The sequence below is a fragment of the Rosa chinensis genome, chromosome 4 (genome assembly GCF_002994745.2).
Source record: "Rosa chinensis cultivar Old Blush chromosome 4, RchiOBHm-V2, whole genome shotgun sequence".
Lineage (NCBI taxonomy): Eukaryota > Viridiplantae > Streptophyta > Magnoliopsida > Rosales > Rosaceae > Rosa > Rosa chinensis.
Genome location: NC_037091.1, coordinates 44986006 through 45129586, shown reverse-complemented (window position 1 = coordinate 45129586; position 143581 = coordinate 44986006). Strand labels below are relative to the sequence as shown.

General features: G+C 42.1%; 8 protein-coding genes, 4 long non-coding RNA genes and 1 pseudogene across 23 annotated transcripts; 8 read left to right on the top strand and 5 right to left on the bottom strand.

Moving 5' to 3' along the window:
- Positions 1 to 669: 669 nt before the first annotated feature.
- On the top strand, positions 670 to 2226 carry LOC112197903 (probable galacturonosyltransferase-like 4). Its single transcript, XM_024338861.2, has one exon. It carries the CDS (start codon positions 806 to 808, stop codon positions 1847 to 1849), a length of 1044 nt encoding a protein of 347 aa, XP_024194629.1. The 5' UTR covers positions 670 to 805; the 3' UTR covers positions 1850 to 2226.
- A 323-nt stretch (positions 2227 to 2549) lies between these two features.
- Positions 2550 to 8390, bottom strand: LOC112197902 (AP-5 complex subunit mu). Its single transcript, XM_024338860.2, has 8 exons — positions 8228 to 8390; positions 7868 to 8005; positions 6916 to 7242; positions 6170 to 6462; positions 5138 to 6036; positions 4919 to 4975; positions 3427 to 3474; positions 2550 to 3087 (listed from the first exon to the last, which is right to left on the bottom strand). The coding sequence occupies exons 1-8, from the start codon at positions 8293 to 8295 to the stop codon at positions 3013 to 3015; spliced, it is 1905 nt and encodes a 634-aa protein (XP_024194628.1). The 5' UTR covers positions 8296 to 8390; the 3' UTR covers positions 2550 to 3012.
- Positions 8391 to 19595: 11205 nt separating this feature from the next.
- LOC112199994 lies at positions 19596 to 22431 on the top strand. 3 transcript variants are annotated; one of them, XR_002936121.2, is made up of 4 exons: positions 19596 to 19736; positions 20204 to 21137; positions 21735 to 21892; positions 22025 to 22431. It is a non-coding gene; the product is annotated as an uncharacterized LOC112199994 (long non-coding RNA). The 3 variants fall into 3 exon arrangements; XR_002936120.2 differs by having other exon boundaries at positions 19881 to 21137; XR_002936119.2 differs by having other exon boundaries at positions 19854 to 21137.
- A 5204-nt stretch (positions 22432 to 27635) lies between these two features.
- On the bottom strand, positions 27636 to 31333 carry LOC112199392 (squalene monooxygenase SE1). Its single transcript, XM_040518764.1, has 7 exons — positions 30978 to 31333; positions 30680 to 30848; positions 30355 to 30573; positions 28887 to 29162; positions 28514 to 28767; positions 28030 to 28054; positions 27636 to 27916 (listed from the first exon to the last, which is right to left on the bottom strand). Exons 1-7 carry the CDS (start codon positions 31331 to 31333, stop codon positions 27812 to 27814), a joined length of 1404 nt encoding a protein of 467 aa, XP_040374698.1. The 3' UTR covers positions 27636 to 27811.
- Positions 31334 to 44671: 13338 nt separating this feature from the next.
- LOC121052463 lies at positions 44672 to 47352 on the top strand. Of its 2 annotated transcripts, XR_005809146.1 has the most exons (5): positions 44672 to 45488; positions 45620 to 45740; positions 46567 to 46673; positions 46988 to 47080; positions 47293 to 47352. It is a non-coding gene; the product is annotated as an uncharacterized LOC121052463 (long non-coding RNA). The 2 variants fall into 2 exon arrangements; XR_005809147.1 differs by lacking the exons at positions 46567 to 46673; positions 46988 to 47080; positions 47293 to 47352 and adding exons at positions 45961 to 46051; positions 46185 to 46240.
- Positions 47353 to 47354: 2 nt separating this feature from the next.
- Positions 47355 to 49772, top strand: LOC112200383 (NADPH--cytochrome P450 reductase 2-like). 4 transcript variants are annotated; one of them, XR_005809144.1, is made up of 7 exons: positions 47355 to 47383; positions 47544 to 47640; positions 47938 to 48059; positions 48443 to 48514; positions 48690 to 48786; positions 49264 to 49342; positions 49607 to 49772. XR_005809144.1 is itself a non-coding variant. In XM_040517570.1 (6 exons), exons 3-6 carry the CDS (start codon positions 48054 to 48056, stop codon positions 49733 to 49735), a joined length of 294 nt encoding a protein of 97 aa, XP_040373504.1. In that variant the 5' UTR covers positions 47355 to 47383; positions 47544 to 47640; positions 47938 to 48053; the 3' UTR covers positions 49736 to 49772. The 4 variants fall into 4 exon arrangements, 2 of the variants coding, with proteins under 2 accessions (XP_040373504.1, XP_040373505.1); XR_002936296.2 differs by having other exon boundaries at positions 49216 to 49342; XM_040517570.1 differs by lacking the exon at positions 49264 to 49342 and having other exon boundaries at positions 48453 to 48514.
- Positions 49773 to 81622: 31850 nt separating this feature from the next.
- On the bottom strand, positions 81623 to 82354 carry LOC112199391. Its single transcript, XM_024340418.1, has one exon. The coding sequence runs from the start codon at positions 82352 to 82354 to the stop codon at positions 81623 to 81625; it is 732 nt and encodes a 243-aa protein (XP_024196186.1).
- Positions 82355 to 82860: 506 nt separating this feature from the next.
- LOC112200267 lies at positions 82861 to 85372 on the top strand (annotated as a pseudogene).
- A 19691-nt stretch (positions 85373 to 105063) lies between these two features.
- On the top strand, positions 105064 to 106062 carry LOC121052854. The gene has a single exon (XM_040518763.1). It carries the CDS (start codon positions 105064 to 105066, stop codon positions 106060 to 106062), a length of 999 nt encoding a protein of 332 aa, XP_040374697.1.
- A 267-nt stretch (positions 106063 to 106329) lies between these two features.
- On the top strand, positions 106330 to 111389 carry LOC121052853. Its single transcript, XM_040518762.1, has 4 exons — positions 106330 to 107397; positions 107488 to 107679; positions 107821 to 109035; positions 110859 to 111389. The coding sequence occupies exons 1-4, from the start codon at positions 106330 to 106332 to the stop codon at positions 111387 to 111389; spliced, it is 3006 nt and encodes a 1001-aa protein (XP_040374696.1).
- A 10318-nt stretch (positions 111390 to 121707) lies between these two features.
- Positions 121708 to 123045, bottom strand: LOC121052985 (hydroxyproline O-galactosyltransferase HPGT1-like). Of its 5 annotated transcripts, none has more exons than XR_005810460.1 (4): positions 123012 to 123045; positions 122364 to 122435; positions 122141 to 122253; positions 121708 to 122035 (listed from the first exon to the last, which is right to left on the bottom strand). XR_005810460.1 is itself a non-coding variant. In XM_040519242.1 (4 exons), the coding sequence occupies exons 1-4, from the start codon at positions 123029 to 123031 to the stop codon at positions 121955 to 121957; spliced, it is 234 nt and encodes a 77-aa protein (XP_040375176.1). In that variant the 5' UTR covers positions 123032 to 123039; the 3' UTR covers positions 121708 to 121954. The 5 variants fall into 5 exon arrangements, 2 of the variants coding, with proteins under 2 accessions (XP_040375176.1, XP_040375175.1); XR_005810461.1 differs by lacking the exon at positions 123012 to 123045 and adding an exon at positions 122995 to 123005 and having other exon boundaries at positions 122416 to 122435; XM_040519242.1 differs by having other exon boundaries at positions 122416 to 122435; positions 123012 to 123039.
- A 94-nt stretch (positions 123046 to 123139) lies between these two features.
- Positions 123140 to 130407, bottom strand: LOC121052986. The gene is made up of 3 exons (XR_005810463.1): positions 130152 to 130407; positions 129443 to 129646; positions 123140 to 123233 (listed from the first exon to the last, which is right to left on the bottom strand). It is a non-coding gene; the product is annotated as an uncharacterized LOC121052986 (long non-coding RNA).
- Positions 123812 to 127321, top strand: LOC112196247. 2 transcript variants are annotated; one of them, XR_005810462.1, is made up of 3 exons: positions 123812 to 124277; positions 124375 to 124611; positions 126708 to 127321. It is a non-coding gene; the product is annotated as an uncharacterized LOC112196247 (long non-coding RNA). The 2 variants fall into 2 exon arrangements; XR_002935056.2 differs by lacking the exon at positions 123812 to 124277 and having other exon boundaries at positions 124335 to 124611.
- Positions 130408 to 143581: the final 13174 nt, after the last annotated feature.

Below are 143581 nucleotides of genomic sequence, written 5' to 3'. Positions count from 1 at the left end.
CCTTCTTTAAGAGTTTGCTACTCCTTATTTCTGGTGTCTGTTGAGTGACTGTTGGAGGCCTATATTCGATACATTTTCCCCATCAATAAGTCACCCGCTTTGAGGATAAGAATGTTTCTCAAGGACATTCATCATCTTGCTTCAAAATTTTCTGACATTTTCTTCGAGCAGGAGAGAAGTCAACTTTAAAACAGATTCTATTGCAAATCTTGGCCATCATACTATTGTTGTTGTTTGGAGTAGATCTCTTCCTCTAACTGCTACAAATGCTTTTCATCATGATGTATTAAATCTAGGTTGTGTTAGGGGAGGCTTATTAGGCTCGATTGTTTTCTTTTTCCATTGGAAAACGTGAAACTTATTGTGCTGCGTGATGTAATATCGCAACTCAGAATGTATAAAGAAAAACCACTTACAGTAGGTTGGTAGTTGGTAGAGAGGAAATTTATCTTAATTCTTGTTTTCTTAGTGTAGAGGTTGGGGAGGCCAACAAATACCCTAACCAGAAAAACACCTTAGTTTTCGGTAACACAAAATACTCGGAGAAAGATTAAACACATTCTTCCTTAATCTTTTAGTCTATTTTGGTTCAGAAAAGAGGTCTCAAGTCCTCCTTAGTCCAACATAGTCCCGACCTTTTTTCTCTTCCTCACAAATATTTAACCATTCTTCCCCTCTCACCTAACCTCCCAATCTTCCCTCCCATGCACAACCCCCATTTCTAATGCATCCCAATGGCTTCTATGTCCTTTGCCCCTAGGCCTCTAGAAACCCCGACCAAGAACAGATCAAACGCCTTGGTAGGATGGCCTTGTGGGGAGCTTTATCTCCTCACCTTCTACTCCTCGGCCTCATGTGCATCCTCCTCTACCCCAACGTTGGCATTCGCCTCGGCTCTGTCCGTCGTCCCTCCCCGGACATCCCCTTCTTTCGGGAAGCCCCGGCCTTTCGGAACGGTGACCAATGCAGCTCGGGAAATAACACTGACGATATCCATGTGGCCATGACCCTCGACGCCAATTACATCCGGGGCACGATGGCTGCTGTCTTCTCTTTGTTGCAACATTCTACCTGCCCTGAAAACCTCAAGTTCCACTTTCTATCTGCCCATGTTGCGCCGGAGCTATTTTCGAGAATCAACTCCACGTTTCCTTACTTGGACTTCAAGACTTACCCCTTTGATTCAAACAGAGTTCGTGGGAAGATATCAAGGTCCATAAGACGAGCATTGGATCAACCTATAAATTATGCCAGAATTTACCTCGCTGATCTTCTTCCAAGTGATATTAGGCGTGTTATTTACTTGGATTCGGACCTCGTTGTGGTCGACGACATTGCGAAGCTGTGGGGGGTGGACATGGAAGACAAGGTGGTGGCTGCCCCAGAATATTGTCAAGCAAATTTCACACAATACTTCACAGATGCATTATGGTCCGACCCGGATTTGTCAAAGACGTTCCGAGGAAGAAACCCATGTTATTTCAACACAGGAGTGATGGTGGTGGATGTGGATAAATGGAGAAAAGGAGGGTACACACAGAAAGTAGAGGAGTGGATGGCCCTGCAAAAGAGAAAGAGGCTATACCATTTGGGGTCTTTGCCGCCGTTTTTGCTGGTTTTGGCTGGGAACATCAAGGCTGTGGATCACAGGTGGAACCAACATGGGCTTGGTGGTGACAACTTTGAAGGAAAGTGTAGGCGCCTCCACCCAGGTCCCATTAGTCTTCTTCATTGGAGCGGAAAGGGTAAGCCATGGTTGCGGTTGGATTCTAGGAGAACATGTACTGTCGATCATCTTTGGGCGCCATACGATCTCTACCAGTCTTCGAGAAGCTTTCTGGAAGAATAGAAGAGACAGTGACTTGTGACAAACGAGAGAGAGAGCTTCCAAGTCGGAAGAAGAAATGTTGACAGATTCAACTATTCCGCACAACACACACCTTGGCTTGGCATTTCGGATATGGTCAGAGAGGTGTGGAAGTGGCTGCTCCCCGCTCAAAGAATGATGCTGCTTTGAATTGTAAATTATGATAAAACACACAACCAAGAGTAGGACGTCCATGTTGTAAATGTTCCACATGTAATTGTGTATTACCCCAACCAACGAAGCAATTCTTGAATATATGTAGAGTATATAGGTCATTTTCACTACCATCCTTTGTTTTGGCTATTTTAAAGGATTCCTTGTATGACTCATTTTTTAATTACATATCGGCATTTCGATCACTCAAATTTTAAGTCTCAATGTGTAGATTACTTATGTAAATTTTCTGCTAAATTGATAATCGTTAGGGTATCAAATTAGATTAGATCAATGGACGAATCAAATATATCTATTTTAAATCATTCGTGTTTATAATTGTAAATCAAAATTATAAATACCCAAATAATCATAAAAATTTGTAAAATTGATCTAGTTATGAGGACCTAAAACTGAACTGTGGAGATGCCGATATGTGACTGAAAACTTAAAATGACTAAAAATGAATCCCTCCCTAAAAGGGCCCTATATATTAAATTCACACGAAGATTTGAACATCTCTACCACCTTCTCACAATGTCCAAATGCCATTTGAATCTGTCATCATGGGTTTCAAAGGCCAAATTTAAAGGAATAATTTTTTTTTTTTGCAACAGATCTTTCAAAGCAACGCTAGCAAAGTCAATCGAGAGAAGCAAGTGATCAGCAAATTTCCAGCAAATCCTGGGAGAGTTTCCTCTCATTTACAATCCTAAATGGAGTTACATGGATGATCTCCCCCGACTAACTTAAATGTCTGATAGCCGTTTCATGACAAATTACAGCATAAAATGATCTCCCATCTCTTCAAACTGAGGCCAGCTCATAAATAGCAAAGAATCTGTACCTCCTAGTATGCATCAGACTTTTAACAGGAGATAATAAGGATGTAGTCCGCATGTCAGACAAATAAATGCCTCAGACAAATAAATGCCTTCCCCTGATCGCAAACTCACATTTGACATTTCTGGGCTGCCATCAATATCCTTCCCCTATAATTTTGTAGCTGCTACAGCAGATGGGCATCTACCCAATGTATTCCACAATATGTAATCCCCAGATGTAACCTGTTCGCCAAGACGGATGAATAAATCGATGTCCAAGTACATATACTCAATTTCATTCTACACAATGACATTACTTAGAAAAGGATTTGAACTATCTTTGGTCGAACATGATACATAAGTATTTAGCACTATTATGGAACATATTTTGTAAGTACTATATCTGATAGGCAAATGCAAATTCGTACAAAAAGATGCAACACAGTAAATAACATGAACATTGATTTCAGAAAAATGACAACTGATGTGCATGTCAATACGACTACGGTGCAAACTTTTTCTCTTCAACAAGCCAAAAAAGTACATCAAGCTTGGATAAAAGAACTCTAAAAGAAAACCTACCTGAGTAGAGGACTCCACTGGTGCTTTCACAGCCGGATAAATGCTTACCTGCATGTGGCACGAAAAATTAGTGCGCCAGCAAACAATCAAATGCAATGCAGTTTAACTGTTGATCAGAAGATAAAATAAAAACAGAAACAGAAATGATGATGTGAGCTGTGCATAGGCCTGGCATTTAAACCTGTAACCCGCAAACCCGCACTATACCCGCACAAACCCGCCCGTTTATTAATCCGGGCTAAAAAAAGCCCGCATGCAAAAAACCTGCAAATTAACGGGTTTTGCATGCTAAACCCGTTGGAACCCGTTAACTCAAAATCCTTCCCAAAAACCCATTTCCCATTACCCATACGGGTTCCTCATTTTTTATTTTTTATTTTTTTCAACCAGGGCATTTTTATAATTTTTCTTATTCCCCATGAGGATCCGACATTTGGATCTTCGTATAATTGTGAAAAGACGATTCAAAAGGAGATCCATGAGGATTCAACCGTTGGATCGTCGTATAATTTTATGAGGATGATTCTAAAGGCGATCTGGGACTATCCAACTGTTGGATCTTCGTATAATTGTGCAAAGATGATCCAAAAGGCGATCCGTGAGGATTCGACCGTTGGATCGTCATATAATTTTATGAGGATGATTCTAAGGGCGATCCGGGACGATCCAACCGTTGGATCTTCGTATAATTTTGAGAGGATGAACCTAAGGGCGATCCGTGAGGATCTGACTGTTGGATCATAGTATAAATCGGTAAAGATGATCATCTAGGTGATCCGACCGTTGGATCTTCGTATAATTTTGAGAGGATGAACCTAAGGGCGATCCGTGAGGATCATCGTATAAATCAGTAAAGATGATCCTCTAGGTGATCTGTGAGGGTCCGACCGTTGGATCGTCGTATAATTGTGATTTGTGAATTATTTTTTGTCAAAAAAGGAAAGGAAAAAAATCTAAAAAGATAGAAAATAAAAAATTTCAAAATAGAAAACCAAAAAAGTTCATATAGAGAAAATGGCAAATGAGGGATTATATACATAAGTCTTAATTGGTTTTAGTTGCTTTGATAAAAAGTTAAAAAATAAAAAATGTTTATGGGTCTTAACGGGTTTTAACGGGTTCCAACGGCAAACCCGCCAGGTTTGGCCCGCGAAACCCGTAAAGCTAACGGGTTCTTACCGGGTCGGCTCGTTAAGAACCCGCACCATACCCGCACTATACCCGCACGTTGCCAGGCCTAGGTGCACATTGAGATATAGAATTTGACAAATTGGATAATTCTGATATACACTAGGAAGCATGTACCAAAATTGAAAACGAAGAGAGTTTTTAGTTAGTAAATATCAGTTAAAAAGTAGGGAATTTCAGATTATATGATGCATTTAAGAAACATAATGATGGAAAACCAAATGCAACAAGAACCCTCCTATTCTTCCTTATCTCTGGGTTGCTGTAATGATGTGAGAGCATATATAAAGGAGTCACAACTTACAGATTTCGGATCAATTGACATTCCAGACAATGAAGCTCCAACAATTTTGAAGGACACCTGTAAACATGAGTCAGACCGTGCTTCTGTAAAAGCTAGCTCTTCAATGAATTTGTAAACACTTTGTACACAAACCCTTTTAAACCAATTATGGGCTGAGGTGATTTTGAGTTCATAACATGTCCAATTAAATTTGAGAAAGCAAAAAGAAATAGAAAATACCTTGGCATAGTTGTATGCATGCCAGCAAAATGGCTCCTCCAGATCGGCAGGATGAAGATCCTTGCCCATTTTCTCCATTAAGAACTCCTCTACATTGACCATACTATTATTATTACCATCCGTCTCAATATCACTATCTTCATCAGTTATGATTCCAAAGGCCAAACTAGACGGAGGTAATATTTGGGGTTTCCATGGTGCAAACTGGACTTTACCAGGAAAAGTTGCCTCGATACTTTTCCCACTAAGACCCCGCCCGCCCATTATAATCTTCCATTCAACAGAATGCTCTGTAGTTGAAACTATTCCGACCGAGGGAGTCCCATCAAAAGATACAACCCGTCTCCTTGGAAAAGGCATAGTCACAGTACAAAACTCCATTGTGAGAGGAGACTTGTAACCATCCATTAGCCGTAATTTGAATAAAAAATCACCTTTATCCTCAGATACCATAGACAATTGGTAAAATCCCTTTATGGGTGGTCCAATACCACAGACTGCTTGGTAACGCATTAAAGCAAAATTACCTAATGGTGGTGAAAACATCACAGCCTGCTTATCAACACCTTGTTCTGGAACTTGAGCACAAGGATGAAATGATAAAACTTCAATCTTATCTGAGTTCAGTCCTATCAAGGGGAAGGACACATCAGGCAATCCTTCTAACTCTGCTCGGCAATTTATATGTCCAGAAATTAATATACTATCTGGAATCTCATCTCGGTCGTACATAGCAGCATGGACAGTCTCATGAATAGAAAATAGAATTCTCTGCCTTCCTTTGTATAGGTAAGGCTTCCATGCTGGTTGCTTCAGGTCTGAAGGAGGAAGATCAGATGACGAAAAACCATTAGCCTTAATGGAAATGATATTGGGGAAGCTCAAATCCATCAGCGTTCCTGCATGTACAATATACAAGCACATGAGAGGCTAGCTAGAAAAAGGTCTATGCAAGCTGATCCACTAATTTGCAACAGTGATCATGATAATAAAGAAAACAAGATGAGAAATACCATAATAAAAAGTACGAACCAAAGGGCATTGAACTGCTTATGAAAGTTCGAAGTGCATCTTTATCTAAAGGCCTAGAACCAGTCTTGTTAGCATCTGATGTCACAGTTCCAGTCACAGCACTGCTAGTAGGGCTCGAGGATGCAACTGGTGCTGCAATTGGTTTTGCCCTTGAGGAAATGCTCGATATTCCTATGCTGCCAGTTAGCGAATCCAATAGACCTCCAACAGATGGAGATGCATTGACAACTACCTCAGGTTCCACGACGTCGCCAGTTATTATGTCACCAATTGCATGTGCCGCCATAAATGCCCTAAGAGAAAAGAAAAAGAAAAACTTCTTAATGTCTTTGGAGAAACTCATACATGCCATGTGATACAGTGAAAGCCCATTTTACAAACAATCAAGTCGATTTCCTCCTATATATATTGAGGAAATGAAATTTAGTCAAAGAGAGTAAAAAGGAAAACACTTCATCCCACAAATTTGAAGCAAACACAAGCATACTAACAAGAGCTTATCATTTACACAAACATCAGGGCTACACTAATCTCAATATGCATCCCAATAAATTTAGTGGTGGCTTCACAACACTACTAAGCTGAAAAGTTTGCAAATTGTTTCCAACATCAGCTTGATGTTGTAGGGAATGAGAAACAAAGTAAAAAGGAGTTTTGAAACAAGAGGGAGAAATATATGGAAAATAGTTCAAAATTTTTATAGCATGATATTCTTCTAGAAAAACACTGCAAGTAACTTACCATACCCTGTGATGGATGGAAGATCGAGCAGAATGGAAGATATATTGTCCTCCACACCAACAGCATTGCCACAATCAGATCTATTACATAATCTTGCATATGCCTTCAAATGCCTCGGCTCTACTAAAGGCAATATCAGGATGCAAAAATGGCCCTTTGTGTGCAAGACTAAAGGCCACAGCAAATTATTTTTATCATTATTGCCATACCCTTCCTTTTCTTTGCACATGTAAATTCCAATTATATGACGGGTAATTGGATCATCAACCCAAGAATCTGAGCCTTTAGCTGACTGATTTACACGTATTCCACACCCACGAATAGAGCCCTCTCTGCACATAATAGAAAGGTTAGTAAAAACTGGCAATAAACAGACAAAGTTACCAAAATCATTTGGGGGAGGGGGACCGGATTTTTCAATAAAAGGAAAACCAAAAGGGGGACAAAAGTTAAAAGACAAAGTCACTTGTTATCATGATAAACCATAACCCCAAAACTACAAAGTCTCTGAGTGAATGTGAGATGAGGGAGCATATATGCAAACCTCAAAATTAACTTGTTTGAACAAATGTTTAGCTATTTTAGCACATTCCTTATGATTCAGTAAGTTAAGTTGGTACGTAGTAAGGCATAGCTCTCACTTGCACAGTTGGGGGATGATAGATAATGCAATTAAAAAATCAGCGAAGCTATACACTTTCAATAATTTGTACAACTAAATATACATTCTACATGTAAACCTCACAATTAACTTTTCCAAACCAAATTGGAGCTATTATAGTACATTCTTCATGATTCAATCAGTTAGGCCAATCAAGATTACGGCACGATTCTCGCTTGCACAGTTGAAGGATGGATAGATAATCCAAAACAACCAAAGCGATACAAATCTTAGCAAATACATTCTCCATCCAGAAAATTAAAAATAGAGAAACAGAAGAGAAAAGCTCATCTGACCTTCTCTTTCTGTCCACAAATGCAGCAGCTAACTCGGAATCACTAGGAAGTAAAGGAAACACAGTGTCATTGAGACCGCCATCAGTAGAGCTCTCCTTGCAAGCTCCCCGCCACCGCTTCTCCACCACCGGAAACCTCCTGCAAGCACAAACCAACTCAGCTAAGTAACGACTCGTCAGAAACACAATCAGATCCTCACAAACAACCAATTGAAATTTCTCACAAATCGATCAGAATCAAAGCCATAGAGTAACAAGTATAGGCTAGGGCACCAAATGGAGTTGAAATTGAAGCGGAGAAGAGAGGAAGAGAGGAAGAGAGGAATTGAGGTGTGTGGGAATAAGGGGAAGAGAGGAAGACCTGGAGAAGACGACGGCGTCGAGGCTGTTGAGGATCCAGATGGCTCTGATGCTACTACCTTGGGGCATCGCTTCTCTGATTCTCTCAGAACGTGAATGAGAGAGAGAGAGAGAGAGAGAGCGCTGCGGGTTATGGAAATGTTGAATTCCTCGATGCGCTGTCGTTTAACAGAGCAAACCAATTTACCGTCGAGTAGTAATCAAGATTTTGGATTTTTTTTTTTTTTTTTTTTTTGAGGAAGGATAATTTGGATCATGAATTTCCATTTACGTGACGGTACATTTATATTTTCCTAACAGGAGTCGAATAAAACCTAAATCAATATTATCCTCTATGAAAAAAGAGTGAAATTATTATTATAGGCGAGTTAACGTTAGAACCTGAGAGAGGGATCCAAAGGCTGTTATATCTCTTTTTCATTTTCATTAAGAGTTCTTATTGCTAATCCTAAAGTGGGTCCTATAAAAATTTCATCTATTCTTAATCTCGTGTAAAAATCAATATGGGGTTTCACTTACAGAGTGGTGGTCTTACTTAATTATGAAGTCAAGTCAATACGTTTTAGAAAGAAATATTTGAATAGAAATCTCATCGATATCATTAATTTTATAAAATAAAAACTCAATAAGTTGTAATCTCGTTAGACTATTTCGTTTAGTGCGATACAAAAAGAAAGATGATGAGAACTTTACATGAACTAAAATGTAGATTTAGTGGAACCCAATTTTCAAATGTAACATTGATTTAGCCGCACCCATCTCATCACTAATCGGTGGCATCATAAGAATTTCTGCGAACCATGAAATGCATTGTCCCTCAATATATAAATAGATGTCGGACTTAATTCACAAAAAACCAAAGAAAAGAAGATTGTACTCTACCATTTGACAATTTTTCTCTTCTATATAAAGCCTCTGGCTATATCTCTGTGCACCCAACCCAAATAAGTAGGGGTGGGCATTTTGTACCGAAAATGCGGTTACCTTCCCAAACAGCACCGAAAAAACGGTTCGGTAACCGCACTGAACTAAATCGGTTTCGTTTTATGATCACACTGCACCGAACAGTATAAAAGCGGTTCGGTTGCGGTTTCGGGTCATTAACCGCCCGATTTAAACCGACCCACACCGAATTTATTTTAATTACATTTTATTTATTTATTATTTCTTTATTGATGGAAATGTTGGTTTTCAATATATAAGAAATCCATTTTTGATTAGGTTTTCAGTTTGTAATAAGTTGCTATGTTTGCTTGATCATTTATATATATATATATATATATATATATATATATTTGTGTGTGTAATAAGTTGCTATGGTCTTTCTGCAAGTTGCTTGATATTTGGGTGATATTTGCCGATTTGTGTGAACTCTAAATGCATTCAAAATTTATTTATGCCTTATTGAAATTGTTAGGTAAAAATAAGCCTGATTTTGTCCCTCTCTTTCTAGTTGAAATTAATAAATCGTTCCAAACCGAAACCGACCCGCACTGCACCGAAAAATGGTGTAACCTAAATAATCGGTTCAGCCCTTTTGTAATGCAGTTGCAGTTTGATATATAGGCCAACCGAAAAAAGTGATTTGGTTGAGGTTTGGGCCTCAAACCGAACCGAACCGCACCACGCCCACCCCTACAAATCAGGTTCCGACCGTTCCGTTGAATTGTTCGCAGCTCACTTAAGAGTGTAGTCCGTATCTTCCCGGCCAAGTCCGACGTTAGTAAACGGGAAGTTGTGGCTGGTGACTTTTCTTTCCTTGTGATAAACTTAATAGTAATTGGTTATTGAAGACTTTACTTTGCAAGTTATTCTCTTTATAGATCACCATTTTCAACTGAAATTTGTACTCGGAATTGTAGGATTCACTGTTGAATATCGGCTGACAGGAATAAGAGATATTAATGTTTGGAACGACCCAGTAGCTGTAACCTAGGAATTTGGTCTGAAATTCACAAGGGAACTAAACCCAGAGAGGAAAAATGCCTAGAGAGAAGAATGGAAATCCTAAGAATCCCAGGAAAAGAGGAAAATGGAAACCCAAAGGTGCTTTCGATATCCAGCAACTTCCACAAGCTTATTTAGTAATGGACATTCTATCAAGGGTTTCCATCAAGACCCTTTACAATTGTAGGTGCGTCTGCAACGAGTGGCTTCACATGATTTGTGACTGTCAATTTGCTAATGTACACTGTTTAAGATCATCCATCAGCATCTTGATCAGGACCAATCCCAGTGCAGAAGGAAAAAGGAAACTTGGATTAGTCCAGATAGAAAAATGTGCTGGCTCTCGTTTGCGAGTCGAAAGAATGAGGTTTGCTCCACAAAATAGCCTATGGCTACCAGTTTTCCGCTGCTTCTGACTGCTGAGGTATTTCTGATAAATTCATGCAATGGATTAGTTTGTTTGGCTAGGGGGCATCTTGGAGATGGCTTGTATGTATGCAATCCAATTTTGGGTGAGTACATTAGCATTCCTTCTCCTGATAAGAGTATAACCTGCTGGTTCAAATTTGTCGGACTTGGTTTTAACGCCAGGACCAATGAGTACAAGGTCTTGCAGACATGCTCCAATGGCGAGTCTCAGATATACACCATTGGTACAGGAGTTTGGAGAAGCATTGGAATGGCTCCTAGTGGCACTTCCATGGTACATTCATTGTACTCACCGTTCAATTCTTTTCTGCATGGAGCTCTTCATTGGTTTCCCTGCTCTTTTGATGGTTCTCAGTTTATGCAGTCTTTCAACTTTGAGACGGAACAATTTCGACCACTTCCCCCACCATTCAAAGGTCATTTGAAGTTATCCCAACATTATAATCATCTAAAGTTGGGAGTGTTAAAAGGTTGTCTCTTCCTATGTGTGTTTGGTGCTTATAATAGTGAATTTGACATGTGGGTTATGAAAGATTATGGTGTCCAAGAGTCTTGGACAAAAATTCTTGTCATTGAAAACTTGTATCCATGGGTTCGCCATGGCCTGCATAATGCATATATATGAACCCATTGTGTTCTTCAATGATGGGGAAATCCTAATGACATACAAGGACCGGGTGGTGGTTCGTTATAATCAAGAAACAAAGACTGTCTCACGAACTGGGATAATTCATACTCAAGTCTCGATTTCGTGCAATTGCATACTGCCCTTGCTTTGTTTCACTCCATGATGTTTCAAATGGAGAGGAGGTGATAAGGTACATAGTAAATGATACTTGAGTGGTTTATGCATAGATTAGCTACAATTTCTGTTGCAAGCCTTTTTTTGTTTTTTTTTTCTGTATAACTTTTACTTGTGGTAGTCTTCAGTCGGCTAATTTGGCCTATACTTTTATTGTAACAAAGACACAGAAATAACTCGTATATTTAGTGTTGCCAATCTTCATTAGTTCCGCATATGTAAATTTTGCATTATGGAATATGCTATATGGTCCCAACTTGGAGAGCCGTGTTGTATGTGGAAGAACCCAAGCTTAAACCACAACTTACATTAGAAGTTTGTTCAATAAGTGAAAGCTTAAATCTCAACTTATATTAGAAGCTTATTCTTCTTCTTTTTAAGTGAATTTAGCAGCTTTCTTTTGTAAAATATGAGTTCAGCTTGCGTTTGTGTTTGCCCTGCTGAACTGCAGAGCACTATAGAGCCTTTCAAAATATAATGGTTTGATGATTATCTCCTTCATGTTCAAAGCCCATGCTTTTCAGAAAATTGCTTGCTAATGCTATTATCATTGGCAATTCCATGATATTTTTAGTGTTTAACTCATTTCAGAATCCTCACTAGGGTGAGAGACAATAACATATTTGAAGAGCTGTTTGCTAAAGGGAGCTATAATTGTGCTGGTTCCGGCAAGTCAGCTAATCATAAGTCGAAAAAACTGAAGTCAGGGTCTGGCCAACCTGCTTTGGGATATGGTCTTCCATATAAAGCAATAAGTTCCTCTGTGAGTTATCTTGGTGCATATATTTTATCTGTTTCCTTTACAAAGTCTCTTCTCTTTTTCATCCATATTTCAGAGCTAAGGAGTTTTCTGCCGTGTCAGCAATGAGATAGACAAAGGGTATCCCCCGAATGTCAATGGACAGAGGCCTCTTTTTGTTATCTAGCCATACCATGAGAGTAATTCTTATGGTTCTATAGACCATGATCCAAGAGGAGACTTGTTGCAACCTTTTAATTAATTACTTTGGAACAATCTGCAGGTTCTACTCCTGTACTGGTTTCCCTCTGTGAGCCTAGGATTCCATGTGTTCATATGTCCAATTTATGTGAAATTGCAGGACATGTTAGTGGATGTTAAACGGTGTGTATTGATGAAATTCTCCATAGCCCATTTAATCTATGTACTGGAATCACAATACCATGTTTTTATGCTTAAGGAAATTAAATGAAGATGTTTTGCAAAGATTTCATATTACATGCTTTTACAAGAATTTCAACTTTCCCCTTTAATATACAATATGATTGGTTTCAAGATTTTCGTACGAGCTAGTTTTTTCTCTGAGAATTATTGAAATGTTTGATATTGGAAGTAAAGATAATATCCCCTTCACCACAGAATGAGCTTTTGTATAATATCTACTTCACCAAGTCTTTTGCCTGTAAATTAGTAGCAAACTTGAAAGAATAACATCCAATCCACAGCATGCAGACCTAAATGAATTCATCATTAGTCTTACTAAGAGGAAGAGGAATGGCACAAATATTGTTAACAGCTTCAACTGGTATATCCGTATATGTAACAGTATAAAATGGCACTTTGAGATTCCAATCAATAAGATATCTATCAGAAATTCAGCACTAAGAAAATTAGCCAAATGAAACAGATAGGCTCATTTAAAACACCAAAAAGAAACGGAATCACCATTCCCAACAATTTGTCGAACGTTTTGATGATGAATATCCTTTCCAAGCCATAAGGCGGAGGAAGTTCTCTTAGCAGTGTGGAAACCGTACTTTCTTAGGTACTTTGCTCGAACTAATCTGACCAATCAATTTTGTTGGTAAGTGAGGCCGGTCAAGCTTTTGGGGGGTCATAAACATCCTTGCCCCAGAAAAATTTCCTGCACTCTGTGTCAAGTCTAAAAGTGACTTTAGAATGACATTTGAAACCGGAAAGAACATGCATTAGGTAAACCAGTTAGGTTTGCTTTTAGTAGAGTGAATCTACCTCCTCTGCTGAAGGAAAAATGACTTCCATTGGTGATAAGAAAAGTCAATTTCAAAAGAGTCAATCTACCTTCTCTGCTTTATCAAAATTACTTTCTACAATCATAAAATGTCAAATTGGTTTACTCGTGTGCACTTGAAAATAGACAAGCCAATGACCCGAAAAATCATGTCGATAATTTACCACTGATCTAGCTTTGTACAAGATTTAACTTCATGCGTTCTAACTTGTTACCATGACAGAACAACAAATCATAAAAGAAAAATTCCTCTTCCTAGTTTTAGCGTTCATCCTAAACAGTTGGATAATATGTGTATTGTAGAATTAATATTTCAAGTGAAATTAAGACCACTCATCCAACCGTTGGTTTTAAAGTCATTATTAATTTAGTTCTCATTTTAAATTCATAATTAGAGGCTCACCCTATAGTGAAATTATTTTAGGTGAATTTTTCTTCTAAGTAGCAATTTAGAAGCAAAACCTCAATAAAAATATGTGGTAAAGGATGTAATCTGTTGATGCAATGGTAAAAGCAGGATATCGAACTTGTTATTGTCCACTGTTATTCCGAAAATTCACATGATCAAACATGAATTTTTTTTTTTTTAGGGCAACAGAAGACTAATTCATTGATAGAAATCATGACGACCTCGCTCGGTCAAGCATGAAGGGTACAAGCACCCCTCATATTACAATGCAAGCTCATAGAGTACTAAAATCCAAAACAGAAATTCCAAAAAAACTAAAATCCTAAAAGAACTGCTGAAAACAAAATACAGAATTGGAAAAACTCCCTAGCCCTACACTGTCCTAGGATGGAACCACTGGTCTGAACATCTTGACGCCTAAGACCCTCTTGGTGTACGTCGCAACACTCAACCCAGCCATAGCAACATCTTAGGAACAAGTACTGGGTAAAAGAGCAAGACATGCCACCTCCCAAAAAGTCCAAACCCGAGCCCAACCCAAGTGTAAAAGAAAAGGGGAACTGAACCACATGCCCAGTTCTCCAGACTGCATATCACTCCAGATCAGCAGAGGCCCAAAAGCCCACTGCCCAACCCATCATCTCCCATACCCAAGTTGACCGGGAGATGACCTTTCCGAGCAGCAGCCTCTGCCCATCACAGCTCAAGCGGCCGCCAGCGACCCTCCCCCATCATGAGAGTTGGAAAAGACCTTGCATTTGGTCTAAGCCGGCGAAAGAAATGCCGCCGCTAAAACACGACCCACTTCAAAGTCCGAAGCCGGACGCCTGCCGCCCAAAGAATGACTCCGATTCACTCCGAGTGGAAAACCGATTATGCAGGAAGAGCCTCCCCCGCATGCCTGATGCTGACCGCGGCCGTCGACCACAACTCAGCCCGAAAGAACCAAAACCTGACTCGTCACACCACCGTCTAACCCGAGATCGAAGTCTCGTCCTCCTTTGTCTGGAAAACGACGCCGGAGCACCCTGCTGCAAATCGGAGCCAAGAGACGCCGCCGCACTGCTCACGAAACCTAGGTTTAGGTTTCAGTTTCGCTCCGACTTTTTTGGAGCTTTTTACTCTTAGATTATCAATTTTGCCAAATTGATCATCATTTGGGAATTCATGATCATGATTTACTAATTATCAACACGAAGGGTTCAGATTGAACATATTCGATTCGTCCATTGATTTGATCTGGTTCGGTACATAAACGATCATCAATTTGGCTGAAAATTTGCATAAGTGATCTACTCGTACGGAATAAAAACTGAAAAGTGGAGATGTTGATATGTGAACGAAAAATTGATGATCAAACATGTAATTTTAGTGGACAGTTTCATCTGAAACATTGATTTACCCACACCAATCTCATCACTAATTGGCAGCGGCATCATAAAATTTTAAAACATTCTTCGAACCAAAATATATATTGTCTGTCAATATATAAATAATCTGACATGCCCAATATCTAGTCACCCCCTTACCGTATTCAAGTCATTTACTTTAAATTTTACTTTCCTCAATTTCTAGTTGATTTTTTTATAGGATAACAATTTAAAGAAATTTTTTCTTGAGAGTCGTAGAGGACGATAAACTGAATATGTGGATACGTGGCACTTCCAAATCAGAGTTCGTATGTGAAAGTTAGAGCTCGAAAAGTAAAGTTACTATTTTGAGAAGGGGGTATAAAAGCGGACCTATAGAAAATGGTAAGTCATTTTTCACCCTCGGCCCAAAGTAGAAACCCTAAATTCTCGACTTGGAAGCTTAACCCCGCGATATCTTTGCCGTCTGGCCACCTGACGGCGTACCACCAGTGCCATCTGAACTGTGTCAACCTCCTCTTCATCTCTGTGGTGGTGGCTTCAACCAAATTGGAGCGTGGAAGGAGTTTCGAGCCAAGAAACATCTTAACAGACCTGAATTCTTGACCCAATCGGAAATCACGTTTCCGGCCACCAATTCTAGTGATACCACATGGGTTTTGAAGCTCTTAGGGCGCTTAGCAAACCCTCCAAATAACTTGGACCAATTTGAATCGAACAAGGAGAATCGAAACTTTGAAGATTTCGGCCCCCTTTTCCCTTTCGAGGTAAATTCCGGACTTTTGGCTTCAAATTTGACTTTATTGTAGTTAGGAAAGTGGTTAGGGTTGTTGAGAGAAAGATTTTGGCATAAGTCTTGATACCCGAATCAGGGGTTGACTTGGTGGCATGTGGAGCCCACGTGCCGCCTCTTTTAGGGGCGCGTGGGGCCGCTTTCGGCCTTCTACTTTAGCTAGTTGTGAGTTTAGTATGTAGAACTTGTGGATATGATTTGGGTAGAAATCGGAGGAAGTTTGGTATCTATCGGAAAGTTTCGAAGTTCAGAGTTTCGATCGTCGATTTACAGAAATCCAACTGTTGAATTTCTCTCGATTCTGCCCTAGAACATTTAAATCGATGAAACAATGTTAGTGGTGAAGTTTGGGTTGAATCCAAGAAGGATATGAGTTTTTAGGTTTGGGGTCGACGATTAGGGTTTGGTTTCTAATTAATGTAAACTTAAATTTCGGTTTTTGGTTTGGTTGTTCATAAGTGCTGCTTTGTACAGGACGTGGGGAGATTCCAAGTGAGGAGAGTTTTGATTGACGACATGCTTAGCCGGATACTGTGAGTGGACTTTTGTTTTAAAATTTGATATGCATGCAATTATTTTGTGTAAATATTATTTTAATTCTTGGGCATGTGTTTGGTTTTGGAAATGAATTGTGAACTACTACTTGGATTGATTTTCTACTATGATTTTTCAGAATTTTAAATGAGTTGGATATTATAAGACGTTGAGTTTTCCGAGGAATTTCCAAAACATGATTATGAATTTAAATTATGGACTTTCATTAATCTCATTTAATTATATTAGAAAATTGAGAAATCTTATAAAATTTAGTATTTGCGCTTGTTGCCATATTTTTCGAGAATGGTCTTTATTAGTAGTTTCAAGTGCGGTTGGGAATCGTACTCATGCTTTGGTTCGACATTATTTATTTTTAGGCGAGATTTTTGGGGAATTATTTTATCTTGGTTTTCAAAATTGCTTTCTTCACCATACTTGGGTTGTTATATTTTATTGCTAGCTAGCTTATTGCTCCTTCTCACGATACTTTGTGGTTGCAATTGAGCCTTTAGCTTGGGAGGCTATTACTACAACCTGGGAGGCTCCAACCCGAGCTGAGGAGGCTCGCTTTACTGTATGGTGACATTTCTTATCCTTTACTTTTATGCTTAACCAGAGAGCCTGGTTCGTTTTTTCAAAATTTTTAGTTTTAAAGAAAAGTGTTTCATTGACGTTGCATTCATGGAGGTTTTTAAAGGAAACTACATGGGAAAGTATAAATTTCTCTTTCATTTCGATTATTACAAATAGTTTTTTTTGTCCACTCACGCTAATGTTTTTGCATGCTTTCGCCTAGGCCCTTTGTTTTCAATGCCTAGTTCGCAAAGTTGCTGTTCTACTTTAGGAGTTGAGGCTTAGCACCACTATTGCCATCTTTCATTCGTAGGTTACCCGTTAACCTACTTGATGTAATTTCTTTTAATTTCCTTTAGAATGCTCTGATGTTAATTATTAGATGTTTGTAATATATGGGCTTATGAACCGACTTTAGAATTTCATGGAGATTATAATTGTTGTTGTAGACTTGAAATATTAGATATTGTAGTATTGATCGTCGGTTTGGATTTGTATTGATGCGTGTTGTTCTTGTGGTGGAGTTAGTTGTTGCGGGGAGCAAGTTGGCTCTAGGAGATAAGGGTGAACGTGTTTAGAAGTGTAGATTTTATTTCTTTTACAGGTTTGGGTTGTTCACTTTTAGATAATATTCTGCCGAATTTTCGGTAGAATTTTCTTGAAAAGTGGGTCCGCAGGGCCATCTCAGATTTCATAGTGAATTTTGGGCCGGGTCCTGTCATAATTATCAACAGTAAATAAATGTCAAACTTAAGTCACAAGCCTTTTTGAGAGTCGACAACGCCTTCTCCACCCTCTGTGCTGAGTTCTGAGCTTTGTCTCAGATCTGAGGCTTTATGTCTCATTTTCATTATCTTTTTCTTTGCTTAGCTCAGTTTCTCTCCAAATGCCCAGATTTACTTTTATTTCTTTCATCCTCATACAGCTCCCCCTCTCATTTTCCATCCCATTTTTTCTTTTTCCACAATCCTACCCTCACACTCGTTTATTGTAGTCTCAACCTAGGTCTATACACCTAACTCTACACTTGAAAATTGTTGTTGTACCAGTACTCTATCGATGTTTGTGGATGTAGCCAGACCAGTGGTGTTATGTTCTTTGGTGGTCTCCACCATCACGATAGCAGTTTTTATGTCTTTTGATACCTTTATCCTTCTTGTATAGACTGTTCAGGTATGGAGAATGATGGTGGACAAACCTTTGGCCTCCGAAAGTGAAGCTTTGGTCGACGCTACTCTCAGCTTGGTGGTCAGCAGACATGACCAGTGGCGGAGCCACAAAGAGGCACACTGGGTCCCTTGACCCAGCGAGCTTTTCACCATATAATTGATTAGAGTATCAAGCATTAGAACTAGCTGGCACAGTGTAGTGGTCTGACACTTTTTTCTTACCTTTCAGGTCTAGGGTTTGATTCTTGCTAACTTCATTATTTTTTTTCCAAAGTTTAATTCTAGCTTGCAGAATTAATTATTATTAGTATTACTATTTTTTTCATGTCGCTTGCTATTATAAACTTGACATAATTTTAACAATATTCTTATCTTAAATTAATCTTATTTCTAGAGTATAATATTTCTATCAAATTTTTTTATCGGATTTCATTAAAATTTTGATATATATTTTGAGCTTTAAATTTTTTCTTTTCAATTTCTAAAGGTCCTCACCTAGAATGAAGTTCTAGCTCCGTCACTCATTGTTAATTTATGGTGATTTGGAAAACTCTTTAAAATAGAAAATCATAGTTGCAACAATACCTCAATCACAAATTTCTTCTTATTTTCCAAGATTTTTTATGTTATGATATTATTATTTTATTTTTGTGGCTCAGTAACTCTAAATTTCTGGCTCCGCCACTCTGGCCATGACGACTGGTCTCCCGGTAGCAGTTCTATGTAGCTTTAGATGTAAGGTTGTTTTGGTTATTTTTAGGCTTTTGCATGGGCTCTATTTGTTACTATGTGTAAAATGTAGGTTAATCAAGCTTTTATCTATAGGGTTTCTGAGCTTAGGGCTAGTTTAGGATTGCTGTGACTTTAAAAAAAAACTGCTGCTGCTGTGTTGTGAGAATAATCAGCTGTGAATTAAAATAGTTTTGTGTTTGGTAAATAATATTTTTAAAAGTGCTGTCAGTACATAAAACAACTGCAGAGCGTGTTTTGATCTACAATAGCTTCTAAAAGCAATCTCTAAGCTGCTTCTAAAATTTGCTGCCAGTGGCTTATAACTTTTAATTAAAGCTGCTTTTTATTTATTTACCAAACACGATGAAATCTAAAATTTTGAACAAAAGCTGATGTTTTTAAAATCGAAGCAATCCCAAACGGGGCCTTAGAATTCTTGCTTTTCCATGCACATCTATTGAACTAGTTGACACTCCCCATCCAAAAAAAAAAAAAAAAAACAAAGAAAAGAATGAGGTACTCTACGGTCTCCACCGTTTGGCATTTTGTTTCATCCATATAAAGCCCTTGGCTATATCTCTCTGCACCTGCACCTGCACCTGCACCCGCACCCAAATCAAGAACTGTTGTTCCGCTTGACTTTTCCTCCCACCCAAATCAGGTTCCGTCGAATTGTTTGCAGTTGAGTTAAGATTAAAGTGTGATCCAAGTCCGACGTAGTAAACGAAAAGTTGTGGCTGGTAAGTTTTCTTTCCTTGTGATAAACTTATAGTAATTGGTTATTGAAGACTTTACTCTGCAAGTTATTCTCTTTATAGATTACCATTTTCAATTGAACTTTGTAATCGGAACTGTAGGATTCACTATTGAATATCGGCTGACAGGAATAAGAGATTATGATTGCAACGACCCACTAGCTGTAAGTCTGTAAGGAATTTGGTCTGAAATTCATAAACCCAGAGAGGAAAATGCCTAGAGAAAAGATTGGAAATCCTATGAATCCCAGGAAAAGAGGAAACTGGAAACCCAAAGGTGCTTTCAATATACAGGAACTTCCACAAGCTTTAGTAATGGACATTCTATCTAGGCTTTCCATCAAGGCCCTTTACAATTGTAGGGGCGTCTGCAAAGACTGGCTTCACATAATTTGTGACCCTCAATTTGCTAATGTACACTGTCTAAGATCACCCATCGGCATTTTGATCAGGACCAATCCCCGTGCAAAAGGACAGAGGAGACTTGGATTAATCCAGATAGAAAAATGTGCTGGCTCTCGTTTGCGAGTTGAAAGAATGAGGTTTGCTCCCCCAAATATCCTGCCAGTTTCCGATGCTTCTGAAGTTAGGTTGATAAATTCATGCAATGGATTAGTTTGTTTGGCTAAGGGGCTTGATGATGGCTTGTATGTATGCAATCCAATTTTGGGAGTATATTAGCATTCCTTCTCCTGCTAAGAGTATGACCTGCTTGTTCGTATTTGTTGGACTTGGTTTTAATGCCAGGACCAATGAGTACAAGGTCTTGCAAACATACTCCAATGGCCAGTCTGAGATATACACCATTGGTACAGGAGTTTGGAGAAGCATTTGAAAGGCTCCTAATGGCAGTTTTTCCATGGTACCGTTCAATTCTTTTCTGCATGGAGCTCTTCATTGGGTTCCCTACTCTTTTGACGGTTCTCAGTTTATACAGTCTTTCAACTTTGAGGCAGAACAATTTCGACCACTTGCCCCACCATTCAAAGGTCATTTGAAGTTATCCCAACATTATAATCATCTGAAGTTGGGAGTTTTAAAAGGTTGTCTCTTCTTATGTGTGCTTGGTGCTCATAATAGTGAATTTGACATGTGGGTTATGAAGGATTATGGTGTCCAAGAGTCTTGGACAAAAATTCTTGTCATTGAAAACTTGTTTCCATGGGTTGGCCATGTCCTGCATAATGCATATGAACCCATTGTGTTCTTCAATGATGGGGAAATCCTAATGACATACAAGGACCGGGTGGTGGTTCGTTATAATCAAGAAACAAAGACTGTCTCACGAACTGGGATAATTCAAACTCAGTCTCGATTTCGTGCAATTGCATACTGCCCTTGCTTTGTTTCACTCCCTGATGTTTCAAATGGAGAGGAGGTAATAAGGTACATAGTAAATGATACTTGAGTGGTTTATGCATAGATTAGCTACAGTTTCTATTGCAAGTCTTTTTTTCTTTTCCGGTTTAGTTTTTACTTGTGGTAGGGTTTTGTCCACTAATTTGGCCTATACTTTTATTGTAACGAAGATACAGAATTAACTTGTATATTTAGTTTGCCATTCTCCATTAGTTCAGCATATGTAAATTTTGCATTATGGAATGTGCTATATAGTCCCGACTTGAGAGACGTGTTGTATGTGGAAGAACCTAAGCTTAAATTGCAACTTTTATTAGAAGTCTGTTCAATAAGTCAGAGCTTAAATCGCAACTTTTATTAGAAGTTTGTTCAATAAGTCTTCATCTTCTTTCTGTGAAAATTTAAGTGAATGTAGCTGCTTTTCTTTAGTAAGATATGAGTTCAGCTTGTGTTTATGTGTGTGTCCTTCTGAACTGCAGAGCAGTATAGAGCCTTTCGAAATACTTTGGGTTCATGATTATCTCCTTCATGTTCAAAGCTTATGCTTTTCAGAAAATTGCTTGCTAGTGCTATGATCATCATGATATTTTGAGAATGTTTAACTCATTTCAGCATCCTTACTAGGGTGAGAGACAATAACAAATTTGAAGAGATGTTTGCTAAAGGGAGCTATAATTGTGCAGGTTCCAGCAAGTCAGCTGATCATAAGTAAAAAAAACTGAAGTCAGGCTCTGGCCAACTTGCTTCGGGTGATGGTTCCAAATAAAGCAATAAGTTCCTCTGTGAGTTATCTTGGTGCATATATCTATCTATTTCCTTGTGCCTTTTTTATTTTTTGTTTATTCTGTCTCCTTGAATTTATCCTCTGTTTTCTTTTACCAAAGTCTCTCTTTTCTTTTTCATCCATATTTCAGAGCTAAGGAGTTTTCCGCCATGTCAGCACTGGGATAGACACAGGGTAGTCCCCAAATGTCCATGGACACAGGCCTCTTTTTGTTATCTAGCCATACCATGAGAGTAATTCTTATGGTTCTATAGAGTATAGACCATGATGCAAGTAGAGACTTGATGCAAGCTTTTAATTAATTACTCTGGAACAATGTGCAGGTTCTACTCCTGTACTGGTTTCCGCCGTGTGCCTAGGAGTCCCTGTGCTCATATGTTCAATTTAAATGAAATTGCAAGACATGTTAGTGGATGTTAAACGGTGTGTATTGATGAGTTTCTCCACTGCCCATTTAATGTATGTACTGGAATCACAACCTCATCCTTGTGTGCTTAAGGTAATTGAATGAATATGTTTTGCAAAGATTACATATTACATGCTTTTACAAGAATTTCAAGTTTCCCCTTTAATATACAATATGATTGGTTTCAAGATTTTCATACGAACTCGGTGTAGTTTTTCAGAACTATTGAAATTTTTTAATATTGGAAGTAAAGATCCACTCCACTACAGGATGAGCTTCTGTATGATCGAATCGGATGTCAACATGGTTGTTGTTCTGGATAATATCCACTTCACCAAATCTTTTGCCACTAAATTAGTAGCAAACTTAAAAAAAAAAAAAAAATCCATTTCCAAAGCATGCAGCCCTTAATGAATTCATCATTAGTATGCGCAAGAGGAAAAGGAATAGCACAAATATTGTTAACAACCTCAACTGGTATATGTAACAGTACATTCCTATTCTAATAGAAATTACTATAATTGATTGATCCTTTCACCAGAAGGCTGAGCAAAGTGTTTTAACACAAGATTAGAAATTCTTAGACCATTTGGTGAACATAAAACCAAATCCCAATTCAAGTATATCAAGGCCTCTGTTATAGCTGACCGGCAAATATGAGTTGAATATACCTACATAAGCAGAAGTGGATACACTCCATCATATGACAGTGTCACTCTCAAATACCAAGAAACCAAACTTGGAGAGTGAAGAAAGCTAAGAACTAGAGCATGTAATCCACCTCAGAGGCATATATGAACCTCATGGTCAAAATGAAATGGAAGCATTACTGCCGGATACAATAATGTTTTATACTTTTATATATATGCCTTAACCAAATTACATTCTCGAAGTATGAATAATGACGACCATTATAAAATGTCAAATGAGTTTACTCGCAGCCGCATGCACTTGAAAGAAAATAAGCCAGTATCCAAAAAATCATGTGGATAATTTACCACTAATTGAGCTTTGTACAAGTTTCAGTTCATGGGTGTAGAATCGCTGTAAATCTGTATGTAATTATGATTTTATTTAATTAGAATATCCTGTAATTATGGAAAGATTGTTTCCTATTAGAGTTAGACTACTCCTTTGTATTTGTATATATATATATATATCCCCATTGTGGGATGAAGAGATTTATCGAATTAACCCTGAATTGAAGTATTCTTTTCTACTTGGTATCATAGCCTAGTTCAATCCTTTGAACTTGCGCTGCATCCTTTGAATCCTGAACCCTGAATCCCGAAGAATACTACAAACCGCTGCGTACCACCACCGTTGAAATCAAACCATCCTGAATTTCAAACCACCATCACCCTACCTTTTTATCCAAAACATTCATATCCATCTTGAAACCCTTGAAAATCCAATCTTGCGAAAATCATGAATTTCTCAATGATGCAATCAGAGAAACAGGCTATGGGGCATTCGGTAACTACCGAATTTTCTATTATGGCCCAACGCAAACAGGGTCCTCCTCCAGGCTTCTTAGGACCTTCTCCACACCGTCCTCTGGGTAAACCAAATCCATATACAAACAAAAGGTGCATTATCTGTGGGGAATTAGGTCATAGCAAGGAGCGGTGCTATGAAGTGATTGGTTACCCTGATTGGTGGGACTTCACCAAGAAACCGCGAAAGAATCTGGGCAAGGCCGCTGTTGCTACTAAAGAGGAAGTTTACCTAGACAATGCCTCCGCTAATGTAGCGCAGTCAGGTATGAAGGGTAAGGTTACTTTTAATAGTACATGGATAATTGATACAGGTGTATCTGACCATATGACCAATGACCCAAGTCTTGTGAAAAACCTTAGACTTTCCCCTCAAGACGTTGTCTCTACTGCTGATGGTACTCCAACTCCGGTCACCGGAGAAGGTTCTATTGCTTTATCTGATACCTTAACCCTTGAATCTGTCTTAGTTGTTCCATCACTAGCTTATAATCTCCTGTCTGTTGGTCAAGTTATTTTAGCTCTTGCATGTATTGTGACCTTCTATCCGTCTTTCTGTGTGTTTCAGGACATTCTGACTCGACGGATTCTTGGTTATGGTGTTAGAAGGGGGAAATTATACTATCTGGATCTGACAGAGACTGGAAAGAAACAGAAGCATCTTTTGGGACACTAATCAGATCAACGGGGTAGAGAATGCGAAGGAAGCTGTATGGTTATGGCATCGCCGTTTAGGTCATCTATCCTTTCGTTATCTTAAGAAGCTGCAACCTCAATTGTTTTCAGTTGTTAGTGATTTGGATTTCCACTGTGACATCTGTGAACTGGCCAAGAGTCACCGTATTTCATATTCACCAAGTCTTAATAAAAGTCCTGTTCCTTTTATGAAGATTCACTCCGATGTCTGGGGTCCTGCGAAAATTCCTTCTCTTTCTGGAGCTCGGTATTTTGTAACATTTATTGATGATTGCACTCGCATGACATGGATGTCATTACTGAAGAATAAGAGTGATGTATTTGGAATGTTTACCGAATTTCACAAAATGGTGGCAACTCAGTATCAACAATCCATCAGAGTGTTTCAGTCTAACAATGGTGGAGAGTTTGTGAATGGCCCTATGATTGAGTTTTGCCGGTCACATGGAATTCGTCATCAAACCTCCAATTCTTATACTCCTCAACAGAATGGTTTAGCAGAACGGAAGAACAGGCAGTTGATGGAAGTTGTTCGTGCTTCCTTGTTTGGCATGAATGTACCTCGGTCCTATTGGCGAAGCAGTGAAATCAGCAGCATATCTTATCAACCGTACTCCTTCCCAGGTGATTGAGTTTCAGAATCCTCATCAGAAGCTTCATACACTTTTGACCATCCCTTCTATGCCTAATTTGGAGCCCTGGGTGTTTGGGTGCACAACTTATGTTCATATTCCCAAGCCTCAACGTAGCAAGCTTGATCCCCGTGCCCGTAAGTGTATATTTGTTGGTTATGCTGACTTCCAGAAGGGTTATCGATGTTATGATCCTCTTACTGGCACTATACATATATCTCTTGATGTCTCATTCCGTGAATCAGAGCCATATTACTCAGGAGGAACTTCTCAGTCTTCCCTTCAGGGGGAGAGAGGTTATGAAGGGAATCCTTGTTCTATTATTGATTTTGATGTCTTTGAAGACTTGGAAGATTTGGAGGAACGATTTGAAGGTAGAAATTCCGAAACAGAGAATGCAACTACTGAAACTGCCGAACCGAGCGTTGTGAATTCCGAGACAGAAGAGACGACTTTTCTGGATAATTTGAAACAAAATCAAGACGTATCTGAAGCTCACACACAAGATATTCCCCCTTCTGCCTCACCAACTGAAGATCCCAGTCAGAATGATCCACCTCAGGTACCCCTAAACTTTGATGAGTCTTCTGGGTTAGAAAGTGTCGAACCTAGGAAATCACAAAGGGTTACCAAGGGAATTCCTAAGAAACAATATGAACCAGATATCAAAGCCAAAGCTAAATACCCTATAGCTAATTTTATGTCTAACTATAGGATTTCTGGGTCACATGCACATGTTGTTGATCAATTATCTACTGTATCGATTCCTAGTAACGTGCAGGATGCATTGACTAATCCAAAATGGACCAAGGCGATGAATGAAGAATTGGAAGCTCTTCAGAAAAATGCAACATGTACCTATGCCGGTTGGAAAGAAGACTGTAGGATGTCGTTGGGTATTTACTGTGAAGCTTAATGCAGATGGAACTATTAATAGATACAAAGCGAGGTTGGTTGCCAAAGGATATACACAACGCTATGGGATTGATTATGAGGAGACTTTTGCACCTGTGGCAAAGATTAATAATGTCCGGATTCTAATCTCACTTGCAGCAAACAAAGATTGGCCCTTGCACTAGTTTGATGTGAAGAATGCGTTTCTTAATGGGAATTTGGAGGAAGAAGTGTACATGGATATGCCCCCAGGTGTTAAGAATTACCCAAGTGATGTTGGCAAGGTGTGTAAATTGAAAAAGTCTTTGTATGGCCCAAAGCAGTCTCCAAGAGCTTGGTTTGGAAGATTTTCAAAGTCCATGAAAGCCTTTGGATATAGACAAAGCAATTCTGACCATACCTTGTTCATCAAGCGCAAGAATGGTAAGATTACAGCTCTTATTGTGTATGTTGATGACATGATTGTTACAGGAGATGATCCGAAGGAGATAAATGAATTGCAAAAGTATTTGTCAAAGGAGTTTGAAATGAAGGATCTGGGACAACTAAAGTATTTTTTGGGTATTGAAGTTGCAAGGTCTAAGAAGGGGATTTCACTTTCACAGAGGAAATATGTTCTTGATTTACTTGCTGAAACGGGGATGCTGGACTGCTGACCCATCAAGACACCCATTGAGATGAATCACGGACTTGCTATCTATCCTGATCAAGTGCCAACTGATAAAGGGAGGTATCAACGTCTTGTAGGAAGGTTGATTTATCTTTCACATACTAGACATGATATTGCTTATGCTGTGAGTGTTGTTAGTCAATTTATGCATTGTCCTAATGAAGAGCATATGGATGCAGTCTTTCGTATTTTGAGGTACTTGAAGAGGGCGCCAGGTAAAGGGTTACTGTTTCAGAAAAAAGATGAATTGGAAGTTGTTGGGTACACAGATGCAGATTGGGCTGGTGATAAAACGGACAGACGTTCTACATCTGGGTACTTCACTTTTGTTGGAGGGAACTTGTCACTTGGCGTAGCAAAAAGCAAAAAGTCGTTGCCAGATCAAGTGCAGAAGCTGAGTTCCGAGGTATGGCAAATGGAGTGTGAAATATTGTGGATTCGTAATGTCTTGAAGGACCTGGGTTACAAGCTTAAAAAGCCTATGGATTTGCATTGTGATAATACAGCTGCCATTGAGATTGCACATAATCCAGTTCAGCATGATAGAATAAAGCATGTGGAGGTTGACCGTCATTTTATTAAAGAAAATCTTGATAGAAAGGTTATTCGCTTTCCATTTGTAAATTCAGAGGAGCAATTAGCTGATGTTCTTACTAAAGGAGTGTCCAGGAAGGTATTTGACAGCTCGGTTGACAAGTTGGGCATGATAGACATCTATGCACCAACTTGAGGGGGAGTGTAGAATCGCTGTAAATCTGTATGTAATTAGGATTTTATTTAATTAGAATATCCTGTAATTATGGAAAGATTGTTTCCTATTAGAGTTAGACTACTCCTTTGTATTTGTATATATATATCCCCATTGTGGGATGAAGAGATTTATCGAATTAACCCTGAATTGAAGTATTCTTTTCTACTATGGGTTCTCACTTGTTACCAAGGCAGAACAACAATTCATAAAGAATAATTTCCTCTTCCTAATTTTAGCATTGACCCCCATCTTGATCTTTACTTTCTGGGTGGAACAAATGCTGCTATTTTGATACAAATTGGATTATCATATCAATTAAATATAAAATCTTCGTAACAATATTCTTCTCCAAGTACACTTCTTGCCATTTCTTCAATGGACAGGAGGAGATCTGTAATATGCTGGCACTGTGGCAGGAAAGAACATCTGTCTAACTCCTTCACCCTTTATAATGGGGAATATGATGCCTGATGCACTCTGAAATAGAAAACCAGAAAGACTTGTATAAGCAGCCAGTTATGTGTACATGGGAATGTGTAATTAACAAAAATGTTGACAAGAAAGTAGTGGAAATATTTTTCTTGCCATACCAAGATCAATCGAATCCCAAGCCACCAGGGCCGGTCCTGAGATTCTAAAGGCCTGAAGCAAAGAATTAAAATGTGGCCTCCTATATAAATTTAAATATATCAACATTTATTCCTACATAAATTTTGAGAAATAAAAAACTAGTCAAACATAAGTGATTGAAAAGGAAAAAAAAACAAAAAAACTGAATGGGTGAGCAACCTAGGTTCGAATTGGGCCCAAGGATTGAGATTGACTTAAGTTACTTAACTGATTGAAGGAAAAATAAAAAATAAAAAGACAAGAAGGAGACTCGAACCTTTGTTGGCCTCCCGAGGCTAAGATCACTCCCGCTGGAGCAACACTTTGCTTGGTGTTTATAAACGCAGAACATTTTTATATACCTATTCTGTAATCATATATACAGAACTTTGGAGGCCCTCCGGAGCCAGTGGCCTGAGGCAGCTGCCTCAGGCGGTAGCCCTCAGGGTCGGCTCTGCAAGCCACATGCGTTTAGGTGATGGGAAGGGAAGCATTAAGCGGCCGACACCATAGATGGCAACAACAAAGAAATGGAGAAACAAGTGCAGTGGACGAGGGTTAAGACCAGAGAGTAGACATACAGGTCCATATGAACAGATACCTCCAAGGCTCAAATAGCCAAAACATGCTTCACGCATTTCCTGTCTTGCTGGATCCAGTGACGCACAAAACACCTTGTACAAAGCACCTGCCAATGTGTTGATGGTAGATGACACAGGCTGCAATGAAAACCAAGCACACTATCAGCAAAGAAGAAACCAAAAACAATGGCACATTGGAACATACAATGGCATAAAAAAGACATTTCAGTTATGAGTTATCCTAATAGTAGCTTTACCTTACGCAATGTGTAGAATGATTCAAGGTAACTGCACAAAGCAGATGCATTATTGAGATCATGTAGGGGTCTAAGGAGATCGCGGAGAAGAACAATGTCTGAAAGAGCCACGGTCATTCCTCCTCCTATTAAAGGATGCCTCATGTTGAATGAATCCCCCAACAAAATTGCACCCGGAGTGGGAACAGGAGTAGCAGCCATGCTTTTGTTTTGCGTTGTTCTGATGTTTCCCTTCTCTACTGAGGCCATAAAAGCACTGTGCAGCTGTGGGGGAATCTGAAATACAAGTAGTCCTCAGATTAGTTCAGTTCAGGTGGGTATGTGTATCAACTATCAAGTGTAAACTAATCAAGTCAAAGTTGAAAACAGTTGAAGGATCATAAAAGTTGAAATCAGTAGAATTTAAAGGCTTAGCTCGTACGTAATGAAATATGTAGTGCAAACAAAGCTTGGAATCAACATAAAACAATTTATTTATAAAAGGATAGGTATCAATACAATTGCGGGGAAATATCACCAATGGTCACTGAGTTATGACTTATTTGACACTTAACTCACTGTATTTTCAATAATATCACTTAACTCACTCAATTTTACATCCGTCTTTCACTTAACTCACTGCCGTTAATTCTATCGTTAGAAGCCGTTAAAATTGAGGGTATATTTGTCAACACGTAAAAATCATTTTTAACTTAAAAAAAAACTACATTTATTAGACTTTTTTTTCATTTTTTTTTAATTTATGAAATTTCTAATAAAAAATGATTTTTTTTAACTTAAATATAATTTGAAAAAAAATTGTCTTTTTAAAAAAAAAAAAAAGAAGTTAGAAATGCATTTTTTTAGTGTTTAGACAAATATACCCTCAATTTACATTTATTAGACTTTTTTAAATTTCTGAGATTTCTAATAAAAAATGATTTTTTTAACTTAAATATAATTTCTAAAAAAATTGTCTTTTAAAAAAAAAGTTAGAAATGTATTTTTTTAGTGTTTAGACAAATATACACTCAATTTTAATAGCTTTTAACGACAGAATTAATGACAGTGAGTTAAATGAAAAACGGATGTAAAACTGAGTGAGTTAAGTGATATTGTTGAAAATATAGTGAGTTAAGTGTCAAATAAGTCACAACTCAGTGACTATTGGTGATGTTTTCCCATACAATTGCAGATGGAAAAGAGTACAACCATTACTACGTCGCAACATCTTATTACTTTGATCTTGTAAAAACCATATATAACTATGTAGCAACATGTTTCTTATTTCTTTGATCTTGTAAAAAGAACAAGTTAAATCCAAGAACCCTGTTTCATCAGATAACCAACTGAACCAAACGTTACCATGATACAGAAAGAATATAACAAACCCAATAGACAACAAAAAGGAAAGGTCCACTAATGCTGGGATCATGACTGACATACAAATATTAGTGAATGATACCTGAAGCAAGTTATTGAAAGATACCTGAGGAGCCACCACAGTTTTCAAATAGTTAGCCATTTCACCACTAGCTACTGAAGGTACTTTTGTTCCGGGTACATCCACCAAACAACGAACCTCGGCGCTACTGATAGGATAAAACAGGATGGGTGAAGGGTCTCCCAAAATCACATGTCCATGATTTGCATGTGGAAGTTCACAGTTCTCCAAGATCAAACCAACAAAACATGAGGGACTTTCAACCTGCAACAGTAACAAATAACTCTGTTGGCCTCACGAAAGAATAAACACTTGTGGTAAAATTGAGTTCAAATGGTTGATTTTGCCAAGGTTGGTACCCCATTGTTACCTTTGGTGCACTGAGAGAGTTGCGCAGATTTGAAAAGCAGCTATCACACACGATTGTTAGTGGAGCATATGCTTTCATCTCCTCTCCAGCCTTGTTCTTGTAAATCACCCCTTTAACAATGCCCTTTTCCTCGATTAGTGTTGTCACTGATCCTTGTTCCAATTTTACACTGCAATGGAAATTCCATGGGACATGAGTAAACAATTGAAACTTGAAAGAGGTTCCACCAGAGTAATCACATACAACAATCACTAAGAATAAAAGACTTGTAATATAGTTAGAGGGAAATGAGGATTACTTTGAAAGAGTCATGGTTTTTTCACGCATTCTTTGGATGAAACGCCCATTGTGGAAACTTCTCCCAGCCACATCTGAACTGTATTTCTCTAAGGGATAAGTCAGTTTTGTATCCTTGCCTTCTTTGTAAAGAGCATAACCAAACACCTTCTGAGCATCAATTGACTCATTTGCACAGTCTGCAGCCACAAATATGTTCAGTGACTTAGTACTATCCTCTGCAACCTGCTTGACGCTGAACAACTGGCTTGTGTTGTGATGTCCAGCGGCCAACAAGATGAACCGTGATAGGAAAGCGTTCGATAGTGCATGGAATGAGTCTATGGATCCCGGCAGGTATTCGAAGAACCAGCTCATCACCTCACTATCTGTTAATGTCTAAGATTTGGGCGGTAGCCCGAACCTTGGTTAACGCTGATCCAGTTGGCAGATCGCTACTTATGATAGTTCTCCAAGCTTCCGCTACCTGTCAAGTGAATATAAAGGGCGTTAGAGGGAGACCGCATTGGGCGGTCTTCTCTTCTCCGATGCCTAAGTTAGTCAATGTATTTATTTTGACAAAGTAACAGTAGGTAAGTAGTAGATGCTTAATGAATGAGGAGAGAGGAGAGAACCTTTTATAGGTGAGGAGGGAGCTGATCTACTTCATGTTTTCAATGTGGGACTGATGTGCTTCAGTTCCCATCTTCTGGAGCTTCTGATGCTATCTTGGCGTGGCGCGTCAGCGGTGATCTGGGGGTAAGACGGGGCTCAGGCGCTGTGTTCTAGTAGGTCACTCCTTTGGCGGGACTTGGTACCATTGGGGGTAACATGAGCGTGGTTCATTATAGCTAATTATGCTTGCAAATGATCATGTAAGTACAAGTCCCCCAAGTCCCCAGTCAAGGAGGGCAATCTTGGTTGGGGGGTTGCCTAGCGGTTCGAAGCGTTACTTCCGCTAGACTTGCAAGAGCATAATTAGCGTCAGTGCGTTGTCAACCATGGACTTATTGAGCAAACACTTTATACCCTTTCGGGCTAAGATAGACCTCCGTTTGGTCGGTGTATTGTGTTGAGGGGAGCTGCGCTGAGCAGAGGGTGTTGGGTTGCGAGCCCAATCTTTGATACCCAAGTGGCGGGGGTCAACGTGCCTGATCAGGGAAATCGAAGACTGTTGACGTGTCCCCTTACTTGTCCTAGAGGACCATGTTTTGACTGCAACGCTGCGTGGCTGTTGTTGTCAAAGTGAGGCGTTGCCGGGGGAATCGCCGTTGGAGGAAGTCCCTCCGCTGATAATAAGTGGCCAGCAGTGTCACGGGGACTACCTTGGCAGTAGCCCAGTGAATGGTGTTGCATTCAGCTGTGACGGCCTCACTTGCAAGGTGAAAAGGGAGAAGTTCCGCTAGCGGTGTTGCGCTGAGCGAAGATTATCTCTCTTGCAAGATGAAAAGGGATAAGTTCCGCTAGCGGTGTTGCGCTGAGCGGAGACTATCTCGCTTGCAAGATGAAAAGGGAGAAGTTCCGCTAGCGGTGTTGCTCTTAGCGGAGACTATCTCGCTCGCAAGATGAAAAGGGAGAAGTTCCGCTAGCGGTGTTGCGCTGAGCGGAGACTATCTCGCTTGCAAGATGAAAAGGGAGAAGTTCCGCTAGCGGTGTTGCGCTTAGCGGAGACTATCTCGCTTGCAAGATGAAAATGGAGAAGTTTTGCTAGCGGTGTTGCGCTTAGCGGAGACTATCTCGCTTGCAAGATTAAAAGGGAGAAGTTCTGCTAGCGGTGTTGCACTTAGCGGAGACTATCTCGCTTGCAAGATGAAAAGGGAGAAGTTCTGCTAGCGGTGTTGAGCTTAGCGGGGACTATCTCGCTTGGTGATCTTCCTTTTCGATGGTTACCTTGCATAGACGCTTCGTCTGACGGCATTCGAAACATGGCCAACATGTATTGGGTTAGCGTGTGGAATAATGTTCTCGCAGCACGCCCGTCTCTTCGCCATAAATGCGAGTAATTATTGATTTTGTAACCGAGGCGACGCCTCGGTTAATCTAGAGATTAGGTGCGATCATGGGCCACATGTTTGGCTGTCGTGTGATGTCGTTTTTCAGCGGATGGCCTAGATTGCTTTGATGTTGACATAAAAGTGAGGGAAACCTGGTGGTTTAACACTTTGCACTTTGAACTAATATGGTCGTCCTCAAGCTTTGCTCTAAGATCCGAGAAGAAGATTCTGTAGTCTCCGTGAAGCTGTCGATCTTTGGAGGACGAAGACCTCTTGAAGCTAAGACGAGTACCCTCGAACATATCAGAGTTTCCATCTTTGAGGTTGGTAGCCCAAATATCTTCCTTGTTTTATTGGGTTTTTGTTTGCTTTTGTCAATTTCTGATTTTTTGGTTTCGAAGTGGTTTCTGCCACTCTCCGGTGTATCTAAGGGTCTAGAGTTGTGTTTGGGGGTGGGTTTTAGGTGTTTGACAGAGTAATGGGGTTTCTTGCCTTGCTAGATGGTCGAATCTAGGTTTGAGTGTGGATGCTATTCGTTCTTGTTTTGGCATTTTCTGGGTTTTCTGGGAATGGGTGTTCTTGATGTTCTTGGTTACAATCTAACATAGGTAAATTTTAGATCGTTGTTGAACTAACTTACCTGGGTTTTAGGATTTGTGATGGCTAGCGTCGTAGAGATCTCGAGCAGTGAGGATTCCGGGTCTGACGTGTTGCTCAGCGTGGCGGATAGGATATTTATTGACTCGTTGCGTCCGTCTGTCGATGCAGGAACCTCACTGTCCGAACCGCTAGATATCGAGCCGCTACAGACAATACCTTGGGAGGTAGTGATGGGTCGTGCAGGGCATCCAGAGAGTTCTAGGGTAAGGGATGATGCCGCCGTCCGCAATGGGCGTGAGGAGAAGTTAGCTAACAGTAGCGCCGCTAGCGGCTCAGCTGATCGGGGAGAGGCTGGCAGGGAGGAGATTGAATCGGCATGGGTCCTACGTGACGGTACTGTCGTTGATGAGGCGGAAGGGCCGATGATTGCGGCCACCATCAACCTTCTGAAGCTGGTGTTCCACTTGCCTGGTGTGGTGAGTTGGGCCCGCCAACCTCTGATGAGAAGGCTTCCATTTTGCCGGCTAGGTATGCTGCTGTTCACGAGGCCATCTTCTTCCAGGGAGTGACGTTTCCCCTTCTGCCAAATCTACAAATTTTGGTCTGCGATTTTGGCCTCGCCTTTGGGAAAATTTGTCCCAACATGTGGTGGTTGCTGATGGCACTCAACTCGCTATGGCACCTGTCTGGTTACAAGGGTCCAACCGTGGCGGAGGTGCTACACTTCTACGAATTAGTATATGTGAAGTGCCAAGGTTGCAGTGGGCAAGTGAACTTGAGCCGTCGCCTTGGGGCGCCCAAGTTAATCGAGAATTTGAAGGACTCCATGTCTCCCTGGCGGGGTACCTTATGCGTTGCTACCGCTGGATGGGAATATCAAGGGGGTCGAATGAGGGGGAGCCGACATTCAGGATAAAATCAGAGTTCCAACCTATCCGAGGTTGTCGCTAGCTTCCGCTGATCCAAGTTGCTGGTTTTGCTTGTATGATATGCCCTTGTATCTTGTTATAACCACTACCTCGTTTTTTTTTTTTTTTTTTTTTTGTAGAGGGCTTGCTTTTCAACTTGACGCGCGAGGAAGAGTGCCGCGATGCAAGGATTAGAGGCTGCTGGCAGAACCGCAACCTGCTAGACCTCTGCCTACTTACCGGGTGGGAGCTGTTAGTCGATCAACAGTTGACACGCGCTCTTGATAAGTAACCTTCGCTGATATGTGCCCTAGCTCAGTTTGTATTGGGCTAACTTGTTGTTTTTGTATAGATTCTCCGCCGGGAAACAAAGCGAGCCGCGACGCCTTTGCCAAAGCTATGGATCACGCAGAGATAAATAATTTTTTGGAGGGCATGTATGTCGCTGGACTGGTGGCTCAGCAGACTGTTGTGTATCCACAGACACTGGTGGTGAGCCAGTTTGAAACCCCGGTAGGTGCTGCCGATGCCGCATCATTCGCATCTCGGCCCTGACTGCTCGCCCGTGGTTCAGGCGGGAACTGGCGCGGGTCTTGGGGCTGCTGGCAGGAGCATGGTTCAGGCACCGCCGAGAAGGTGAGGGAGAGAGTGCCCGCCAACCGTCGTGGGCCCTAGCGGGATATAGTGGTAGCTGAGAGGGAACCCGTTACTGTTGCCGTATTGGAGCCGCAGGTGATCCCAAGGCCTGTCACTGTAGGTGCCACACGGGTGGTTCTGCAGAGGAAGCGGCGACATAATGACGCCGATGAAGAAGAGGAGGGAGACGATGCGGAGACCATCGGGGCCCGCCACCAGAAAAAGGTAAAACAGGCCCCGCCAAAGTTAACTGTGGCCGCTGGTAGGGAGGTGCAGACGAGCAATCTAGACTCGTTTGCCTCATATGTCGAGTTCCTGGCCAGCTCTGAGTGGGAGTTTCTCTTCCACCTCTGCGAGCGGCTCGGGTTCGGCGGACTGGAGGGGATTGTGCGTTCGACCGCTATTGACCTATTGCCCTTTAGCTCGGCCTTCAGGAATCTGTCTGTTGGGCTACATGAGATGTTTCTAGCGGCGTCGAGTTAGCCCCGGGTTGAGCGGCCGCTGAGGGAGGAGATGAACGGTCTCCAGAGGGAGCTGGGGGAGGCCAGAGACAAGCTGGCGGATGTTCAGCGGCGCTTGACCAAGGCAGAGTGCGATGCTGCAGATGCTCGCGGCAAGCTGAATGTTGCCATTGAACGGAATGACCGTGTGTCCCAGCTGGAGCAAGACATAGCTATGTTGAAGGATCAACTGGCGGCAAAGGTTATGAAGATTGGGAGGCGGGATTCTGCCGCCAAATCCGCAGAGGTGAAGCGATTGGATGGCGAGGTTGCTCGACGGGAAGAGGAGAGGAGCCGCATCGAGACTGCCGTCGTGGAGGCGTTCAAGCAGTCTGTGGAGTATAAGCAGGCGATGATGCAAGCTGCGAAGGCTGGAGCCGCCGCTAACCTAGAACTGCTAAACCAGAAGGGCGCTATTGACTGGGTCAAGGCTTTCCAATCAGCCAAGTCCTCGAGTTAGCAGGAACCTACGAGTAGTGTGGTTCCTACTCAAGCTGAGGGTGCCCGCTCAGGTAGCGGAGAGAGTGGTGAGCATCCGACAGAGGACTCTCTGCGGACTCCACCTCCCACTCAATTTTGAAACTTCCCGTGCTGGGTTTCTAGCCCACACGCAAGGGGATGGTACCATGGTGATACCATGGTGATGCCAAGCCCTATTGGTACCATGGTGACGCCAAGCCCTACCGCTCGTGGGTCCGATCAGACGAGCCGCTTGACCGAGCAACAACCGCCACCGGAGGGTGAGGATGTCGCTGTTGCTCCTAAGAATCCATGAAGACTGCTCCATAGCTTTTGTAATGCTGCTGAGGCCTTTTGTTTTTGTATTGTGATAATATTTTTGGGCGGGGAGTCCCAACCCTCAATATATGCCGTTGGTATTTGCTTATGACATTTTCCCAAGTGTGGATGTGTTTATTGATTGCGTTGTTTGCATATTGCTATACCGCCTGAGTTTTGACTTATGCTTTTGTTAATCAACGAAACATTAAAGGAATTAAAATTGTTCCAAGTGCACGATGTAGCGGACGTAGTCCGCCGAACATTGTTGGCGTTGCCAGTTAATTCTTATGCTTGGACTTGGTGATAATGGTTTGAATAATTCCTTATTTCATTGATAGCTGATATATCAGTGTTTACAAAAGCGGGGTTGTACCCCTTGGGTAGCTTCCCTTAGCTAAATATTGAACAAAAATTTAGCTAAGTCAAGATGCTCTTGGGTCGCAGCATGACTATTTGTAGTAATACTGAAGGTGTTCGGTATTCCAAGGGTGGGTCGTTGTGACGCCATCCTTGTCCATTAATTAAAAGGTGCCGGGGCTAACGACTTCTACAATTTTATATGGACCTTCCTAAGTTGAGTGGAGTGCCGTTGGCTGTGGAATGACTTCCTTCATTACCCACTCCCCCAGTTGGAGGTTCCGGGCTTTGACTCTGGCGTTGTAGAAACGCGACACCCGTTGCTTGTTTTGCAAATTGTGTAAGTGGGCCTTGTGTCATTTCTCCTCTAGGTGGTCCTTGTCGAGGTTAACGCCTATGCCGTTGGTCTCGGAGCAGTAGCCCTCGACCCTAGCGGTAGGTTGGGTTACCTCAATAGGTAGGACGGCTTCAGTTCCAAACATCATGCAGAATGGACGGCTTCAGTTCCAAACATCATGCAGAATGGTGTTTCACCAGTGGCGGAAGTTGGGGTAGTTCTGATGGCCCACAGAACTTCCGAGAGCTTCTCCGCCCATAAACCCTTAGCGTCGTCGAGTTTCTTTTTTAGCAGCTTCTTGATTATCTTGTTTGCTGCTTCGACTTGGCCGTTGGTTTGGGGGTGAGCGACAGATGTAAAACTCATGTTGGTGCCCAGGTTAGTGGTGAAAGATATGAGTTCCTTGTTATTGAACTGTGTGCCGTTGTCTGTGATGATTGTGTGGGGGACGCCATAGTGGCAGTAGATGTTCTTCCAGAGGAAGTGAGTTACCTTGGCAGTAGTTATTGCCGTCAGTGGTTCCGCCTCTATCCACTTACTGTTGTAGTCGATGGCGACAATGATGTACTTGAACTGACCCTTGGCTGTTAGGAATTTTCCCAGCAGGTCTAGGCCCCATGTGGAGTGAATCCATGGCCCAATGATGATTGACAGGGGTTCCGCCGGTGCATGGGGGAGGTCAGCATATTGTTGACATTTGTGGCAAGACCTTGACACTCTTCTGGAGTCGTCACCGAGCGTGGGCCAGAAGTAGCCTTATCGCATTGTGCGATTGGCCAGGGATCTGGCCCCCGAGTGGTTTCCACATTCCCCAGCGTGTATCATCGCAAGCACGACCCTTCCCTCCTCTAGGGTCAGACACCGGAGGTTGGGATGGGTGAACCCCTAGCGGTAAAGCTTGCCATTCTGGATGTTGTAGCGAGTTGCTCTCCGCTTGAGCTATCGTGCTTCGACCTTATCTGCTGGCAATGTCCTATTGCGCTTGTATTCGATGATTTCATCCATCCAATTGGGATTGACCTCAATGTTGAAGATCTCAGCTAGGGTTTTTGTGATGCTTGGCTTGTCAAGGCACTCCACCCTTATGTCCATTGGACTTTGGTATGGTTGTGCGGTTGCTAGTCTTGCCAGTGAATCAGCCTTGGCGTTCTTTTCCCTGGGGATCTGTGTAATGGTGTGAAATTTGAATTTTTTTGAGGAGCATCTTGACGTACCCCAAGTATGCCGTTAGCTGTTGGTCTTTGGCCTAGAAACTATCATTGACCTGGTTAACGACGAGCTGGGAGTCACTGAATATGTTGATATTGTCAGCGCCCGAGTCGATGGCGAGGAGTAAGCCAGCAATTAGCGCTTCGTACTCCGCCATGTTGTTTGAGGCTTTGAAATTGAATTTTAGCTCGTATTCCACGTTCAGTCCCCCTGGTCCGGTCAAGATGACTCCGGCACCGCGGGCCTTGGCGCAGGTGGAGCCGTCCACGTGGAGGTTCCAGTCTGACTGATGGGGGGCTGGTTCCTCATTACCATTTCCATGCTGGCCTCCATCCCTATGCTAGGTTCATACTGACGCTCGGTGAGCTTAACGATGAAGTCTGCCACCGCTTGGCCTTTCATAGCGGTTCTTGGCTTGTAGTCAATGTCAAATTCGCTGAGCTCAATGGCCCATTTGCTGAGGCGCCCCTAATGTTCAGGGTTCTGCATTACCTGCCTCAGCGGCTGATTTGTTAAGACATGAACTATGTGGGCTTGAAAGTATTGGCGGAGGCGCCTAGAGGCGACGATGAGTGCGAGAGCGAGCTGCTCCAGGGGGGGATATCTTGTTTCTGCCCCATTCATGCCTCTGCCGGGGTAGAATACAGGGAGTTCCTCCTGGCCCTCTTGCCGGACAATGATGCAGCTTACCGCTGACTGTGATACAGCTAGGTATATGTACAGTGTCTCCCCTTGCACAAGAATGGAAAGAAGTGGGACTGCTGCCAAGTATTCTTTCATGCTCTGGAACGCCGCCTGGCAGTCTGGGTTCCAGTCGATTACTTTCTTGTGGGTTGTCTTCAGAACTTTGAAAAATGGGAGGCATCTGTCAGTGAGTCTGGAGATGAACCGAGAAAGGGCGGTTAGTTTGCCTTGGAGGCTCTGGACATGCACCTTCCACTCCGGGGCCTTCAAGTTGAGGATGGCTTGCACCTTATCAGGGTTGGCCTCTATGCCCTGCTCACTGACGATGTATCCCAAAAATTTACTAGCGGTGACACCAAAGAAGCATTTTTCTGGGTTGAGGCACATGCCATAGGCCAATAGGATGGCGAATATGATGCGGAGGTTTGCCACATGTCCACCGATTTTGATGCTCTTGACTAGCATGTCGTCTACTTAGACCTCAATGATTTTGCCCAGATGTTCAGCGAACATGGCATTCATCAGCTGCTGGTAAGTTGCACCGGCGTTCTTCAAACCGAAAGGCATGACATTGTAGTAGTATAGGCCCTTATCGGTGGTGAAGGTGGTGCATTCCTGGTCGCTGGGGTGCATCTTGATCTGATTATAGCCGGAGAAGGCGTCCATCATGCTTAGCAGCTTGTGTCTAGCAGTTGCATCGACCAGTTGATCAATGCAGGGTAGCGGGAAGCTATCCTTTGGGCATGCCTTGTTAAGACCCTTGAAGTCGACGCACATCCGCCACTTTCCGCTGGGCTTTTTGACCATGACCAAGTTGGAGATCCACTGAGGGTAATTGACTTGGCGGATGAACCTGATGTTTTCAAGCTTGGCAACCTCATCAAAGGCCCTTCGCCGCTACTTGATAGGATAAAAGGATGGTTTGATACTCAACTTGTGTGTGATGATCTCAGGGGAGATGCCTGGCATATCAGTGTAGGACCATGCAAAGACGGCGACGTTGTCACGTAGAAACTAAGTGAGCTCTGCCGCTATCTCTGGGGCTAGCTGAGCGCCTATGCGGACTGTCCGCTCAGGGTGTTCGTCGGAGATGCTGATAACCCTCAAGAATGTTTCTGGGTTGACAGGCTCCTTTTTTACATATTTGTCTTTGTCATCCCTAAGGACATCAAAAATGTTTGGCGTTGGTGCATGGCCTCCCACCGTCAAGATCTCATGGCGGCGCGTTGACCATGCCACAGTCGTTGAATAACATTCTCACACCAGTTGCTGGCTTCATTTCACACAGTCTGTCTTGTTGGGTGTAGAGAACTTCATGAGGAGCATGTATCCAGCTATGATGCACTTGAGTTTGTTGAGTGCCGGTCGACCAATGATGGCGTTGTATGAACTGAAGCAATCGACCACTATGAACTCCGTGTGTATTTCCGCTGTTCGTGGACTAGCGCCGATAACTAGCCGCATGTAGTCAGAACCGAGAGGTTGTGTGACGTTACCAGAGAAGCTGAGCAGCGGCTCATGATCTTGGAGTAATTTCCTATTCCGCTGGAGTTTGTTGTAGCAGCCATTGAAGACAACGTTGACAGCGGATCCGCTATCAACAAGGATCCTTCCCACTGACCATCTGTGGAGTATGGCATCAATCAGGAATGCGTCGTCGTGGGGTAAATGTACTCCGCGCTCCTCTTCCTCTGAGAAAGTGATAGGTTCCCAACCAGATTTAGTGGCTCTCTCATAGCAAATGTTGCAAATTTCCTTGGGGTGGTTAGCGCGTGCATAGCGCTTTCTTGCCCTGTGAGACATGTTGGTGATTGGAGCACCGCCATATATGGTGTTGATGCCGGGCATGTGGTTGATGTTGGTGACTACAGGTGGCGGTTGGCGTACCTTGAACTGCTCCAACTTGCCATCGCGGTATAAGGTCTCAACAGCTGTTTTGAGAGCGTTGCAATTGTTGGTGTTGTAACCGCTGTCCTCGTGGTACTTACACCACTTTCTAGTGTTTCTTGGTTTTCCCACCCTTGGGTACTTTCTTAGGGGTGCTGGCGGAATCTAGTCCTTGCACTGGTTATATATCTCCTCATACGAGGCTGTGAGGACCTTAAATACTGCGTACCGTTGGGAGGACTCCATCTATTTATTATGGTTATCCCCCTGGGATGAGTGGTTGCTCTGGTAGTTGCCTTGTTGCCACTCTCTCTTCTTATCAGTTGGTGGCGTAGCAGAGGTTTTGCTAGCGGTCTCTTGATGGCTGGCAGAGGGTTGAGTGGACTTTGCAGGTGTTGGTGGTTGTGGGGGGGGTTTCTCCATATGTGATGAACTCTGCTTGTGCATGGATGACAGCCTCGCTCATGACATGGTCATACGCGGCATTTGGGTGATTGTAATTGAGGTGATAGAGAAATGGCCCCTTGAGAAGTCCTTGCTTGAAGGCTGCCAATGCCATTGTTTTATCAAGATTGCGGCACTGAGAAGCTGCCGCTCACCACCTAGTGACAAACGCCTTTAATGTTTCCTCTGCCCCTTGCTTGAGGTTGAATAGCTGAGTTGTGTTGTGATGTCTGGCGGCCAGCAGGATGATCTAAGAAAGGAAAGCGTTTGATAGTGCATGGAACGAGTCGATGGATCCTGGTGGGCATTCAAAGAACCATCTCATTGCCTCACTATCTAATGTTTCGCTGAACAAGTGGCAGAGGGTGGAGTCATCAAATCCCTTATTGTTAGTGACTTTTTTGAAGGTGTCCATATGGACGAAGGGGCCAGTCATACCGCTATAATGTGACATCTTTGGTGTCTTTGCGTGTGCTGGTCTAACGGCCTGCAGGATTCTGGCGGTGAATAACCCTGGTCTGGACGTAAAGAGCGGATTTGGTGTTGGCGTTGGGGCGCCTGCCTCCACCTGGATAAGCCTTTGCTCTAATTGTTGAATCCTTTCCAGGATTAAGGAGGTTGTGTCGCCAGCGGGCCCCGCCTGGAGGTTCCGCTGAGCTAGCTCTTGCCTTGGGGCAGGTGGATTACCTTCAGTTCTGGCCCTAGATGCCGAGCGGTTGGTGTGCGGCTGTGATTCCGCTTCCTGTTCCATCATTAGGCGGGGCAGAGGAGGTGGGCCCATTATTTCTGGTGGGTTCAGCGGTACCTGCATCTGTATGATTGGTACGGGTACCATTCCGCCGGTATTGGGTCGACTGTGTCTGGTGCTCCGCGATTGCTCTCTCTGTGCTGGGTTAGCGTTTGCTTTCAGCGCCTTTTTCAGTTCGTCGAACCTTGACATCAGTGTGGCCACCTGCTTTTGGGCCTCTTCCTTTTCTCGGCGTTCCTGTTCCCGCTTCCTATTTGCCTTGTGGAGGTCCGCCAATGCCAACTCATACATAGCGGTGAGGTCCTGGATCGGTGGGCGAAAGCTACCTGGCTGGGTCTCCGCTGCAGTTTGGGTCAACGAGACTTGGGATGAGCCCTGGGGCCCCACGCTAGGGTGTTGAATAATGCTCTGTTAACATTAACCGCTGGGTTAACGTTAGTCGTGGGGTTGGTGGGATAGGGGTTGGCAGATTGATCCGCTTGCTCCTTAGCGTTTCCCCCGCTACCGCTAGTCATGGTGGTTGTGGTGGGATGGCCTTTTGTTCAAAGGTTCCCACAGACGGCGCCAATGTTAATGTCTAAGATTTGGGCGGTAGCCCGAACCTTGGTTAACGGTGATCCAGTGGGCGGATCGCTACTTGTGATAGTTCTCCAAGCTTCCGCTACCTGTCAAGTGAAATATAAAGGGCGTCAGAGGGAGACCGCGTTGGGCGGTCTTCTCTTCTCCGATGCCTAAGTTAGTCAATGTATTTATGTTGACAAAGTAACAGTAGGTAAGTAGTAGATGCGTAATTAATGAGGAGAGAGGAGAGAACCTTTTATAGGTGAGAAGGGAGCTGATCTTCTTCATGTTTTCAATGTGGGACTGATGTGCTTCAGTTCCCAGCTTCTGGATGCTATCTTGGCGCGGCGCATGGAGGCTCGTTAGCGGTGATTTGGGGGTAAGCCGGGGCTCAGGCAGTAGCCTGCTTGGTTGTGTTCCTGTAGGTCACTCCTTTGGCAGGAGTTGGTACCGCTGGGGGTAACATGAGTGTGGCTCATTATAGCTAATTATGCTTGCAAATGCTCATGTAAGTACACTATCTAACGTCTCACTGAACAAGTGGCATAGGGTGGCGTCATCAAATCCCTTATTGTTGGTGACTTTCTTGAAGGTGTCCATATGGACGAAGGGGTCAGTCAGGCTACTGTACTGTGGCATTTTCGGTGTCTTTGCATGTGCTGGCCTGACGACCTGCAGGATCCTGGCGGTGAATGGTCCTGGCCTGGTAGCAAAGAGCGGATTTTGAATTGGCACTAAGGCGCCTATCTCAGCTCGGGTCAGTCTTTGTTCCAGCAGTTGCATCCTTTCTAAGATTAAGGCAGTTGCGTCGGCAGCGGGTCCAGTCTGGAGATTCCACTATGCCAGCTCCCGCCTGGGGGCAGGTGGATTGCCTTCAGTTCTAGCTCTGGTTGTGGAAAGTTTAGTGCGTGGTTGTGATTCTGCTTCTTGCTTTATCATCAATCGTGGTGCGGGTGGTGGACCCATTCCCAATAGCTCGGATGGGTTCAGCGGTACCTGCATCTGTATGATTGGTGCTGGTACCAATCTTCCGGCATTGGGTCGACTACGTCGGGTACTCTGCGATTGCTCGCTTTGTGCTAGGCTAGCGTTTGCCTCCAGCGCTTTCTTTAGCTCGTCGAATCTTGACATTAGCGTGACCACTTGTTTCTGGGACTCACTTTGTGCTCGCACTCCCTGTTTGCCTTATGGAGACCCGCCAGTGCCAACTCATACATAGCGGCGAGGTCCTGCCACGGTAGGCGGCAGCTACCGCTTGGACGAGCCTCCGCTGTAGTTTCAGTATGTGGAATATGGGGAGTGTCTTGGGGTTCCATGCTGGGATTGACTGAAGTGTTGAATAGTGCGCGGTTAACGTTAGTCGCTCGGTTGGTGGGTTGGGGATTGGCGGACTGGTCAGCTTGTTCTTCGGCGTTTCCCTCGCTACCGTTAGTCATGGTGATTGTTGTGGTAGGATGGCTTTTTGCTCAAGGATTCCCACAGATGGCGCCAATGTTAATGTCTAGAATTCAGCGGTAGCTGATCCTTGGTTAACATTGGTCCGAGGGGCAGACCGCTACTTATGATATTCTTGCTGCTTCCACTATCTGTCAAATGAAATACAAAGGGGTCAGAGGGAGACCGCGGTTGGCGGTCTTCTCTTCTTCGATGCCTAAGTCAGTCAATGTATTTGTGTTGACAGAATAACGTTAGGTAAGTAGTAAATGTGTAATTAATGAGGAGAGAGGAGTGGACCTTTTATACACTATGCCAAAAAGGCCTTCAGACGACACGCATCAGACGACATAAGTTTTGTTTTATGTCGTCTGAGTTTTTCAGACGACATAATTTTTTTTTCTGTAGTCTGAATATACACTAAAACCATACTGGTTTATTTTGGAAAAATGGTGAGCATTCAGACAACACATTTGTGTAGTTGTAGAAGGTGGTGATTTTCTATCTCAAATTTAGATAAATGGTGAGCATTCAGACAACACATTTGTGTAGTTGTAGAAGGTAGTGATTTCCTATCTCAAATTTGGATAAATGGTGAGTATTCAGATAACACATTTGTGTAGTTGTAGAAGGTGGTGATTTTGGAGGGATATCCAAAAGTTGATTGAGTCTTTTCCCTCTCAAATAACCACGCCCTAGTTGACTAGAATTCGTGACATTCAGACAACATTTAAATGTTGTCTGTGTGTGGGTTTTAAAATTTTCCAATTTATTTTGACTTGTGCTTTTGGACATAGATCCCTCGCAATTAAGTCATTTTCTGTCATTCTCACTCGATCAGCTCCCTCAGCTTGACCTATAATTCGCAAAACTGAAAACCTCAAAAACCAGCCTCTCTCCTTCTCACTCAGCTCCTTCAGAACTCGATTCTCACTCTCTCCTTCGTCTTCTTGCCCACTTGATTCTTCTTCTTAGTCTCTCCCTCTTCTTCTTAGTTTCGATTTTAGGTTTGATTTCGATTAGGTTTTTCTTCTATTTGGGGTGATTGGATTTTACTTTTCCTCTTATCCTCGTCAAAATGAGGTGTTTCAATTACTGAAAACCCAGACCTCTCTCTCTCTCTCTGACTCTCAGCCTCCTTCACTATCGATGGCGGCGAAACGGCGGCATTCAGTGACTGTTGTCTTGGTCTCTCCATGAATTCGAAGGCAATCACTTAGTGACTCGTCGTCTCTCTCTCTCTCTCTCTCTCTGTCTCTCTCGCTCTCTCAATCTCTCCTGGACGGTCGCCGGCACTAGCCCTCTCCCTCTATCCTCGAAGGTCGACGGCACCGACCCTTTCTCCTCGAATTAGACTGGAGTAGTGGAAGGCGATACTGTTGGAATCGAGAGAGCGGGAGAAGAAGTCAGTTCGCCTTTCATTTGGATCAATCTTGAAAGCTTGGCTATCGAAGGTATTGTTTCCCAGATTCCTATTTTTTTTTGTTTTGATTGGGGTTTTTGTTGCGGTTGGGTTTGGATTGATATGGGTTTCAATCTTTTTGCTGTGGTTGGTTTTGAATTCAATTGGGTTTCGATTTTGTAGGGGTATTGTTCGGTTTTGCTGTGAGGAGGAAGAGGACCTGCGTTTTGGATAACTGCATTTTGAGCCAAGGAGAAGATGAGGAACTTGGGTATAGGGTTGTGATCGATACTTAGTTTTTGGGGTAAGTTCATGTAATTTCGATTTTGATTGAAATATTGAAATTCTGGTTTTGATTTCAGTATGGATTCTGTTTGATTGCTGGGTTAGTGAACAATTTTGAGAGTTGCATTCAAGAGTGTAGGATATTCCTTAATTATGACAATGTGTTGCAAAATTCTGTTTCTCCATGGCCTAACTAACTTGTCGAATATTAGTTTCAAATAATGTGTGTATCACTTCAGGTGAGAAGTTTAATGCATGGTGTTGACACTGAAGCAGCAGTACAGAAGCTTAGAGGCCGAGTTGGAACAACTGTTACAGTAAAAGTTCAGTGTAATCATCAATTCCCTTTATTTCTGAGTTGCAGCAGAAATTAGAATTTGTGACCTATATACTAATCCTGTAGACTATGGCCAGAAATTCCAAATTGTTTCAGCCAACTAATTTTTCACGTTCTGTTGTTCAGGGCAATGATTTGGGAAGTGATGCTAGTATAAGAGAGGTACTCAGATCATGGATAAATTTGTACTACATAATATTCTTGAGTGATCTTCATAGCTCTCACTAATTTATTTGGATTGATTTTTTTCTTGACAGCTTTTTTTTTTTTTTTTTTTTCTGGGAATTTAGTGCAAGACAAACTTTCTTGAGTGATCTTCATAGCTCAAGCTTCTTGAGTTAATCTGTTTTTTGTTCATTAGATTAGTTGTTTTTCAATCTTCTGTGGGTAGTGACTCCTTTTATTAACTTGTATTTATTTGGTGTTGTTTTATGAAAGTGATGATTGCTTCATCCTGAATTGGGTTCTTGCTTAATTGAATTTGTGGATGTGGATTTTGTTATTGAAGGTATGCTTTGGATGTGAATGTGGAGAGGGCACAAGAAATTCTCATGCATAAAAGACTATTGCATATGGCCTGCCACTAGACCTGTAGTCTAAGTCCGTCTTGTGCAGGTAATTTTTTATTTTTATTTTGATCATTCTTGAGTTAAATTCATAAACGGTCTAGTAAATTTAAAAAGAAAAATATACTGTAAGCTTAGTCACATGGATTCAATGTGCAGTTTATGTGTTATGCCGGTTCATTCTTCTTCTGGTTAAAACTCATCTGGAAAAGCAGATGCTCAGTGTTCTGGTTTTGCTGGAAAATGGAGTCATAGTCCAAAGAAAAGATGTTTGGACTTGTTTTTCTTTACGTAAGATTCAGTACAACCATTTCTCTTTACATCTCTCATATGATACCCTCTTTCCATTTCTCATGTGTTCAGTCATCCACCACCACCTTTTGGTTGGTCTGAAGACCTTGAACTTGCTCTTGAAGCCAAGTTCAACATGGGAATAACATTGAATTCCTTTCCAAGGTAAAACAATACTGCATGAATATGCTTCCTTTATGATTTTGAAGTGATTTTGTACCAGTTCTGCCATGTGTACTAAAAAGAATATGATAATTGCTCTAAATATGACATGTTAACATAACATCCTTCATAATATATAAGGACAACTAAGCTGCTACTAGCAGCCTGTTTCAATTTATTTGATCTTGCATTTCTCATACTTTTTATCTGTGCAGAAAAGTTCGGCACAAGAATGTTGTTCAATTCATTGGGGCAAGAGCACCTTGTATTTTCTACCTTATAGTATCTGCAAGAGCTTTATCTGAGGTTAGTGAACTTGTGACACACACTCACATCGGGAGTAGGTGTGCATGTGTATCTGCATCTGCTTGTAAATATTGGTTTTCAATAATGTCTATGCTTTTTGCATATATCTATTTTCCACTGTTTCATCATTAGGCTAAGCCATATCTATTTCACTTGATAGACAAATGCAGCTACATGAAGTCCCAACAGATATCTTGAGTTTGCAGCAACTACGGATCCTAAACCTCATCCAAAATTCCATGCAGTCGGTTCCAGTGGTAATATGTTGCTTGATTAAGAAACAGATATGCATTACATTCGTAGCTTTAAACTTAAAAGACTTGTTAGGAGAAGCGTGATTTCAAGAAATTGAATAGGAGTCATCTTTTTATGCCAAGGAATAGAAGCTATCTATTGTGTGCAAACTCATGCTCTTAAAATTTTTTCGTTTTGGTCTAAAGAAGTGCTCCTAGATTGAGGCTGGCTTCCTCATAATAGGATAGGAATGTATAGGTAAGAATATAATAACGATCTGCTTTCTGTTGTATTTTTACAGTTCACAGTGCTCATTGTAGGTTATATTCAACGTTGATGGAGGAGAGGGTGGTTTTGAAATGGAGGAAGAATGAGGATGTTCTGTGGTTTGGGTTGTCACTGTTTCTGCGTTTTCCTCTTGCTTCGTCATTGAACGATGAAGGTGGGTGACGCTATGCTTTTTGTTTCTGTTTTTGGTTGTGGGTTTCCATTTTTGAATGTGCCCAGTTTGTGTTTTTAGACCAAAACGTTTAGGATTTTAAGAAACAAACCAGAAATGGAGAGGTGTAATTTGTTTTTGGACTTTTGGTTTCCGATTTTGAATGTGCCCAGTGTTGTATTTTTAGCCCAAAACGTTTAGGCTTTCTGGAAACAAGAGGAAATGAAGAGTTGCAATGTGTTTTTCAAAAGTTTTATGGTTTTTACTTATGAGTTTTCTGTGACAATGTCAGCCTCTCTGTGGCCTCTTGTGAGTTTCTGTCTCCTCTGTCCCTCTCTCTAAAACTGTTTTATGGTTTGATGACTTTGTTTATTTGAGAATTGTAGAAACTTGCAGGGGAATAAACTAACTGGTCAAATCCGGGATGAGATTGGCAACTGTGCTTCTCTTATTTATCTGTAAGACATCTCCTTCATGTTGACTTTCTTATGTATCTGTAGGACATATCATTAGAAAAATCTGATGATCTTCTTCAACAAATAATGTTTCTATGTATTTCTGTGTTAATAGATGTCTTTTATATTCATATATCTTGGAATTTCATTGTGTACTTTTTGCAAATATATTCCACAGGATGGCACCATCTAGAATTCATGTTACTTGTGCACTAGTTTGTGACAAAACATCAACAGGAAGGATTCACAAAGGCGTGTGTTCAACATGGATGAAGGTATTTTATATGTTTTTTTCTTTGAATCATTGTTGCATGATTATATATTGAAGAGCCTAGCAACCGTGGAGGAGAACTGATATTAGAAGACCTCTCAAGCTGAAATACTGAAATGAATGTAGTATACCTGCATTTTGCTAGATTATAAAACAGAGTACCTATTACTGATTTTGGAATATCATAACCGAGTGTTCTATTTTCGAAATCAGGGCAATGCTGAGGAATTGTTTTGCACTTTTCTGTTTGTAATTTAGCATTACATATCTTTTCGAAGATCTTATATCCTTACATGTATTAATATCACCCTGGATATATGTGAAGCAAACTTAGCTGTGTAACTGCTATGTATGATTTTTACTTTTTGTACAAGTTTGAAAGTAATAATTTCTTTTTAATCCTTCTGCATAATTCTTTGCCTTCGACAAAAAGTGATGGTTGTAGTTGGGCAGCCATTTTTGTTCGGCAATCAAACTTCAGACTTCCCGTTGATACTAAAGTACCCATTATCATGATTGGTCCTGGAACTGGATTTGCTCCTTTCAGGGATTTCTTGCAGGTATTTATTGGCTGCCTAATGTTCATCACCTTCATAAATCCCAATTTCTAGCACACTAATAAATAATGGATTTAGACTTCCAGGAAAGATTAGCTCTTACAGAAGATGGAGCAGAACATGGACCCTCCGTATTATTCTTTGGATGCAGAAATAGTCAAGTTTCTCTAGAAACATCCATATGGTTGCGGTGGACAAGTATTGGGCGCTTGCTGGTTTGTCTGCCTAATTCTCAAATGCTAAATTGATTTACTGATATTATTGTAGGACTACAATTACGAAGATGAGCTGAACAACTTCGTAGAAAAAGGTGCACTTTCTGAGCTTGTGGTTGCATTCTCCTGCCAGGGACCCACCAAGGAATATGTGCAACATAAAATGATGCAGAAGGTTTGACACCTACTTAAGTCTCTATTTTCAACCTCTGCCTACATTCACAAAATAAAATGATGCAGAACCTGTTTATTTCTATATAAGAAACTAAAATAGGCAACTATTACATCAAAATATCTTCTCGTCTAAGCACATGAGTACCCCAAGATGCTTGGTCATGTTATATTAGTTCATTTCTACAAGACTGGCATTTTAATTGAGATTTCCTTTTAACATGTTATTTTTGTTTCTCCCCTATTTTGGTGATAATCATGCATGTTTCTGCGTAGGAAGCTGTCAAGGGACAATTATGGAGATTACGTGATCCCCAAGGGAAGCCATCAGGTGTAATACAGTAGTACAGCTAGCTAGTTCCTATATTTAACTTGTGTCTAGTAGAAATTCTTTCTTCATTAAGCATTTGGACTTGTCTGCAGATTTAGATTAGTAGATATGGGCCATTTTGAATTGATGCTCATGATTAGGTTTGTGTACATGAGACAATGGTGGATTAGTGGAAATTGCAATGAGTGATTTTGGATGTGGATTTTGTGGTTTCATGAATATGCAATTTTAATTTCCAGATGCATGCATACCAATTGTAACAGGAGACTACTAATGTGTTATCTCAAATAGCAAGCTAAAACAAAAGCACACCAAAATGTGTGGTTGCAGTTGAACAAAAACAACACAAAAACCAATTAGAAGTCTATTGTCTTTTTGACATTGGGACGACAGAAAATTGTAGTCTAAAGGGCAAAACAACAACATAAGTTAGACGAAAGTATTGGCTAAAGTGTATAATAACAACAAATAAGTGTGGTTGGAATCAATCACAGACAATATAAAAGACCTAATAAAAGACCTTTCACACAACACTTAAGTGTCGTATGTATGGACCCTAGAATGACACTTAATTGTCCTCTTATGCTCTTTACGACCACATATAATTGTCGTTTAAAGTAAATTAGCACAACCTTTAATTGTTGTTGTATGAGAGAAGACACTACATATGAGTGTTCATATTTCTTATTTAAGGGCATTCAGACCACACAAATAAGTCTTGCAAATATGCTTCACACAATAGCATTTAAAAAATACTGTGGTTGTTTTGTTTATCAGACAATACAAAACTGTTGTTTGAATGCTTTTAAAGATACAGATCACAATGTTCCCAAAATGCAAAACTCATCAGACAACACAAGACTTTTTTTTTTTTATGTCGTCTGAAAAATCAGACGACAGAACACTTCTGTCGTCTGATGCCCCCAAGAGACGACACCGTACTAGACGACACATTTTTGTTCGTTCAGACGACAGAACAGTTATGTCGTCTGAAGGCCTTTTTGACATAGTGATAGGTGGGAAAGAGACTGATCTCTTCCTTGTTTTCGATGTGGGACTGATGCTTCAATTCCCAGCTTTTGATGCTTTAGCGAGGTGATATTGGTGAGGCGAGTGGAGACGCGTCAGCGATGATCTCGGGATGAGCCAGAGCTCTAGTGATATCCTATTTGGCTGTGTTTCCATAGGTCACATCCTTGATAGCTGTTGGTGCCGCTGGTAGGAGTATGAGCGTGGCTCATTGTAGCTAATTATGCTTGGAAAATGCTCATGTAAGTACACTCCTTTATAATGTAGACGTAACAGCAACCAACCAAGTGAACCAACCAACACTTATATATCATTTATCTCCAACCAAATTTGGAGAAAATTGGAGTGCTCACCTTTCAGCACAGTTGAGAATAGTGAAAGAACTTGAAATGCTTGTGAAGACTATAAAGCCTCTCGACTGCATTTATAAGAGCCAAAATTGTCCCCCACTTGCTGAGGAAGGTATATGAAAAAAATGGTGGAACGAGAGTGTGTTAAGAAGCTTAATTGTAAAAATAAAAATTGGATTATTGCCAAGTGTCTTAGTCAGCATTTTATGACCAAGAATTAATCAATATCTTGTGGAGGATTTGTCTACAATTGGCCAGTTATTTTCGTCCAAAATAAGAGAACTTTCTTTTGATGGACTTCCTTAAAAATATTGGCTACACTCACTTTCTTTGAAAGGTCTACAAATTAAGATATTTGAATACATTACTGAGATTATTTTTTCGATTAGATACATGATATAGTTTTTCGATCAGATACATGATATAGTTAATTAAAACCATATTTAGTAATAAACAGGACGTTTATAGTATGTGAAAAATACGTACTTGTATTATTTTTATCAAATAGTTAGTTGAATTACTCCATTTTATAAAATAAAAAAAAACATAAAAACGTTTTTTATTCGCGTATAATATGAAAAATTACTAACTATGAATAAAACATCATACTCCGTTTTAATGTAGACGTAATAGCAACAAACCAACACTCATCTATATTATATTTAAGAGAACCCATTTTGACTAGTTGATTAAAACGTCATACTCCTTTTTAATGTAGACGTAACAGCAACCAACCAAGTGTACCAACTAAGTGAACAAACCAATACTTATCTATATCTATATCTATATTATACTTAAGAGAACCCACTTTGATTGTGAAAAAACAGTAAAAGCCTTAGATCTTATGTTAAGTTTTAATAATTGAGTGGTAGTATGGTAAATAGTAAAAAAAATTAAATAAAAAAGAAAATAAATGTTCAAGTAAATCCAGAATATGTGTCTGGCCCAAACTTTAGGTTACTTGACATAGTTGTAATAGGGTTTTGAATTAGAGATATTCATAGATATCTGATTAATTGTTCGATATCTTTCCTTGTACAACTCTGATTCTATATCTTGTAATTCTCTTTATAAAGAGGCCCCTATTGTCAATGAAAGCACGACTCAATTCTCTTCCAACTCAGTTTTCCTTAAACACGTTATCAGCACGAAGCCCTAACCTTGAAACAAATAGCCCAACTCTGATTCAAGAAGCTAAAACCCTAAATTCGAATACAAAACCTTGAAGCCTTTTCTGCCTCCACCTCACCCCTTGAAGCCCTCCACACCCGGAGTCCAGAACCGGAGGCAGAACAACCAGAACAGGCCAGAAACCTACCAAACCGGCCACCGGAAGCTCCAAACCACCCGTAGCAAATACTCCACCAGTTCACCACCTTCCGGACCTCCGATTGCTACCAAATTTTTCCAATAGCAGTCTCTTAATCCAAGGATTCACGAACCGAAAGAAGAAAATAAAAAACTGGTCTACAAGTTACTGAAACGGCAATCAAAACATCCTGCAGAAAAACCGGCAAAAGAAGAAAAGAGGAAAAAAAAAAAAAGGAGGTAGCCCAAGCCACGGCCCACCTAGGTGACAAGTCAGCACGCCACGTCAGCTCCGGCGACAGGTCACCGTCGGCAACTTTTTCGGCCAAATTTTCTGGCGACCTATTTCAAGGTATTTTTTACTAAAAGTTCTCATTTTTTTGTGTTTTTATTCAATTTTTCTTCTGTTTCTACTGAAGAATACAGTAACTAAGAAGCATGATGGGGAGAGAGAGAGAGAGAGACGACACCGCATGTATAGTGGTTCACCTTGCCCTTGAGGCAAGGCTACGTCCACTTAGATATTTTACTATGAGTGAGGTCAAGTGACCTTTGTAGTGATACAAGTGTGGGGATCATCAAATCCATCCTCTCTAAGAAAGGAAGGACTTCCCTTTATAGCTAAAGGAAGTCCCACTCTATTCTATATTTCCAATGTGGGATACAATACACATATTGCTTTTCTTGAAGCCTCTTGGAGAGCATGGGAGGGTGGCCTCCATATGAGGTACCGGCCGACCTCCACCATAGCGAGGTAGCTCGGGTGTCGGACTACCGGATGCATGTCGTAGGGGGACTAGCCATGTCATGGGGCCCACCCAAGAGGTCGTTGCTTATGCTTGGCGGTATGTGATATAGGTGGTATGTACATCTTCTTTTTCTCGGGGACTTGTAAACTCTCTTCTTCTACCCCCCTTTCTTCATCATAGGAGAGACCTAATTAAGCCGAACTATGGGGGTTCGTGCTCACTCCAAGCTTGGAGCTTGTTGAGATCTCCAAACTTAGAGTTTGTAGAGAATTTATGATCGACACTTACGTCATTGTTTTGATCTAATCCAATTCCTCTTGGAATTGAATTTCTTGGAAGCGATTACGCTAAGAAATTCCTAATTTCTTGTGAGCAATTACGCTCAGAAATTTTATATGTTTTCGTGGTAGCTTTTTCCACTCCGAAACTAACCCTTTTTACTTGTCTTCTTTCAGGATGAGTAACCTGAACAAATTAGACTTTGCTCCATTGGGAACAACTGGCTCTGGATATCACAGGTAGGTTCGTGATGTCCACCAACATCTCAAGGCTGATAGAATCCTGGATACGATTCTCGAGCCTAGCCAGGATGTGCTAACTGTTGAGCAAGCTCAAGGTTTGGAATCAAATAGAGCAGCCTTAGAGGCAAATAAGGTGAAAGCCATCATATGGATGATTCGCTCTAGTATAAGTGTATGAATGAAGAAGACCCCAGAAGGCTGTGGGTCTCACTCGAAGAAAGATTTGGCAATGTCCGTGACTCCCTGCTTCCTGACCTAGAAGTGAGATGGCATAGCCTCTAATTCTGTGATTTCAAGTCAGTTCTTGACTACAACTCTGAATCACTTCGCATTAAATCCTTAATGGAATTCTGTGGTAAAGAGATCACAGATGCGATGTTGATTAAGAAGACTCTCTCTACCTTCCCCACCTCTACATTGATGGTTGCTAACAACTATCGAATCGATGTTACTGCAGGATGGATCACAAGGTTTCATGAGCTCATTGGAGCTATAAATGTCACTGAAAAGCATGACAACATCCTTGTGAAGAACTATAATTCGAGATCCGTGGAAACAGAGCATATTTCGGAATCCAATTATAGTCGCTTCCCTAAGAGAGGGTGTTAAGAGCGAAACCCTAATCTTAGGGATACTTCTGGACATTCTAGTCCATATAATCGCTCTACTTGGGAAGGTAACCGCCAAAATAGGAGAACATGGAACCGAAGAGGTCAGCATGGAAAGAGAGAGGGAGGCAACGCCTCTGGCCATGTTGGTGGTGCCACCAACACTAAGAGTCATCTAAATGATGCTTTCAAAGCACTTTAATCAATGAAGTCTGAGCAAAGAGATGTATCTTCTCGATGTGGAGTATCCGGTCATTGGGCACACATTTGTAGAGCTCGTGAAGAAATTGTCACCTCCTACAAAGCATATTGTGAAGCAAGAGAAGCTCACTATATGGAACAGGAAGATCAAGAAGATGATCTAGAGTGAACAGTTGAAGACTACAAATCTGGTTGGGATCAATAGATCGCCAATTCTATTTTTTTCTAAGAGATGTAATAGGTAATTTCCATATATTTCGTAGTAAATGCCATTGGTTTAGTTTTTCTTTACATAGGCTCATCCAAAATGAGTATGATGTCTAGGAAGGTTTTGAGATAAGTGGTACTTAAGTGAGCTTTGCTCCACCGACATCTCTCTACTCACCTGGTCATATTTATTTTGGAGTTACCGAAAGAAGTCAAACGACAACCTTTGTTTTGTATTAGCTAGCATTTAGATTAGATTCTCCTAATGGTTAAGAGACAATGATGTACTCCATTGGCTTATGAATAAAATTTTGAGTTCTTTTCATTATGACTCCATTTTGATTCTGAGCATATTACTTTATGACTATGATGGCTGGGCCATCAGTATTAATTCAAGGACATGGAATAGCCCAAGTTCCCCTTGCCAAATGGCACCTTGATTATTGTCACAGAAACTCTCTATGCTCCTAGGGTAAATCGCACCTATGAATAGCCAATGGATTCCATACGAAAACGCCTGTAGAGAACAGAAATGAGTTCTTTTGCAATACCTCTAACGATTGCGAACAAAGGCACATCTTAGAGAAGTTTATGTGTCTTTCTAGTGGACTCTATGTCACTAGTCGAGCTATTAAATCCAATAAAGTCATGAGATAAGATCTCTTGGATTTAGACACATATTGGCTTTGTCATGACAGGATAGGTTATCCTGGTCATGATATGATGATCCATCTACTAAAGACATCACACAGACATCCATTATTTCGAGCGAAGCAAAGCACGAATCAAAGGTTGATTCCTGGACGAATCACCAACTTTGCTTCCAATAGCATTTCAGACGCTCAAGCCCAACCAGATCCTCATTGGTTGCTTCTAAGGCCTCTCGCTAGTTTACAAAGCTCGTTCCTTAAGGAAATTAGGACTAAGACAGTCCTATGCAAAGGATATGAAAATACTCATTTTGTTCTTACATAGAATCCATGGAGATTCTGTAGACTGATTCAACCAACTTGCGGACGTTTAAATATCTCATGATGTTGGTTGACACGCAAACATGCTGGTCACGTGTTGTGCCATTGTCCACCTGTAAATGCTGCTTATACTACACTCCTAGCACATATCATATGACAACAGGCTCACTCCCCGGATCATCCTATTCAGTCAATTGGACTTGACAATGCTAGAGAATTTACATTGAAGACTTTCGATCATTATTGCAATGGGACTGATGTTGGAAATCACATTCCCATGTACATAACCAAATGGTCTCGCGGAAATGACTAAGATGGTAGTCCGGACATTGGTAATGCGCACCAATCCCCTTATACCCGCTTGGGGTGATGCAATATTGCATGCAGCTATGCTAATTCGTTTACGACCAATCACCACTTATGAGTTACAGCTAGTGACTGGGTATAAGTATTTCGTACTTACGCACATTTGAGTAAGCCATTTATGTGCCAATTGGGCCGCCACAGTGCACTATGATGGGTTCTTACAGACAAATGGGCAACTACGTTGGATTTGAGATTCCAACAATCGTCTGCCACTTAAGGCCCTTGCTAGGCGATCTCTTTACCGCATGTCTTGCTGATTGCTGTCACTTTAATGAGACATTTTTCCCATCGTTAGGGGGAGATAAGAACACGAATGTTCAACAGGAAAGACAGGAATTGTCGTGGCATGTCCCCACTATGTCTCATCTTGATCCCTGTTAAAGTGACGAGATTACACATATCTGCTGTAAATATGCCTGCAAGGAAGGAAGTCCCTATGAGAGGACGTAGTGCCATTCTACATGGAGGTAGGCATGGTGCCAACGCCAAAGGGAGTGGCACTATAGCGTTATAGGCCATGGCCCCAGTTAGGTTGCGTGGGAGGCCCGTGGGTTCGAAGGATACTTTGGCACATTCCAATCCTTTGTTCATCAACACTCAAAATCTGTCTCATGAGATTCTTCAGGATTATGGTTATCATTGGGGGACGCCTCAACGTCAGAACCAATTCTTGAGAAAATAGAGTTTTATGAAAATTACAGTAGTGTACATGAGACGTGGGATATAAACTCCATCAGAATTAATGATGTAGTTGGGCATTTCATTCCGCATGAGTTTGTTGAGTTCGATGATATCGAACCACACTTCGTTGATGAATGAATGCCAACGTAGAGAAATTTGGCCTAAATGGAAAGATGCGATCCAGATTAAGTTGAATTCTCTAACGAAGAGGAAGGTTTTCGAGTCAGTGATGCCAACACCTCCTAACATAAAACCTATTGACTAATGGGTCTTCATTAGAAAGCATGTTGAGAAAAAGAGATGGTAATCTCGCCTTAGGGAGCAAGGCTTCTCACAAAATGCCCCGGAATCAATTACGATGAGACATATTTTCTCGTAATGGATGTCATTGCACTCCACTACCCTGTCAGTTTGGTAGTTTTTGAATAACTAAACATGCAGCTTACAAATGTGGTCACTACGTATCTTTATGGGGATCTAGATATGGAATGTACATGAAAGTTCATGGTGAACTTCATTGACCTAAGTCAAGTGGCTCTAGACCACGGAGTGCGTTTACAATAAGGTTGAAACGCTCACTAAAGTGACTACTTGATTGGGAAGGGATATGCCCGCGCGTTTCCATAACAAGTTTCGGATTCTATCGTGGTTCATGTTGGACATGATCTTCATTGGAAGCCCTTAAAGAGTTAAGGAAAACCGTTGAACACTTGAAATTCGAGTTTGAGATGAAGGATTTTAGGAGAACACGATTATGTCTCGGTTTGAAACTTAAGCATCGTGTTAATAGATACTCAGGCATTTTGACAAGGTTAAGCCTTCAAGCACCCCCATGATCATCCGTAGTCTTGATCCTGAAAATGATCCTCTTCATCCGAAGGATGTGCTAGAGGTCAAAGTGCCCTACTTAAGTACAATAGGCGCATTGTTGTACTTAGTTCAATGCACAAAACCAGACATCTCATATGTTGTGAACTTGTTAGCTAGTTATAGTTCTGCGCCAATGCGACGCCATTGGATTGGTGTAAAAGATATTTTTCAGTACTTGAGATGTTCGATTGATATGGGCTTGTTCTATTCCTACAGAGAGACAATGGATTTGGACTCATCACACACCAGGAACGCCGCCAACACTGGTCTGCGACCTCTATCCCCATCCCAAAACGACATGTGTTTTGGAAGGTTTTACTGATGTTGGGTATCTCTCTGACCCACACAAAGGTCATTCCCAAACTGGTTAAGTGTTCACCATGGGTAAGACTGCGATATCTTGGAGGTTTACAGAACAGACCCTAGTTGCTATATCTTCGGATAATGCAGAGATTATTGCTCTTCACGGAGTGGTTCATGAATGTATATGGATTGGATCCATAATTACGCATGTTCGAACAATTGTGGTTTGAAGTCTCCCACAGTTGAGCCTACAAGCATTTAGGATAATGATGCTTATTTTGAACAAATGAAGCAAGGGTACACCAAAAGCGACAACACCAAGGATAATTAGCAACAATAGACTCTCCTCAAGATCAAAGTGAACTAGGTTCGATCTGAGGATAGTGTGCTAGACTTGCTCACTAAGTCATTGCCTAAATTCCACTTTCGAGAAACATGTTGGTAGCATCATTTGTGGAAGTTATCTGAACTCCCATGACCGTAGTCATCAGGGGGAGATGCAAACATCAGGGGGAGATGTCTACATGAATGGTCTCGAAACGTGAAGGGTGTGTTGTGCTCTTTTTCCCTTCGACCGAGGTTATTTTTGTCCCACAGGGTTTTTGTTACTCGACAAGGTTTTTAATGAGGCAATGAGAGGAGCATCACGTTTGGGCGACACAAGGGGGAGTGTTCAAGTAAATCCAGAATATATTTCTAGCCCAAACTCTAGGTTACTTGACATAGTTGTAATATGGTTTTGAATTAGAGATATTCTCGGGGATATTCATATAGATATCCGATTAATTGTACGATTATCTTTCCTTGTACAACTCTGATTCTATGTCTTGTAATCCTCTATATGAAGAGGCTCCTATTATCAATAAAAGCAAGACTCAATTCTCTCCCAATTCAGTTTTCCTTAAACAATAAATAATTTTTTGAACAATTAGCCAAGGTTTCAAATTTCTCCGAAATCAAATTTTCATAGAAATTTCTGTAATTTTGAAGTACCGAAATTTTGTCCAAAATTTCTCTTAAATTTCTGTGCAATTGTATGTCACCAACAATGATTTTTTTACTTCATACTTTCATGAAGAAATATGAAATTTTGATTTTTTTTTTGTTTTGCAATTAAGTTAAATACAACACGTCCAAAAAAAATTTGAATACAACAAAAAACCTTTTTGCTTTTATCTGCTACAAAGTTGAATGTTCCAACAACAACATAATTGCTTTTTTGCTTCGTCTCAAATGTCATGTACTTCATAAAATGAAACACCATATTGAGTAATTTCTCAATATTCGATATATGGATTGCATGTGGAAAGAGATCAACACACATACAATACCCATGTGATGAAGTACCAAAATCATTTCCAAAATTCATGTATTTGGGAGCAGTATTGTATGATACTAAATGGAAGCAGTTCAACCAGCTAGATCGATCCACATTGTAGTAGCTTTTATATTCTTTTTGTTGTACTTGTTCATTTTCATTTACGGGGTTTTAGTATTACGTCAAACTCCGTTTTAATGTAGACGTAACAGAAACCAACCAAGTGAACCATCCAACACTTTTCTATATCATTTATGATCTCCAACCAAATTTGGAGAAAATTGGAGTGCTCACCTTTCAGCATAATTGAGAATAATTAAAGAACTTGAAATGCTTGTGAAGACTATAAAGCCTCTCAGCTGAATTTGTAAGAGCCAAAACTGTCCCCACTTGCTGAGGAAGGTATACAGAAAAAATGGTGGAACGAGTGTGTTAAGAAGCTTAATTGTAAAAATAAAAATTGTATTATTGCCAAGTGTCTCAGTCAGCATTTTATGACCAAGAATTAATCAATATCTAGTGGAGGATTTGTTCTACAATTGCCCATTTATTTACGTCCAAATTAAGGTGGTGGACTATTGTGTGTGAACTTTCTTTCGAAGGACTTCCTTAAAAATAATAGGTTACACTCACTTTGTTTGAATAGTCTACATATGAAGATATTTGAATACATTATTGATATGATTTTTTCGATTAGATACATGATATAGTTTTTCGATCAGATACACGATATAGTTAATTAAAACCATAGTTAGTAATAAACAGGTCGTATATAGTATGCAAAAAATACGTACTTGTATTATTCGGACATTTTATCAAATAGTTCGTTGAATTAATCCATTTTATCAAAAATTACTAACTATGATTAAAACATCACATTCCGTTTTAATGTAGACGTAACAGCAACAAATCAACACTCATCTATATTATATTTAACAGAACCCATTTTGACTAGTTGATTAAAACGTCATACTCCTTTTTAATGTAGACGTAACGACAACCAACTAATACTTATCTATATCTATATTATATTTAAGAGAACCCACTTTGATTGTGAAAGAACAGTAAAAGCCTTAGATCTTATGTGAACTTTTAATAATTGAGTGGCAATATGATAAATAGTAAAAGAAAATATTAAATGAAAAAGAAAATAAATAATTTTTTGAACAATTAAGTTAGATCCTGAGACTTAAAGAAAAATCAAGTCAAAATTTGGGAGCAGTACATATTGTATGATACTAAATGGAAGTAGTTCAACCAGCTAGATCAAACCACATTGTAGTAGCATTTATATTTTTTTTGTTGTACTTGTTCATTTTCATTTAGGGGGTTTTGGTATTACGTCCCCCCCCCCCCGGCCCTGTCCCTTTTTCTAATTGTTAGTGGAAAAGAGGAGATGACAAAGCCTCCCACTGGGTTCTAACCATTAAATTTACATTATCAATATACAACACATTTATAATTACACATAGATAAAAACATTAGTTTAGCAACATACTACAATACTAGTTAATTACTCTTCCATATTAAATATCACAATTCTATTATAATGTATAATTTTAGAGAGGTTACATTGTAAATAGGTTTATTATAGATTAGTTTAATCTATGTAAAAGTTTCATTCAAAAATATCATTTTATAAATGCAATTAATGTGATTTCTTTATTTTAACCAAAATTTCCACCGAAATTGAAATTTTCTCCTAAATTTCCTTAAATTTGAAGTATCGAAATCGAAACCGAAACCGAAATTTGAATCCTTGATTATTATAACTAATAATTTTCAACGTACCCTAATTTTTGGATAAACAAAAATATTTAGGGGCGTGCAAAACACGGTATAAACTGACCAAATCGGCCAATAATTATGATTTGGTTAAGATTTTTTAACTTTAAAAATTGAAAGTCGGTTCAATATTGAACCAAACTATTTATGAGCCGAGTTGGTTTGGTTTCTCTTGTGCTTAAAACACGGAACCTGAACTGACCGATATGTTTGAAATATAATAGGCTATAATTTTAAAGTTAAATACATAATAAACATATATTCATTTGTCCAGTCTATTTTAAGTAAGTTTTAAATCTCCAATTATAACTTTATTATCAAATGATATACTATCATATTTTGTGGGGTCAAAGGGTTGACCTTTTATTAGTTGATTTTCTCCTAAAACTTGCTTCACAAAAGTTGTAGAGCGCCTCGATACGAGTTTGTGGATATGTAGAACTTGAAAATCAGAGTTCATATTAGAAAGTTATGATCTGCGGAAGTTATTACTATTTAGGGAAATTTCTCTATAAATTGGATTTTTTGGAAAAAAAATATTCACTTTCCCATTTTGGAAAGTTTCTGGAAAATTCTGGAGCTCTCTCTCTCGCTCAGCCAACCCTGATTCGGTCGAGAAACCCATTGACCCGACCTGGAATTATCTTCTGATTCCGAAGTCCTCCGGTGGTTAAACCAACGCCAACCGACTCAGAATCATCTTCTCTCCATCCCCCAGCCCGTGCCTTGCTCCCAAATGCACCGGAGACAGTGGATGGAACGACAGAAGAACGAGGCGATGCCGACCTGGAGCGATCTCCCTCCTCCAACCACGGCGGGGCATGAAATTGGTCAAGTTTTGACGCTCTCCTCCTCCTGATCACAGCCATATAAGCCTTGAATCTCGATTCAAAGTGTGGTGGCCGGAATCACAACTTGAAGTTCAACGGTGGATATTTTTCAGGCTTGTTCTAGCTTGATCTAGGCCGAGTCGGCCTTAGTCCTAGGTATGAAAGTTGTTCCACTCATCAAACTCTTCATTTTGACCGGTTGGATAAACCTGGTTTGGAGGTTGATCTGGCGACATGTGGAGCCCACATGTGGCTACTGGTGGAGGCGTGTGGCAGCGCGTCCAGCCTCCTTTAGGGAAATTGGTTGTCATTTTATCATCTACTCATTGATACGAGTGTTTTGATATATGATTTGTAGCATTTGGGGATCGTTTGAAATGTTAGGGTTTTTCCGTAATTTCGATTAGCTTGGTTTTTGATCCATGAGGATCTGACCTTTGGATTGACGTACTTGTCATTTTGACATATTGATGTTCAGGAGATTTTGGGTGGTCTCGGGTGAAGTTTCGTCTTGATTGGCGTTACTTTTGGGTTTTAGTTCAAACAGGGGTTTCGAACTTTAATCGCTTTGTGTTTCGTGTACTGAGATGAGACCATATGTGATTAGGTACTTGACGAAGTTGTCTTGAACGAGTATTTTGTGATTTTGTTATCTCAATTCTGTGAGAAGACGCAGTGCGATTCAGAGATAAGTAAATCTCACGAGGTTCATTTATAAACGGAGTTATGTTATTATTCGGAATTATTTGTTAAATTGTGAAATCGTTTTCGAAAATAAATATTTGTTTTAAATTATATGAACTTGATCATCTACAGTTCATAGATAAGTAAAATGAGGTTTTATTATAAAAATAATTTTTCACGGGTTTTGTATTTGTGAACTATAGTTGATATTAGCAACATTCTTGAGCGGATGACTACGTGTATATGTATGTGTGTGTGTGTGTGTGTGTGTGTGTATATATATATATATATTTACATGGAATATATTTGGTAATGTCTAAGATTCAACGGTGGCTAAATCTTGCTAATGCTAGTCCAAGTCCGGACCACTATTAAAGGAGTTGTAGCGCTAGCGACACCTATCAAGTAAAATGCAAAGAGTATTAGAGGGAGACCACGGTTGGCAGTCTTCTCTACTCTGATGTCTAAGTCAGTCAATGCATTTATGTTGACAGAATAACGTTAGGTAAGTAATAAATGCATAGTTAATGAGGAGAGAGAAGTGGACCTTTTATAGGTGAGGGAGAGACTGATATCTTCCTTATTTTCAATGTGGGTCTGATATGCTTCAATTCCCAACTTCTGATGCTTCAGCGAAGTGATCTTGGCGCAACGCGTATGAGCATGGCTCATTGTAGCTAATTATACTTAAGCAAATGCTCATGTAAGTACAATATTTATTGGTGCAGTTGTGTAATAAGGTGGAATTAACATGTTTTGTGAGTTCAATGTTGCTATTGTTGTGATTTAATTTTCTAAGAAAATGAATGAATTTTGGTTCTTTTGAATGGAAACAATTATATTATTGACATTTTGTATTTGAGAGTTTACTTATTAGATTGTGCTGGTGGTTTAAGGGGTGAAAACAATATATCAAAATTGATTTCTATATGGTTTTTGAGATGGGAGTTGAGCTTTGAAAACAATATTTGTTGCAGTCAATTATATTGTTTTGGAAAATGTTGAGATTGTGTAACATTTTGAGTCTTGTGTGACTTTTTTAAATGTTTTGGTCTTTGTATCGAGGGTCTTTATACCGAGGGCCACATTAGTGACCGAGGGTGGGTTATCGGAACCATGCCCTTGGCATGGGTATGGTTAGGATTCAGTTAGACTCTAGTCTGTCTGGCATTGTATGTCATGGGAGGTAACAAGCAGGTTACTTACGACTCATGAGTACGTGTTTTTAAAAAAGAGTTTGGGGTGTATTTTTTCTTTTAATTATCTGAGGAGGGACTTGATTTCATATTAAATTGTGAGTTGAAAATAATATGATTTTGTCACTTTAGTGATGTATGTGACCCTTAAGAGGTAAGTTTGTCGAGTTTTGAAAACGAATCATTTTATGTGATTGTTTTAATGGAGTTAAAGGGGTGATTTCATGGCTTTAGTGTGAGTTGTTTGATTTCCTTATTTATATTCTCTTTTCATTTCTATTGTTTGATTTTAATGTAATCTCTTGAATTAAACTTCATGCAGTGATTATTATGATTTCTATTGTTTGATTTCCTTATTTATATTTCATTTTCATTTCTATTGTTTGATTTTAATGTAATCTCCTAAACTAAGCTATAAAGCAGGGATTATTGTAATTTTGAATTGTGTGCTTTTTGGTGATCTCCTGAACTAATTTTCTATGTATAGATTACTGGTTTTTATTTAGTTTTAATTTGTGAGTGCAGTTGTAGTTGAGACTCGTAGTGAGTTGAGAAATATTTGATCATGTGATTGTGGTGATAAATGTTTCATGCGTCGGCGTTTAAATAGGCACTCCAACCCGGATACTTTCTGTTGCAAATCAACACCAATCCTCCGGCAACATATGATGACCTCCTCGATGTAGCCTTTGCCCAGGCCAAGTACGACACCTTTGGCCTCGATACCACCGCCAACGCTTTGTAAACACGAAAAATCCTGCAACGAATTAAAGAAGGACACGTGTACAAAATAATAATTTTATTAATTTAAATGCGGGTTACAATCTCTGTAGATGCTCTTTCACAAGATTCTCCTCTGATTCGATCTCTGACGTTGATTTAATCCAAGGGTGGCGAGCACTTGATCTTGAATCAAACGGTTGCAATGTGGACTTCCTGCTATGTTGACGATTTGATGAAGATGATTGACCAAGGGCTATAGAAGTTTGATCTTGATCGGATTTAGTCCACGAGTGGTGTCACGTGATGAGTGTTCTTCGGCTTTGGTAGGGGATGAACCAGCACGTGTATTTGGTGCTTGTTGATTCTCCACGAGCTTGATGAAGAACTTGGCAGAAGTTTTGCTTTGTTGACGACTTGAAGACGACGGATGATCAAGGGCTGTAGAGGCTTGAACTTGATCAGATTTGAACCACGAGCGGTGTCACGTGGCGAGTATGGCTTTTGATGGTGGATGAATCAGTACATGTGTTTGGTGCTTGTTGATCATCCGCGTGTTTGACGACTTCCGAGCTTGTAGGTGATTTCCCGTGCTTGTCTGAAGTCGGCGAGGTGAAGAGACCGGCTATTTGACAGCTTGATGGTTCTTCACAAGCTTGGAAGACTTCTGAGCTCTGGAGAGGTTTCTTCCGTCTGCTTGCGTCCCTCTGTCTGTCGTCGTCCTCGATGGTGTACTTGGCTCAAGGGCGATTGATGCTTGATCTTGAGTAGTATGATGGCCACGAGGGTTGACACGTGACGAGTGCTTTGACTTGAGGTTGGTGATGAACCGGCTATTTGGCAGCTTGAAGGCTCTTCACGCGCTTGAAGACTTATGAACTTTGGGAGTGATTTTTCTCTCCGGCCGCTGAAGTCCTTCTCTTGATCTGAGAGGGGGTATTTATAGTATCGGCGTCTCGATGACATAGCATTAATCACATTCCGTAATTGCGTAATTAAATCAATCAGTTTTAATTGATTGATTTAATTATCTTTAATCTAAGGAATATGACAATCAATTTCGATTTGATTTAATGCCCGATTTCAATCAGAATTAAACAATCTAATCTGATTAATATTTGAATTTAATACTTGATTTCAATCAGAATTAAACAATTTAATCTGATCGATATTTGTATTTAATACTTGATTTTCATCGAGATCAATCAGTTGAATGCGATTGATCCTCTTTAAATACTTAACTCGAGCAACAATCAATCAGCGATAATTTGAAGCTTCCACAATTGATGCTTCCACGTCATTCAACAAATGGATCACTCTTGTTTTGACATGTGTCATCCTCGAAGCTCACATAATTTTGGTGACATATGAGCCACGTGTGCCTTTTTGTAGGACCCATGTGCCAACTAAGCTTGTTTAGTCAAAATTTCAAAGATTGACCGATTTATTTAATGAATTGTATTTTTCATTAAATTTCTTGTGTCTACAAATGCCCCCACTTCAAGGTGCACTGTAAACATGTGGTTGTCACGTGTTGGAAGTGTGACTTGAAGTTTGAATTTCGACTTCTTCTTTTTTTTTTTGGTCGCCTTGACTTTGACGGCTTTTCCATTTTAGCTTGTTGCAATGCTTTGCTTTAATGGAGCTGGCTTGTAGAACTCCAAAATTGTAGAGATTCCTTTGGAATTTTGATTTAATTTCGTAGAGATTCTCCCAAAATCTTGATTTAATTTTTTTTGTAGAAATTCCCTCGCAATCAGAATTTAATTTTGCAAATATGGCAAGGACTCTAAATGAGCAGGTGACAAAGCCCATAATATAGGAATTTTTTTTTTAAATATTTATGGAATAAATCCTTGATTTTTCCTGAATAAAATTTTTATTCTCAAAATTTCAGCAATCAATATATTGATGCCATATATAGCAGAAAATTTAGGATTTCTGCCATATTTTCCTAATCTCAACTAGGAAATTAATGAAATGATCCGTTGAACTTTCAATATAAATAAAGGCCTCTTCAGACTTGATTGTCAAACCTGTCTTCTTCAATACTCTAGACTCGGCTGCTGGTGCACTTCATTGCCCTTTTTTCTTTGGTTAACTTTTGTCTCTGTATTGCAGAATAATATCTAGCATTTAAGGTGATTTATCTTTGCTTGTTTCTTCATTGATAATTGAGACAACCAATGGCCTGTGCTGACTTTTTCTTTCTCTATTTTCTGACAGGACTTAGGGCTATTGAGGTACTGATTTTCCTGGGACCTTGATCTGACACGAGTTCTTGATTGTGGCAACGCTGAGGTATCTGTTTGCCTTCCTCTTTTAATTTAACTAACCCTTCTTTTATTATTATGCTTTATATACGTGCCGTACCTTTATGCTGTTGTGAATTATCCATGATTCCAATGTTCCTCCTTCTGACATGGTATAAACATGATTCCTTTTCTCGGGCTTGCTTCTCTTTGAGAAATCACTTCCCTTTATATATATATATATATATATATATATATATATATATCGTGCTCTGACAATATATGTATATATATATAAGCATGGACGTGTAGACCAAAACATGACTCATCTTTTTACTTAATCACATACTCATATATATATATATGCATGTGCAGCACTACGACCATAAAAGAAATTTTTTTTTTTTTTTTTTTTTTCGATAACAACCAATAGCACGATTCATTCACCATTGATCATTCTTGTTCACATGTCCCTTTCACCTTCTTCTTTTTCTGATGACGTCCAAGCGTGGCTCACTATTCTTCTTTATTAATTTGCTCTCATATATATGGTAATAATATTTTGAGTGCAGAAATTTTGTGAATAAATGTTTTATTCAGAAAAAATCAAGGATTTATTCCGTAAATATTCTTATATTATGGGCTTTGTCACATGCCCATTTGAAGTCCTTGCCATATTTACAAAATTAAATCTTGATTGCGAGAGAATCTCTACAAAACATTTTGGGAGAATCTCTACAAAATTAAATCAAGATTCTCAGAAAATCTCTACAGCTTTGGAGTTCTACAAGCTACCTCCGTTAAAGCAATGCATTGCGACGAGCCAAAATGGAAAAGCCGTCAAAGTCAAGGCGACCGAAAGAAAAAAAAAAAAAAATCAAATTCATACTTCAAGTTACACCTGCAACACGTGACGACATGTTTACGGTGCACCTCGAAGTGGGGGCATTTGTAGACACCAAAAATTTAATGAAAATAAAATTCATTAAATGATTCGGTCAACACTCAAAATAATGACCAAACAAATTTAGTCATCATGTGGGTCCCGCAAAATGTCCACGTGGCTTGTGAGTCAGCAAAATCACGCAGACTCAGAGAATGACACTTGGCGATACATGAATGGCCCGACGGCAATAAATGAATTTGCTCCGGCTAAATCAATTGATATTAAAGCAGATTAATCAAATCAATTGATTCCGAATAAAATCCAGCATTAAATCTCGTCTGCTGATTAGATATCAATTTATTTAAATTGATAATCAAGACGAAAATCAGCCATCAAATTAATTGGCTAATTCCTTAATAGTCGTGATTAAATCAGTTAATTAAAGCTGATTGATTTGATTATGCTATTAATAAAATACAAGTAAAATCAGCCATTAAATTGATTGGCTAATTCCTTAATAGTCGTGATTAAATCAGTTAATTTGATTATGCTATTAATGAAATACAATTAAAATCAGCCATCAAATTGATTGGCTAAATTCCTTAATAGTCCTGATTAAATCGATCAATTAAAGCTGATTGATTTGATTATGTTATTAATGAAAATGCAATTAATTACGTGTCATCAAGACATTCCAAATTGAGAGAGACGCCGACACTATAAATACCCCCTCTCAAATCAAGAGAAGGACTTCGGCCGGAGAGAAAAATCACTCCCAAAGTTCATAAGTCTTCAAGCGCGTGAAGAGCCTTCAAGCTGCCAAATAGCCGGTTCATCACCAACCTCAAGTCAAAGCACTCGTCACGTGTCAACCCTCGTGGCCATCATACTTCTCAAGATCAAGCATCAATCGCCCTTGAGCCAAGTACACCATCGAGGACGACGACAGACAGAGGGACGCAAGCAGACGGAAGAAACCTCTCCAAAGCTCAGAAGTCTTCCAAGCTCATGAAGAACCATCAAGCTGTCAAATAGCCGGTCTCTTCACCTCGCCGACTTCAGACAAGCACGGGAAATCACCTACAAGCTCGGAAGTCGTCAAACACGCGGATGATCAACAAGCACCAAACACATGTACTGATTCATCCACCATCAAAAGCCATACTCGCCACGTGACACCGCTCGTGGTTAAAATCTGATCAAGTTCAAGCCGCTACAGCCCTTGATCATCCGTCGTCTTCAAGTCGTCAACAAAGCAAAACTTCTGCCAAGTTCTTCGTCAAGCTTGTGGGCACCAAACACACGTGCTGGTTCATCCCCTACCAAAGCCAAAGAACACTCATCATGTGACACCACTCGTGGCCTAAATCCGATCAAGATCAAGCTTCTATAGCCCTTGGTCAATCATCTTCCTCAAATCGTCAACATAGCAGGAAGTCCACATTGGAACCGTTTGATTTAAGATCAAGTGCTCGCCACCCTTGGATTAAATCAACGTCATAGATCGAATCAGAGGAGAATCTTGTGAAAGAGCATCTACAGAGATTGTAACCCGCATTTAAATTAATAAAATTATTATTTTGTACACGTGTCCTTCTTTAATTCGTTGCAGGATTTTTCGTGTTTACAAATTTGGCACGCCCCAGTAACCGCACCCCAGGCGAACAATCCCGATACCAGAAACAAAGACATTAACCGAGACAAACCTACCCAGCCAAACGACAGGGTCCCACGAGAGCTCCAAGGCTACAGCGACAGGAGAGGCAAGCAATACGACAAGATCCTTGAGAAGCCAAAGTACAACTCCTCGAGCAGTCGACATTGCGATACACCATACAGCGACACCCGACATCGGGATGACCAGCGATTCACGGCTCCCCGATATGAGATTTATACCACGCTCACTGCCTCTTACGAAGACATCTGGAACAATCACAAGGACATCATTCCGCCCACCAAAGCACAAGTACTGCACATATCACGAGGAATTCGGCCACCCCACCAATATCTGCTGGGCACTGAAAAAAGCCATTTAGCACCTCATTCAGAGCGGCCAACTCTCACAATATCGCACTCTTTCTATTGACGCTAACGCCATTGAAGTCTATGGCCAGATCCTCACGATACACGGCGGCGCCCAGCGCACACCCAAGACCCACCACACCCAGAAGTGCCAATGCCCTCGAGGCCAAGACATATTGGGTCTCAGCCATGGCTGTCACACCCCCCAGGTCGAATGGAACTCGCTGGCCTTTAATCGCAGTGAGGACACCTTTCAAAAACACCACAACAACCCACTCTTAATCACCATGGTCATCGACCATTATCGCTGCCACAGGGTTTTGGTCGACAGCGGCACAGCAGTCAGCGTCATGTTCGGCAGCTGTTACGAAGGCCTCAACCGAGATAGGAAGAAACTCACCCCCAACCATGAACCCCTAATCAGCTTCGCAGGAGAGATTACACAGCCCTTGGGATCCGATAACTTGCGGATCACACTGGGTGGCGGTAGCACTATCGCCACCATGATAGCACATTTCATCATCGTCGACTGCCCCTCCTCCTACAACGTCATCTTGGGACGCGACGCCATATGGGGACTCCAATGCTTTGTGGCAGGACACATGCTAATGATGAAGATACCCACCCCGGGTGGCATCGTCACCGTCAGAGGCGATCAAGAGCTCGCGAGACAGTGCAACTCCTTAACAGTCGAAAGGGGACACAGTAGGCGAGAGGTACTCCTAACCTCAGACCCACCATCCCCATCCAACAAGCCTGATGATCCAAGGAAGGATCCCAAAACTTTGGATGATCACGACACGCACAGCAAAAGGAAGGACGACAAGCGCAAACTCAAGCACCCAAGACCAGATGCTTTAGAGGATCTAATATCGGTCTCCATTTCCGATACCCACCCAGAAAAAAAGTCAAAATCGGGTCCAAGATGGACCCACAATTCGAGGCAGAGCTCATCGCCTTCCTCAAGTCCCGACAAGAAGTGTTCGCATGGTCATATGTGGATATGCCAGGAATCTCGCCAGAGCTGCTGACCCACAAACTCACAATCTCGCCAGACGTCCCCCCAATTAGCCAAAAACGAAGGGCTTTCACAGAAGAGAAATACAAAGCGATTCAGGCAGAGGTCAAGAAGCTCCAAGACATCGGGTTCGTCCGGGAGGTCTCCTACCCAACGTGGCTCTCCAATGTTGTAATGGTCAAGAAACCCAAAGGAAAATGGCGCATGTGTGTCGATTACACCAACTTGAACAAAGCTTGCCCAAAGGACAGCTTTCCGATCCCACGAATTGATCAGCTAGTTGACTCCACCGCTGGCCACAATCTCCTCAGTTTTATGGATGTCTTCTCTGGCTACAACCAAATCGCCATGGAACCCTCCGATCAGGAGCACACATCGTTCACCACTGATAAGGGCTTGTACTGTTACAAGGTAATGCCATTTGGTCTAAAGAACATCGGGGCCACGTACCAGAGACTGGTCAACGCCATGTTCGCAGACCATATCGGTAAGATCGTGGAGGTTTACGTGGACGACATGCTCGTCAAAAGCGTCACCATTGAAGATCACATTAAAAACCTGAGTATCGTCTTCGACATCTTACTCCAATATGGCATGCGACTCAACCAGGACAAGTGCGTATTCGGCGTACTGGGAGGCAAGTTCCTAGGCTTCGTGGTCAGCAAGAGGGGTATCGAAGCCAATCCCGCGAAGGAACAGGCAATTCTCGATATGGCACCACCAAAAAACCAGGAATGAAGTCCAGTCCCTCACTGGGAAAGTTGTCGCCCTCGCCCGATTCATATCGCGTTTAACGGACAAGTGCGCCCCATTTTTCAAGCTTCTTAAAACTCACCATACCGAGACGATCAACTGGGGTCCCGAGCATGACAAGGCTTTTCAGGGCCTCCGAGATTACTTGGCTTCAGTGCCCACTTTTTCAAAACCTATCCTCGGAGAGATCTTGTACATTTACCTCGCTGTATCAGTCACTGCGATCAGCGCTGCCCTGGCCATTCAAGATGCTCCGATATCGAGAAATTTTCCCTTGCACTCCTCACAGCCGCGCGACGATTACAGCAGTATTTCCAAGTGCACACGATACATGTCTTGACCAACCAACCCCTGAAGCAAGTCCTCCAAAAGCCGAAATCTTCAGGAAGATTAGTAAGATAGTCCATTGAACTCGGCGAGTTCGACATTCATTACATACCACGTACGGCCATCAAGGGGCAAGCCGCTGCCGTCTTCATCGCCGAATTCATACCCCTAGAAGATGTCGCAACCTCGGACGAGATTGTCTCGGAACCCAATACCACGCCACCATGGACTCTCCACGTGGATGGATCCTCTAATAGTAAATTCAGTGGTGCCAGGATGGTCTTAACTAACCCGGAAGGGAACACATATGAGTACGCGCTACAATTCAGATTCAAAACCTCAAACAACGCAGCTGAGTACGAGGCCCTGATCACTGGCATCCAGCTGACCAAGGAGTTAGGCGTCACGAGACTGGCAATCTTTAGTGATTCCCAACTCGTTGTTAACTAGGTCGGTGGCGATTTTCAGGCCAAGGAGTCGCATCTATCCCACTACCAAGCTCTCGCCAAGACTCTACTCCAACGATGTCTCCCCAACTATACAATCGCCCTGATCCCTCGAGCATAGAACAACAAGGCAGACACCGTCGCGAAATTGGCGACATCGCCCCCAGACACCGATTTGGGAAGCCTCAAATTGGAAACCCTAGACAAGCCAAACATCGATAAGCCATTCTCGGAGATATTCATGACTAAGAACGAGCGTCAACCTTTATGAATGGACCCATTCGTTGACTACCTCTCTAAGGGTATCGAGCCCCAGGTCAAGATTATCGCCACTAGGCTCCGCATGCGAGCCACGCTATACACGATACGGGAGGGTAAATTATAAGGAAGGGCAGGTCTTTCCCTCTGCTAAAATGCATCTCCATCGAGGAGGGACAACAAGTCTTACTATCACTGCACAGCGGAATTTGCGGCAATCATGCCAGAGTGAGGAATCTGGCATTCAAGGCTTTGCGTACAGGGTATTACTGGCCCACCATTGAATAGGACGCAAAGCACATCGCCAGCACCTGCCTCAAATGCCACCAATTCGCCAACTCCCCCCTTGCACCATCGGTACCACTCTCAATCATCATCGCCCCTTAGGCATACTGCCAGTGGGGCCTCGACTTTATAGGCAAGTTCCCGACGGCCACAGGGCAACTCAAGTTTGCCATCATTGCCGTAGATTACAACACCAAATGGCTCGAGGTTGAGGCCCTAGCCACAATCACGATAGCAAAGGTCATTAACTTCTTGTGGAATAACATATACTGCCGCTTCGGAATCCCCGAGACCATCATCACTGACAACGGTGCCCAGTTCGACAACGATACTCTCAGGGAATTCGTTGGCTAGTATGGCATGCAGATCCAATATGCCTCCCCCGCTCATCCACAGAAAAACGGCCAGGTCGAAGCTGTCAATAAGATAATCAAGCAGAACTTGAAAAAGAGGCTCGACGATGCCAAGGGCTTGTGGGCCGAAAAACTGCCCGAGGTGCTCTGGGCGATAAGAACAACCGCGACAGAGGAAAACGACGAGTCCCCTTTCTGTTTATCCTTCAGCACCGAGGCCGTGATCCCTGTCGAACAAGAGGTGCGTAGCGAAGGAGTCGCATGCTTCGACCCTCTCACCAACTCGGAGGGGTTGAACCTTGACTCGGACCTCTTGGAAGAGCGACGCGAGCGTGCCCACCTCAGAAATATCAACAACAAATAGCGTGTCGGTCGCTACTCCAACGCCAGGGTCCTGCCTCTCCTCTTCTCCGTCGGGGACTGGGTGATGAAGGAAAAGATGCCAACCCCAACGGGGCTTAAAGCCACCTGTGAAGGGCCGTACGAAATCATCGAGGCCGTCGGACCTGCCACCTTTTACCTAAGGGGAGTAGATGGCGTCACCCTCCCTCACCCATGGAACGCCCAGCATCTCCGATACTACCCAAGTAGGCAAGAGTTCCAGACTCGCCCTCGCAACACTATCGCAACCCCCTCCCATGCTTGTAAGCATTTATTATCTCCTCTACCTTTTCCTGATATGTATTTTGCAGCTGCCTCCACGTAGCATTATATGTTATGATATTACGTACATCTCGAATGCTCTCATACTGAACATAACGCCCGCCATCGTCACATACACTTATCAACATAATGTTAACGATATCACCCTTCGACCTCTAATTGGTCGCATTTTCCCGCTATTATCACCATAGGCCTTGTGATGGCCACCATAAAACAACAGGCAAGGGCACGCTGTACAGCAATCCCGACTTATTGCCTACGCGATACGTCAATGAATGAATGTTAATGCGATATCGCCCACGGCCGGTCTCGCTGACACAGCAAGATGCTGTCCCTCAAGAACCCTTGTGTTGCCAGGCGCGATCTAAAGAATGAATAAATGAATGTTACGCGATACGCCAACGTCTGAATGAATGAATGTTACGTGATATGCTAACGTCTGAATGATTTTTTACACAATGCGCCAACGTCTGAATGATTTTTTATGCGATACGCCAATGTCTGAATGATTTTTTCACGATACGTCAATGAATGAATGAATGTTAATGCGATATCGCCCACGGCCGGTCTCACTAACATAGCAAGATGCTGTCCCTCTCGAACCCTTGTGTTGCCAAGCGGGATCCAATGAATGTATAAATGAATGCTACGCGATACGCCAACGTCTGAATGATTCTTACGCGATATGCCAATAAATGAACGATAATGCGATATCGCCCACGGAAACGTCTGAATGATTTTTTACGCGATACACCAATGAATGAATGTTAACGAGATACGACAACGAATGAATGAATATTAATGCGATGTCGCCTACGGCCGGTATCGCTAACACAGTAAAGTGCTATCCCTCGCGAACCCTTGTGTTGCCAGGCGCGATACAATGAATGAATGAATGTTAATGCGATATCGCCCACGGCCAGTATCGCTGACATAGCAAAGTGCTATCCCTCTCGAACCCTTGTGTTGCCAAGCGTGACACAATGAACGTATGAATGTTCACGCGATACTCCAACATCTCAATGAATGAATGAATGATTAACACGATACTCCAACGTCTCGAATGAATGATTTTTACGCGATATGCTAATAAATGAATACATACTAAACGCGATATCGCCCATGGCCGACCTCGTTGACACAACAAGATGCTGCCCTCGCGAGCCTCTGTGTTTCCAGGTGCGATCCAATAAATAACGACAATACGCCAAGTTAATGCTACGCGACACGCCAGCAAATGACATACACGCCGTGACATATCTCGCGATGAATCAACTACTTGGATAACGAGTGACATCGCCACTATGTTACTCCTACACGAGACATCGCGATTCACAAGTCGCTAACGTGACAAGGGCACGCGACATGAGGTAACAATGACCAGGGGCATCACGACACCACACCAACCGAGCTTACATTAAGTCTCGCCGCACCACTCACTCTCGTCTCCAGCACCGATCACTACCAGGAATAGCACCTACGTTCCCTCCACCACGAGGACAAGTGATACAAAATGCAAAGTTCAAAAATAAAGGGCTTTGTGGCCAATAGCAATACATCAACTGCTACTTCACACATGTGCGATACAAAATAACATAACTACTGTAAATGTGAGACATGCAACTGCCACCGCCTGTCTTCCCGAGTCCGATAAAAGCTGGCTCCGATCAAGTCTGATTCTTTGGAATTTGAGGAGCTCCGGAAGAAGATCACTGAATTGGAGGATTGATAGGCTGGCCGGGCAATGGCGGGGAAGCCTGAAGGCAATTGCGCAGCATCACTCTCCGCAATATCACCACCCGATCTCCATCGTTGTAGCCCGCCGCCCCCTCCAGTGATCTTGGTCCTTGGGTTTCTCATTCGGACGGCTTTTTAGTTCCCTAGGGGCACAGATTGCTCAATCCCCAAGTGGGTGATGAAGCCGAGTCCTTGTGAGATTAGGCTATAAAGCCCATAACCCAAGATGAGATTAAGCTATAAAGCCCATAAATCTGGCAAAACGCATATTGCCACGAAGGAAGGAATGATTTCAGAAGCAAGAGCACAATGAAAAACAATGAAAACGCTATGTTGAAAATATGATTAACACAACTCCTTACCCTTGCCTATTTATAGGGAAATCCCACCGCCACCAACCGACCCCGGTCGACCAATCGACCCGTTGCCTTAATGACCTGCATTCAATGACAAGGCAACCAATCGACAAAATAATAAATATATTCAACGCACGAGGGACTATCGCCCAACAACATCAATTCCCCATAAACTCCACATGTCCCGATATCAAGTGGGCATCTCAAAAGTCAGACCACTCGGTCAATTGTGTCAACAAAATCCAACATATTTACAACAAAGGAAAAAACCTATCGCTATAACAGAATGACACATAGTTAAGTCTCACCCTCAGCACTGCGTGTCTGTTCTACCTGATCTCGCTCATCTGCCTTGTCTCGTCCCTCAACATTCTCGCCTCGCACCTCGACCTGACCATTGGCCCCTTGCTCGCCAGTAGCATCACCCGCCTCGCAATCTCCAGCTTGACCCGGTGTAGGCTCCGACACAACCGATTCTCGGATCACAACCCCCGAACCTTGACCACGACTTGTCGCGCTGGCTTGTGATCTCGCGGCCTTCTTGGCCTGCATATATCACACCATTTTCTCTTGATCAATCCAACCGGCAGCGATACCATCCCGAATCGAGTGCAAAACCCCATCCGAGAAGGCTTTGTTCATCTTCTCTCGAAAATGATCTGTTCGGAGATAGAGATCCACGGCCTTATCCCCACCATCCCGCCTAGCCTTGGCGAGCTTATCCCAGGGTGTCTCAGCGTTAACGCGTAGTCGGAGGCACTCTTTGGCGAAGTTACTTGATCGTTCCCGCTCTCGGCTAGCTCCTTCCTCAGCCGCTCAATCTCTGCCTCCCTCTCGCCTGCCTCCAGCTCCACATCCCATAAACGGTCCACCTCCCTCTGCAGATTCTCAACCTGCCCCTCCAGGTCCACCACGCTATCCGGATAGGGAGCCAAACTTTCCAAGGTAGCAGCTCGAAGCTCCAACTCAGTATCACCCTCTCGAACCTGCCTTTCCAAATCTTGCAGACGCACCTCGGCCTCAGCCACCCGGGCCCTAACCTGCTCTACTAACTTCAGGCCATCCTCCGCCCGCTGCAGCTTCCCAGACAAATCAAGGTTCGCCTCCTTCAAAGGAGTGACAGCATCCACAGCCTCTTGACAACGGGCCTTCTCTATGGACAGCGCCCGCTCCAGCTCCATCCTCCTCGCGATCCCTTCATCAATGACTCTCCTAAAATCCTCATGCTCCACCCGGCCTTGGTCAACCGCATTTTGAAGCTCATGTGCCCGATTCTTCTCGGCCTCCAGCTCCCCCTGTAGCGCGCTATCTCCCGATCAAAATGAGCCACCAACTCGTTCGAGGCATGGTAATTCAAGTTCACACCCTGCATTATACCATTGTCAACACCCTTACAAGAACATAACAAAATAGTGTAAACTCATAACAAGATATACCCTCATCAACCTCTCCTGAGCCTCCCGATACCCAAGAGGCAGATCCTCGACATTCATATGACTACGGTCGCGATAACAGTTCCACAGGTCAGCCACCATATGAACGATGGCGCCATCAGTGATCCCAATCTCCCCTAGGGTACGGGTGAGAGCCCCGGCAACCTCATCACGTGAACCCCGCCAACCCCCACTTATAGATCTTGAGCGCGACACATTATCCACCCGAGATCTCTTATTGCCACGAGTGTCGACGACGATACCAACGGGGGGACTCCCGAGACGAAGTTGAGACACCGTCCTTTTCCTCGACCCAACACCATCCATATGAGCACAGGTGTCCCACACTCGAACTCCTTCCAACTCGCCATCCTGGGTTACCACCCTGGTAACTTGAGCAACTTCGATTAACCTTCTCCTGCCTCGGGCCGTACTTCGTGCACCTCGATCGTCAGCTCTGTCTCACCAACGGATTGGCTAGTCACCTTTGCCTTCGCACTATCCACAGTGATGACATCACGCGAGACGGGACCACCTACCTCCTCACCAAAAACTGTTTCCAACTGTTCTAGAATAGCATCCTGCACCAGGCGAGCACAAGCACTAGTATCGCTCTGACACCGCTCCACCTCCTCCACCAACTCCTCCACGGAGATCTCTACCTCTACCGTAGGCTTCGAGGCCTGAGCCCCATCACTAAGATCCTCACCTCCCACCGAAACATGAGGGGACTGCCTCTCTACCTCCCTAGTTTCGGGGGACTGACGCTCGCCAGAACACACTTGGGGAAGCTCACCCACCTCGCCTACTTGCATGGGCCGATCCTGACCATCAAGAGCCGGCTCCCGAACAACGGGAACTTCATCCTCTTCGGTCATAGTCTCCCCCTCGGCCCGCTGATTGAGATACTCCAGGACAACATCAGGGAACCTCAGATACATCTCATCGGGCAATGACATGCTCACCCGATGATCAGTCACACGCACCTTATCAGGAAGGTCTACATCAATTAGCCTTGTCATCTGCGATTCTCGCAGCAACCCTTGGATAATGACATCAGGATCAATATCGGCATATGGAGTGTCGCTCTTGCTCAGGGCCTTGGTCGGTATATCGGTTGTGCAACATACAAACAATGTCAGTAGCGATACCCTGCAACACATACAACACACCAACAACAAAAAGAAAATCCTTCACCCGGAGACCTCCCTAACTCGAATCTCTCATAGATAGGCAGCCTACACAGACGATAGAACCCCCTCGGAAATGCACCCATCACCCTCGCCATACGCTTCATCTCCAACGTGGTCAACTTCACCTCCTGCCTCACTACGACGCACAAAAAGGCTATTAGAATACACCAAAGGCAAGAAAACACCAAAAACACAATCACGATACTCACAGATGGATTGGAACCGGCTCGGAGCCCGATGCACCATATCCGGATTTTGCCACCGACCACCTACTAGGCACATCCATCCTCGCCAACATGAATATATATTCGATGGCAACTCCTTAATAACGATGCAGCAGCACACCCTGAAATTCACGCACCCGCTATCGCCTCTTTTGGTCGAGTCCGACAATTTGAACAAGGAATTGAACTCACCGATACTTGGACACAACAACTTGCTCAACTTCCATAGCAGCAATACACCCATTATCTGCCTCAACGCATTGGGGGATAGCTGCCCTACCGCTATATTCAGACAGGACAGTAGATACTGCAATTCCTCGGGTAATGGAAACGTCAACCCACACCTGAGTTGATACTCATAAAAGCTTGCACACCCCAATGGGGGGTGACTAAAGACTTCACCTTCTCTCAACAGACGCAACAAGACACTCTCAGGGATCGCCCAAGTGGCCCTCAGTTTGGCAATCTGCTCTTCCATCATACTCGGGCCAGGCTGGTCAATGGGTGTCTCACCAAGAAGCAATCGCCCACGAGGCGTGCGCGGGATCTCCAATACCTCCACTTCCTCAGTATCAGGAACATCGGACACCACGGGCCGCTCAACCCTAGCTGAGGCCCCGCGAGAGGAACCCTCGCTACTCCCTCGGGACCTCCCTGCGATACCCCAGTGAGAGGACCTGCTACCACCACCACGGGGAATCCCCTCGCCTCCACTAGAGGAACCTTCTCGCCCACCACGACCGCGATTCTCACGCGCCATACTCCGAGCGATTCAGAAACTTGACTACGTCTCCTTTCGATATCGCCTTCTTCGAAACTCCCCCTCAAAAATCAAATCCCTGAGCTATATCCGGAGCAACCAAGCAAGACTAAGTTCGACCCAAGGCTCAAAACCCTCGAAATCTCACCGGACCTAACTCAACCCAAAACCTGCTGGCAAAATCACTTTCCCTGGAGCACGACCCCCCCCCCCCCAACAAGATGCACGCACACCAATACCCCTGGATAAGAGACAGCGTACCTGTTCACTCCTCCGGTTGAAACATTGAAACGGCGACGACCACTCCGCGTCCAGATAAAAGCTCTCCACACAACTACAACTACAATCTCACCCAATCCTTTTCTCAAGCTCCAACATGATCTCAGAAACAGTAACAATCTCCACCTCTCTCTTCTGTCTTTATATAAGGACCTCGAGCACGCCGGGACCGTTGGACGTGCAAGGACAGCAACCCCAGATCTCACCACGTGTCCGACATCCCCGAGCGTTACAGAGGTTGTGCGCCGTCGCCTTGGCTACTCCCCACTCTGCCATTATTACACGTTACGGATCCCAGTACGCCAGTCTTCCCGCACACGAAAGCAAATCAACTCACCACACGTGTCACCAGGGCATTGCCTATGCGCTAAAAGACGCATGCAACCCCACCACCGATTCGCAATAGCGACACCACGACGAACGCCAACATATTTCACTCACCCAGCCAAGACTCCTCTTAAGTGGGGACTTGGGGGACTGGGAGGTAATGGCTGTACGAAAGCCACATGGCATAAACTCGCCTTGAACTTCCGATACTTTTACCAACGACAAACTCCCCACCCAAGAGAACTCTTGACCGGGGACTTGGGGGACTTGTTGGTATACACATACCTCCTAGGCACAAGAATCGGAAGCACAAGACTCGTATCGCCTACACACCAGCGAGATAAGCTCCCAACGTGGGTGGTTCCGATACCCTTCGGACGATATCGGAATCCCAAGCGTCCCACACCTAAAGAAACGGGACCAAGCTCCCACAAACCTGCTACATTAAGGACATCTCCAACAACCCCAAGAGGTAACTGTTTACTGTCGCTTTCCATTATCATTATCTTACTCGATACTGACTTAGGCATCGGAGCGTTGAAGGCCGGCACACCCGGTCTTCCCTCTGACCTTCATCTATTTTGCAGATAATAGAGATCGATAACGATAGTAGCAGACCGATACAACCCGTGTTCAGTTGGACCAGACAGCTCTCGAGACCACTGAAACACATATAAGGATGCACAATGCCTCCTCTTGGTAACACACATCTTCTCCTCAACTCTTGTCTACTACTTTGAGATTATACTGACTTGATTGTCGAAGAGCTTTACTCGGTACCACACCGGTCCTAGCCATTGTTTTGTAAGTTTTGCAGCAGCATACCGAAGACCAGCCGCATACTAGAGAATGGCTCCTAACCCCTCAAGTTTGGTACATGTTATCTCCAAAATATCAGATACAGAGATAATCAGCCTCCATAGAGTAGAAATACGTAGGAAGCTCAGGAGGAATTGGTAGAGGTTAATTTTTTTTATTTTTTTTCCGGCATATTGTTTGTTATATTCTTTTTCAGTACAAGCAGAAGTAAAGAAAGATGAATGAGCTTTGCTAGTGTTAGCCTGCATAACCCAGCTCTTCAGAAATTCTGATATTAAAGCCTGCAAAGGCCGACTCTACTTGATTCAAAGCTCCAAGGTTGTTGGAGTGCAGTGATGCATGGGCTTCTTGCAACCCTTGGACTTCCATGAGTTCAAAACTAGCCATTTCGGGTAACTTCTCGTTACCCACCAGAGTGAGCACCGCATGCATCCCAGTACTACTACTCCACTGCTTTCCAGCACCCTCCGCCCTAGGACTATGCGGTGCTGAAGTTAAAGTGAGACATGCCAAAGCTGTCGTCGGTGCTTGCGCGAGAATTTCCTCCTTCTCCTTCACCAGCATCATAACCAGCAGCATCATGTATAAACAAACCACAGCTCAAACAGAAACCCTTAATTTTCTCATAAACCATTGTCAGCTCTGGCACCACTACCGGCGAGAATTCAAACACCTTCCAAACTCTGACTTGATGCTGAACATCGAAGACAATCCGGATGCGTTGTTCCTCCTCCTTCTTATTGAGGATTGTCTGATCAAATCGAATCACGCGACCTATGGCCGACCCAATCAACCCTAGAGCTGTCTTATTACGTAGAACCAGCGGTAATCCTTTGATCACAACCAAGGTCTCCAATGAATTCAGAGGGACCTCTGCCGCCAGTCCAACACCATCATACGCGCCAAAGACAAGCATAGTGTTTCGATAGAACCACATGCCTCCATGCAAGATCTTATTGCGATCAGCAACACGATCAAATTGAAAAACAAAACATTCTCCCACATCTTGAATTATCAAACCCGATCTAATCCTCCAGATTGTGGAGATTGTGCCCTTGAAACTGGGAAACATAGCCTCGGGACCAAGTAATTGGCCCACCATATACCAACGATATGCTCTGAGAGCCTCAAGCCCTGCAAATCCAAGCGAGACCCTTGCAGAGTCGTGATTGATCAACGCCGCAGCTGAGCCATCCCCCATGGCAGCCATAGGGACGGTGAGTTTGGATAGTTTTTGTCGAAGAGAAATCCATGAGAAAACCCTAGCGCAGAGAGACGGTGAGGTCAAGAAGCCATAAAAAATTTTAATGATTCACTTATACATTAGTACTAGCTTAATGTGATAGTATTAAGTAGTATGAGAGATTAAGAGATGTGATATGAGAAGATCAAAGAAATTGTAGAGATTATACAACAATAGAGTGGTTATGAATAGTGAATATAACAAAAACTATACCGACCAATTCAATAAACTTCGTGCGCAACGCAGTACCGGTCATTATTTCTCAGTTATTTAAGAAGTATTCACAACAAGAAATCAGATTTGATACTGCAAGATAATGTGACTACAAATAATTTTCACCTACTCATAATTTCCAATTTTCCATAGTGAAATTCGCAAGTCTTATATGTGGGTCACATATTTGGACAAAAATACAATAGTAATTCAATTATGAATTATGCAGATGATGTGCTTGCTCAGTTAGGAGCAGCAGCTCTTATATATACAAGACCGACTTAGAAATTAAGAAACATCAAGGTGATCACTAAAGCTCCGTTAATGGCTGACAACACCGTCCTACTAATCTTATGGATTCCATTTCTCCTCCTTCTCCCTTTACTACTGCTTTTACTGAGAAAGCAGATCAATAAGCCACAAAAGCACTTTCCACCAAGCCCTCCTAAGCTTCCCATTATAGGCAACCTCCACCAGTTTACTCAATCTGGTTCATCACTTCATCAAAACCTATGGAGACTATCACAGAAATACGGACCACTCATGCTCTTACACATGGGTAGCAGACCGACCCTCATAATCTCATCAGCTGAAGCAGCAAAACAGACCTTGAAAGATAATGATCTCCACTGTTGCAGTAGACCGACCTCCTCGGGATCTCGCAGACTCACATTTAACCATCTAGACATAGCATTTTCGCCTTACAGTGAATATTGGCGAGAGATAAGAAAGATATGTGTGCTTGAGATTTTCAGTGCGAAAAGGGTTCAGTCGTATAGGTCTGTTAGAGAAGAAGAAGTCGTGAAGATGATTGATTCAATCTCTGACGCATCAGCTTCATCTTCTCCTGTTAACCTTACTGAGAAGTTGTTTGCTCTCATGGGCAGTATAATTTTCAGGATTGTTTTCGGGACAAGTTTCCAAGGGAGCGATTTGGAGCATGAAAGATTTCTTCGAGTGGTTCATGATCTTACAGGCTTCTCATCAGGCGCAGTTGATTTCTTTCCTCCATGTATCGGGTGGATCATAGACAGGGTCTCCGGTAAACATAGAGAGTTTGACAGACTTTCCAGGGAAGTTCATCGCTTTTTTCAGCAGGCGATTGATGATCATCTCAGGCCTGGGAGGACACAACAGGAGCATGAAGATATAGTTGATGTGCTGCTTAAAATGGTGAAGAAGCAAACTGGGATTGGAGCTGCTCAGATTGGTCATAAGAACATCAAGGCAGTTCTCCTGGTAAGCTGCGAACTAATTCAAATCACGGCCTCTTAATTTTTAATTAATGACGAAATAAGATTAGCTAGGTACATAGAATCGTCTGTATGTTGTCATGTGTAATCCAAAACTAAATGATTTTGTTTTTTTTTTTTTTTTTTTTTGAGAAATGATTTTGTTTTAAACATCGTACTAGTGTGGACAAGTATTTGCGTCCTAATTAGATCAAATTTGAACCCATATGCCCAATATAACTCACTTTGTACTATATAAAACTCGAGAATCTATTTGTTTGCCTCAATTATATTACTTTTTTTTTTATTACACAACAATTAGCTAGTTGTCCATAAGTAGACTGAACTCAAGATCACGTACACTAGACCAATATGATTATGAACCCTTTAATGTTGATCACTAAGAGCCATGTATACTTTTCAATAAATATTTTACTCGGCTGAACTTAATTGTTATTCTATTTTAATTCAAAATTAGAGAATAATGAGGAAGTTGGAATTAGTTTAGCTGAGTAGGTGAACGAGATTTTATCACTAATGATCTATATATAGTTATATGCATGATGGTTTTTCTAGTCAGACCAAGTCACCAAACCATGCCATACTCTATGTTAAAAGTTGTCTTCATGTTATATTGTCGATTGATTTTGAGTTGAATGTTATTTCAACTTTAATAGATTTAATATTTTAATAATTAATTAGTTAATTACTATGGTATTTGTGAATCAGGATATGTTTCTAGGAGGAGTAGACACCACTGCAACTACCATGGTTTGGGCAATGGCCGAGCTGGCTACGAATACAAGAGTGATGAAGAAAGCACAGGAAGAAATTAGAAACTGCATTGGAAATAAAGGAAAAGCCACTGAAATTGATACAGAGCAGCTGCAGTACCTCAAGATGATAGTGAAAGAAACACTTCGACTACATCCACCTCCCCTACTTCTTCCAAGAGAAACCATGTCCCACTTCAAAGTCCTTGGCTATGATGTTGACCCCAAAACAACAGTCCTTGTTAATGATTGGGCAATCTCACGAGATCCAGAATTTGGAACGACCCAGAAAAGTTCATTCCAGAAAGATTTAATGATAGGTCTGTTGATTTTAAAGGGCAACACTTTGACTTCTTGCCATTTGGAGCTGGTCGAAGAATTTGTCCAGGGATTTATATGGCAGCGACGACAATGGAGCTTGCACTTGCCAAATTGTTGTGCTGCTTTGATTGGAAAGTGCCTGATGGAATGAATGAGGAAGATATGAAGATGGAAGAAACAACCCATGGGGTAGTTATTTCCTTGAAAAATTCTCTCAACCTTATCCCTGTGAGATATTCTTATTAGGAATTATGGTCATGACTTTTCTGCTCGGGTTGATTATCGTTCTGCTTCGCTGGTTTGGAGCATTGTTATATGTTTTATAGTTCAGGCTAGCAAGCCTACTATCATGCTGTTTTTTTCTTTTGTATCGTTTCTTTTTGAAGGCGGTTTTGGCATAGTCCCCCACCTCTTGTTATTGTAATCTGATTTTTGCTGTTTTCTTTTTTTTGAGTGGAAGACGATAATAGAACCAACACACACACCCATGCAGTGTATCCCAGCATAGCCAGACTAATCACTGCACCACAGACGCACGAACCATTGGGTGTTTTAACTAACCCAGGTCTCTCAAATCTGCTGATTTTTGCTGTTTATTAGTAATATATCTAGTGAGAGACGGGAGGTGGGCCCCGATTGTAGTGGTTCCCCTCGAGGTTGTGCGGGTGTCTTGGCACCCCCTTCAGACTACTACAGAGAAGTTAATATCGCTTAATCCTCGTTAGTAGTTAAAAAAAAAAAAAGAGTGGGGCTTCCTTTTATCTCTAGAGTTTTCAACACTTTCTTTCATATATTGAGAGTTCACCATCAGCTCCAATCTCACCACCCACATTCTCTCCTACCACCAATATCCATGTTTTCTGCCTCCTTCCTTTCCAAATGCCCCCTACCCTCACCCATGATTACTAGCCCCCTGTACACCCTCTGTGGTGGTTGCACACCCAATGTGGCTTTCATATATAGACGATCTAATTACTCCTTGCTTGATTTCTTGTCTTTTCCTTGTCAATTTACCCAAACTTTTTTCAGATCTTTACCTTCCATGACCCAACACCTCGATCATATCATTTCTCCATTACCTCAGATTGCTTCCACGAAAGTTCTCAGGGCTACCTTTTAAAAGTGAAAATAAATTAATTAGGCAAATATGGTTGCTCACGCATGGGTTTCACAACCACTATTCTCCATTGTAATAATTCTTTGCTTTTACACTACTACAAAAATTGAATCAGACGACGGCTAAAAACCGTCGTCTGATATGGAGGCAAACCGTCGTATATCGAGGCGCCGTCTGATGAAGGTCGATTGTAGGGAACCGTCGTGTGAAGGGCTCGGCAGCATGCCTGCAGCCTGTCGACAACATTAGCTATTACGTGACTATTCTTCAGACGATGGGCGACTTTAGAAACTGTTGTGTAATAGCAATTCAGAGGTCGCTTTATTTTATGCCCATTGTGTGACTTTCATTCAGACGACAGTTTTTATTTTTGGGTCATTGTGAATATTGTGCACATACGACAATTTTTTTGTGGTCATTGTTGTCCTAATAGAATGATTCAATGCATTGTATATGCTGAAATTGAAATAAAAAATGATCAAATTAACAGTACTTGATCAATATATAGAAGAAATTGTTATAATCCACATCATGCACCAAAATAGATTGTGCAAAGGTAATCTTTCATCTACAAAAGGAGTACATCTAATACTACTCTCCTAGCAATATACATCCAGAAATTTACTTAAGGAGTCTAGCTTTGCTGCTCTCATGGCCTCATTGTAGTCTAGCTTTAGAAGCTTCTGTAGGAGCCTTTTCCTCTCTTTCTGTAGTTCAATATATTGCTCTCTTCCTTCGCCGTTTAGGTCCAGCAATTAATATATGAACTCTTCAATATCATTTCTCATTCCCTAGCCTTCTCATAAGTCCCCTGCAACACACACGATGAAGTAAACAGAGTAAGTGAGCAGTCACAAACCAAACAAACACCACCATTCACAACTAGGTTCAATAGAAAGTACTTACTTTAGCTACCATCAGGTCTTCAAAAGTGAGCTTCTGGTCTTTGAGTTTGCTGGGTTACTAAATCAAATATCCTATCTCAGTTGATGATTAAAAACAAGAATAAGAAAGCCAAAGTTGAAGGGCTTCCTCAGCATAACTGTTGGTCCCCAAACCAGAGTTTGACTTCCAAACTCCATAATCAATGAATCTAACGAAGTGGGCACGTACATAAAATGATTGAGTCAAAAGAGTGTGAAGCAGTCTCTTGGTTAAAGAATCAATCAAAAGAAAGCTGAAATGCAGCCAATATATACATATTTTGCACCAATACAAGAGTAAGTATAAATTCATTGTTGTGCTTTTTGTTCTCATCGGTCATTCTCTACCTTTCACAGCTGAGTTCAACTATGAATACTTCTAGAACTTAAGTATGGATAGAACTCTTGTAAGTCTTACCGAACAAAAGACTATATAGCCAGAAGATTAAGTAACTAATAGTGATGCCATCAAAATGTAGATTAGTGATATCAGTTCCACCCATGTTCTCTTGTTGCATGCGAAATGGGTAGTAGAAAATGCATGATGAATAGACAATGACACTGAAGATGACATATTGTCATGCCTTAATCCTTTTTCTACTAGTTAAAAGAGTTACTTGCACTTGAAAAATGAAAAATTTAAACATCAATCATTAAGTGCTCATTTGTAACATTTTTGTAAAGAAAGAATGTGAGGGGAGGAAGACGAAAATGATAATTGAGACAAGAATCATTTAATAAAAAACCTCATTATATATAGAGAATGCAGACCTTAAATAAGTAGGTGCCAACCTCAGGCAAAGTGAATCAAAATACCTAACCAGAGAAAATGAATCAAATCTAAAGCCAATACCCAATTCCAGTCTCTAATTTTGGGCATGCTAGGAATTGAATACTTCTTTTTTTTATTGGGACCAGCTGCGCTTACCTTGCTTAGCCAGTGAAGAATAGACTAGTGTATAAGATAAGGGCTAGAGGTGGGCTAGTGCTAGAGGCTAGCCTTCTTTGTTAAAGAATAAAACCATTATAGTTCAATGATGAAGCAGTCAACTGAGAAAGTCTTTTTCTTCCTTGACCAGAAGTTATATATCAGAATCACTACTCATATTATAAGTTTACAATTGCCCAAAAAAATTGTGCTTATGCTTGTAAAGAATTTCATAACCATCAAAATCTGAAACATGTGATCTAGACAACTAGAAGATTCTGAAGCTAGGGAAAATAGAATTACATACCTCATTTACACTACCTCATTTACACGAATTGCCTTTCCGTAAAGCTTGATCATATTAAGCACCTTGATTCCCTGCATAGCAGTCAAAACAACAAATTTATAATCAGAAACAACATCTTTAATAGGAATTAGGGAGCTATTCAATAACTTGAGAAAATGAAAACCTATGTAATCAGCATCATCTTCACTTCGGAACTTCACGAATCTGTGTCCTTGATGAAGGTTCGTAATTCTATCTTTGGGAACATAGATATTAACTGCACGAAAATAAGCATAGAGTACCATTAGTAGTTTTAACAGATCTTAATCAATTCAATTTCTTTTATTTTCATTAATAGATGGGATATAGAGCAACTAAATACACAAAGAAAGCTTTATAATCAGATACATACCAACACGACCGGTTTGAATAAACAGTTCCCACAGCAATTCTTCACTAACCTGAAAACCAACCAAACAAGAAAATCAACAACCAGTATACAAAACCAAGTGGAACGAACTCGATGCCAAAACCCTAGTTGCTCAAATTTCTAATTGTCAAGTAAACAAGAAATAGAAAGAGAAAGAGAAAGAGAACCTGAGGGTCGAGATTGCCGACGTTAGCAATGGCGCCCTAGTTTCTCTAGGCGGAGTGTTGACCGAGCAAGTTCTCTCTGACTCACGAAGCAATTCGAGTAGTCATTGTGACCCTCGGGCAGGTGTTTCTGGATTTTGAAAAATCTTGGAACGATCTTGTATGGGTATTTTGGACAACGGAATATTTCACTTCTTCCAGCCACATAATTTGCCACTGCTATCCCAGTCCCATCTTTTGTTTTGGTTTTCTGACAGAGAGAGGAAGGCGAATTTGGGTGGTGACCCTAGCCAATTGAAACTAGAAACGAAATCAGAAATATCGAAATAGTGACCTGATAGGCTTTGTTTCCTATTTTGAGTTTGCAAACTCGCTTCTCACAATCGTAAGGCAGCAAACGCATCGGAAATTGGATCGATTAATGAGAAAGAAGCGAAACCTGAAACCCTAATCAAGTCGCTAAAGGTGGTAATGGATCGGAAAGAGACTGCCGCCGGAGAGAGCATCATTGGTTGACTGCTCGAAGAAGTCTTGGATGTCCTTCGTGTTTATGTTAGCTCTCCAAGCCCAAACCAAAACCTTCAGCCAGATCTGGGGGATTTGAAAATTGAAAATTAAGGATTTGAAATTTGGGGATCCAGACGGAGGATGGTGGCAATTTGAAAATTGAAACCCTAGAAAGGTGAGGGAAAGAGTGAGGATTCGGGAGAGCGAGGGTTTGGATTTGGGGAAACGCTGTCGAGAAAGGGAGGAGCTTTGGGCTTTGGTTTTGGTACTAAGAGAGAGAGACAGAGAGAGAGAGTGAGGAGCTTTCGCTTTTTTGTGTTTTTTTTTTTGCTCAAGTTACTTAAGCCCGACTAATATCGATTTGAACAAGGACTCACACAACAGGATTTTATAAAAACGTGGTCTGAATGCAGCCATTTTAAATTTGGGATCTGTCTCCAATCAATTTGACTTCCCTCTTTAGGGAGGTAGAGAAAAATGGTGGTGGGAAATCTCCCTCCTTCAGCCAAACATATTGATCAGACCACAGTTTTATTATTTTTCGTCATATGATTAATACATGTTGGGGGGAAATTTTGGGGTTTGAGATGGGGTTTGGCACCACTTACATGGTGGGAAACTTGCTGCTCAATTTTTTAAGCGTCACACAACGGTTTTGTCCTTAAACGCCTTCTGAACTAATTCATAAGTCCATATCAGGCGACAGATTTTGTAAAAACAACGTCCGAAAAAAAAAATTAATCAGACGACGGAAAAGTATGATACGTCATGTGAGAGGCGTCGTCTGATTCAATTTTTGTAGTAGTGTTAACTTATGTTCTCATTCAATGGCCACGACTCCTTCAAGAATGGTGCATCTCTGGTTGGTGAAGAAGAGAAAGTTAGTTTACGATGTGGTTTTAGATTCTTCATTCCCTCTTTCAGATATGTCTTTCGGGGTATTTTGGTTAGGGAGTTATTCGGCGGATTATGACAACTTGGTGCGGCCTGTGACGGCTTCAAACGGTTTGTGATGGCTCTATGCTGTTTTTCTCAACTTGATGTTTCTCTCTATTGAATTAAGTTGGAAACTGAATTTCCTATGTGTTTATCCCTATGTATGGGCTTATTCATTAGATCTAGTTAAATGTATCTTTTCCAGCCCCTTGGGCTTACAACGGCGTGGCTTAAGGAAAAAAAAAAGAATTAGTGTTAAAGGAAAAACACATTATGTGCCTTTGTCAGTGCCTTCGTCAAAGTGACTGACAAAGAGAGAATCAAGCAATTGCAATTACAGCTCAATCAGCATTTAGTATCATTATTGTAATTGATATTTCTGTTGTAATTTTATCCCTATATAAAGGGACTATGAAATGAAATGAGTAGACCAATTCCATTTTACTTTTACAAGTTATCAACACGACGCTCTAACCAGCTAAGCGAATAGGCCAAGAAAAAACCCTAGTTTTTTAGTTTCTTTCTTCTTCTTGTCGAAAAAAAAAAAAAAAAAAGATCAGCTTTGCATCAAACCCCGCCTCAGAACCCTAACCCAGAATTGGGGATCGGTCTCGTCTCTGTCATCACTCGTTACTTTAGCGTTCTTTCTCATCCAGTTAGACGTTTCAGACCATCTCGACTTGTTCTTCTTTGTCGGTTTGTGAATCACTCTCAGTCCTTCATCAACACCTTCGTTCTTCTTTGTCTTCAAGTCTTGGATCTCGTCACTCCTCACTCCTTAGAGAACTGCAATTCCCCACTGCACGCGCCTGCATCACCACCTTGCAGCACCACGCCTTCAACCTCGCAGCCCCCCTACGCCTGCTCCTTCACCTTTGCAACCCTCCGTGCCTGCTCCCACACCCTTGCAGCAGCACCACAACACACTCTGAACTGTACCCAAGCCCAGCGCCTCCCTCCAGCCTCGGCCCTAGTGCCCCAGCACCTACAACCATCACTGCAGACACCCATCTGCAAACTAGAAGGAAGGAGAAGAGGAAAAAGAAAAAGAAAAAAAATAACAAGGCCCCATGGCTCACTTCTAAAAAGAGAGAGGAAGCGACCCAGTTTTTCTCAAGTCCAAAAACATCACTACGCACGCCTGCATCAACACGTGCGTGCACTAGGATTATTTTGTTTTCCCAAAACCAAGTATGTTTTTTTATTTTATTTTTGGCTGCCTCGTTTATATTCCACTCTTCATATATCTTATTATATGTGGAATCTAAAGCATGTGAATTTTCTTTATGTTTGCTATTTTTAAGCATGCCTATATTTTATTGTTTATGTTTTTATTATTTATGAAATTTTGAGCATCGTTGGGTTTCCGATGTGGAAACTGCCTTTGTGGCAAAAGACTACACTACCACCATCAAAACTCCCACCGACCCCAAAGACGATGGACCGTCTGACAAGGTGCAAGCAAATGCCTTACTGTTTCTAAGGCGACATATTGAACCTAGCCTACGCTGGGAGTACCTTCAGTTGAAGACACCCAAAGAATTGTGGGATGCCCTTAAGGGATGTTTTGGGAACATTCATGACATTTTGCTCCCAGAACTGACCATTCAGTGGAATGAAATCTGCTTACTTGACTACAAAAGGGTCAATGACTTCAACAAGGACATTTTGCTCCTAAAGGCACGTCTCAATTTCTGTGAAAGGGAACTCACAGAAGATGATATGATCCAGAAGACTCTTTCCACTTTTCCTACTTCAGCACTTATACTAGCAAACCAGTATAGGTTGGAGTATGACTACAAAAAAATCACAACCTTCAATAAGCTGATCAACCTACTGCAAGTGGCTGAGAGGCATAATGAGGTTCTTTTGAACAACAATACCAGGCCCGTTAGGACAAAGAAAATTCCCGAGGCTAATTATGGCAAAGTGAAAGGTGGAAAGAACCCCAATGCAAACAAGGTAGGACGTGCTGATCCCTACCCACGTGGCAATAATGCACTATGTGGAAAGGGATTTGGGGGTCATGGTATGGCCATGGAGGCCCTCCCAATGTATGGTGCAGAGGTGGTGGTGCTGGCCCTAGTGGTCATGGAAACAAGACGCAAAAGGCACCTAAGAACCCTTCAGTCAAACAGGAAAGAGTTGGTAATGAACCATGATATAGGTGTGGACTCATTGGGCATTGGTATAAGAACTGCCAAGCAAGCAACAGAGTAGCAGCCACTTACAAGAGGTATAGGAAGTCTACAGAACAAGAGGCTCACTATATGGAAGAAGAAGGCCATGACCCAGACGTCAACCTCACAATTGCAGACTTTAATGGCAACGAGGAACTTGCTCAGTCAATGGATGCTCTAGATTTTGACTGATCTGCTTTATTTTATTTTCCAAAGACAGTTGTCAAGGCATAATGCCTTTTTTAAAAAAAAATTAGACTATTGCTTGGTCTTAAAGTTTAAATAATGGTTTAATGAATTAGATTTCTGAACAAGACCTTGATTTGATTATCGTTGGCTTATTAATAAATTTCGGATTTTATTCTGAAGCATTGAATTTATTCGATTTTATTTACTACACATATATACATGGTTCAAAATAGCACTATAAAGATGTAAAGCAATACATCTAGAAAAAGAAAAAATTATTAGAATGAAAAGATTATCATTCTACCTACATAGAAATACTCTAAAGAATATGAGATATATTTTCAAATTATTTAATAATACCTCCCATTTACTTGTAGGAATGAAGCGAGGAGAACTTGAGTGCTTAGTTGATAGTGGGACTACCCACACCATAGTAAGGAATAAGCAATTATTCATTGAATTAATAGCCTATAATTCCTTTGTGACTACGATGACTGGATCATCATAAGTAATAAAAGGGTGAGGAACTGCCAAATTTTTGTTGCCTAACAGCACAATGTTTAAAGTCACAGACGCTCTGTATGCACCAAAAGCTAATTGAACCTTGTTAAGTTTCAAAGAGTTTTGTGCCAACGGTTATCATGTAGAAACACAATGTGAGAATGGAACCGAATACCTTTATATTACCTCTAATGAATGTGGAAGGAAACACATTTTAGAGAAACTAATGAGTCAATCTAGTAGACTATACCTCACTACTATTCTGATCATTGAATCCTATGCTGTCACCAACAATGAAATGTGGGACACTGACTCATACAGGCTTTGGCATGACTGCCTAGGGTACCCTGGTTGTGACATGATGATCCGTATTTTAAATAACTCACACAGACATCCCTTCTTTAGAGTGAAAAATAAAATGGGACAAAAATCCACTACACTGCAAGGTGTCAGTCCTAGTATTGCTCAAATGCAGCCATTGCCTTCTGATGTACCAGAAGAACTACCACCCTCCCACTATGCCTCATTGACTATTTCAAAGGCAAATCACTCATTTTGCAAAGCCTGCTCTTTAGCAAAAACAGGATCGAGACCTTCCTATGCTAAAGATACAAAACAAAATATTCCATTCTTACAAATGATACAAGGAGTTATCTGTGGACCTATCCATCCAGAATGCGGACCATTCAAGTACTTTATGGTTCTGGTGGATGCTTCAACACGCTGGTCACATGTCGCATTATTGTCCACAAGGAATACTGCATTTGTAAAACTACTAACACAGATTATAAGTTTAAGGGCTCACCCTATCAAGTCTATGAGGCTTGATAACGCTGGAGAGTTTGCATCAAAAGCATTTGATGATTATTGCATGTCTATTTGGGATTGATGTAGATCATCATGTACCCTATGTGCATACACAAAATGGTCTTGCAGAATCCACCATCAAAAGGCTACTGGTTATGCGCACCAACCTGCCTATATCTGCCTGGGGCTATGCAATATTGAACGCATCTTTACTTATTTGTTTCAGACCCACTGCTAGCCAACCATTTTCTACGTACCAGTTGGTAACTGGCTATGAGCCTGGCATTTCACACTTACGCATATTTGGTTGCGCAGTATATGTGCCTATTGCGCCCCCACAGCGCACCAAAATGGGTCCTCAGAGACGATTAAGTACTTATGTTGGATACGAATCTCCAACAATTATCCGCTATTTGGAACCCTTGACAGGCGATCTCTTTATCGCTAGATTTATGGATTGTCACTTTGATGAGATAGTCTTCCCGTCGTTAGGGGAAGATAGGAAAAAGGATTTTCCAAGAGAATGATAGGAATTGTCGTGGTTTGTCCCCACTCTGTCTCATTTTGATCCCCGCACTTCACAATGTGAAAGTGAAGTGAAAAGAATAATTGATCTTCAGAATGTAATAGATTCGATGCCTGATGCATTTACTGATATCGCAAAAGTGACGAGATCACATATAACAACTGCAAATGTGCCTGCAAGGTTAGAAGTCCGCAACAAAGGGCACGACGCTGCAACCACACTTAATGGAGGTGTGGTTAAGGCCGTGACTCCCCAAAGGAAGAGGGGGAGGCCACGTGGTTCAACTGACACTCACCCAAGGAAGAAGAGGGTGAGTAAGGCACAAAACGATCTATTAATCATCAATGTAGAGAATCCCTCTCATCAAATTGTCTTTGATTATAGTTATGTCCATGACTCAATATTGGATGACGCTCTGATGTTTGAAATGATTCCAGAGAACAAAGAAATCTCAATGGATTATGAGAGTGCGCATGAGTTGATAGAAAGATCTTCCATACACATTGATGAAGTATTTGCATACACTGTTGCCCAAGAAATCATAGAGCACGATGATATCGAACCACGCTCTGTTGCAGAATGTCAACAAAGAGCAGATTGGCCTAAATGGAAAGAAGCAATCTAGGCAAAACTAAATTCTCTGGCAAAGAGACTGGTATTTGGTCCGGTAGTGCTAACCCCACCAAGTGTAAAGCCTGTAGGACATAAATGGGTCTTTGTCAGAAAGCTTAATGAGAAGAATGAAGTCCTAAGGTACAAGACTCGCCTTGTGGCTCAAGGTTTCTCACAACTCCCTGGAATTGACTACGAGGAGACATATTCTCCCGTAATGGACGTTATAACGTTCCGCTACTTAGTAAGCTTGGTAGTTTCCGAAGGACTGGAAATGCAACTGATGGATGTGGAACTACATATCTCTATGGGGATCTTGATTCATATATATATATATATATATATATATATATATATATATATATATATATATATATATATATGAAAGTGCCTGATGGCCTTACATTACCCAAGTCAAGTGACTTTAACCATAGAGTGCTTTTGCAATTAGGTTGAAACGCTCACTTTACGGATTGAAACAATCCGGGTGGATGTGGTATACCAGTCTAAGTGACTACTTGATTGGGAAGGGATACAAGAACGATGAATTATGCCCCTGAGTATTCATAAAGAAAATAAGTTCAGGATTTGCAATTATAGCTGTATATGTCAATGATATGAACATAATAGGTACTCTTGATGAAATAAGAGAAACTGCGAGCTACTTGAAATCCGAATTTGAGATGATGGATCTTGGGAAAACTCGATTCTGTCTAGGCCTTGAACTAGAGCACTGAGTTTGTGGAATATTAATCTACCAGTCTGCGTATGTCCAAAAGATGCTCAGGCGATTTAACATGGACAAAGCGCATCCTGCTAGCACTCCCATAATTGGTCGAAGTTTAGATGCAAACAAAGATCCATTTCGTCCAAAGGAAGATGACGAAGAGGTGTTGGGAGCTGAAATTCCCTATCTAAGTGCAATAGGTGCATTATTGTACTTAACCCAATGCACTCGACCAGACATTGCATTCTCAGTGAACTTGTTAGGTAGACTTAGCTCAGCACCAATGTAGCGTCATTGGAATGGTATCAAGAACATTTTCAGAAACCTAAAAGGAACCATTGACTTGGGACTATTCTTTCCTTACAGAGAGACAAGAGGGACCGCATATGGAACTACAATCCCTAAAGGAAATATTGATGGTGAGAGTGCCACTCACTACACTGAAACCCCAAATGATGTTTTGGTTGGTTTTGCTAATGCTGGGCACCTCTCTGACCCACATAAAGGTAGTTCCCAAACTGGTTATGTATTTACCATTGGGAACACGACGATATCTTGGAAATCAACCAAGCAGACCCTTATAGCTACCTCCTCGAACCACTCAGAGATCATTGCTCTACATGAGGCGGTTCGTGAGTGTATATGGTTAAGAGCTATCATTACATATATTCGAGGGGCTAGTGGTTTGAGTTCTACCACTGAAAAGTCTACTTGCATTTATGAAGATAATGCAACTTGCATTGAACAGATGAAGCTAGGTTATATCAAGGGTGATAATATAAAACACATATCGCCAAAGTTTTTCTACAATCAGCAACAACAAGCTCTCCTCAAGATTCAAGTGAATCAAGTAAGGTTTGAGGAGAATGTGGCAAATTTGTTTACCAAATCATTGCCTAAGGCCATATTTGAGAGACATGTGAAAAACATAGGAATGCGAAGACTTTCCAAGCTCCCTTGACTAATGTAAGGATCAAGAGGAGGTGTAGACTTCAGGGGGAGTCTAACACACACATGTCATCCTCAAATGCAATAGGTGCGTTGTGCTATTTTCCTTTAACCAAGGTGTATTTTTGTCCCATAGTGTTTTTATTGTTACTTGGCAAGGTTTTGAGTGAGGCAACAATTCATACACCATTTTGTCTTTGACTTGGCACAAGGGGGAGTGTTAAAGGAAAAACACATTATGTGTCTTCATCAAAGTGACTAACGAAGAGGGAATCAAGGAATTGCAATTACAACTCAATCAGCATTTAGTATCATTATTGTAATTGATATTTCCGTTGTAATTCTATATCTATATAAGGGACTATGAAATGAAATGAGTAGACCATTTCCGTTTTACTTTTACAATTAGTAATGAGATGTCTCTAAGTTCTAAAATTCTGTTTCACATGTTTGTCAGACTTTTTAATAAATTTCTTGATTTAGTTAAAAAGAAAAATTTGTTGAAAATTATACATCTGAAATAGGTCAATGCTAGAGTGATATATATATATATAGAGAGAGAGAGGGAGAGAGAGAGAGAGAGAGAGAGAGAGAGAGAGAGAGAGAGAGAGAGAGATTTGTATTTGCAATGGTCCAGAACCACCCCCCCCCCCCCCCCCCCCCCAAAAAAAAAAAAGATTTCTAGATATCCATCTTATGCAGTCAAATACTATATAATTATACACATGGAGTGTTTGATCATATGAGTGAAGACGACCAAATTCTCAGCGGTTCTGTTCAACTGTTGGCTTGGATCTAAATCTAATGGTAGAGAACAATGAGATAGTTAGAATGGTTCTATTTACCTCAATATTCTCCACCATTTGATTTAGATCTAATAACAATCAAGCACAATTGTATAGAAAATTTATTAAGTATGGAAAAAACGCTCTTAGTCAGATTTGTGTTTTGTTAAATGACCTGAAATTTAGTATTATATATATGGTCTAGTGGGATTAGTTTTCAATAATTGGGCTCCCCTAAATCCAATACTTAGTATCCAAAAGTCAAATAAATGATTATATTTTTAATAATATTCTATAAATTACTATATAGAGCCTAAGTAACACGACAAAATATTAGTCTTAGAATAACACTGATGTTATTTAATTTGGAACATCAAAATACATCGTGTGCAATACGTTCTTAACGAGTACACTTTCTTGAAAAATTTTGAAAGAAAAACCCTAAGAGAACGCACCTCATGCGCACCCTAACCTACCCCTACCCTTCTCTGCATTCTTGCTCGTCCAGTTGCTGCTCCATGCTTGCGTTGGTCTCTAGTCTCGTCAGCATGAGACAAGCGTGGCAGAACAAGACTTGTGTTCATGGGTGACTCAATGGTTGAGTAGAGGGTTCAAATGGTGTAGAAGAAACCAAGAACAGGTTAGTGGGAATGACTATTGGTGTTCCCACCTGCTAAGATTTGTGCTACCCTCGTGCGGTCACTGCCCTGCCAAGGATAATGTGCGTCCAGACACGTGGACAGACGCAATCCTCTGAAGTCAACAGCTGGCCTGAACCCTAGTACACCCTGGCACCTATATAAAGGGGGGGGGGGGGGTCTCACTCCACGCTCGGAATGACTCTTATTTCCTTTATTCTACTCATACTGAGATTGGCTTCCGCTTTACTCATTCCTGACTTAGGCATCGGAGGAGTGAAGTTTGGAACACTCCGGACTTTCTCTTAACGATTCTTCTCTGTTGACAGATCTCAGCCGAAGGAGTTAGGAGCAGAGACAGTCTCAAGTTACACTCGTTCATTCTCGGCGCATCCAGATTCGTGCATTAGATTTGGTGCGTCTGTGCTATTCTGGACTAAAAGCCAAGGTGCTTTATGGCTAAAGACACACCAACTCTCACGCCTTCCCTCCTCCGCCGGATAATGAGACACCAACCCTACAACGTAGGCTCATCCTCACTTTGGAAGATGAAATCACACACTTTGGAAGCAAACAATTGAAATAATGATTTGCTGCAGAAATACAACAACCAACGGCACAATGACAAAGCCACTATTCAATTCGCCCACAACGCTCAATCTTAACCCCCATCCTAGTGGAAGGTAATCCACCTTGAGTATTAACTCAACCCAAAGGAACTGTGGAACAAGGGTGTTACTCCCCTTTTGAAATGTGCGGACAAGAGCGAGAAAGTAGCAGACTCAGAAGAAATAGTTCATTCACAACGTAAACGGCCAACCCAATCTACAAACGTTCAAACCACACTTCTCTTACAATGGATGCAAGATCTAGAGGAAAGGATACACTGCATAGAGGCAATACCACAGTTTACCAGACCCAAACCTCAATTCACCAGGAGTCCAACACCTTTCACTTAGTGGATTCTACAATCTGTAGGTGTTCCCTCCCTAAAACCTCTGAAAATAGCACCATACGTCGGAAATTCGGATCTTCACACCCATCTGGAGTACTTCGAGTCAGCCATCCAGGGAAAATATCATGTGATGCAGTCATTTGTCACCTATTCCAGGAAAATCTATCCACAGAGGCCATGGTTGGTTCCATGAACTTCACCTGGATCAATCAATTCCTTTCAACAATTAAAAGACGCTTTCTTGACGCAGTTCGAGTTTATGGCATATGGCTTCCAAGACTCAAACCAATTATTCAAAATCCTACAAGCAGACGACGAGTCCCTCCGCTTTTATGTCACACGATGGTGGAAGGCGACGTCTCAAGTCAGAAATTTGGACAAGGGGGTGGTGGCAATTGCCTTCAAGTAAGGTCTGCAGAAAGTACTTTCCTATATCATCTAAATGCGGAAATAGCAACACTTACCTACGATGAGCTTATGGAACGGGCCAACATACACGCAGAATATAACACCTACATCTACAACCCTCCACTACCTTTCCTAGCCACACAAGTTGCACAACTAGCACCTAGTCACACTTCCACCCAGAGAAATGATAAAACGCATGAGTGGCAGCAGGACAAATGTGACAACTACCAGAATGGGGAAGATAAGCCACAACACAGTAGCAAATGGAGAGATGAGCTATCGAAACTACCCGCTCCTAGATACGAAATATTCACAATAACAAACACAACCTCTGAAAACATATATGATCAATGCAATGCTGAGATTCCCCGACCACCACCTAGAAAATATATGAAGTAGGGTAAACCAAAAAACACTAGAAAATGGGGCAAATACCATAAGAATGACGATCATGAAACCAACAGGTGCATTGCACTAAAGGACATGATCGAGTCCTTATTCCGCGAAGGCAAACTTCAATAGTTCAAAACACAACAACAGGAGGCACTATCAGCACCCTGAGGAAGAATCAATATAATCGAAGGCGGCGCCTAGTCCATACTACTTCCACTCAAGCTCAGCGAAAACTCTCTAGAAGATACAATTGGTGTGAGGTAGCCAACATCTGATCCGATAGGCTAGCCGAGACCCCAAAAGCAGTTGGGAACCCATCATATTCTCTGAAGAGGAGTAGAGAGGCATACAACTCTACAATGACAAACTATTCCTTATCGATGCCGTTATAGACAAATAGGAAGTCAGCTGGGTACTCAACGATAACAGATCAGCAGTCAACGTCATCTTTAGTAATACATATAATTAACACCAACGGCCAAGCAGCAGATTGATCCAAGACCATGAACCCCTCCTAAGTTTTTTTAGAGGCACTACACAACCGTTTGGCTCTGACTCCATGAGCCTAAGGCCTGGACAAAGGGCCAGGTCCTCAGAGATCTATGCTAACTTTATCGTGGTAGACTGTCCCAATTCTTACAATGCTATCCTCGACCACCCATCGTTAAACAAAATGGGTGTAATCACCGCCGGATTCATATTGCTCCTGAAATTTCCCACCCAACTGGAACATGCACCATTCGGGGAAACTAGCAGATAGCCAAGGAGTGTTATTCCACAACTATCGCTCGCTCATGAGCCCAAACAGAGATAATGTTAGTAGCAGACCTCCCCAAACCAATGGACAAGCCGGAATACCCACGAGACAAAGCTTAAACCCAATCAGTATTGGATTCAGAGGCAACTATGATTAGCATACCAATATAAGACGAGCATCAGAGAGAATTTCGGCATTGAGGCATAACTAGATCCGGATGTCTGAGATGACTTAATCAAACTACTAAAGGAGTACTTCAAGGTCTTCGCATGGTCTTACACGGATATGCCAGGAATTTCCCCATACATCATCTATCACAAGTTAGGCATCAAACCATCATCATATCTAGTCAAGCAGAAACGCAAGGTGTTCGACGAAGTGAAATATCAAGCCACCCAGCTGAGGTAACAAAACCCCGAGACATTGGTTTCATCCTTAAAACCAACTATCCGCAATGGATCTCTAATGTCTTCATGGTTAAGAAGGCGAACAAAAAATGGGGAATGTGTGTTGATTTTAAGAACTTGAACAATGTCTACCCCAAAGACTGCTTCCCTTTGCCACAAATCGACCAACTCATCAACGCCACAGCCGGACACGAACTTCTCCGTATGATGGATGCATACTCCGGATATAACCAAATAAAGGTGCACCCAGACAATGAGGAAGCGACCACTTCAGCATGGACGTACAAATGTTTATACTGTTATAAAGTTATGCCATTCAGGCTCAAGAATGCAGCAGCCACTTATCAGCGACTCTTGAACATGACGTTCGATAAGCACATTGGCAAAATCATCGTCGTATTTGTGGACGACGTGTTGGTGAAGAGTATTAAGGCCAGCTGACTCGTCAAGATTCTCCGGATCATCTTAGAAATGTTGCTAGCATATGGCATGTGCCTCAATCCGGACAAGTACCTATTTGGAGTCACAATCAGCAAATTCCTTGGATACATCATCAGTGACCTTGGAATCAAGGCCAATCCATTGAAGGTCCAAATAGTACTCAATATGAAGCCACCAGAAAAGAAAGAAGACATACTCGTCTTGATCGGAAGGCTCACGTACAACTCTATCTAGATTCATTTCCAGGTTAACGGATAAATGCACCCCATTCTTCAAGTTGCTAAAACAGACTCACAACAAACTCGTTAATTGACACCAGAATGTGAGGCAACATTTCAGGGAATCAAAGCATATCTAGCTTCCGTTTCTCTTCTCCCATCCCAAAGCCAGGGGAAATCCTATACATTTATCTATCTGTGTCATCTTCCGCCGTTAGTTCCACCTTCGTTCGCCATGAAAGCATAGATGAACTGCCTATATACTACACAACTTGAGGCTTCACAAACGCTGAGACACATTATAACCAGTTAGAGCAGTTGGCCCCAGCTCTAATCATGTCCGCCAGGCAGTTACCAACCTACTTTCAATCTCATGCCATTCATATCCTTACCAATCATGCGCTTAAGCAAATCATGCAACGCCTTAAACATTCTGGAAGACTGAGCAAATAGGCAATTGAGCTGAGAAAATTTGATATCAAGTAACAAACCTTGAACAGCCATGAAGGCCCAGGCTATGGTGGATTTTATTATAGAATTCACCAGAAGGAAGGACACAAACAATGACATGGAAACAGCTCCTACCCAACCCTAACAATCACAATGGGACTTACACATCGACGATTCCTCCTGCCAGACGGCTAGCGGAGTGGGAATCATCCTCACTGGACCCAAAGGGCTACTCGCCGAATATGCTTTGAAATTCAACTTTAACGCCTCAAACAATATTGCCTAATACGAAGCTCTAATAACCGGATTGTTACTTGCCATTGACATTGGAGCGGACAACATCAATATCTTCAACGACTCTCAATTAGTAGTCAACCAAATTTGGTTGAGTCAAATTATTAATTTCTTAAAACAGATTGCTAATTTCTTTTTCATTTACCAAACTTGTTCATCAATATATTCAGTTACACATGGTCAGCAAACAGTCGTCCAAGAATCCAAGATGCCTCATCTCAGCTAGCTTAATTTGGTTATACAATAATTCATACTACAGAATTGAAAGGTATGTTTTGGATTTAGGAAGAGTATTAATTCATTGAACGCTAGCTAACACCTGAAGATCACAAATGATGTATACACTTGTGACAGGATAATGGTATTTCTAGTCTGCTATGTCATGGTCGTCAATCACAATATAATCTATTGGACATGTCATTGTCAAAAAGAATGAAAACTATTTTGATCCATTTGTTCTTGAACGTTTTTTTTTTTCTATATCCCACCCCTCCCCATTATACATAGGCTAGGATTTCACCCTTGCTATTATGCATATGCTCTTCCCAAGATTCGCCAACTATCAACACCACTGTCTCTTGCCTTTGACGTCATCCTCCTTCAAGGTCACATGCTGTGTGACAGGTCCTATGGCGACTCCCTTCGTTATTATACCACGATGAGCTATCGTGGGGTGAAATCCCTCAATTTTGGCCCTGCCAATTTGGTTCTGACTGGGTTCAGGGGTTGGGATCCTAGGTTGCCACAATTTTATAAAACATAAAAAATAATTAAATTTACAAAGCATGCTTAAAAATAATTATATAAAACATAAATAAAATTCACAAAATATGCTAAAAAATTCCACAGTTATATAACACGTAAAAATGACAAAATACGAAGATTTAATTTAATAAAGCGGCAACTTTTAGAAATTTTTACTTCAAAAAAGTTTGCTGGCAAGGCTAAAGGGACGCGAGTGTGTGTGCTCATGTGAGACGAGGCGTGCAGTGCGGGGGCTGTGTTGGGCTGGGGTGAGGCTGCCTTGAGGCTACACTGAGGCCACGTTAAGGCTGTACTGAGGCTGATGTAGGCAAGGGGTTGCGAACCCTAGTGAGGCTAACGGCAGAATTTTTTTTGTTTCTTTTCTAGGTGTGGGTTTTCCCAAAGGTAGGGTTAGGGCTCGTGCTGATAACATGTTTTAGAGAAAAGAGTTCTGGGAGAAAGTAAATCTATTTCATAGATAATAGGAGTCTCTATATATAGAGGATTACATGTACAATCGTCTTGCTTAGCAAAGATTCTATACATAACTAGGAGATCAATACAATATGTTTTCCTATAACATCTAGGGTAAATAACCATGTTTGGGCGAAACACATAAATGCTAGATTTCCTGCAGCATATAGAGTACTGAGCATACGAAAACAAATTAGTCCTCATACAAAAATTTAACTGTGTCGTTACCATTACTCCTTCGTGTACACACTGGGTAAGTCTCAACTAAGTTTGGCACTATCGGCTGGGCCCCATCGGTACTCTCAGGTACTATGCCATGGGCCGGGTTCACGACCCACCATGGCCGGGCCCATATGGGATGCCACCCCGGGCACCCAGGGCCCGGGACAAGGCCAGCACAGCCCATCTATTTACACAACAAGAGGGCTGATATGGCATCAAAAGAACAACCTGTGTCCCACATCGAAGCTAGGGGAGACTCCTTTCCCATGGTCGAGTATAAAGACATTGGCACAACCACCTTTTACGGGTAATAACTCCTTTGTCCACTATTTACTTAATATACAACTATTAGTTTCTCACTCAGACATTGGAGAGGTGTACACCGTCCGGTACGGTTTACCCCTCTAACGTTGCGTTCTTGATACAGGATACGGGAGTTGGATCGGTACCCCAGACGGTATAGCATTCTGTGTGAGGTACCCAGAGAAAGCCACCAGAAACATTGGCGCGCCAGATAGGGGTACGTATGATGGATGAGCCAGAAGTGGCAGGAGAGGGTAGAAGTGTCTCCCGGGCACTGATATTCACTCCGGGAACTTCCTCAGCAGAAGTGCCAAGTGTTCAAGGATCAATGCATGGTCTCGGATCCTTGGACCCGATAGTCCCGGATCAAGTGACTCCGGTATCAGAGTTGGAGTCTATGCGAGCTGAGATTGCAACCTTCAGGGAACAATCCAGGATCGATGGGGAACAAAGGAGTACCGATAGGGAAACAAACCGCCTTGTGCAACAGAGAATGCAGGATTTGGAAGATGAAAACACAGCGCTGGCCCGAGCACTGGACAGGAGGCACCAGCACAACGAGGCACTAACCCAAGCCCTGGCTAGAGCATCCTCCCTAGCAACAGGTGTGAACACCGCCCCGACAACAGGAGGCCCCAGCACCGCCCCAACACCTTCTGCGGAGGGCGGTCAACGGATAACCCAGATACCAGTAGACTTAACCCGGAAAGCTTGAGGCATCTGCCACAACAACCGTTACCACAGCCAGTTCACAATATCCCACCGGTAACCGATGCTAACACGACATTACTAGTGCAAATGAGCAACTCTTTGCATGCCCTGCAGGCAAGGGTACAGGCCACAGAAAATAGAGACACCTGGAGAGCTATGACGACTTACGAGGACCGCCCGGGCCCTTTCACCCAACAGGTTAGAGGAGCCATTCGAGCGAATACATCGAAACCACTGAAGATTGACTATACGGGAGTTGGAGACCCCTACCAGCATCTACAGGCTTTCCGATCACAAACAAGCGCCAAGGGATATACGGATGAAGTGTGTTGTAATATGTTCCAGGAGACCTTGTCAGGGGAGGCTTTGAGCTGGTTCTATGAACTGCCGGTCGGTTCTGTAGGGAATTTTAAGGAGTTAGCTGACAAGTTTGTAGCTCGATTCATCTTACGCACCGACGGGATACACACACCAAAGGGCCTGTTAAAGGTCCATCAGGGAGAAGATGAAACTTTGAAGTCTTTTGTAAATCGATGGCAGGCGGCTACCGCTAATTGCCGGGACCTTAATAAGGAACTGGCTGAGCTGGCTTTCAGGAGGGGCTTAAGGTGCAAAGAATTTATCTACGGGATCAACCATAATCCTCCAGCTAACTACGACGAGCTGATGGCCACTGCCATCAGACACGCCCAGGCCGAATTCGAAACGTACAGAGACACACCCAGACCGGAGCTAAGATTTTCCACACCGGCCTCGAAGGTCAGGGATGAGCCACGAAAGAGGGAGTGGGTCCATAGTCATGACAAGTCACCCCATACCTCAAACAAAAGAGGCAAAGAGTCCTCATCCAGGTCTAACAGTTACGGGACCACTCACCCTCACCGGGAGCCGAGGGTACAACAGGCCCCCAGGACACCACCACCGCCCCGGTATGAGGTATTCACAATCCTCAACGCTTCATACGAGACTATTTGGAACGAAAACAAGGGTGAGATTCCGGGACCACCCCCAAGGAAGTTCCCGAAGAGTAAACTTACCCAGCAGGATACAGGAAAATTCTGCACTTATCATGAGGATGCCGGACACAATACCAATCTCTGCGTTGCTTTAAAAAATACAATCGAGTCCCTCATCCAGAAGGGCAAGCTTAAATGATACCTACCTGCTAAGGAGATAGGAGCTGTAGACGTATACGGCCAGATCTTCACGATCCACGGTGGGGGCCCGAAAGAGTTGCCTCCCCTGAGGAAGAAACGAAATTCTAGTTTCGGCCGTCCGGAAGTTTTCAACTTCCACAAGGCCCCGCACCAAGACTGTGGCACCGGGTGGACATCGGTGACATTCCTGCAGGAGGAGGAAGCCAATCTGAAGATGCCCCATGATGATCTCTTCCTAATCACGCTTCAAATAGACCATTATATAATGTCCAGGGTGCTCGTAGACACTGGGGCCTTAGTTAGCGTAATATTTCGCGATGCATACAAAGCTTTGAACAGAGGAAGAGCCAAGCTGTCACAAGATAGTGAGCCCCTCATTAGTTTTTCAGGAGATATCATCCAACCACTCAGATCAGATTACTTATCGATCACGATAGGAGAAAGTCCAAATTGTTCAACCATCAAAACAGAGTTCATCGTGGTGGACTGCGTCTCATCCTATAATGCTATCCTGGGTCGACCGGCACTCTGGCGTCTGAAAACCTTCATTGCAGGTCACATGCTGATGATGAAAGTGCCCACCCCGGCCGGCACTGCTACGATCCGGGGTGATCAGGCCGCTGCGAGGAAATGTTATTCTTTGACTGTATCTCGTGGTAAGGGAAAGTCTGAAATGTTGCACGTAGCTACTAACCCTCTGACAGACAAGTACGAAGATCTTAGAGATGATACCGATTCCGACGAACGGCCCAGTGCCGTAGAAGACATTGAAGAGGTGGTGCTATCAGAGCAGTTCCCGGACAGGACTGTTAAGATTGGTACTAGGCTGTCTCCGGTTGTCAGGGAAGGGTTGATCTCGTTTCTCCGCTCTAACACATCTGCATTCGCCTGGTCATATGAGGACATGCCTGGTATACCGACGGAGATAGCCACGCACAATCTTAGTATTGTTCCTTACTCGACACCGGTAAGACAAAAACGAAGGGCCTTCACACACGATAAGTACCGGGCTATCCAGGTTGAAGTAAAGAAGTTGATGGCCATCAAATTTGTCAGAGAAGTAACATACCCCCGGTGGTTAGCCAACGTGGTCATGGTACCAAAGAAATCTCCGGGATCATGGCGCATGTGTGTGGACTACACCAACCTCAACCGAGCGTGCCCTAAAGATAGCTTCCCGCTCCCGCGAATTGACCAATTAATCGACTCCACTGCTGGGTACCGGTTACTCAGTTTCATGGATGCGTTCAGTGGATACAACCAAATTCGAATGAATGCGGCAGACGAGGAGCACACTGCCTTTACCACAGACAAAGGACTTTATTGCTACCAGGTCATGCCTTTTGGGTTAAAGAATTCAGGTGCCACTTATCAGCGACTGGTCAACTCCATGTTTGAGGAAGTTATCGGTACTATCATGGAGGTATATGTGGACGACATGCTGGTAAAAAGTCTAACTCCGGAGGATCACGTAACCAACTTATCAATCGTCTTCACCATCATATTGCGCAATGGTATGCGACTTAACCCACAGAAGTGCATCTTCGGGGTCGAGGTAGGAAAGTTTCTCTGGTACATCATTAGCCACAGGGGAATTGAGGCCAATCCGGAGAAGGTACAGGCTATATTAGACATGGTGTCCCCAACCTACCGAAACGAGGTCCAATCTCTTACAGGCAAGGTGGTCGCCCTATCAAGATTCATCTCCAGGCTGACGGACAAGTGTACTCCTTTCTTCAAATTGCTAAAAACCCAGCACGTCGAGGTAATAGCCTGGACAGCGGAGCACAAGGCTGCTTTTCTTGGCTTGAAGGCATACTTGTCAGAGGTACCTCTACTCTACAAACCTGTTCCAGGAGAATTGCTCTACATATATCTGGCGGCATCGTCAACAGCTGTGAGCTCAGTTCTTATTAGGAAGGACTCCGATTGCGAGTACCCAGTGTACTACGCTGGAAAAGGTTACACTGGTGCAGAATCCAGGTACCCGGACATTGAAAAAGTGGCACTGGCCCTCCTGGTATCAGCCCGGAAGCTTAGACATTACTTCCAAGCGCACTCAATCACCGTTTTCACTAATCACCCATTGAGGCAGGTTTTGCAGAAACCAGAGACATCGGGCAGGTTAATTAAATGGGCCATCGAGCTGGGGGAGTTCGATATCAAGTACCAGCCCCGGACAGCTATTAAGGGCCAGGCAGCGGTAGATTTTATTTCCGAGTCAATTCCCCCCCATAACCTGCCCCTGGAATCACCTGAACCACTAGCCGCAGATCCACCTCCGCCAGGCACTTGGCAATTATACGTCGATGGCGCGTCCAACAAGAAAACCAGTGGAGCCGGTATCATGCTAATTAGCCCGGACGATCAAGTCTACGAGTACGCCCTCAAATTTGCCTTCAAAGCATCCAACAATGCCGCAGAGTACGAGGCACTCATAGCAGGTCTGCAGATCGCCCGGGAACTAGGGGTGCAGCACCTTAGTATCTTCAATGATTCTCAGTTAGTCGTAAACCAGGTATGCGGTAACTTCGAGGCAAAGGAGCCCCACATGTCCTCTTACCAGGCCTTAGCCCGGGCATTAGTTCAGAGGTTTACCTCCTACATTTTTACCCAAATACCGAGGGCAGAAAACGACAAGGCAGATGCCCTTGCTAAGCTTGCATCAAATTCTCCAAGTCCTACCTATGGGGCCACTAAGGTCGAAATACTCGAAAGACCTAGCACTTCTAAAACGGTGTCAGAAATATTTACGGTGGACCACACAGCTTCATGGATGGACCCAATTTTGAAATACATGGTCGACGGCCAGGCACCGGACGATAAGGTCGAGGCCAGAAGACTACAGTTAAGGTCAGCTCGATACACGATCATGAATGGAAAATTGTACAGAAGAGGTCACTGCTTTCCTAACCTGAAGTGTGTAACACCGGAGGAAGGTCACAAAGTAATGAAGGACATTCACGCTGGTGTATGTGGTAACCATGCCGGAGCCCGATCTCTTGCACACAAGACCCTAAGGGCAGGATATTTCTGGCCAACCATGTCGGCCCTGGCCCAAACAATATCCAGTTCTTGCCACAAATGCCAAATGTATGCAAATATCCCAAGGGCACCACCCATTTCCCTCTCCATCCTCCTTGCACCATGGCCGTTCTGTCAGTGGGGTTTGGACTTGATTGGTAAACTTCCCACAGCAGTGGGACAGTTCAAATACGCCATTGTCGCTGTGGACTACCAAACAAAGTGGGTGGAGGCAGAACCTCTCGTCGCCATCACCACGGAAAAGGTCAAAAACTTCCTATGGAAGAACATCTACTGCAGGTTTGGAGTCCCGGACACCATAGTCACGGACAATGGTACCCAGTTTGACAATGATGAGTTGAGGGCTTACACAAAGAACCTGGGCACTAAGATCCTCTATGCTTCCCCGGCTCACCCCCAGACCAACGGTCAGGTCGAAGCTGTCAACAAGATAATCAAGAAAATACTGAAAAAGAAGCTGGACGAAGCCAAGGGTCTTTGGGCTGCTAAACTCTCGGAGGTGTTGTGGGCCATCAGGACCACAGCAACGGAGGCCACCGGAGAGACCCCCTTCTGCATGGCTTTCGGATCAGAAGCAGTACTCCCTATTGAAACACAAATCCAGAGTCCCCGCATCAAATACTTCGATGCGGGTACCAACTCCGAAGGCCTACACCTCGATGCTGATTTACTCGAGGAATGAAGGGATGTGGCACACATGCATAACTTGGCAAACAAGCGGAGGATAGCCCGTTATTACGATGCCAAGGTACAATCCCGGACACTGAAGTTGGGGGACTGGGTCATGAAGCAAGTCTACCCAGAACCCCGGGGACTGGATCCATCCTGGACAGGCCCTTACGAGATCATTGAAGAAGTAGGCCCCGCAACCTTTTTCATCCGTGACATGAACGGGGTCGTTTCCAGGCATCCATGGAATACCCAGCGCCTGCGGTACTATTACAAGTAGCTCCGGGAGCATCTTGTCCTAGCTTTTGCTTTTTGACCATACAGCTATGGTAAGCTACCCATCGGGTACTCATTCTGTATTTAACCAACATGTAGTATTTGAATGGAAAAATGAATTATTCAGACCATTTCTAGCATTTTATTTACCTACCCCGGACATTCCCGGACATAGCTATTTTCAGTTACTCTATTCCGGTAATAAGTGATGCAAACAAATGCTCAAGGTACGAAATCCTAGAAATTTTAATTCCTTTCCAATTCCCATTCAAATTCAAGAAATTTCCATTCACAAAATGCTTGGACTACCAGACACAGGAATTAGACAAATGTTCAAACTAGTAATTTCCACAAAAAAAAAAAAAAAAAAAAAATTAATTTACTACCGCTCGCCACCGGTACTCTGGGACCCACCGGCACCAGACTTGACCGCCGCCTCCCAATCTTTCTTCTTTTTCTCCAGAAGACCTCGCCTGAATTTAGCTTCATCCAGGAGAGGCAGAAGAAACATAACCCGGGACCAGAGTCGTCGCCTTCGCTTGGCTTGCTATCTCCTCCGATTCCGGTAATCCCCAAGTAGCCCATCAAGCAGCTGCTGAGCGAGTACGGGGTTGCCGATGAAAAGTTCGTGCGGTCCATGCTTGGTGACCTGAAGGATATCGACCTAGACCGGGTTCGAGCCAAGGATAATACGCCTCTGGAGAATCGCCGTCTTGCCTGGGAATCCATGATGCGGGTACGTCTTGTTTCATTTTCTGCAAACGATTTTTATTGTTATATACGTTTTAATTGGTGTTTTTGTAGGCACTCTTCAATGTGTACGCCATTGACGCCAGCGAGGAAGATACTCATCTGAAGGAAGAGGTTAGCAATCTCTCCGGGCAGGTGAAGTATCTTCACGGCGAGAAGGCCAAGCTGGAGAAGCAGAGGGACTCATTGAAGGCTGAGATGGCCGCCGCTAAGCAGCGGATCGCAGAGCTTGAGGGTGAAGTCTCTGAGGCGCGGGAAGAGGTAAAAAATGCCCAGGACTCCAAGAAAAGAGCTACAGAGTCTGCCGTGTCATGGAAGGAGAAGGCAGACCACCTGGAGGATCGCCTTCCCGTGGAGAGGCACGAGGTCGTGGAGGAGTACAAGTCCTCGGAAGCGCTTATCGCTATGCTGGCTGCTGCCCAAGATAAGGCTGTTATCATGAAATTCAAGGAGTGGGTGGCGGCCGGGTATTTAGATGAAGCTAAATTCAGGCGGGGTCTCCTGGAGAAAAAGAAGAAAGATCGGGAGGCGGCGGCCAAGTCTGGTGTCGGAGGGTCCCAGAGTACCGGTGGCGAGCGGTTGTAAATAAAATTCTCTTTTTTTTTTTTATTATCCGTTTGAGCAATTGTCTAATTCTGTCTGGTAGTCCAGGCTTTTTGTGAATGGGAACATCCTGAATTTGAATGGGAATTGGAAAGGAATTAAAATTTCTAGGATTTTCGTACCCTTAAGCATTTGTTTGCATCACTTATTACCGGAATAGAGTAACTGACAATAGCTATGTCCGGGAATGTCCGGGGTAGGTAAAAAAATTGCTAGAAATGGTCTGAATAATTCATTTTTCCAATCAAATACCACACGGTGGTTAAATACAGAATGAGTACCCGATGGGTAGCTTGCCATAGCTGTATGTTCAAAAAGCAAAAGCTAGGACAAGATGCTCCCGGAGCTACTTGTAGTAATACCGCAGGCGCTGGGTATTCCATGGATGCCTGGAAACAACCCCGTTCATGTCCCGGATGAAAAAGGTTGCGGGACCTACCTCTTCAATGATCTCGTAAGGGCCTGTCCAGGATGGATCCAGTCCCCGGGGCTCTGGGTAGACTTGCTTCATGACCCAGTCCCCTAATTTTAATGTCCGGGACTGTACCTTGGTATCGTAGTAACAAGCTATCCTCTGCTTGTTTGCCAAGTTATGCATGTGTGCCACATCTCTTCGTTCCTCGAGTAAATCAGCATCGAGGTGTAGGCCCTGTGAGTTGGTACCCGCATCGAAGTATTCGATCCGGGGACTCTGGATTTGGGTTTCAATAGGGAGTACTGCTTCTGATCCAAAAGCCATGCAGAAAGGGGTCTCTCCGGTAGCCTCCGCTGCCGTGGTCCTGATAGCCCACAACACCTCCGGGAGTTTAGCAGCCCAAATACCCTTGGCTTCGTCAAGCTTCTTTTTCAGTATTTTCTTGATTATCTTGTTGACAGCTTCGACCTGACCGTTGGTCTGGGGGTGAGCCGGGGAAGCATAGAGGATCCTAGTGCCTAGGTTCTGTGTGTAAGCCCTCAACTCGTCATTGTCAAACTGGGTACCATTGTCCGTGACTATGGTATCCGGGACTCCAAACCTGCAGTAGATGTTCTTCCATAGGAAGCTTTTGACCTTTTCCGTGGTGATGGCGACGAGAGGTTCTGCCTCCACCCACTTTGTTTGGTAGTCCACAGCAACAATGGCGTATTTGAACTATCCCACTGTTGTGGGAAGTTTACCAATCAGGTCCAAACCCCACTGACAAAACGGCCATGGTGCAAGGAGGATGGAAAGGGCGATGGGCCGTGCCCTTGGGATATTTGCATACATTTGGCATTTGTGGCAAGAACTGGATATTGTTTGGGCCAGGGCCGACATGGTTGGCCAGAAGTATCCTGCCCTTAGGGTCTTGTGTGCAAGAGATCGGGCTCCGGCATGGTTACCACATACACCAGCGTGAATGTCCTTCATTATTTTGTGACCTTCCTCCGGTGTTACACACTTCAGGTTGGGAAAGCAATGCCCCCTTCTGTACAGTTTTCCATTCATGATCGTGTATCGAGCTGACCTTAGCTGTAGTCTTCTGGCCTCAACCTTATCATCCGGTGTTAGGCCGTCGACCATGTATTTCAAAATTGGGTCCATCCATGAAGCTATGTGATCCACCGCAAATATTTCTGACACCGTTTTAGAAGTGCTAGGGCTAGCGAGTATTTCGACCTTGGTGGCCCCAAAGGTAGGGTTTGGAGAAGTTGATGCGAGCTTTGCAAGGGCGTCTGCCTTGTCGTTTTCTGCCCTCGATATTTGGGTAAAAATGTATGAGGTAAACCTTTGAACTAATGCCCGGGCCAAGGCTGGTAGGAGGACATGTGGGGCTCCTTTGCCTCGAAGTTACCGCTGACCTGGTTTACGACTAACTGAGAATCACTGAAGATACTAAGGTGCTGCACCCCTAGCTCCCGGGCGATCTGCAGACCTGCTATAAGTGCCTCGTACTCTGCGGCATTGTTGGATGCTTTGAAGGCAAATTTGAGGGCGTACTCGTAGACTTGCTCGTCCGGGCTAATTAGCAGGATACCGGCTCCGCTGGTTTTCTTGTTGGATGCTCCATCAACGTATAATCGCCAAGTGCTTGGCGGAGGTGGATCTGCGGCTAGTGGTTCAGGTGATTCCTGGTTTGGGTTATTGGAGGGGATTGATTCTGAAATAAAATCTGCCGCTGCCTGGCCTTTGATGGCTGTCCGGGGTTGGTATTTGATATCGAACTCCCCCAGCTCGATGGCCCATTTAATTAACCTGCCCGATACCTCTGGTTTTTGTAAAACCTGCCTCAATGGGTGATTAGTGAAAACGGTGATCGAGTGTGCCTGGAAGTAATGTCTGAGCTTCCGGGCTGATACCAGGAGAGCCAGTGCCACTCTTTCAATGTCCGGGTACCTAGATTCTGCACCAGTGTAACCTTTTCCAGCGTAGTACACTGGGTACTCACAATCGGAGTCCTTCCTAATCAGAACTGAGCTCACAGCCGTTGACGATGCCGCCAGCTATACGTAGAGCATCTCTCCGGGAACAGGTTTGTAGAGTAGAGGTACCTCTGACAAGTATGACTTCAAGCCAAGGAAAGCAGCCTCGTGCTCCGCTGTCCAGGCTATCAACTCGACGTGCTGGGTTTTTAGCAATTTGAAGAAAGGAGTACACTTTTCCGTCAGCCTGGAGATGAATCTTGACAGGGCGGCCACTTTGCCTACAAGAGATTGGACCTCGTTCCTGTAGGTTGGGGACACCATGTCTAATATAGCCTGCACCTTCTCTAGATTGGCCTCAATTCCCCTATGGCTAATGATGTACCCGAGAAACTTTCCTACCTCGACCCCGAAGATGCACTTCTGTGGGTTAAGCCGCATCCCATTGCACAATATGATGGTGAAGACGATTGACAAGTTGGCTACATGATCCTCCAGAGTTAAACTTTTTACCAGCATGTCGTCCACGTATACCTCCATGATAGTACCGATAACCTCCTCAAACATGGAGTTGACAAGTCGCTGATAAGTGGCGCCTGCATTCTTTAACCCGAAAGGCATGACCTGGTAGCAATAGAGACCTTTGTCTCTGGTAAAGGCAGTGTGCTCCTCGTCTGCCGGGTTCATTCGAATTTGGTTGTACCCACTGAACGCATCCATGAAACTGAGTAATCGGTACCCAGCAGTGGAGTCGATTAATTGATCAATTCGCGGGAACGGGAAGCTATCCTTAGGGCATGCCCGATTGAGGTTTGTGTAGTCCACACACATGCGCCATGATCCCGGGGATTTCTTTGGTACCATTACCACGTTGGCTAACCACCGGGGGTATGTTACTTCCCTGATAAAGTTGATGGCGATCAGCTTCTTTACCTCAACCTGGATAGCCCGGTACTTATCTTGTGTGAAGGCCCTTCGCTTTTGTCTTACCGGTGTTGAGTAAGGAACAATACTAAGATTGTGCGTGGCTATCTCTGGCGGTATACCTGGCATGTCCTCATAGGACCAGGCGAATGCAGATGTGTTAGATCGGAGAAACGAGATCAATCCTTCCCTGACAACTGGAGACAGCCTTGTACCAATCCTAACAGTCCTGTCCGGGAACTGCTTTGATAGGACCACCTCTTCAATGTCTTCTACGGCACCGGGCCGTTCATCGTTGGAGTCGGTATCGGCTTTGGGATCCTCGTACCTGTCCAGCAGAGGGTTAGTAGCTACGTGCAACATTTCAGACTTTCCCTTACCGCGTGATACTGTTAGAGAATAGCACTTCCTCGCGGCGGCCTGATCACCCCTGATTGTAGCAGTGCCGGCCGGGGTTGGTACTTTCATCATCAACATGTGACCTGCTATGAAGGTTTTCAGACGCCAGAGTGTCGGACGGCCCAGGATAGCATTGTAGGCTGAGACGCAGTCCACTACGATGAACTCTGTTTTGATGATTGAACAATTCGGACTTTCGCCGATCGTGATCGATAGGTAATCTGATCCGAGTGGTTGGACGATATATCCTGAAAAACTAATGAGGGGCTCATTATCCTGTGACAGCTTGGACCTTCCTCTGTTCAAAGCTTTGTATGCATCGCGAAATAATACGCTAACTGAGGCCCCGGTGTCCACGAGCACCCGGGACATTATATAATGGTCCATTTGGAGCGTGATTAGGAAGGGATCATCATGGGGCATCCTTAGGTCGGCCTCCTCCTCCTGCAGGAATGTCACCGATGTCCATCCGGTGCCACCGTCCTACTGCGGAGCCTTGTGGAAGTTGGAAACTTCCGGACGGCCGAAACTAGAATTTCGTTTCCTCCCCTGGGGGGGCAACTCTTTCGGGCCCCACCGTGGATCGTGAAGATCTGGCCGTACACGTCTATAGCTCCTATCTCCTTAGCAGGTAGGTATCGTTGAAGCTTGCCCCTCTGGATGAGGGACTCGATTGTATTTTTTAAAGCAATGCAGAGATTGGTATTATGTCCGGCATCCTCATGATAAGTGCAGAACTTTCCGGTATCCTGCTGGGTAAGTTTACTCTTCGGGAATTTCTTCGGGGGTGGTCCCGGTATCTCATCCTTGTTTTCGTTCCAAATAGTCTCGTATGAAGCGTTGAGGATTGTGAACACCTCATACCGGGGTGGTGGTGGTGTCCGTGGGGCCTGCTGTGCCCTCGGCTCCCGGTGAGGGTGGGTGGTCCCGTAACTGTTTGACCTGGACGAGGACTCTTTGCTTTTTTTGTTCGAGGTATGGGGTGACCTATCATGGCTATAGACCCACTCCCTCTTTCGTGTTTCATCCCTGACAGTCGAGGTCGGTGAGGAGAATCTTAGCTCCGGTCTGGGGTTGTCCCCGTAAGTCTCGAATTCGGCCTGAGCATGTCTGATGGCAGTGGCCATCAGCTCATCGTAGCTAGCTGGAGGATTATGGTTGATCCCGTAGAGAAATTCTCCGCGCCTTAAGCCCCTCCTGAAAGCCAGCTCAGCCAGTTCCTTATTAAGGTCCCGGCACTTAGCAGTAGCCGCCTGCCATCGATTTACAAAAGACTTCAAAGTTTCATCTTCTCCCTGTTGGACTTTTAACAGGGCCTTTGGTGTGTGTATCCCATCGGTGCGTAAGATGAATTGAGCGACAAATTTGTCAGCCAGCTCCTTAAAATTCCTTACAGAACCGACCGGCAGTTCGTAGAACCAACTCAAAGCCTCCCCTGACAAGGTCTCTTGGAACATATTACAACACACTTCATCCGTATATCCCTTGGCGCTTGTTTGTGATCGAAAAGCCTGGAGATGCTGGTAGGGGTCTCCAACTCCCGTATAGTCAATCTTCAGTGGTTTCGATGTATTCGCTCGAATGGCTCCTCTAACCTGTTGGGTGAAAGGGCCCGGGCGATCCTCGTAAGTCGTCATAGCTCTCCAGGTGTCTCTATTTTCTGTGGCCTGTACCCTTGCCTGCAGGGCATGCAAAGAGTTGCTCATTTGCACTAGTAATGCCGTGTTAGCATCGGTTACCGGTGGGATATTGTGAACTGGCTGTGGTAACAGTGGTGGTGGCAGATGCCTCAAGTTTTCCGGGAATAAGTCTACTGGTATCTGGATTATCCGTTGACCGCCCTCCGCAGAAGGTGCTGGGGCGGTGCTGGGGCCTCCTGTTGTTGGTGCAGTGTTCACACCTGTTGCTAGCGAGGATGATCTAGCCAGGGCCTGGGTGAGTGCCTCGTTGTGCTGGTGCCTGCTATCCAGTGCTCGGGCCAGCGCTGTGTTTTCATCTTCCAAATCCTGCATTCTCTGTTGTGCAAGGCGGTTTGTTTCCCTATCGGTACTCCTTTGTTCCCGATCGATCCTGGATTGTTCCCTGAAGGCTGCGATCTCAGCTCGCATAGAATCCATCTCCGATACCGGAGTCACTTCTTCCGGGACTATGGGGTCCAAGGATCCGAGACCATGCATTGATCCTTGAACACTTGGCGCTTCTGCTGAAGAAGTTCCCGGAGTGAATATCAGTGCCCGGGCGACACTTCTACCCTCTCCTGCCACTTCTGGCTCATCCATGATACGAGCCCCTACCTGGCGCGCCAATGTTTCTGGTGGCTTTCTCCGGGTACCTCACACAGAATGCTATACCGTCTGGGGTACCGATCTAACTCCTAAATCCTGTATCAAGAACACAACGTTAGAGGGGTAAACCGTACCGGACGGTTTACACCTCTCTGATGCCTGAGTGAGAAACTAATAGATGTGTATCAAGTAAATAGTGGACAAAGGAGTTATTAACCGTAAAAGGTGGTTGTGCTAATGTCTTTATACTCCGACCATGGGAAAGGAGTTTCCCCTAGCTTCGATGTGGGACACAGGTTGTTCTTCTGATGCCATATCAGCCCTCCTGTTGTGTAAATAGATGGGCTGTGCTGGCCTTGTCCCGGGCCCTGGGTGCCCGGGTTGGCATCCCATATGGGCCCGGCCATGGTGGGTCGTGAACCCGGCCCATGGCATAGTACCTGAGAGTACCGATGGGGCCCAGTCGATAGTGCCAAATTTAGTTGAGACTTACCCAGTATGTACAATGATCAAATACAACCAAACGGAACAAATCTATATTGTACCAAAAAAAATCTATATTTATATATAGACACTAATTTATTTATAAATAAATTTTTAAAGACACTAATTTTTTATAAATCTATATTTATATATCATACACTCCAAAGAGCAACCTCTAGCAATTCAAAGAAAATAGGAAAACCGACCGTTAGATGTGATTATTACAATAAATTATACGTGTGGTTAAAAATTTAGTCAATTTCACCATAGTTTCAAACCCGATCAGATTAATCAACCATAGTCACTTGCATGTTTTCTTGGTTGACCGATGGCGTGATGACTGTAAAACTTGCTTATTTTTTTACATCACATTTGTAAATATTTCATCGATGGATGTGTGGACATAAGATAAAAATTTCAATTTTTAATTACAAATAAGTTGGCCTATACCAATTTGCCTCCTAAAGTTGTATGACTTATACATTGCATTTAAATTGTTAAGGTCCATTCTAGAGCAACCATGAAGTGGAAGATGAATTTGGAGAAACCAACCGCTCGATGGAGAGATTGTAATGTTTTATGGTGGTTGTAAAAAATCCAGCCAATTTAGTTCTCGTTTCGAATTCGATCAACTAGGTCAAACTTAGTTACTCTTATAAACCTATATTTATATATCATACACTCCAAAGTGCAACCTCTATAAATTCAAATAAAATGAAAAAACTGACCGGTGGATGTGATTATTACAATAAATTATGAGTGTGGTAAAAAATTTAGCCAATTTCACCATATTTTCGAATCCGATCGAATTGGTCAACCGTTGTCACTTATATGTCTTCTTGGTTGACCGATAACATAACGACCGTGAAACGTGCTTATTTTTTCACATCAAGTATGGTGCATTTAAAAAAAATTCCATTTCGTCCCCCATTTTGCTTGTGGAGGGTAACAAGCCTAATAAACAAAGTTATACTACATTACTAGGCATATATGGATTATGTACGATCCAACAATTTTGAAATGAAAATCAATCAATCTGAAACTTCTGATATGTTTATAGAACAGTGATAGGTATTTTGTAAAAAAATTAGGCCGATCCGCCCTGAATAAGGCACCCAATGGAGCGGTCAACGCTTTGCACAAGCAAACTTCCCTAAGGGGAGTGGCACCATGTGCGGACAAATGTCCAAGAATTTTTACATCCGTAAGTAGACCCCCTACTCACGAGAGTGTGGGAGCTAAAAGATCGAAAAAAGTGAATTGCCAAGCACCGGTTACGAGCATATTTGTTCTATTTAGGGTATCGAGTTGACCGGGTAGATTCCGAAGGCGGAAATTGCTGAAATTTCTACCACTACCATATATTTGTATGCGGACAACATCCAACGTGCATTTTAAAAAATTCCATTTCCTCCCCTATTTTGCTCATGGAGGGTAACAAGCCTAATAAACAAAGTTATACTACATTACTAGGCATATAAGGATTATGTGAGATCCAAAAATTCTGAAATGAAAATCGATTCATTTGAAAATTCCCATATACAACAGTGATAGGGATTGTGTAAAAAAATTAGGCCGATCTGCTGTGAATAAGGCACCCAACGGAGCGATCAACGCTTTGCACAAGCAAACTTCCCTAAGGGGAGCGGTACCATGCCAGGACAAACGTTCCCGGATTTTTACATCCGTAAGTAGACCCCCTATCCACAAGAGTGCGGGAGCTGAAAGATAGAAAAATGTGAATTGCCAAGGACCAGTTACGAGCATATTTGTTTTATATTATATTTAGGGTATCGAGTTGACCGGGTAGATCGAGGCCCAACCGAAGGGGGAAATCGCTGAAATTCCTACCACACGAATATATGTGGACAACATCCAACTGGGCATTTTTAAAAATTCCATTTTCTCCCCCATTTTGCTCACGGAGGGTTTTAGTTTTGAATAACCTTAATAAACAAGTTATACTTAAATTGCTGAAAAGGTTTGAGATGTACCATGTCTTTATTTTTAGTGTTATTGATTTATATCGTTAATAATAAATTGGTATGACATGAATAAATTGTCCAATTTCTATTCGATTGTGGACACAAACCGTGCATTATTTATTAAAAAAAAAGTTGATACTAATTTCTAAAAAAAAAAAAAATTTAAAACCTAGGCGTTTTTCAATTTTCAATTTTCATTTCTTTCCCTCCACGGGACTAATTTTACCTTTATGTCCACTACTAGTATTTATAGAAATGTAAAGGGGAGCTTCTGGTCTTGATTTCGATTGATTTTTAAAGGGATGATGAGGAACTAAGGAGGATTGCATGAAGCAGCAGGTCATTGAGACTATTGTCTCGGTAGAAATGGTACAAGGTAAGAATTCCAAGCCTTTTGAGTTGTGAATGTGTTTCTGTTGGGATATTGAAATTAATTAAATCTGTAATTTTGTGGTGGAGATGAATATATGGAATTGATGTATAAAAGCATTAGATTGATTGAATTTGGGATGTCTATGAATTTTATTAATACGGAATTGAAATGCTTCTGCAATTTCTTTCGGGTTTACGGTAGTTGAACTAAAATTTGCAGTCTTTCTTTTTGTTTAAATATCTGCAAAGGGAACTAACAGAAAAGAAGATTGGTATTCCTAATCTAGTAGCGATCAAGCAGTTTCAATTGACAATGGAGGAAGGTAGAGTTTGAACAACCCATTTCTAATATGTAAATGGATCATCCTTTTGTTTGATCTGAAATTTCTTCTCGTTCGTCTTTTTTGGCTTTTTAACTTTACAGTTGATGAGCTACTGAAGAACACATTTGAGGTTAGACCCTATTTCTCTTTCAAGTTTGCTGGATCTGGGCTCTTAAAGTTTTGAACTTGTGATATGCAGCACTAGATAATGAAACCCTTTACTCTACTCATTACAGTTTAATCATTTAGTTTTGCTTTTCTTTTGGAAATTACTTACTACTGAATCTTAAATCAGTTTTATGGACTTGATCTGGGTCCCTGATGGATGGTTGAAATGAAAGGCATAACCTATCACAAGTTCACAACAGCAAACATGGTAATCAGACCACAGTTAAAAACTGTAGTTTGATTCATTTGTTGTCCTAGTGCGGTCACGTTTCCGAATTTGTTATGTGTTTGACTCTAAACAAAACCCCAAACTCCAAATTTCTGTTATGTTTAAGTTGTATTATTGTTGTTCTACTCTGATTGTAAAGAATTGCTCTTGGGCTTCACATATGATAGTTGCCATAATTCTGTCTTAATTCTAGGTTTGCCATGTTGTGGTGCACACTATTGTGATGTATATTCTGAGTTAAATATCGACAATTGCATGGTGCTACAGATAAACATAACAATGTTTTTAATGTACAAGCTCTAGATCTGTGTGCTTGTTTATCTCGTGAGGAGGAAGATTGAGAAATTCGTGTTTTTGTTTCTGTCTCATGAAATCATAATTAACTTGCAAACAATTAAGAGTTTTGGTATGGTAATATCAGCTAGGGTTCTCAGGGTTCCAGAAGGTAATTGGTTTAGGTATCCCAGTATCAATGCATATGATGCTATCCTTAATTGGCCAAGGATTCATCAAAATGAAGAGGAACTTGGGGCACAAAGAGGAATACGAATACAAGAATGTACCAATCTTGACCATCATTCCAAAAATGAGTACATATTTTCAAAGGAAATCCAAAATTTTTACTGCTCTGAATAAAGAATAACCCAACGCGAATCAACATGCTACAAAAGAAATGTGTGATTATGTTGCAATTAGAACACCCTCTATCTACAAAAGAAATGTGTGATTATGTTGCAATTAGAACACCCTCTATATATTACACTGTAAAATTTGCAGTTACTAAACCTATAAAGCTATACCGACTGCCTTCTCTAGGCATGGTTTGTTGAAATCCCTTCTTTCCTATCTGCAGTGTACTGTAATGGGAACAAAGCTACTTCACCTACGGGTAAGACACTTGGAATAAATTCTCAATCACAGCGATCATTTTTCCTCAATCTTCATACTCTACATTGTGTAGGCTGCAAACATCTCACAGATATGAATCCAATGTCTTTTAAACCATCTCCCTGCATCTGGTTTTACTTTGATCCACCACCTCAAAGAAAATCAAATCACACACCAGCACAAATGGCTCCTGTAACAAAAAAACACCTTAAGAAGTAAATCAACTGAATCGGCGCAGGCTGGCACCAAATTTTATATAGTAACTTATGTATGTGTGTGAGGGAGAGAGACAGACCTCCTGTCCAAGAGGAGCAGCAAAACTTGGCGTCATTAAGATGTTTAACATCAAGCCTAATAAACCAAGATTCGACACCGACATCATCATGGGCATAGGTACAGAGAATATCTCTGCAGAACAACTCACAGAATTCAAGTTAGTGCTATGCACAGTGATAAATGAAGGAACTAGTTTATCAAAAAGAATTCAGACCAAAAATAGTTTAGCGGAAGGAAGACACCTATTTATTCAAACAAATTTGGCCAGACCTTGAGCAATGTCATACATCTCACCTGAAGCATGGCGAAAATATCTGTTGGATGCAGAAACATAATTTCAGTATAACATCTCCAAGATTAGGCATGAAATGCATGGCTGTAAATCTGTGACTCATACCATTAGATTAGGCATATTTTATGTCAAGATGTGATTATTATATGTAGTTGGCAGGATCTCTGAAGATTTAACAAACCAAGAGTGGTTCCTGAACTTGATAAAATTTTGTCGGTTGTTCTTGCTATGAGAATACAGAAAACAGATATGTATCAAACTGTCTAAAATGGAATGTATGTGCATAAACCTCCAAGGGCTGGCATAGCTTCATGAGATATGCAAAATGAAACCTATTACCAAGCAAATTTACAAAGACTATTTTTACAGAAACTACATATCTTCGAACTGATACATCGGATGTTCTACTAATCTACCCAACAAGATATAACTAATAATTTATAGCTTCTATGAATTTCAGTCCAAGTGAATTGCTCCCATTAGTTAAACATTTGATTATAATTCTTTGATAAGAAATTACAAGTAATCAGGATATAATCTACTTTCAATTAAATGATGAAATAAGTTGAAGTACAACTTACGATTTTTTATCACCAACCTTCCACCATTCTGGTTCATACCACTTTTGACTCCCGTCAAAACACCAGCAAGCAATAATATGAGACATAAAAAGATCATGAAATTCTTAAGATTGTTAACACTTGTTTATGAAGTTCTAGACTATACTCACGGCTCAGAGAAAACCTCGCCTGACTTCATGCACCCAATATAAACACGAGGCATTTGTCTAAATGAGTTGCAAGTGTAGCTCCCAGAACATCTGTGCAAAACAAAAAAGAAGAAGAAGAAGAAGATAAATCATAAGGAGCCATCTGCAGTGTAAATATATGCCAATGAGAAAGATTGAAGGGGGCTCTTAACGCAATTCACTCAGAGAGATTGAAGGGGGCTGTAGTGTATTTTCCCCTTTTAGTTTGATAAAGCCAAACTGGATTTGTTTGAGAAGTTTCTAGTTATTCAAGGAACAAATTGAGTGAAGCCCCTTTTACAAAACCAATGTTCAGATTCTCAAGCATTTGGTTAAGCAAGTGAAGCCAACCATTGGCATCCCCAGCAATCAACTCTTGAACAAATGCTACTGATGACTCACATCAACTAGGTCACTACTAGAAATCTGTTCATAGACATCGCATGTTTTAAATCGGTCAGACTTGCCCACGATGTAAATAAGTAATCTAACATCGTTTTACGAAAATATCGATTTAAATGTATATCATTAACATCGGTTCTTAAAATGACCGGTGTTAAAAGTTTTGTTTGAAAATTTGCGGGAACCTATTTTTGCAAAAACCGCTAAGTCTTTAAGTGAAATGAGGAAGCGGGTACTAAAACTCAAAACTTTCACACTTAGAAAAAAATTTGCGCCCGACCCCAAAACTGAAACAGAAAACCCTAGCGAGACTCCTTCATTCTAAACTCACCCCAAATTGGATCTCCTCCCAAACTCAACCTCCATTCTGGACCTTAAGCTTACTCGAACTCGATCGCCGCCATTCTAGAGCTCCTCATTGCTTCCTTCTTATACGTCCTCGGCTTCTTTGGCATCGACTCCGTCCAGTCCGTCATCTTACACGCCTCCCACTACGACGGTGACGACGTCCTCATCAACTCCCGCTGCTGCCCTCCCCCTGCCAAACCCAAATTCGATTTCTTCTGCTTGAGGGATTCGAGTTGATTTTGCTTCCTCCAAAACCCTTTTCAACTCTTCACAGTTCGCCCTCCAAAGCGTTTTGTCTGAGCTCGTTGAAGGACAAGGTTTATAGGATCTTCTGCAGGGAAAAGCGAAAGCTCACCGGTAGAAAGGGTAAGCTTCGTGATACTTCGCTTTTCTTTTAAGCTCTATCGTGAACTGGATTTTTCGATTTCTGATTTCAGATTTGTTTGGAATCGTTCGGTTGTAGAGAAACTGTATTGGAACTATGTCTCTGTCTCTGAACACCACCATCATCCTCATCCCTGTCTCTGAACACTTGCCTCCATACAAACACCACCCCCCCCTCCATTTCTTGGCCACCGTGCTCCAATTCCAATCCCCCCAGTTTTTGTTTTGTTGTTGTTATTATTATTATTATTATCACAATATTAAGCTCCACATTAGGACAGCCATGACAGGCAAGGAAATCCTCCACAAGATGAAGGTATGGTTACAAAGTTGGACTCTTTTTCATCCGTGACGTATTTCCCTTCATGGGTTTGAACAATCTTCATATGGGTGGTTCTCTATTTGATTACAGCAACACCCATGTTGGCTAAAGTCTTCTACTTGTAGATCCTTGTATGTGGTGATTGAGAATAGCCCATTTGTCTAAATTGGGTGCTGCAACTTCTTTGCTGTGTGTGTTTCTGTCCTTTTCGTAGTTCTAATTTTAGATCTGGAAGTCCACTCTGGATTGTTGATAGTTTGGGTTTATGGATGTTGCAGGAGGTTTTGTTGATGTGTCAAAAGTCAAAACCCCACTTTTGCTTTTGTTTTTGCTACTTTCAGTTGATGAGGTTGTAGGAGTAATACCCTTTCTATGTACTAGACAAGTCAATTTCGTAAGTAATGTTTAGTGGAAGATCTAGTTGTTGCCTGGAAGTTTAGTGTTTTGATCAAATATATGAAGAATAATAAAAAGAGTACCAGAGCCAAGACTAGCATATTTAAAAAGAATATGATGCATTTAGAGTTTCTAGCTTTGATTAATTGCTGGGAGAGGGTGGCAGGGTTTGAGTTCTGAACTTCTGATTATAATTAAGTTCAAGTATTTGGTTGCTTTGTCAGGAATGTGATATTTCCCATTGAATTGGTTAAAACTACTAATATTCTAGTTCTGCTTTTGGATAGCTATTATAAATGTTTGTATATTGGATACGGTCAAGGGTATTTGTGATTCAGATGCTTGATATTTGAGATATGTGAACCCATTGGAAGTCTTTGAGTTTTGATTGTTAATCTCATACTTTTCTTTTTCAAATAAGATACTATATAGTGATAGAAAGGTGAAACCTTCTGCACTTGATTAATTATCTGATAGCTCCTCTGTCAGAACAGTCAAAGTTGAGGTTCACAGCATGAACTTGCTCTGGCAGTTCTATATGGCAGAAGTTAATAATCTTGAACACTGCAAAGTTTTGCAGCCAATAGCTTGTCTCCTAGCAGAAGTTACAACCACTTTCTTAAGATGTTTGATTCTAAGACTTGGTCTAAACTAGTTTTGTAATCTAATTATTAGCGCCATAAGTATTGACGACTGAATCTATGATATATAAACATATGGACCTGCATTATATGAATTGACTCTGAAATCTAAATCAAGGATGCTTTTGACACTTCCCTTCTTCTGCAACATACCTTCCTCTGGTAACTTCCTCTCGCCTTTCCCTTGGATGATGGTGGTAAACAACCTATAAAGGTAGGATGCTGACCTGAAGTTGATGGGCATGCTTGTTAGATGTATTCTTGTTGGAGTCACTTTTCTTCCTTCCTGTTGTTCGTAACTGGCTCATCTTTTCTCAGCTAGTTTCAGGAACATAGTTGATCCCTTTGCATATAGGAACATCATTCCTATCATATTCAGATTTAGTACAATACAGTGTTTCCACTTGAGTTTTATATCTCAATAAACATCAGACTGTTCATATTTGGAAATTGAATATCAAAACCTAGCAATCTTTTGTTCTAGTATCAATTTAAGCAAGAGTGTTTTTCAGTTTGTTTTTTATTTATTAGACATTTAGACGTTTGAATGAAATAAATTGTCATGGTAGGATGCTGTAATTATACATTGCGTCAATGCCAGACAATCTATATGTTTCATTGGATTGAATGCTTTGTGATTCTGTTGCATGGTACAAAGAAATAAACTAATGCTGATGTCTTTGTTAATTTTTTTCCCTTCCTGACTGTGTTAGAAATGCATAAATCACGCTGAAGAAATAGTCTTATTATGATTTGCATCAAATCGCCAAAGTTTTTCTGCATATGTGAACTGGTTTTCGGATTAGGTTTTCTTAGATTTAAAGATTCTATAACTAGCTTCACATTTTGGAATTCGTGGACAATATGCTTTTGTGCAAGTGGGTTATTTGATGCCTTGCAATTTGAAAACTAGATTCCCCTAATATGAAGTTTTTGCTTTCTCTTGCTCATTTTGTACCGTTGATGTTGTTTTTTGAGCACTATCGCCCGTTGTTTGTTCATTTTTTGATTTGTTTCAGATTGAGAAACTCATTTTGAGTTTGCTTATTGCAGGAAAAAGTTTTAGGTCCATCGGACCCTGACTCTGGCAAAGGTAAGAGCAAGATGTCACATAATATATCACATGGTTACCACTTGGTAAAGGGAAAATCCCATCATGCTATGGAAGACTGTTGTTGCACAGTTTAAGCAAATTGAAGACCATGAGCTAGGACTATTTGCAATCTTTGATGGGCATTTGAGTCATGAAATTCCTTTAAAGAATGGAAACTCAATTGATTATTATTGAAGCAACAGTGCATGTGAGCATTCATAGAACCCCAAAAAAAAATAAGAATCGTAAGTTGCAGGCACTATGCTATATAATATTGGGTTGTAAACTTATGAAGGGGACAGGAGGTCAGGATACAGCTTGCAGAGAAATGCCCAGTGACCAACACCTTTTTATATTTTTCTGCATTGGGGGCTAAATATTATAACTATACTATGAATTCTTACAACCCAAAATGCTGGGAAAATTGGGGGAACTATACATATTGGATTTCTTTCACCTAAAGAGATGATTACAGTCGTATGCTCCAATCTTATTGTCTGCAATTCAACAGTATGCACTACACAGAATGACGTGATCACCTTCTCCTTGTTAGGCTGCCGGTCACGTACGAGCAACATAATACAGCTCGCTCTATGATACAGACATCGTTCCTAAGAAAATAATGTGCCAAGCTACATGTAAAAATGCCCACGAACAAACAATACTCATGGCAACTGATGTCTACAAGTGTACTGGACATCGCTTCTGGAATAGAAATCGATGCAAATATTCACATAGGTATTGTTCGACATATACTTTATTAAGCATAAAATGTGAAAATATGAAGAATTAGACATACCTAACATACAAAAATATGATGATTATAACGATTATACATCGATTTGTTTTTTAAAATCGATGTTGGTTGTTGTCTGGGACATCGGTTGAAAACGCGCTTATACTGATGTCTATACTTTTCTCTACACCCACTAAGACATCGGTCGAAAATTAGTTTAACATCGGTCCAGAACCGATGTCTATGAACAAAATTCTAGTAGTGGGTCCAGGAGAATTCGGATACCATTTGATGTTCTAACTTTCCGGAGTCTGGTTGTTACTTTATGTACTTTTTGTTTCTTTAGGGCCTCTCTAGTATACCTCCATTTTTACATATGTTGCACAACTTTTCAAATGAATATACTTGTCTCACAACATTTTAAAGTACAAAAACAATTCAAGAGAAATAGTTCCCCTTTATCAGACATTAAGCAGGGTATTGTGGGCTCAGATTCTTTGCTGATAGAGCAGAACTGAATGCAAGCAGATGTGTACCTCTAGCACATAACAAGCTTTAAATAATTCCAATTGCATTTTTCAACTGAAACTATAATTTGCAATTCTTAGAGGAATGTATTCATTTTGAAAATAATAATAGTATACAGCTTATACGATATCCAAATGAACGAAGCTAATGCAAGAATGTTTTTTAATATCAAATACTATATCAGAGTATGCTTAATCAGAAATTCAAGTAACAAAACCAAGAAAAGTACTCACTAGCCAGAAAATCCACAATTCTGAGATAGAAGGGATTGTAACAGAAAATAGGACAGGTATGCATGAGTTACTATCACTGAGAAATTATTGGAATTCTACGACAGCATACAAAAGTGGCACTTGTTATCTGCTTATAACATAATTCATTCTTTTAAGGGATACAAAGGTGGGGATTCTAGACAGACAATTCATCAATTTAGAGAATTCTAAAATAGAAACAATCAATGTCTAAGCCACCCGTTAGAATAATGAGCTGTCAATTGACCTCCAGAATCTAGGGAACTACAAATGGTTTGGGCTTTAGTTTTCTACGTGAAAAATGTCATGAACCACGTAATAATGAAAAGAAGAATGACATCCCCAGCCAATGGCAGTAAAGATTTCATCGAGAAATCTGTTCCAATATAATCCCACCAAGCAAGGAAAAGTTTTGCAACAACAGAAAGGAGAAAATTAACTTGCAATAAATCTGAGCTAAAAAAAAAAGAAGTGCAAATAATCAAAATATACTTTGCAAATCATAAGTTTAGCATCCATAACACATCTATAGGATCCAAGTTTTCACGTTCTTTTATAGATCCTGTAAAAATTTGCATCGAATTTATGTCGCATCTAATAACTAATTCACCAGATTCCAGTCATTTTGTTTCCTACCTATGAAAGCCTAATAACGATTTTCGGATAACTGCTCCTACATAAGAAATAAATCCCCAGTACCATGAGATACATCCTTCAAAACCATATTCACAGTACTTTCTTCACAGGCTCAATAAATATGGTATCTATCACTGTGTGAAACACAAGTTTGCATTCATCTGGTATAACAAATCAAGAAATATGTTCACGTCTGGAAACCCCACAGGACAATAACGCATGTGAGATGCACTAGTGCTTAGCAGTCATATGGTGTTCATGCTGATTTTGGAGACAGATGCTATAATTGTTCAATGACCCAATCAGATTGATCCTTTGTGACTAGGATAGCCTTTCAGTCACCGCTCATCTCGTGAAGTCTCGATTGAAAATACCTCTACAGTGGTGGTAACCAATAAGAAAAAGAGCCTTAGATATAGTCTCCTAATAATACACCAACTATTATCTTGTTCAAGCCACCAAGAATGTCAGCTTCTTAGAGACTCTTATTTCTCTTCACAAGTGTCATTACGGATAAATAAATTAGCCACTGATATCAATGTACCTGCACACGAGGGTTCTGAAAATCATCCATGGCAGCAGCTAATGCCGGAAGCACCCGTTGATGATATTGAACTTGCAGGTCTGGGCCCAAATCAGTAGACAACTGCCCAATTGCATTAATAGCTGCCCACCTTACACGAGGATGAGGATCTTGAAACGAGTTCAAGACCATTGCCACCACTTGCTCCAAATTTTTTATCATTACCTGGAGCAAAATTAAAAGGAATAAACTAAGGTAACTTGAATCCATTTGACTATAAGAAGAGGTATAATGCACAAAAATACTTTGCAGGTGAACTTGTGTCGTTGTTGATATAAAGTCATAATCTGTCAGTTTGTGTGTGCACATCATGCATACAGGACAATCAAAATGTGAGCAAATGAAAATGTTTCATACATGTCCAGCGTGTTACTACAAGTAGAGAAGTATATAAAAAAACACTTGGATTAGTGTTCCCATTATAATTCTACCTAGTTGTCATCACGTTGACAGAATAACATCATATGTGAAACACAATGGGGGTCTTATCACCAAGCCATATAATACAGAAAACAAGCATTTGCTACAAGTAGTGAAATATGCAAACATCTAAAAGCTGATGAGGTAACAACTATTCCTATCTTGATCCACTAACAAGTAGCCATTGGGAGTGACAATTAGTTTCCAGACAGTGCAGGATTCAATAACAAAATAAGGGCAAAATCGATACCTTAGAACAACCCTCAGCAATCTATGCAAGGGCAATCAATGCTGCATGGTGTTTCTGCCACTTGGGGGCAGGCAAATAGGCTCGGACGCGACGGGAACAATGGTATTCCCACCCAAGGAAATGGCAAGCCTATCCAAACACTCCTGCCCAACACTGCAATTACCACTCTCACCAGCATCCTCATCTTCAGTCTCGGCGGTATGCCATGAGGGATCATCCTCGATATCCGAAACCATCTTCATCAAAATGGCAAACAACCTACTTGTTTGAACCCAAAATAACATTTTTTCCTGACGAAGGGGACTCGAAGAAATCCGGGCCAATACCCGTGGCCCAAGCTATATATTTTCGATAAGTTCAGAAAATATTATTTAGAGGCTAAGTAAAGCCTACTTGAAGACTAAGCGATTTTGAGGCAAATCCGGATATTCTTCGATTCACTATTAATTATCATATATTTGGTAATTAATGGTGGTTTGTTTGGTTAATTACCAAGATCATGCAAGAGAGAACAATAACATGCCCATGCAAGTATTCATATATTCCCATACAATTAATGTGCAATGGCATATATGGAAGCATGCAATCATGCTTGATGGTGGTCAAAGAGGAATATATATATATATATATATATATATATATATATATATGATGTATGTAAGGTGGCTCATACATGTTTCAAGTAAGGAAGGTTCCCCATGCAATTAAACATGGCAACCTGCTGTCCTTTTCCACTTATATTCAAGAGTATTCATGCAATTAAATAGCATGGTGGGCCATCATCCTTCGCTACCAACAGAATGCAAGCAATTAAGTTTGCCTACATATATGGCAATTAACAGGCATGGTGGACGTACAATAGTTTGGTCAGAAGCATGCAATCACCTTGCTTGCAATCATCAAGGATTATTATATAATATATGTAATCTTGTGGTACGTATATATTGGTTCATTGCATGGCAAAGGGTCAATTAAGGTGAATTCCTTTGTTGCATGGAAAAAGACAGTACGTGGCTAACATATGAGACATATAAAGTGTATGCAATTAAAGACTATTGCATGAAGATACGAGTGCTCGCGAAGAAATATATTTGCAGTTAATGCATATCCTACAGTCCGCGCGCGACCAAGAGGAAGATTACGTCTAGGACTCCAAAAGGTAATTAACCCTGCCTAGAAAATTGCTACAACAGAGTTAATCTTTGATTATGACAGATATCAAAACTATTCAGTGTTTTGATTTGATTCAAGGCCAATAACTGTGGCCTAAAATATAGTATTTAATTCCTATTTGGAAAGTGAATCTACAAGCAGCCTATATATAGAGGCTAAAGACGATACAGAAAAACCTCTCTAAAATCAATCAATCCCAGCAATTACAAAGCCTCCCCGGAGCAAACCTTCAACCTCGTTGAAACCCGGTGACCGCACGCCAGTTCTAGTCTCCCAGCGAGCCGACTGTCAGCATCACCAGATCAACCCGGCGACCGTGCTTCTAGTCCTAGTCTCCTCGCGAGCCGACTGCCAGTCCTACTGCCACCGATACAACCAGCGAAGCAAGGGTAACGCCCTCGCAACCCAGCGAAGCTAAAGTCACGCTTTAGCAAAACCTGTGCTTTCTCCAAACTTCCCAGTGATTGCTCTGCTCAGCCTACAACGTTGAGTATCGATTCGGTGACGCGAAGAGATCACATCCAAAGTCCTTATCCGTAAGGCAAGAAGTCCTTTCTCGGAAGGCTAGAGAAGAACCTTGTGGCGAGGTTGGTGCTCTCCTCGTCCACAAACGCTTGAAGAAGAAGTCAGGTCAAGGGACTCCCCCGACGACTGCACCCCATGGTGCTGGCACGCATGCGCACACGCTCAAAAGAGACAGTTTGCACACCAACTGGTTTTGGAGCAGAACATTTTGGCACACCTGGTGGGACCACGCTAGAGTCTTTTGTGATCATTGAGATGGTAGGGGAAAATCTTTACCAAATGAAATTCCTAAAGTGAAAAGATGGCCAGTGTTACCACCAATGGCTACACTACGACAAGAGAGGCTTTCGTTCTGAAGCCTATTCCAGAGGAAGCGACCTCCGAGGTAAGGTTCGCGATCATCATGGAGAATATCGAAAATCATCACAAGAAGATAACACTGATTTTGACAGGGAAACCGCGAAGACAAATCAGCTCGTACGCGAACTGGACGAGCGTATCGCCGAAAGGACTGAGGATACCAAGCGACAAAAGCAAGTCATGGAGGCCATCGCGAACCAAAACAAGCAGACCTCATCGGAGTTCACGACCTTGCGCAAAGAAGGTTCCAGCTTGGTTACTCAAGTCAATTCGCATCAAAGTGAATTGGAAAGTCAAAAATCTGCACGCAAGGAGTTTGTTTCTGAGACTAACTTGCCTATAGGTGGCAATCAACCTAAAGGACTCACTGGTGAGTCACAGCCTTACATAGAGGCTGTGCATGGAGAAGATGATCCACGAGATTGTTCTTCTGACAATACAATTGTCTCTGAACAAATATCTAATTTCTCCACTGATCAAGCCAAATACGTGGCTATTGATCAGATACATAGGGGGCAAGATTCTACCCATGTTCACTCCTCTGATCATCCATAGGGCCTTCACGAATTGATAAAAGTAAACAAGAGCCAAGAAGTGAGTAAACATGGTCTAGGGGACCAACTGGCTATTTACAACAGAGAGGGCCCACTAGATGGACTTATTCAACAAGCTACTGACCTATGTGAAGCACATGGCCAAGAAGATGACGAAGGTGGCCATCATATTGCTCAAATACAAGGCCATGACAATCAATATGGTTGTCAATTAAGAATTGTTCCCAGCCAACCTATTTGTGGCTTTCTTCATGGCACATATATTCAACAGCCAAGCTATGGCTTTGATATATGTGGAAGATATATTCGCATCCCAAACTTCGAGAATGGCCAAACTCAATATTCAAATGGCCGGTTTATCATAGTGGGAGGTGAATTGACATATCATCAGTACATGTTAACTCTTGTTTACAATTATTCAACTTCAAATTTCTTGCAAAAGAAATTTATATATGATGATACTATACAGTCCATAGAGGCGTCTCCTTAATATGATGCCTAGAAAGTGGACAGAGGCAAACAAATATTTGATATGCCTATTTTTGCAGAGGAGATCAATTCATCAAATTTTGGTGATTCTAAATATGATCTCAACATGGAGCCAATCTATGATGAGTATGATGAGAATTATAATTTAATTTTTAGTCCCAAAAGTCATATGCAGGAGTTCAAGTTCTTTGAAGCTCTTGATATGGAGAATTTAGACCAACAAGTGGTCAAATACAAAAGCCAACCTGCAGTGGCTAATTCTGAAGACACCATGTTCTATGATATGGTAGTTGGCGACAAAGCCGATCTTGGGACATTATTATCTCCAAAATTGCAATTGAAGATCTCGCTTCGTCAACCAACAAAGATACTTGGGGGGCAATATTACTCCTTCTACGAGCCAAATTTCTTTCAAGTGTTCGACGCGAAGTATCTTTGATATTTTCCTACAAGCTCCCGCAAGAGGGATTTTCATACCATAAATTTTGATACGTCGGAGCTTGGAGTGAGGCATAGATGGCCTCCCCCGTGGCCTTCTAGAGGTTAGCCAAACATGTTGCTGCTAGCTTCTTTGTTTGCTTTTAATTTTCAATATGCAGCTTTCTTTTCGTAGTTAAAAAAAAAAAAAGAGAAATACAAAACGAGAGTTACGCGAGCGACCACATAAGCGAGTGGCCGCGAGCGCGGACATAAGCGAGTGTCCACGAAAGAGATGGCCGCGAGCCATTGGCCGCGAAAAGAATTAGTTCGCAAAGGAGGCCAACAGTGACATTCAGCGAACGGTCGCGGGGCAAGGAGTTCTCAAACGCTCGCAAGGGACATTTCGCTAACGCCCGACTACGCGAAGCTCACTTCGCCAAGATCGAGGAAGCGGCGCTCGCTGAGTTTGGCCAAGTGCACTCAGGCTCAGTGCAGTCTCGTCAGCAAGACCAGATCTAACGAAGAGCTGCGCCAGAACTTCTTCCACCACGAGGCACGCTCTGAGGCAAAGTCGATCAAAGAGCCATTGAGTGGTCCAATATACCAATTCCAGTGGTAGACGTCGAGGCAGAGCACAGCGGAGGACTTTCGACGCTAAAGCACCTTCAGGGAGTGTTTCATCTGGCAGCGAGAAGAACCGCGGGGAGCTACATGTCCAATCCGGAGTAATCTCCCACTGTTTCTACGAAGAATCAAGTTCAATCCCCATGACCCAGTGATTGTTTGTGCTTGTTGTTGATAAATTGATCTTCTGTGGGCTATTCTGTTCAACACTGTCATCACCAATCTGAGACTCTGACATATGCACACAAGATGTTTGATGGAATGCCTGAGAGAACCCTTCTGTGAAGATGTGCAGACTTGGGGGGCAGAACTACCAATCCTCATATTAGTGTGTCCCTGAGAGATCACAAGAGCATATCAATCCTAAATGGTCCACAGAGGCTTCACTTTTGCCTAGCTCACACCGGATGGCACACTCATGTTTTGATGTCCTGCACTAGCACCTACAGTTGACATGCTTCATTCCAGACATCAAACCCGGGGGGGCACCATATGGACATGTATTCTCAATTTGTGGCCGCATTCTCAACGCCAAAATAAATGAGACTTAGACTTTGAGTGTCTTAATCTTACTTAGGGCCAATCCCTATGGCCTTAAATAAATTGTTCAAAATTTATGAAAGCCTATTCTGTGGTTCCAAGAAATACCAGACCAGTTGGCTCCAGTAGAATGATTATGATCATCTCTTGAGATTCACATGTGCAGTAGTGAAGAGGTGGATTTTGGTATTTTATATATATATATATGATTAATATATAAGCATACAAGATATTGCTTATGTTATTCAGGAGTCGTTTTCACATGCCTGCATGAAGGAAGTACCAGCACCATCTTCACTTGAGTCAAAATTCTGTGGCTTTGCAAATATCAAGATTTCCTTTCCATGGTTTTGTTGTTTTGCTCTCAATGCTACAGCGCTTCAGAAGTTTTATTTCATTTGAAGATGGTTACGAATATGTGGTGCTTTGAGCTCTTTTATTGGTAGTCCTGCAAACCGGGTATGCGATGAAACGCTCAAAATTGCAGACTGGGGGGGGCAACTCGAAATCCTGCTTGGACGAAGACAGAGAAGGAAGCTACATGGAATAGCTCTAACCTTCTTGCAGGTATCGGAGGCTTCGAGACAATTGGTGGTTTTTTGCCTATATGCATACCTAGCTTAGGATTATATGTATGTTCACCCGCCTAGTGTCTGAATGCTTTAAAGAAATAAAATTGCAGCAGGAGCAAAGAGAAGAGGGTTGATGGAAAATTTTTATTGCCAAACTGTGGCATTCATAGGAAAAGAAATACTGATCTGTCTGCAAATTGGTTAGCTCGACAGTATTTTCATGACTAATTCAATGTATGTTGGAAATTTATGCCAGCCAGACATGGTCATGGTCTTTAATTGTCATGAAGAAAATGCTAGCAGGTTCTTTTCTGGGCCAAATTCATGTGGCCATAAGACATATGGCTGCTTGCAGCATGCTTTCCGCAACTTATTGAGTGGTAGAACTTGGTTTATGCCAGAAAATATGTAACAAAGTCTGCCAGATGTCTTAGATTCTATAAAAGTCAATGCCAATGGGCAGTGGCCTAAATGTTAAAGCAGTTTTCTGTTATTTCATTGCCTTGATGTTTGCGTAGAGTTTCAGAAGTATTGTTCTGGATTCCTTGAAGCACGCAAGCTTCTGCTAACATGGAAGTCTCCTGTGAAGTTGAAGATTATTTGTTATCAAGGTAAAAGCAGAGGTCTAGGACTTCTTGGTTCATGCTTTGGGGGCAACATAGCTGGCGAGGAAGACGTCGCTATATTACAATGGTCCAGAGCTCGAAGAAAGATGTCTTCCCCCAGATTTGATAATGCTGCTATGAAGTAAACTACTTTCCAGGTTCTTTGTCTTCATGCTTTTCTGCAATTCCACTCCATTTGATGTCGAGGTTTGAGGGGTATTGTTGCGAGCCAATATTTGCAAGGTGTAAAATTGCAAAGTTTGGTTGAGGCCTAATGAGGCTATCAGTAATGGTCAGAGCCAAATTGTGGCTTTCTAGTCATCCGGAATGCATGTGTTTGATCATTAACGTTCAAGGCCAATACTCGTGGCCTTTTTATCATATCAAATATTGATCATTTTGCTAGACATATAGTAGCTTACTGTTGGACATGACAGCAAAAGTCATACGCAGCTGAGGACCATTATTAAATTAATAGATTCTATTGTTCAGAAAAATAGATTGAAAATAGTCTAGGTTTGCTGAGCAATCCACTTTAGGGTTAAATCCAGTGGCCTCAATATGGTTGGAAAGCACGCATATATATTGTGCAGCTGTATCTTACTTCACCAAATGCGTTGAGCCTTCATTGGAATTAATTTGATCAGCAGAGTGACTTTCACACCGGCAAAATGGTTCCAATATCTACATTTGAGAAGATCTTAATGTCAAGCCAGTAAAGTGGCTTTGTTGCTTTGGACAAACTGCATGAAGAATATTCTTGCTCAGTTAGATTTATTGCTACAAAGAAGACGTGTCCTCGGTTCAACATTAGATATATGCTAGGCGTGTATTCTTGTGCTCTTGATCATGGAATGCCTGAGCATAGACTTTTCTGGAGGCAAAGTGGTTCCTTATTATAGTAATGCACTGAGAAGAAGCTATTAACTACGTATTACAGAGGCCTAAGCTTCTTCCATTTAATTTAGTGATGCTGGGGGGGCACAGGGGGCACGCGTTTAATGCCAACTCTACAACTCTACAACTCTACAAGTTAAGACTTGTTTAAGTGTCTTAATATCAACAAGGCCAATATCTGTGGCCTTTTATTATTGGAAGCATCCATTCTATTTTAACACATCAGACCAAGTCTTCGCAAGAAGTTCATCAGGTTTCGCTACATCCGCGAGTGATTTATCTTTATGGTTATCATTGATAATTGTAAGATGTACTGCTGTTACTCATCTCGTCTAGGAGATTCAAGCTTCATGGCCTAGTTAGAGGAAAGAACTTGGCTGACCAGCCCTGGTCAGGATGGGCTGACCACAGCCACTAATAATTTGACAGCTGTCCTTTTTTTTTTTTTTTTTTTGCCCCTTTCCCTTTCTGTTCTCCTTCTTCAGTTCTTCCTCCTCTGTTCTCCTTCTTCCTCTTCTCCACTCCCATAGCTGCCCATCGACGCACACAGTCTCACTCAGTCAGTCACCGCTCTCGGCTTCAACAAAACCCTAAGCCCTCTCATTGCCTTCCCTAAACTCGCCGACTCCGCCCGCGAGTTCGCTCCTCTCTGAAGCCACGGCTTGACCGTCAAGGCCTCCGCCCCTGGCAGTGGTTCCATTACTGCGGCGAAGCAGCCATGGCAAGGCGCGGCGATGAAGCCTCTGATCGACGAGGATGATCCTTTGGTTCGTGCCGACTCCTGCCGGCGTCACCAAAAACGCGTGGCAGCTACTGGCGATTTTCCTTGCCACCATCGTCGGAATCATCACTCAGCCTCTGCTTCGATCTCATATCCGCCATCGCCGAAGAGCAGAGGAAGAAGGAGTCGATGGGCAGCCATGGGAGTGGAGAAGAGGAAGAAGGAGAACAGAGGAGGAAGAACTGAAGAAGGAGAACAGAAAGGGCAAGGGGCAAAAAAAAAAAAAAAAAAAAGGACAGCTGTCAAATTGTTAGTGGCTGTGGTCAGCCCACCCTGACCAGGGCTGGTTAGCCAAGTTCTTTCCCTAGTTAGAGGCCTATATACATATTCAGTTAAGTGATTTTAAATTATCAATTTTCAATGAGCCAATGCAAGTGGCTTTAGAGCAACGCTATTGCGAGACAAGTGTTGACTCAAGACCTCTTCAGTCAAGACGGGGAACTTTGACTTCGAGGTCTGGGGGGCAATGTTTGGACCCAAAATAACATTTTTTCCTGACGAATGGGACTCGAAGAAATCCGGGCCAATACCCGTGGCCCAAGCTATATATTTTCTATAAGTTCAGAAAATATTATTTAAAGGCTATGTAAAGCCTACTTGAAGACTAAGCGATTTTGAGGCAAATCCGGATATTCATCGATTCACTATTAATTATCATATATTTGGTAATTAATGGTGGTTTGTTTGGTTAATTACCAAGATCATGCAAGAGAGAACAATAACATGCCCATGCAAATATTCATATATTCCCATACAATTAATGTGCAATGGCATATATGGAAGCATGCAATCATGCTTGATGGTGGTCAAAGAGGAATATATATATGATGTATGTATGGTGGCTCATACATGGTTCAAGTAAGGAAGGTTCCCCATGCAATTAAACATGGCAACCTGCTGTCCTTTTCCACTTATATTCAAGAGTATTCATGCAATTAAATAGCATGGTGGGCCATCATCCTTCGCTACCAATAGAATGCAAGCAATTAAGTTTGCCTACATATATGGCAATTAAGAGGCATGGTGGACGTACAACAGTTTGGTTAGAAGCATGCAATCACCTTGCTTGCAATCATCAAGGATTATTATATAATATATGTAATCTTGTGGTACGTATATATTGGTTCATTGCATGGCAAAGGGTCAATTAAGGTGAATTCCTTTGTTGCATGGAAAAAGCCAGTACGTGGCTAACATATGAGACATATACAGTGTATGCAATTAAAGACTATTGCATGAAGATACGAGTGCTCGCGAAGAGATATATTTGCAGTTAATGCATATCCTACAGTCCGCTCGCGACCAAGAGGAAGATTACGTCTAGGACGCCAAAAGGTAATTAACCTTGCCTAGAAAATTGCTACAACAGAGTTAATCTTTGATTATGACAGATATCAAAACTATTCAGTGTTTTGATTTGATTCAAGGCCAATAACTGTGGCCTAAAATATAGTATTTAATTCCTATTTGGAAAGTGAATCTACAAGCAGCCTATATATAGAGGCTAAAGACGATACAGAAAAACCTCTCTAAAATCAATCAATCCCAGCGATTACAAAGCCTCCCCGGAGCAAACCTTCAACCTCGTTGAAACCCGGTGACCGCACGCCAGTCCTACTCTCCCCGCGAGCCGACTGTCAGCATCACCAGATCAACCCGGCGACCGTGCTTCTAGTCCTTGTCTCCCCGCGAGCCAACTGCCAGTCCTACTGCCACCGATACAACCAGCGAAGCAAGGGTAACGCCCTCGCAACCCAGCGAAGCTAAAGTCACGCTTTAGCAAAACCCGTGCTTTCTCCAAACTTCCTAGTGATTGCTCTGCTCAACCTACAACGTTGAGTATCGATTCGGTGACGCGAAGAGATCACATCCAAAGTCCTTATCCGTAAGGCAAGAAGTCCTTTCTCGGAAGGCTAGAGAAGAACCTTGTGGTGAGGTTGATGCTCTCCTCATCCACAAACGGTTGAAGTAGAAGTCAGGTCAAGGGACTCCCTCGACGACTGCACCCCACGGTGCTGGCACACCTGCGCACACGCTCAAAAGAGACAGTTTGCACACCAACTGATTTTGGAGCCGAACACTACTAATAAACTGCGGAAACTTCCTCATCATCCCCGGGGCTCGCTCCCTGGCCTCGGCTAGAGTGATTACAAACTCTATGGCCAAGTGTCTGGTCCCTTATTCCGAGGACTCAGGTTCAGCAACCTGCAGCATAGACCCAACCACCTACACAATCTGCGTCCTGAGGAACTTTGGCTCGGTCCCAGCCAATTCGATGAACAACTCGAGTGCCTCCTGCGCCGAGGTTGTTGTTGATGTCGGCTTTTACTTGATGGGCTTAGCCCAAGTTGATAAGCCCTTTATGGAAGATCATGTGAGCTGCATGTGCTTCTTGGAAATCAATTTGACCTCGCGTTGAATACAGGATAGGAGAATCGAATCGATTTGAGGCTGGACTACGTCGTCAGGGAGAGCCTGGGCCAGAGATAGGAGTCGTCGTGGGTGAGCTGCTTGTGGAGGAGAACGCCGGACATGGCCCGGGCCTCCTGCACCGGCGAGAATTGGAGGAGGTGCGCGAGTTTGAGTGAGAGCGAGTCAGGAACGGTCTGCTTGCAGAGATTGAAGAGGAGCTCAGCCTGGGATCGCTGCTCGTTGGCGGAGGCTATCAGGTGGGAGATTAGGGTTTCGAAAGTGAAAATGGAGAACAGCCCTTTCTGAAACCCATATATCTCAAAAGCAATCAGAATGGTAAAAAAAAAAAAAAAGGCTTTTGTCCATTTACCCCATTTTTAGAGATTTTTTTTCTCAGTTACCCCATTAAATTTTTTTAATTCTCTCTTACCCAAAACACTCTAAGGAGATATTCCCTAATACCCCATTAAGGATTTTTTTGTTTTTAAATTTTTTTTAATATCATTTTACCCTCACCCCTTTGTACTTTGAGAGAGAGAGAATGGAAGAGAGAGAAATCATGGGAGACTTCGCCGGAGTCCGGTCACCAGCCGCAGGAATCCTGTCAACTTTCGTAGGATTCCGGTCAACTTTCCAAGGATTCCGGTCACCGGTCGCCGGATTCCGGTCACCGGCTGCCGCCCACCGGAATTTGCTGAAAATCTCGTATGAAAGTTTTTTTGAGCCCCAATAGACATCTATTGCCCGATAATAGAGGGGCAATAGAGGTCTATTGCCCCCCAATAGACGTCTATTGCCCCCAATAGACGACCATCAGCCATGTATTGCCCCCAATAGACGTCTATTGCCCCATAATAGGACTTTCAGTTGCCAGAATGAGAACTAATTTCCCTAAATTTAGACAAATAAAACTTTGACTACAGAAAAAAAAACAAGGAGATTACATAAATTCAAAACGTCTATTGCCCCCAATAGCAGTCTATTGCCCTCCAATAGAGGGGTAATAGACATTCAAAACTTTTTTTTTGCTTTCCTTCTGTCCCATTACTTAAAAAAAAAAAAGAAAAAAAAGATTTGGGCACCCAATCACCTCTCTCCTCTACCACAGCCTGGGTCAAGCACCGGCGGCGTCCAAGAGGCCATCGACGACTCCAAAGAGACGGCGAGGCATCTAGGAGGCCATCGAAGTCGTCGTTGTCAGCGTCAGCCGAGTTGCAGCAGAATCCGGGCAAAAGTCGACCAGCACTGGAGAGGCTATTGGACGCGGTCGAGCTCACCGGCGAGTTACACGGAATCTGGGCGTTTCAGCGGTTGGACGCGGTCGTTGGCAGAGCGACAGCGGTCGTTGGCAGAGCGACAGCGGTCGAGCTCACCTGCGAGTTGCAGAGAAACCTGGGCGAGAGGTCGAACCTCGCTGGAGTTGGAGATCGGGGAGCGATGAGAGAGAGAGAGAGCAGATCGGAGAGGAATGAGAGAGAGAGAGAGAGAGAGAGAGAGAGAGAGAGAGAGAGAGAGAGAGAGAGAGAGAGAGAGAGAGAGAGAGCAGATCGGGGAGCGATGAGAGAGGGAGAGAGTTCAGATCGGGGAGCGATGAGAGAGGGAGAGAGTTCAGATCGTGGAGAGAGGAGAGAGACATAGAGGCAGATGTAATTAATTAATTAAATGAATGGCGAAACTGTCATTTTGCTTTAAACAGGGTAAGTGAGAATAAAAATCTGTTGCTGAGGTAAATGAGATAACTTTGCCTCATTTTGATGCTTTTGGTCAAGAACCCTTAGGAAATTTACCGAGTCAAACACGCGTTTTTTGATTTGCCACTGTTCAGTTAGCGCTTGTACCCCACGCACTGTTAACAGACAGCAGGTGACCCTCACCAGGTGGATAGCAGAGTCTCCGTCTTAATAAATCGATTAGTATTTGTCCTTATCAAGTAGAAATCTTTCCTTTTTGATAATCCATCATCATTAACAACCAGCTACGGAAGCCTTGAAGGAACCAATTATTGTACGTGCTAGGTGTAAAGTTTACATGTAAATTCCAAAATCAAAAGGAAAAAATGACGTCTTACTCATCGAAAACTCAAATCAATCCAATCAAATAAGAAAATATAGATATGATATGCGTGAATCATGATATATAATTATATATGGACTAGTTTGACTACTTTTCCATCATATAGCGAATAATAAATGATCTGACTAATTAGGAATAGAATTTTACCATGAATTTTGATATAATGAAATTTACATAATTTTGTTATTTATTATTAATATCAAGGTTTCAAATTTCTCTGAAACTGCCGAAATTTTCATCGAAATTTCCGTAATTTTAAAGTACCGAAACGCAATCCATATGCTATATCATTTCCGTCAGGAGCTTCCCGAAATTTTTCGTACATTTCCGCGAAATTCTTAATTTCCGAAATATCTATACATAAAAAAAATATTTAAAAAATACACCGAAATTTAGTCCAAAATTTTTGTGAAATTATATGTCACCAATAATGATTTTTTTACTTCAGACTTTAATGAAGAAATATGAAATTTTGATTTTGTTTTTTTTTTTTTTGCAATCAAGTCGAATACAACACATCCAAAAAAAAAATTTGAATACAACAAAAAACCTTTTTGCTTTTATCTGCTACAAAGTTGAATGCTCCAACAACAACATAATTTCTTTTTTACTTCTTCTCAAATGTCGTATGCTTCATAAAATGAAACACCATATTAAGTAATTTCACTATATCCGATATATGGATTGTATGTGGAAAGAGATCAACACACATACAATACCCATGTGCTGAAGTACAACAATAATTTCCAAAATTCATGTATTTGAGAGCAGTATTGTATGATATTAAATGGAAGTAGTTCAACCAGCTAGATCGAACCACATTGCAATAGCTTTTATATTTTTTTTGTTGTACTTGTTCATTTTCATTTTCGGGGTTTTGGTATTACGTCATACTCCTTGTTAATGTCTAGAATTGAGCAGTAGTTGATCCTTGGTTAACGCTGGTCTGAGGGACGGACCGCTACTTGTGTAATTCTTGCTACTTTCGCTATCTGTCAAATGAAATACAAAGGGCGTTAGAGGGAGACCGCGGTTGGCGGTCTTCTCTTCTCCGATGCCTAAGTCAGTCAATATAATTGTGTTGACAGAATAACGTTGAGTAAGTAGTAAATGCGTAATTAATGAGGAGAGAAGAGCGGACCTTTTATAGGTGGGGAAGAGACTGATCTCTTCCTTGTTTTAGATGTGGGACTGATGCTTCAATTCCCAGCTGCTTATGCTTCAGCGAGGTGATATTGGCGCGGCGCGTGGCGGCGCGTCCGCTGTGATCTCGGGATGAGCCGGAGCTCGGGTGATAGCCTATTTGGCTATGTTTCCGTAGGTCACACCCTTGATTGTTGTTGGTACTGCTGGCGGCAGTAGGAGCGTGACTCATTGTAGCTAATTATGCTTGGCAAATGCTCAT

Coding starts and splice junctions, on each gene's coding strand:
- LOC112197903 (XM_024338861.2), top strand. CDS start 806: ATGGCCTTGTGGGGAGCTTTATCTCCTCACCTTCTACTCCTCGGCCTC.
- LOC112197902 (XM_024338860.2), bottom strand. CDS start 8,295: ATGCCCCAAGGTAGTAGCATCAGAGCCATCTGGATCCTCAACAGCCTC. Junction 4,976..5,137: donor ATGCATACAACTATGCCAAG/GTATTTTCTATT, acceptor TCATGTTTACAG/GTGTCCTTCAAAATTGTTGG. Junction 3,475..4,918: donor TGTCAATTGATCCGAAATCT/GTAAGTTGTGAC, acceptor TGCCACATGCAG/GTAAGCATTTATCCGGCTGT.
- LOC112199392 (XM_040518764.1), bottom strand. CDS start 31,333: ATGAGCTGGTTCTTCGAATACCTGCCGGGATCCATAGACTCATTCCAT. Junction 30,849..30,977: donor AAAACCATGACTCTTTCAAA/GTAATCCTCATT, acceptor TTTCCATTGCAG/TGTAAAATTGGAACAAGGAT. Junction 29,163..30,354: donor AAACTGTGGTGGCTCCTCAG/GTATCTTTCAAT, acceptor CTTGTATTTCAG/ATTCCCCCACAGCTGCACAG.
- LOC112200383 (XM_040517570.1), top strand. Junction 48,515..48,689: donor TGTGCTTCTCTTATTTATCT/GTAAGACATCTC, acceptor TATATTCCACAG/GATGGCACCATCTAGAATTC. Junction 48,787..49,606: donor TGTGTTCAACATGGATGAAG/GTATTTTATATG, acceptor ATATTATTGTAG/GACTACAATTACGAAGATGA.
- LOC112199391 (XM_024340418.1), bottom strand. CDS start 82,354: ATGGCTGCCATGGGGGATGGCTCAGCTGCGGCGTTGATCAATCACGAC.
- LOC121052854 (XM_040518763.1), top strand. CDS start 105,064: ATGACGACTTACGAGGACCGCCCGGGCCCTTTCACCCAACAGGTTAGA.
- LOC121052853 (XM_040518762.1), top strand. CDS start 106,330: ATGTCCAGGGTGCTCGTAGACACTGGGGCCTTAGTTAGCGTAATATTT. Junction 107,398..107,487: donor AAGGACTTTATTGCTACCAG/GTCATGCCTTTT, acceptor ACTATCATGGAG/GTATATGTGGACGACATGCT. Junction 109,036..110,858: donor TGAAGGACATTCACGCTGGT/GTATGTGGTAAC, acceptor GTGTTTTTGTAG/GCACTCTTCAATGTGTACGC.
- LOC121052985 (XM_040519241.1), bottom strand. CDS start 122,516: ATGAGTCACAGATTTACAGCCATGCATTTCATGCCTAATCTTGGAGAT. Junction 122,254..122,415: donor ATATTTTCGCCATGCTTCAG/GTGAGATGTATG, acceptor GTTGTTCTGCAG/AGATATTCTCTGTACCTATG. Junction 122,036..122,140: donor CTGCTCCTCTTGGACAGGAG/GTCTGTCTCTCT, acceptor TTTTTGTTACAG/GAGCCATTTGTGCTGGTGTG.